The sequence below is a fragment of the Jaculus jaculus genome, chromosome 10 (genome assembly GCF_020740685.1).
Source record: "Jaculus jaculus isolate mJacJac1 chromosome 10, mJacJac1.mat.Y.cur, whole genome shotgun sequence".
In the NCBI taxonomy this organism is placed as follows: domain Eukaryota; kingdom Metazoa; phylum Chordata; class Mammalia; order Rodentia; family Dipodidae; genus Jaculus; species Jaculus jaculus.
In genome coordinates, this window is record NC_059111.1 from 85,447,294 (window position 1) to 85,591,472 (window position 144,179).

Here is a 144,179-nt window from a genome sequence, read left to right on the forward strand (position 1 = left end):
AAATCATATTTGCTTAAAGTGAATGAAATAGGAAAAATATTGAGTACTACATAAAAATATATATCATTTGGACTATTTTCCATCAAATTCAAAAATCACTGAAGTAAAGCCAATGACATATATCAATTAATTTTATGTGCCTGCTGCTAGCCAAGATTTGGATGCCCTTGGTTATTTCAAGAGTGCTATTTTCCCTGCAGCATGATTTGTTTCTACTAAAGTTATAACCACACTTGACCATTGAAATTATTGCTTATATCATAGCTAGCAGAGAGTAGCAAAACTCTCCTCTTGTCCCTTAATATTAACCTCAACTTCTGTTTATGTATAAAGTCTTAACAAAAGCCAACCTTCTCATCATCAAACACATGAGAATAATGGATTCTACTTCCCTTTTTTTTTTTTTTTTTCTTTTGGTTTTTCAAGGTAGGGCCTCACTCTAGCCCAGGCTGACCTGGAATTCACTATGTAGTCTCAGGATGGCCTTGAACTCACAACAATCCTCCTACCTCTGCCTCCCAAGTGCAGGGAGTAAAGACAAGCACCACCATGCCCAGATGCATTCTGCTTTTTATGTGACACTTATGAAAATGCAGGAGAGTTGCTTTATATAAAGTTAACTTAAAATCAGCAATGCCTTTCCTGGATTATATGTTACACCTAGAATCAAGTATGAAAAAAGTTTTCCAAGGGCAGGGGAGATGACTCAAGTAGTTAAAGGTACTTGCTTGCAAATTCTGCTGGTCCTGGTTCAGTTCCTCAGCACTAGTGTAAAGCTGATGCAAGATGGGTCATGCATCTGTGATCTCAGTGCAACAATGGGAGGTAGAGCCCAAAGAACACAAACCTCACAGAGCAGCTAATCTGATATTCTTTGCAGTCTGTGGCAGCTCATTTGAAGGGGCAAAAGACTGTCTCAAAGAAAATGGAGCACAGTCACCTTGAAAAAAATCTTGTCTTCCACACATGTGACATGACATATGTACTCCCACACATAAATTTTATTTTTAAATTCTCTTTTCCAATGATGATTTTTGATATTTTTACTATTGAAATCTTTAGACAGATTTTATACAATGGTTAACATGATGGCTCAGACAGGGTATTATACTTTATTGAGTAGGTGATAAATTGAATGATTATATATATATTCTGAGTAACAAAAATTAATAAATTAATAGAACATCAGTAAGCACACTAGAGTTCTTCCATGTTTGTTTTGAATTCTCCTTGGTGACATTTGACTTAACATTTCTGGTGTGTGTGGTGGGTGGGGTGTTTGTGGAAGCATGTGTGTATGTGTGAGGGTACATGTCCCAGTGTATATGTGTGTGGAGATCACATGTGAATACTGGGTACCATCCTCAGTGGCTCTTCTAATTATTCGAGAAAGGGTCTCATCTCCAACCTAGAGCTCACTGATTAGAGCAACACTAACTAGCCAGTCAGCCCTAAGGATCTTTCTCCCTTTACCTCCCCAGTGCCAGCTGGGATTACAGGCCATGTACCTCCATGTCTGGCATTTTATGTGGGTACTGATGATTTAAGTTTAGGTTCTCATGCTTGAATAGCAAGCACTTTTCCCATTGGTTAATCTTTCCCAGCTCTTGACTAGGTTTTTAAGTAGTGTCTGTCTTTACTTGAATTCTGTGTTTCTTCGTGTTTGTATGAGGTAAAATGGATAACATAGTGTTACAAAGTTGTATTTGTTATGTTTGAATATAAACTTGTACACGCTCTTCATAGGATTCTGGAAGCCACAGATGGGTCTAGAAAGGAAACAGACACCAGCATCCCATAAAGATCAACACTATCACCATGAGCAACCTCATGAGTTCTGCCTGTAATTTCGGGCCTTCATGTGGCCTGTGAGGGAAGGCAGTCTTGCTTTCTGCTGTATTCTCAGTTCTCATCATAGATCTTTGGAAAAAGTAAGAGCTCAGTGGGATTTTCCTGTTGAATGGAAAGACTCTTATGGAGTTTTTCATCGAGGAAATAAATGAAAGGAAGATTAATTTTGATTTAGGGTATCTGAGGTTTCAGTTCATGGTCTCTTAGCGATATAATTTTAAGGCCTGTAGCAAGACTGAAGCATCATTGCAGAAGGAAAAGTGGCAGAAAGTTGCTCAAATTACATTTTGGTGGTCAGGAAGCCAAGAGTAATGGGAAGATGCTAGGGCTGGGGACAACAGCTAACTTTACGAGGCATCTTTGTCTCCTCAGGCCATACCTTTCACAACCTCCCAATAGTCTCTTCAGTTATGAATCCAGCAATGGTTTAATCCATTGATGAGGTCAGATATCTCTACTAGATCCAGTCACTTCCCCAAGGCCCATTAACTGGTGATCAGGAGCATTTCACAGGGGAACTTCATATACACACCACAACACACACAGGCTCACACTGGTAATATTTTTCTTTCTTCATATAATAGTAATATAATAATATGCTTATGTTATTACACATTACAAAAATCACCTTTAATGGCAAATATACTTCTTAAATAATCATTAATATCTCAACCAGTTGTTTACGTTTATCTAGTTTTCAGCAAACATCCATTACTTAATTTTTCATAATCCACAAAAGACAATCTAACACACACAAAAACACTTTAATTAAGTTTATATGCCACTAACTTTCCAGAAAAAAAAATTACTTCCAATAATGCTTCAGATGTTATTTAAAAAAAATAAAAACTTATTTATTTGCAAGCACAGAGAGAGAGAAAATAGGTGCACCAGGGCCTCTGGGCGCTGCAAACAAATTCCAGATGCTTGCTTCATTTCATGCATCCTGCTTTACTTGGATACTGGGGAACTGAACCCTGATTTTTAGGCCTTGTGGGCAAGTGCCTTAACTGCTGAGCCATTTGTCCAGTCCCCACATATGTCTTTTTACTCTATCTTTACAAAAACATTTTCTTTTAATTTCTGTATCATGTAAAAATAATAGTGTACTAATTTGTACTTAATTATAAATTAACATGACCATTTGAGATTATTAATACAGCTGACCATTTTAACTTTTCTATGTGATTGTATTATAAAGTCATTTGGTATTTCATTAATTTGTCACTTTTATTCTATTTTCACAGTTGGCTTGCATATTTTTGGTATGCTGATGTCTATATATTTTCTAATTTAAAGAGTCTGATCAATATGGTTATAAAAGAAGTTAAATTGAAGCTATGTTGTCTGATTATAACAAGCTTATTTCAGTTAATTTAGAGTATATTTATACCATCACATAGAAATATATCTGATGAAGTTTCTTTGAGCATATTAGGATGAATTTGGGGTGAGTCTGAGATACTACAACACAATGTCCTTTTGTCCTTTTGTACTGGTACCAAAAGGAGAAAGTAGAAATGAACGTCACATATTAATTTAACCTAGTAAGAAAAAGTTATGTGATTTTATCTATTTGCACTCATTTATTTCATAAAAGGAAAGACAAAGACCTTAAGAACAAAGTGCATCATTCGTGCCATATGAAAGACTATACATCAAACTATTTAAAAGAGGAAAAAACAAGTTGACACACTTCTCTTTGCTCTGACCTAAATTTATCAGCATTACCAACTTTTGAAAATCAATTTCACGCACTAATTCTTTTCTGACTTGATTTCTTTAACTGTTGGTTTCCAAGGAGAATTTTCAGCTTTATTACATCAATTTAAAACCTTTTGTTTTTGCTATTGGAGTGTATTTCAAAGATATTTCTGTGAATACCAGGCCTTTATTTGTATTGTGAGTTACTGTTTTTGTATTTTTTTTTCTTTCTTTATTAAGAAACAAATGTGGGCCTGGAGAGATGGCTAAGTGGTTAAAGGCACTTGCTTGAAAAGCCTGATGGCACGGGTTCATTTTTCTTGTACCCACATAAACCCAGATGCACAAAGTGGTGCATGCATCTTGAGTTTTTTGCATTGGCATGAGACCCTGGCACACCCATATTCACTCTGTGACTGCTTCTTTCTCTCTGTCTCTGTCTCTCAAATAAATTAATATTTTAAAAAGAAGCACAGTTGCCTAATTAGAAGTAAATCAACATATTTATGCAATTAAAAGATGCAAAGAGTTGGTAAGATACATCTCTATGTTAGTCTCTGGTTCAGGTTTTACATTTTGAATATACTAAAGTGCAGAGGGGATGCTTCACTTATTCTGAGATGATGTTTTTTAGAACCTCTGCAATGTACTCAATGTTTATGGTCTACCCTAAATTCCTTTGTCAAAAGCCTAAGTCACAAGGTGATAATATTAGCAAGTGAAACCTTTGGGAGGTGGTTATGTCCTGAGACCATGTGAGGGGACAGTAAGAATAAAAACTATGAACAGTGCTAATTATAAGTGAAATCTGCCAACACCTTGTTCTTAGTGTAATTTACAACACTGTGAGATATGAAGTATTTTTCAAGCTACCCTGGTTTTTTTTTTTTTTTTTACATAATAACTCAAATGAACTAAGATAGTTTTCAAGAAAGTAGTCTTTAAGCAGTTTCTCAATTACCCTGGAAAGACAGTGAAACTTCCATCAAGTATTTATTTATTTCTGAGAAGACCAAGTCTTAAAGCACAGTGATCCTCTTGTCTCTTCGTCTCCAGGGCTGGGGTTAGTGATGTATGTGCCCATGCTTGGGTTTTGATCTGGATGCCCTTGTTAGTATAGAATGCACTCGTGCTCACTGAACTCCAAAGCTTCCTTCACTCCAGAGAAAATGCTCACTAAAATTAAGCCTTTAGGGCTGGGGAGATTGCTAAGTGGCCTGAAAAGCCAAAGGACCTCTGTTCAATTCCCTAGGACCCACATAAGCCAGATGCACAAAGTGGTGCATGCATCTGGAGTTCATTTGTAGTGGCTGGAGGCTCATTCTCTTCTTCTTCTCTCTCTCTTTCTCTCTGTCTGCTTCTTTCTCTCTCCCCCTCACAAATAAATAAGAAGAAAATTTTAAAAAATTAAGCCTTTAGTGCTCACTTCAGCAGCACATATACTAAAAGTGGAATGATACAGAGAAGATTAGGGTGGCATCTGTGAAAGGTTAACATGCAAATTTGTTAAGTTTTCCAAATATAAAATAAAAATAAAAGAACAAAATTAAGCCTTTAGTTTCACAAAGTAAGACATTTTCTTTTAAAATTAATTTTGTTTTTTATTAACAACTCACATAATGTAAACAATATCACATGGTAATTCCCTCGCTCCTCCCACCCCACTCTCCCCTTTGAAATTCCACTCTTTATCATATACCCTCCTCCTCTCAATCAGTCTCTCTTTTATTTTGATGACATGATATTTCCCCTCTATTATGATGGTCTTGTGTAGGTAGTGTCAGGTACTGAGGAGTCATTGATATCCAGGCCATTTTGCGTATGGAGGAGCACGTTGTAAAGAGTCCTACCCTTCCTTTGGCTTCTATATTCTTTCCGCCACCTCTTCTGCAATGGACCCTGAGCCTTGGAAGGTGTGATAGAGATATTTCAGTGCTGAGAACTGCTCTGTCACTTCTTCTCAGCATCATGGTGCCTTCTGAGTCATCCCAATGTCACTGCCTTCTGAAAAGAGAAGCTTCTCTAACCAAAAGTGAGAGTAGCATTAATATATGGGTGTGAACATTAAGAAAAGTATTTACTGGGAGGTTTGGTGAGCATAGTATATATATTTAGCCAGATACCAGCAGACATTATATCCCTAGGGCTCATGACTATCTGTTATAGGTTTTCAGTATCAGGGATGTATTCCCTCCCATGGAGCAGGCCTCCAGTTCAATTAGAGGGCAGGTGGTTTCCACCATGACAGACACACCACTATTGCACCAGTTGGCTCATTTGGCGTGGCTGGCCAAATATAAGGCTTTCAGTGTCCACTGTTGAATATCTTCACTAGTGATTTTTCTCTCTCCCATTGAACTGCATGCAGCATGGTTTTTTCTAGCTTTCTGTCAGCTGGTTTACATGGAGGAGCTTTTCAACTCAGCTCCAGCTGTATTTCTCAGTGACCTTGCAGCCCAAGTATGTGGAGTCTTCAGCAATAGGGTCTTACCATCTATTCCTGGTGTGAAACCAAGAACCTTGGCAATGGCCTGTAATGTTTTGGGGTCATCAGGGACCTCACTGGCCAACAACTCACTGAAAGGTATCCAATCCCTGGTACTGAAAAATTTCTAGTAACAATCTATGGCTTCTGAGTGTTCCACTGTTCAGAAAAGTAGGTTTCCATATGACTTATTTATTAATTTAGATTTTTCTTTTTCTTTCTTCTTCTTCTTCTTTTTTTTTTTTTTTTTTTTTTTAAAGGTAGTGTTTCACTCTAGCCCAGGCTGACCTGGAATTCACTATGTAGTCTCAGGGTGGCCTCAAACTCACAACAATCCTCCTACCTCTGCCTCCCGAATACTGGGATTAAAGGCATGTGCCACCACGCCAGGCCTATATGGCTTAGTCATATCCTCTTAGATTCTTATTCACCCTCCCTCCACATTTCCTTTACTCAATCTCTTCCCCTGACCTCACTTAGGCCTTTTCACCCCCATTAATCTGTTCTTCTACTTACATATGTACAGTACCATCCTATTAAGCTCTCCCCACCCCTGCCCACCACCTTCCATTTCCTTTATATCTGCTTTCTATCTTACTGGCCTCGGCTACTGAGTTTTATTTCTACTCACACATAAGTCCAATCATTTGCAGCTAGGATCCACATGGGAGAGAGAACATGTGACTTTTGGCTTTCTGGGCCTGGGTTACCTCACTAAGTATAATACTTTCCAGATCCATTCATTTTCCTGCAAATTTCATAACTTCATTTTTCTTTAACACTAAGTAGAACTCCATCATATAAATGTGCCACATCTTCATTATCCATTCATCAGTTGAGGGACATCTAGGCTGGACCAATTTCCTAACTACTGTGAATGCAGTGGCAATAAATATGGTTGAACAAGTATCTCTAATGTAGTGAGACAAGTCCTTAGGATATATGCCTAGGAGTGTTATAGCTGGATCATATGGTAGATCTATTTTTAGTTTCCTCAGGAACCTCCACACTGATTTTCACGATGGCTGGACCAGATTGCATTCCCACCAATGTGTAGAAGGGTTTCTCTTTTTCCACATCTTCACCACCATTTATGGTCATTTATTTTCATGATGGTAGCCAATCTGACAGGAGTGAGATGGAATCTCAACATAGTTTTAATCTACATTCCACTGATGACTAGGGGTGTAGAACATTTTTTAGATGCTCATATGACATCTGTATTTCTTCTTTTGAGAACTATTTAGTTCCTTAGCCCATTCTTTAAATTGGGCTGATTTCTTATTATTTATTTATTTCAGTTCTTTGTATGTCCTAGATATTAATTCTCTATCAGATGTATAGCTGGAAAAGGTTTTTTTCCATTCTGTAGGTTGCCTCTTTGTTCTACTCACAGTGTCCTTTGCCATACAAAAGCTTTGTAATTTCATGAGGTCCCAGGGGTTGATCTGTGGTTTTATTTCCTGAACAACTGGGGTTATATTCAGAAAGTCTTTGTCAATACCAATATGTTGAAGGGTTTCCCCTACTTTTTCTTCTAAAAGTTTCAGAGTTTCAGGTCTGATATTAAGCTCTTTGATCTGTTTGGACTTAAGTCTTATGCATAGGGAGAGATAAGGATCTATTTTCATCCTTTTGCAGATGCATATCCAGTTTTCCCAGCACCATTTGCTGTAGAGGCTGTCATTTTCTCAGTGAGTATTTTTGTCAAAGATCAGATGACTATAGCTACCTGAACATACATCTGGGTCCTCTACTCTGTTCCATTGATCTACATGCCTATTTGTGTGCCAGTACCATGCTGTTTTTGTTACTATGGCTCTGTAATATAGGTTAAAATCAGGAATGGTGATACTACCAGCCTTAATTTTGTTGCTCAATACTCTCTTAGATATTCCAGGGGTCTTTTATTTATTTATTTTTCTGCTTCTTTAAATGAATTTTTGGAGTTTTTTTCTATTTCCAGGAAGAATACCATTGGAATTTTGATTGGTCTTGCATTAAATGTATAGATTGATGCCAGGCATGGTGGTGCAAGCCTTTAATTCCAGCACTTGGGAGGCAGAGGTAGGAGGATTGCCTTGAGTTTGAGGCCAGCCTGAGACTACATAGTGAATTCCAGATCAGCCTGTGCTAGAGTAAGACCCTAGTATAGATTGCTTTTGGTAAGATTGCCATTTTCACAATATTGATTCTTCTAATCCAAGAACATGGGATGTCTTTCCATTTCCTAGTATCTTCTACAATTTCTTGCTTGAGTGTTTTAAAGTTTTCATTGTAGAGATCATTCACTTGATTGATTAGGTTTATTCAAAGGTTTTTTTTTTTGGATGAAGTTGTGAATGGGAGCAATTCTCTGATTTCATCCTCTGTATTTGTTGTTAGCATATAGGAAGGCCACTGATTTCTATGTTTATTTTGTATCCTGCTACATGGCTGTAGGTGTTTATCAGCTGTAACAGCTTGCTAGTAGAGTCTTCAGGGTTCTTTATGTATAGAACCATGTCATCTACAAATTATAATATATTGATCTCTTCCTTTCCATTTTGTTTCCCCTTTATAGCTATGGCTAAGACTTCCAGTACTATATTAAATAAAAGTGGGGACAGTGGACAGACACCCTTGTCTTATTCCTGATTTTAGTGGAAAAGCTTCAAGTTTTTCTCCATTTAGTATTGTTGGCTGTAAGCTTGTCATAAATACCCTTTAATATATTGAGATATGATCCTTCTATTCCCAGTCTCTGTAGAATTTTTATCATGAAGGAATATTGGATTTTTTTCAAATGCTTTTCTGTATCTAATGAGATGATCATGATTTCTGTCCTTCAGTCAATTAGTATAATGTATTACCCTTATTGATTTGTGTATGTTGAACCATCCCTGCATCTCTAGGATAAATCCTACTTGGTCAGGGTGAATGATCTGATATATTCTTATATTCTGTTTGCTAATATTTTGTTGAGAACTTCTGCACCTATATTCAATATGGACAATGGTCTGTCTTTTTTTCTATCTTTGTCTGGTTTTGGTATCAGGGTGATGCTGGTTTTGTAGGAGGGTTTTGGTAGGATTTCCTCCTTTTCTTTTATGGAAAAGTTTAAGCATTGGTGTCAGTTCTTCCATGAAGGTTTGGTAAAATTCCCCAGTGAATCCATCTGAGCCTGGACTTTTTTTAGTTGGGAGATTTTTTTATACTTCTTGGATTTCCATACTTGTTATAGGTCTATTTAAATGGTTAATCTCGTCTTGATTTAATTTAAGTAGGTCATATAAATCAAGGAAATCATCCATTTCTTTCAAATTTTCAAACTTAGTGGAGTATATGTTCTTATAGTATATCTCTGTGATTTTTTAAATTTCTGTGGCACCTGTTGTGATGGTGCCTTTTTCATCTCTAATTTTATAAATTTGCGCCTCTTCTCTTTTTCTTTTGGTCAAATTTGCTAAGGGTTTATCAATCTTGTTTATCCTTTCAAAGAATTAACTCTTCGTTTTATTGATTCTTTGGATTTTTTGGGGGGTTCTATTTCATTAATTTCAGCCCTAATCTTTATTATTTCTTCCCGACATTTTCTTATTAAGAGAAAGAATGCCTGCTTTCAGACAGTCAGTGATAGACAGACATAATGAAAATATTTTTAGGATAGCTGAAGAATGAATCACTCAATCAAAAAATCATTAGAACTGGGTTGGAGAAAGGTTCTTGCTTGCAAAGCCAAAGGACCCAGGTTCAATTCCTCAGGACACATGTAAGCCAGATGCACAAGGTGGTACATGCATTTCCAGTTCATTTGCAGTGGCTGGAGGCCCTGGCATGCTCATTCTCTCTCACTGTCTCTGTATTTGTCTTTCTCCCTTTCTATCAAATAAATAAAAATAATTAAAAAATATTAAAACTGAGAGGGATCTTAATTGGCTTGCAAACTTAATTTCCAAATTTGAGAACTTTCAAAGAGCAATGGGCAGAAATTGAGACTCATTTCAATATTTCAAAAAGCTTAAAACGTTAAAGCTATCTATTTTTTAAAATGGCTACCAACTCTGTGCTTTGATTTAGAGTTAGATATTTGTTAAATTCAATACTATATTAATTAGATCAAACACTCTTGAATGTTTTTAAAATACAAATATGAGAAATTTTTATTTAACAAGTGAAACTTCAGAGGTGAGACCTTTAAAACTAATCAGTGGTGAGAACTGGAAATTTCATAGACGATGGCACAGAGAAGTGACTTGCTCAGGATGAAGTGTGACAGTAGAGGCTGGGTGAGGGTCTCAGCTGTGACTGTGGGCAGGGACAGTAAGCACCTCATCTCTTCCTGCCTTGTGTCCAGTTTCTGAGGCTGGTGACTTTCATGCTGTAGTCCTGAGTTCGCAAAAGGTGTGATGTAGGCTTCTCACACCTGAGCATGGTAATGCTGTCCAAACAATCTTAATAACACCATTCAAGAGTTCACATAATTCTGGGCTGGAGAGATGGCTTAGCGGTTAAGTGCTTGCCTGTGAAGCCTAAGGACCCTGGTTCGAGGCTCGATTCCACAGGACCCACGTTAGCCAGATGCACAAGTGGCGCACACGTCTGGAGTTCGTTTGCAGTGGCGGGAGGCCCTGGTGCGCCCATTCTCTCTCTCTCTCTCTGTCTCTCTCAAATAAATAAATAAACAAAAAAATTAAAAAAAAAGAGTTCACATAATTCAAACACCAGTATCAACATACAGTATTCTGCTTTCCAGATTCATTCCCATTTTATAAAGGCTAAAGGCATAATGTTTAAAATAGATTGGCCCTTCTCTAGGTATTCTGTCAGCAGAGAGAAATTCCTGGAGAACAGCAAATGACTAAGGCAAAATATATACATACATACATACATACATACACACACACACACACACACACACATACATATACAAATATACATACATATATATGCACACACACACACACACACACACACACACACACACACACAGATGAATTTCTCACTTCTGCAAAAGAAAAAAAAATTAAAGAAAGAAAAACAAACCCAAAGCACATTGACCTATTTTCTTTCTAGTGGAGCTGGTAAGATTGCACTGTGAATGTCTCTATAGATAAGAAAAATTCCCCATAAAGAAATTGACCACATTGTGTCCTGTGGCCCAGCCTGTGGGTGTGGTATTCCCTTGTGGTTCAGCCTGTGGATATGGTATCAAAAAGATTTGAGAACACATTGAAGCTAGGTTTCAGTAAATACGTATTTTCTTATGAGAAGCAAATCTTATTTTCTCAGTCAGACAATTTATGGCATGTGTCACATGCCCTTTAGGGTGAAAACCAAGTTTGCAAGATCAGTATTAGAAATTCAGTGCTTCCAAATAGATGTCAGATACAGTCTGCAGAACCATAAAATAATCAGTAAAATATCTCACCAATATTCCAGCACAAAAATTGCATTTTGATTTACATTGTGATTTAGGTAAAACCACAGGGACTCAACATAAGTACTGTGCATTGCATCATTACTCTTTGTTTAAATTCCTACTATAAGAAGTGACAGATACACCAAGTTATCTAAGTCTATTCTGAAATAAGATCAAGACAAATATTAAGGAAAAAAAGAAACTCTTAGTGATAGAGAGATGACTAATGGCTAGTCAATGACAATGCATATAACACTACTGAGTGATAAAAGTATTGGGAAATGCAAAAAAATAAATGTATGCAATTTGAAGTGACTCAAATGAAGAAACTGACTGGTGTTTTACAAATGAATTAATATTGTGAGAAACTTTGCCCACAAAATTTGCAAATAGGTTTTTTTTTGTATCTATTTTTCATATTTGACTTTGAATTAGGAAAACAAATGGTCATTGTTTCTCATTGCTTGTGCACTATTTACATCTTCTTCCTCACTGGTGACCTTAGTCCATCTGGCCTGTATGTGAAACATCAGTGCTCAGGAGAGTAGCCATGCCTACCTAGCTGGTGTTTGGCTTGCTGCTGCATTTAATTATTTCATGACAGGACTGAGATAGTGAGTAGACAGGGTTTCAAATGACAACTACCTAAGATCTGTCGGTTGGTCCAGTGATATTCACTCCATTTTACATCTAATATTTTTCAACAGCAATATATGACTGGTGTGGAGGGCAGTAATTTCCCTTGATAACCAAATTCTGGATTCATTTTAAAGGGCAAAGGCATTATTTTTTTCCTAGTGGATTGCATGTGAAGTAAAAGAGAGACTGGGTGTTTGGAGCTCAGAGAATCTGACATAAAATACTTTTCTTGCAAAGTCCCAGTTAGCATCAGTGGGAAGTCTGCTTAATTTCTAACCAAATCAGCATCTTCATGCAACCTAGCAAGTCACAAGCTGGATTACATCACCCAAAGGACAGTGTGTTGTGGTTTGAAAGTGAAATGTGCCCCCATAGGCTAACGTATCTGAACACTTGTCCTCGGATGGTGCTGCTGGAGGTGGTGGAACCATTAGTGTGGAGCCTAGCTGAGGAAGTGGTCACTGTGGGCAAGCCCTGAGGTTTTATGGTTCTTCCCACTTCCTGTTGTCTCTGCTGACTGAATACAATGTGACCAACTCCCTCCTGTTTTTGCTGCCAGCTCTTCTTGCCAATCACGGGCTGTGTCCCCTGAAAGTGTAAGCCCAAACAAATTCTTCCTTCCTTAAGATGCATCTTATCAGGTAATTGTTCACAGCAGTAAGTAAAGTAACTAATGCACAATGACTTATTAAAACCTATATTCTTGCTGACAGGAAGCATGAAATGGAAGACACTATGTTCAGAAAGGACTTGGAAGGAGCCAATTTCTCCATGGCATTGCATCTCCATATACAATAAATTTTGCTCAGATTGTTAGCATCCTTATATTATGATTTTGTATGTATTTCCCAATCCTATTATTTTCCTATGCTATGTCCCTTAACTTTGAGTTTTCTCACATATACATAATGTACTATGGCTATACTCCTCCCATAACCTCTTTTGTCCTCCATGCATAGTTCCCCTTCCACTGAATCCCACTTTCTAGCTAGTCCCTCTTCTGTTATAAGTCATTATTTCCCATCATCTATGACAAAATGTTGATGGGCCCAATATTATGCAGATCTTGTGCAGGTATGGTGATTGCTATGAGGTTGTAAATATAACGACCTCTTTGTCTGGAAGACAGCATTTCAAAACCGTCCTCCCCATCCTCTAGCTCTTAGTCTTCCCGTCCTCTCTTCTGCAATGTTCCCTGAGCCATGGAATGTGCCAGTTAGTGCAAGTCACTTTAAAATTCTCCTAGACTAGGATTCTGCATTGTTTTCCTAATCTTTTTATTTGCTGTGATGGTTCAAATGTGAAATGTTTCCTAGGCTCCAGCTGGTGGCAATTTGGTAAGGTTGTGGGGCCCTTGGGAGGTGGAATCTGGCTGGGAAAGGTATGTTGTTAGGGGGTGGGTTTTGGATTAATATAGCCCAGCTCTAACCTTAGTTCTTAGCCAGGTTCTTTCTTGCTATGAAGATGTAACATAGGCTTTCTGCTCAGGTCTATCATGCCTTCCCTACCATGATGAAATGTTCCCCTGAAATTATAAGTGGAAATAAACCCTTTTCTTCTATAAGCTGCTTTTGGTGTGAAGGTAATTGCTATATTTGGTCATTATGTTTTCACCCATTATTTATTTATTTAAAAAAATTGTTTATTTATTTGAGAGCAACAGACAGAGAGAAAGAGGCAGAGAGAGAGAGAGAGAGAGAGAGAGAGGGAGACAGATAGACACTGGGCATGCCAGGGCCTCCAGCCACTGCAAACGAACTCCAGATGCGTGTGCCATCTTGTGCATCTGGCTAACGTGGGCCCTGGGGAATCGAGCCTCAAACCAGGGTCCTTAGGCTTCACAGGCAAGCACTTAACCACTAAGCCATCTCTCCAGCCCTTCACCCATTTTTTAAATATTTTTTTCTGATAGGGTGTCATGTAGCCCAAGCTTGCCTTGAACTTGTTATGTATCAAAGGACAGCCTTGAACTCCTGATTCTCCTGATCCCACCTCCCAAATTTATGGCTTGGACTCATTCTTGCCCTATCTCTAAAGTCATGTCCCCTATTTGTCTTTTCTTCTAAATTGAATCAAATCATTTTCAGATACTCTGAATACAAATGTATGAACTGACTTTGACCTATTTTGCACATTGTATTCTTTATCTTAACCTCCATTATGCTTTAATCATTGTGCAAAAATATCAATGATTCCAAAATTTAAGGACAAATGTGCTTTTCTAAAACTTTACCAAATGAAGAAAATATGTACATAGAATTTCACCTCCAAAAATAAAAATGAAAAAGACAAAACAAAAAACATTACATATATGTATGAACTGTCATGAAAACTTGGGACAAAGGGTCACTTATTAAATGGCTTAACTTGGCAAAAGCATAAATTCTATAAATTTGTTTCTAAATGGAATACAAATATTTAAAGTAAATTAATTAAAAATAGTCTGTGTAAGGACCAATTGATTTTGGTCTGGGAACTTATATTTTAAAGGAAGGAAAAGCCATTCTTAAAGGGCTTAAAAACTCAAATTTGACATAAAAAGGTGTTTGGACAAGAAATGCAATAACATTTGAGGAAATATTTTGTTAATAAGTGACAGGGAAGTTTAAACTTTTTAAAGATACGTGCGCTAAATCTTCAAATTGCTGTAGAAAAGATTAAATAAAAGAAACCCATACAGGGTAAAACAGCTTTCTATAGCAGGTAACTGACAATATAATAGCTGGAAGGAGGACTCAAAGCAGAGAACGAAAACATGTCACAAACACCTTCACACAAACACTCCTCTCTTCTCTACTCCATGTGACTTTGTGGCCTGAATTTCATGTGTTTAAAATAAAAGACAAAATTAGATCTTCACCAAGATGCTCCTGTCAACTAGTCTTTGAACTCTCAGTGTTTCAGAAGTGGCACATTAGAGGGAAAGCCCCTGTGTATACGTGATAATTATCACTGTAATAGAAGCCTAACTTTCCAACCCATAAAATGCAGACCTGAATAGAAGGGACATTTTTCCCATGTAAGAAGATCATGACTTTGAATCCCTAACTGATCTCAAATTTCCTAATTTCACAATGCAGGGAAAAATAATACACAGCATTCCTGAATACTTTCTGATCTTTGAATGAAGACAGAATTTTTTCAATTACCTGACTACACTGAGTTCCTCTTAGTGAGTTCTGGTAGTAGTTCTGCCAACCAGGAGACAAACACAGATGGTTATATCCACATCTCTAGCTGGCAGAGTCTTCTTTTCTTGCTGAGTGTGAAAGATACCAGAGACCTCAAGGGACCAGCAGTTGAAGAGATGTTTTATTTCTCCCCAAATGGTCATTCTAGAACTTTGTGACTCGTCACAGCCTACACTGAGCCTGAAATTTCTAGTGAAAGTTTCACAGAAGTTGTTCTCCTTTCCTTCATTAGTATTCTTTTCACCTTGAATTTGTGCAAGCACAAAGGAGTACTTCCAGACAACTGGGTCAGGGCAGAGTCCCCAATGGTACCAGGCAGTATGGATGAGTCTTCTGAGTCCTGATAACTTCAGAACCCCAGAGGATAGAGTAAGCAGGTCTTCAGATTTACTTATAGGGAAATAACACAGGATTAAAGAAAAAAAGACTGAAATAATAGTACTGAAAGAAACCTATGCTTCACTATAAAATAATAAAGTACTAAAAGAGATAATCAAAAGAAACAAGAATATGTCCTTAAAAATATAAGATTCCAAAACTGGCAAGAAATAAAATATCTAATGCAAAATAATGGTAGATATAAAAGCTGAAATAATCATAGATATCACCCACTGAAGTGACATATGTTGAGTAATTATAAACAACAGGGTTCTTCCTCTGTGAGCACTAACATGAAAAGTGACAAGAAAAGAAATTATAGGACTATAATGTGATTCAACTTTTAAGAAATACACATGTACACACTCACATGTTTTTGGGAAAAATAGCCTGGAAATTATTTATCATATTAAAAGTGGGTTCACTCTGAGATAATAGCTTAGTCATCAATCAATTCAACTTTACATGCTGTTTACAGTTCTTAATACTATATATTGCTTTTATTAGAAACTGTCTAGATTAAAACAAATCCTAATGAAATGCATGGCCAAAACCTTAATCCTCCTCCTACACAGCAAGAAACACTTCCACCAAGCAGAGAAAAGCAATTGGCTAAAGAATGGAATACCTTAATAAGTTAGCCAGTGGGCTGGAGAGATGGTTTAGCGGTTAAGTGCTTGCCTGTGAAGCCTAAGGACCCCGGTTCCAGGCTCGGTTCCCCAGGTCCCATGTTAGCCAGATGCACAAGGGGGCGCACGTGTCTGGAGTTCGTTTGCAGAGGCTGGAAGCCCTGGCGCGCCCATTCTCTCTCTCTCCCTCTATCTGTCTTTCTCTCTGTGTCTGTCGCTCTCAAATAAATAAAAAATGAACAACAACAACAAAAAAATAAGTTAGCCAGTGAAGTCCCCAAGGTCCCCCATACAATACAAGCCATTGCCAAGGCTCTTACTTATCCAACAGAAGTACATGGTAAGACTCTATTGCTGAGGAGATCATATGCTTTGGTTGCAAGATACAGAGAAATCAAGTTAGAGATGAATTGGAAATCTCCTAACTGCTGAGTGTCAGTGCTGGAAAATGCTATGTAGTCTGCAGGGGGAGAAAAGTCATCAGCTTTTCCAACAAGCAGTGGACCTGCAAGCTATACAACTGGCCAGCCAGGCAAGATGTCCTCACCAACCCAATAGTGCTGTTTTTATGAGGGTAACTGTTCTCTGATTGGAACTGAGGCCTGCTACATGGGAGAGAATTCATGCCTGGTGCTGAAAGCCTAATGAAAAGCCTATGGCTGGGAATGTCATGACCACAAGGTGAAAGCTACTTCTGTTTAGCTAAATGGATATATTATGTCCACCAAATTCCTCTTTACATACTTAACGCCTGTATATTAATGCTGCTCTCACTGTTGGTTAGACAAGTTTCTCTTTTTGAAGGTGGTGACTGTAGTGGAGAGGCTCAAAACTCAAAGAGCTGAGAAAAAGTTACAGCAGAGTGTTTAGCACTAAATAAGACATCAAGGCTCAGAGTCCACTGCAGAAGTGGGGGAAAGAATGGTAGAACTAAAGGGTGGGAAGAAATGCCTTGGAATGCTGTTTTCCAAAGTGGAGGATGCATTCATGACTTCACAGTAGCTGTTATTACCTGCACAAGACCTGTATGACACTGGGCCCCTCAATGTGTCCTCATGGATGCTGGAAGAGCACAGAAAGAAAATGACACCAAAATACAAGGATGACCGAGAAAGAAAAGGATTTCAATGGAAGCGGGAGAAGGGTGGTGAGAAGGGATTATGATCAGCGTACATTATGTATATGGATGTTGTTCGTAATATTTTTTAAAATGAAAGCAAAAGAATTGGCTAGATTGTAATCACAATCAGTGAAGTATTTATGGTTTAATTTCTGAAACAACTGTCCAGTCCGCCAGACAGTGGGCATAGAAGAGACTCTAGCCCATCCCTGTGGCCAGCCAGTCACTAGAGCACAGGATCAGAGTTCAAAACCTGGGCATCCAGCAGTACACACTACGATGTTGGTTTTCTGATAAACAGGTATACCTTCACTTTCTGTGCCATAAACACCAGTCTTTACGTATTTATTTAGAAACCATATCCAATGTGCACAGTGATCAGAGACTAAAGGATATGTGGGTGAATTGTGTGCCATATCCTGGCATGTATAGTTCTTTCAAATAAAGCTATCACTAGGGGTGGCCAGAGAATGGATGAGCAGTAACACAGTTTACATTAATGCATTTGAATAAGGAATAGCATGTGGTCTTTATGGCCAGCATTTTTATTCCTCGTATAGGAGCACTGACATAGCAGTGTCTACAAAAAGAATGCTGCAACAGTTAGAAGTTGAGGCAGATGCTATAATGTATGTTCTTTTTTTAACATTATTTTTAAAAAGATATGTAGTTATTAGAGACAGAGAGAGGAAAAGACAGAGAGAATGGGTATGCCAGGACTCTAGTCAGTGCAAACAAACTCCAGACACAAGCGCCACCATGTGCATTTGACTTACGTGGGACCTGGAGAATCAAATGGGGCTTTAGGCTTCACAGCCATGCCCCTCAACTGCTAAGCCATCTCTCCTGCCCTATAATGCACGTTCTTAAATTTACATCATTTAAAATCTACCAGGTAAAATTCTACCAGTAAACATGTCATGGGTCAGGAGTCAAGTCTGGTTACAAGGAATTATCAGCATCTTGTTGCTCAGAAATAAATTCTGCCAAAGTATGTGTTCCTGATGAGGGTGAACTGCATACATTACTACTGGACAAGCAGTAGGTATTGATGAAACTCTTCTTAACAACAGAAAAGGGGCAAAACACACACACACACACACACACACACACACACACACACACATGAATTTTAAGAAATCATAGCAATGTGAGTCTTTAAAACAAAAGATTCATAAAAATATTTTTCTTTTATAAACTTGGAGATGCTATAGGTTCATCATGAGCCCATGGAACCTTTGACACCTACTGAGACTGGGTGCTTGCTGAGGGCAGAGAAAATGCTGGTCTTATGCAGGAATCCCAAGTATCGACATCAATATTGAAACACATCTGTAAAACTGTAGGGCATGGAACTTTTCCCTAAATATTTTGAACTAAAAGTTTATAACCCTTAACACATAGCATCAGTCTCTCTCGCTGTTTCAGACTACCTGGTAAGCTGGTAGTGGAGTTGAGATTACTATGAGCCAAGGACATCAGTTACCCAAATATTCTGACCAATAACGTGGTTAAAATCTTCAACAGTACAGAAAATACACTGGTTCCTCTTATGATCTATTTTCAATGTTAGTTCAAGCTGAGAAGAAGTGACAGAGGAGTGCTCAGCACTGAAATATCTCTATCACACCTTACAAGGCTCAGGGTCTATCGCGGAAGAGTGGTAGAAAGAATGTAAGAGCCAAAGGAAGGGTAGGACTCCTTACAACGTGCTCTTCCAGACACTTCAAGCATACCTGGTAAACAGACAATTCCCAAAATCCAGGATATTGGTACACCTGCTGTGTTAGATTTCCCTGTTACCTACCTGGGATATCAAATTATTAGGAGGAAAGGTCTGGTTTGGCTAGCAGTCTCAGAGTTTTTAGCTTCCAGCTACTTGGTCCTGCTGCTCTGAGGCTGTGTTTGGATGTCATGGCAGCAGGGAAGTAACGAACAAGACAGGATGGGGCCAGGGTCCCTAATCCTTTGTCAAGGGCACAATGTCCATGAACTAACATGGGAGTTCCATGTCTTAAAGTTTTCACCACCTCCTAACAGTGCTGCCTTTCACACAGGGGCCTTTGGGGGATCATTCAAGACTGAAACTGGAATACCTACTCTAATCTCTCTGTCTTATCAGGTCCTTTCATTACCCAGCACTTGTCAAACAAATGAAATGGAAGAAATGTATACAATTATTTATTCTTCCCTAATTTTGAGTTAGGAATATCTATTATCACTCCGTTTTTAGCCCAAAACTTCACATATATACAAACATGTATGTTTGGGCAAAAGTGAATATCCATTATTTTAAATTTGACACTTATATAAACAATAGACTATAATACAACTTTGCTATATTTAGCTGCAGCCATCATCATTCCAGTACACTGCAGGTCATTTGGACAAACACTGTACAAGGAATGCAGTTAGCCAGATATTTCTGTATAAAAACAAAGCATAACGTATTTAAGCAGGTTTTGGATAGCTAGATTTCTAAATACAAAAATGAAATGAAACTAGTGGAAGCTGAAAGACAGAATTAGGATATCTTCTTATCTTACTCTCATCAACAGTGATGATGTAAATCTCAAAGCAGGAGAAAGCCCAACTATACTGGGGATATTGAGTGATGTGTAAAATGCTTGCTGCTCAACTCTCAGTACTTAAATTCGTAGCCCCAGGTCCCACATAAAAACCAGAAGTTATCCTGAGCTTCTGTAATCCTAGTGCACCTATGGTCAGAAGAGAGGTAGAGACAAGGTGATTTCCTGAAAGCTCATGAAGTGGGGAACAATGAGATCCTGCCTCAAATGAGGTGGAAAGTGAAGATCTCTCTAAAAGTTGTCCCCTGACCTCTACATGTGCATAGTGGCATGTGCCTGCCTGCATGTATGTATACACACATACATAAGTGCTCACATAAATAAAGTAATTAATTAAGGGGCTGGAGAGATGGTTGAACAGTAAGAACAATTTCTGTGCAAGTATGTGGCAGGCTGAGAGATGGCTCAAATTTCGCCCTCAGGCCCTATGTAAACAGCTGCTCCATAATCCCAGTTTCTCTGGGAGCAGAGACTCAACAATAACCAGAGTCTGGGGGGACGGAGGGGAAATCAAGAACAAACAACAAAAATGGGCAAGCTGAGACTCTGGCTCAATTAAGAATTGGTGGCACAGTGATGGATATATAATTCTGCACTGGTGACTGCAGGTGACCACATCCTGGGTAAATGAGTGTTTGGGGTGCTGCAAGGGCATATAGACATACACCTACCCCGCCACGTGTATAAAAAGAAAAAGGAAATTAAGAGAGGCAGCCCAACCAAGGATGCAAGGAAATAAAACAGAAATAATAAAATAATAAATAATAAAAATAATAAAATAATAAATAAAACAGAAATAAATGCCTCATAGGTGGAAAATTGATGGGATAAATTGTTTTCAGTGTAAGACAGTAACACACCTTGCCTAGAAAAGACTGGAAAGAAGAAAGGAAAACACACACATTCATTCAATGTGTCCTTTCATTTTATGTTCCCAGTAGTGTTCAAACTGGACATTTTGAGCAACAAGATATTTCAACACATTCACAAGAAGGCATTACAAAGACAAACTGCCTTTTAGTACAAAAAGTCTAAACCACTACTGAAAATATGAATGGTATTTTAACAATAGTCAACTCTCTTCTGTTTTTATAAAAAAGACTCTCATAGAAAGTATTGTTTTCTAAAATTACAATATTTTACATATGCTAGGTCAAGTGGCATTATTAAATAAGATCCTCTGCAACTGTGGTGTCAAAAATTTGATAGCAAATTTGTTGTTCCGTTCCATTTGTGATGTTATATGACTTGATGAAGCATTCCAACCATGGGTATGTATCTATAAATCAAAAAGAAAATGCTATAAATGCTATATGGCCATTAAAACTGAATGATCAATTGGTAACAATGACTAAATTGTATTTTTTCCCATCAATGGAAGACAGAGACAGTTGTGACCATCTCATTCCTAATACTCCTTCGTTCCTGTTTGTTCACTAACTAACTGAAACGAAAGGGAACCTGAACTTGTTGGACCCCTCCCACCTGCCCAGGCAACCCTCCCAGCAGGCAGAAGGTCCAGTGGTGGCAGCCGCGGATGGCATTTCCAGCTTTGCTTATGATTCAGTCAGCCCAGCAAGCCAACTTCCAACAGCTACCAAAGCTCTGTGTGCCTTCAAGCTCAAATCTAAACAGCACTGAACACAGCACTCAATTTTAGCAAGAGCCAAGTGAGACAGATGCTCTCTTACATGGCTGGTGGAACAGTAAGTAGGTAAAAATATTTCTGAAAAATCGTGTGGCAGCATGTATCAAAAGCCACCAGGCCCAGGGAGTTTTATTCCCAGAAATAAATCCATAATAATTCAAAAGGCCATTACAAATTAAAACTGGAAATAAATATATGTAAACATATTAAGCTTTGTTACAGGTGAGCAAAATTCCCATTATTTTGAAACTGCAATAAAATATACAGACTGACCAATGAGTGAAAAGACTAGCTGGACTAAAAGTAGTATATACAAGTTACACTGGCAATGGTTAAATCTGAAGCAGGAAAAATTTTCTATTAAAGCTCATTGGAGGAATCAATCTGTCTTAGTAGCTTGTTACATTTCCACATGCACAGAAATAATGGCCACAGAAGCAAGATTCAAGAGCACAGCAGCTTCAACTGATATAGCTCAGTCTGAAGACCCATAAACAAATCAAGCAATTGTACAGAAAAAAAAATTACAGCTATTAAACTGTAAAATAAGCTGGCCATGGTGGTGCGTGCCTATAAGCTCAGTACTTGAGAGGCACAGGTAGGAGGATCACCATGAGGTTGAGGCCATCCTGAGATTACATAGCGAATTACAGGTCAGCCTATGGTAGAGTGAAATCCTGCCTCAAAAAAAAAAGAGTAAAAAAAAATGTGTATATTTTGAAGTCACATAATTCTGAAGAGAAAATACATCAATGTAATGAAATGAATAAATGCAGTTTGTTAGGAAACTTTTCTGGCTGAAACATGACCCATTTGTTTTAATTCCAACTATAGTGCTTGCATGCATGAACTTGTGACCAAAGCTGATATCCTTTTAATTATGCTCAAAGATACTTTCATTTATCTCTGCTACTGTCTTATAAGGCAGACAACAGTGATCACTTACGACTTAGTAATTTAGCAGGAGTCAAATCGTTCTTCTGTTTCTGTAAAGCCTATAGATAAAGCTAGGTGTTATTTCAAGAGAATGAAAGAAGGGGTGCCTACCAACTTTTATTCCTGGAGGGCAAAGCATATTTATAATCATATCCATATGTGTCTGAAGGTTGTCATCAGCTAGGATTTTTGAGGCTGGAATCTGGAAAAATTTGTCCTTAAAAATTGTGATGAAGAAAATATTAATTAAAAAATGATACCAAATGAAGTCAATATTATTTAATCTACTAATACAAACTATAATATTTCACCCTACTAAGACTTTATAGTAAGAATTCATAAATTAGAGAGTTGGTCTAAAGTTCAAATGATTTACTACTTTAATCTTGAAAGACCTTAGAGAAATATACACACACCATGTTAAATTGCTCTGACTTAATGCCGACACCAAGAAGGGGCTTTGCTAACTGTTGCATCCCCCTCCCATAACTGGCACCATGTGAATGTTCAGCAAACATTTATTTAATGATGGCTGAATAAATTGTGAAGACAGAAGAAAACCCTACTCTCAACCATACTACTGAGTCTTTTCTATTTTATTTATCTTATTTATTTCTTTTTACTTTACCTTAAAGATAAGAAGGCTTCTGCAAGGAGTCCTTAAGCCTTTAGTACATCACACACTTACGGGAAGAGTAACTTTGTTCACAGGGGCTGTGGGTGACTCTGGATCTTCTAACAATGTGATCCTGGGTGGGGTTTTGCAAGGCATGTAGCATTAGCCTAACCTCAGACGGACGTGAAGCAGCCCTGTGGGCAGTTAGTCCTGACTATGTGAGGAGTCCCAGTAAAGACTGTTAACCCAACAGGGATTAGGTCACGCTCCCCCAGCTGCCAAGACTCCATGTATATTGTAACATGCGATGTAGAAAAAATAGTGACTATAGTGCTAAGGAGGAGGGTGACCTTGTGCATTATCTAAACTGAGGGTGGCTGTGTGGGCTTCTGAACTTACATCTAGTTTCAGAAGTGACAGTAGTATTCTTTATCAAGTAATTTTATTTCCTCTTAGATTATGCAAGTTTAAAAAGTATAGTGAAATGGCGACAGCATGGCTATGTCTGCTCTTTGGCTATGGATAGGATTTCTGCATGGTAAGGAGAATGACTCTCCTCAAATTCTGATCCCTCAACTTTTCAGAATCTGTATGCTATTACTTATAATGACAAGATCAAGAGATACATAGACTGATAAATTCAGATTTATGTGTGTGCATTTTATTTATATTTTAAGTTATGTGGGATGCTTTTAGGAGGAAAATGAGCGTGGATAATTATGTTAGCTTTTAATATAATGCTTTAGTTAAAGTATCTTTATGAGCTCTTTTACTTACAGAATCCATGAGATAAGCTTCTAACACTCCGGTCCCATCATCAAGAGTAAATGTCATAACAAACACATACTGCAGAGGGACAATTCCCAGAACTAGAGAGAGGAAAAAGAGCAAACTATATGATCTATGATTATCAAGGTAAAGTTAAAATTGTTTTACTTTAGTATGTATCTGTAATTATTGCTTACTAAAAGTATCTAAGGAAAATATACATAGGACATACATTTTTCTCCAATAGCAATTTATTAAATCATGTAGCAGTTCCAGTTTGGGACATGCACTGTGTTAACATAATGTCTCATTATATTATAAGCAAATGCATTCATGGTTGGATATTACAATATATCTTTAACATGAATACCTTTGCAGATATCCAAAAACTGGTTAATAAAATGCAGCTCCTGCATGTTAATCATATGAAAGATAACCTTTCAGAATATTCTAAAAAGCAATATACAATCTAAGATATCTTTTATCATTTTTAAGAGATATCATTTGGTTAAATGCACAAAATTGCTAGAATCTGTGATTTCAAAATCTTTAAATGAGGAAGAAAAAAGAAATTGGAGGTACTACATCACATGAAAATTCGTTCATAAGTTAAGATGCAATTTTTTTTGTCTAGAAAAACAATGATCAGATTTATAGAATTTAGCTTCCATCTATGGATCCTATATTGAAATATCAGGACTAATTAAGAAGCCAAGTATGCAGAATAAGTTAGGGTGGGTACTGGCATGAGTGCAAATATGCAACAGATGTTAACACAGAGGAACTAAAAGGTCTCAATAGGTTTCACAGAAACAAAACTAGTAAGGATGACCTTAAACTGCATGCTGAGGGATACAACCTGCAATGAGCATAGAAGGAGAGATCAAGTTCTAAAAGAGGCTCATGTAAAATTAACATGGGATTTTACTGAACCCAAAGAGAGTCATATAATGCAAATATTTACATAATGAAATTAACCTAGTAGAAAAAAGCTGGGTGTTTGGTTTTAGGCATTAATATTCACTATGTTTGTGGTTGGCCATATGCCAAACAATACTGACAAAATGTTTACTGAGGAGGAGAGAGAAAAGAGTAAGGGATGTGGCAAAGTAACAGTGCACTAGGAAGAACCTACTTGAAACAAAAAAAAAGATTCAAGAGAGTTGTGATGGATATAATCAAATGTCTAAAGGCAGTTTCACTTAGAGAAGATGAAGTGGATGTGTGCTGATAATTCTAGCAGAACAGAACCTGGCCCATGCTACATATAGGTAGGTGGATTGGGTTTCTTTACTAACAACTGCCTGAAATGAAAGGGCCATGCCTTAAGATCATGCCTAACAATGTACAGAGCATCCTGCTCCTGAGGGAGTTTTAAACACAGGCTTTATGACCAGAGTTGTACATGTAACACAAAAAAGGTTCTGTTATTCCAGAAAAGAACTGTTGGAGAAAAGTAAAAGAACCCTTGTCAATCTCAGATATTATAAGTTGGAATTTTTTTAATAATCTGTATCTGAAATCAAGGACTAATAAGAATATAACTTACTGGATATTTCAATATGCATTATGATTCGAAAAGAATGGAAATGTTTTAAACATTTATTCCATATTTTGACTATAATCACTGTAGTTTCACCTATATATGCACATTCAAATATAAATCAGTGGGATGACACAGTTGAAACTGTAGGAGAGAGAAATTTCGCTAACCTTCTGCCACAGAAGAAGGAGATCGCTGCGCACTTTCAGCAAGGGAAGATAGACTTTGTATTGGTTTCAAATGAGAACACTGTTTACATCTGAAATTCAGGAGAAAAATCATATCTAAACATAATCAAATTCACTTAATTATTATAACATTTTGCTCTTCAAGTATGTATAATTTTAGAAAACAAATTACTAAGCACATAAGTATCCCATTTCCTATACTGGCACATGTTTATTTCTGAATAAAGTTATGAAGTAAATTTCTATACAAAAACAATAAAAAATATAATGAGCTTCAGAATAAGCAACTCTAAGTGTAGATCCAGGAATTGGACTCCTGGTCCAAATGAATTTGGCTGTTAATTTACTTATCTGTTAAGACATAAAAAGTTGAAGGAGTAGAAGTGCAAAGTTCGACAAGACTGCATCTAGGCTCTAGGGATCTTACTGAACACTGAAGTCTTAAAAATAGCAAAAAGGGAAAATTACAAAACAGAATTAATGAGATTTCATGTGCATTCATGCTTTATGTAAACATATCTAGGGTACCTAATACTAAAGTTCATATTTTAAACTACGTTACATCTAAAACTATAAAATTACTAAAGGTACATACTATTTCACATAGGTAATTTGCTTTTCATATTTGTCAATAAATCATGTGCATGAGTTATTTTTATTAGACATCATCATGCTGTTTGAGATGTAGTAAAAATACACTTAGAAAATATACTTGAATAAAAATTAAAGTTTGGGCTGGAGAGCTGGCTTAGCAGTTAAGGCACTTGTCTGTAAAACCAAAGGGCAGACGTTCAATTCCCCAGAACCTATGTGTCTAAAATTTGTTTGTACTGGCTGAGAGCCCTGGCACACTATTTTCTCTCTATCAAATAAACAAAAAAATTAAACAAATAAAAAAGCTTAAAAATACTAAAAACATAAAGTTCAAAGGATTCTCTTCCACTTATATTTTGGGGAAATGGGGTAATAACTGTAAATTCCATCATCTAATCATCAAATGTCTTCTCTAATAGCAACAACAACAGATAGCTGAATGATAATGATGGCCCCAAGAAAAGACATGCTCATTAGTATTAGACATTGATCCAAAAAAAAAAAAAAAATACTAAAGATAAGTGCTAGCATTCCATCAGAGAATTCACTACGTCCAAATCACTTAGGAGGTGGAAAAGAACACAAAAACAAAAACAAACCTAGGGCTGAGAAGATGGCTCACTGGTTGAAGGCTCTTGCTTGCAAAGCCTGCTGCCCTGGGTTTGATTCTTAAGTATTCATGTAAAGACACAAAGTGGTGCACGCAGCAGGAGTTCATTTACCGTGTAAAGGGCTCTGGTGTGAGCAGTCTGTCTGTCTAGCTCTCTCTGCTTGCAAATAAACAAACAAACAAATAAATATTTTTTTAATCCAATGGGAAGATAAAACTTTTTTTAAGAAGGTAAGAATGCAATAACAATATGGTAAGTAGAAAGCAGCAATGTGTTAATTAGAAAGTTAATAGGAACTACATGATCATTTTAATAGATGTAGAAAAAGCCTTTGACAAAATTCAACATCCCTTTGTGACTAAAACACTGGAGAAGATAGGGATGGAAAGACCGTATTTCAACATAATAAAAGCAATATATAATAAACCTAAAGACTAAATCATACTAAACGGGGAAAAACTTGAAGCATTCCTACTAAGGTTCAGAACTAGGCAGAGGTGCCCACTCTCACCACTGCTTTTCAACACAGTACTTGAAGTAGAACAAGAGAAAGAAATAAAGGGATATAAATTGGAAAGGAAGAGTAAACTAGCCCTATCTGTAGATGACATGATTCTATACCTAAGAGAACAACAACAAAATCCTCCTAGAAGTGATACACATTTTAAGCAAAGTGACAAGATAAAACAGACACAAACCATTAGCCTTTGTATGAATCCATGACAACATTAACATCACGGAAAAAACAATCTGGGAAGCTGCCCCCTTTACAATCTCCACAAAAAAAAAAAAAAACAACAAAAAAAAAACCTTGGGATATTCCTAAGCAAGGAAGTTGAAAACATAAAAACACTGAAGGAAGAACTAGAGGAAGACATGAAAAGATGATCTTCCATGCTCATGGACTGGAAGAATTAATATTGTTAAAATGGACATCCTAAACAAAAATATATAAATAAATAAAACAAAAAGATCAGCCCCAGCTGGTGACACATGCCTTAAATTCAGCATCTGGGAGGCCAAGGTAGGAGGATTGCATTGAGTTTGAGACCACCCTGAGACAGTTAATTCCAGATCAGCTTCAACTAGAATGAGGATACATACCTTGCTTCAAAAACAAACAAGCAAACCTAAGAAATGGGAATCTGACCAAAGGCAATATGCAGATTCAATGCAATTCTAATCAAAATCCCAGCAATATTCTTTACAGAATTAGGAAACAAATCTCTAAATTCATATTCACAAAAGGCCATGGATAGACAACAATGTACTGAGCAATATGAACACGTCTGGTGTATCAGCACACCTGATTTCAAGCTACACTGTAAGACCACAGTAATTAAGGGAGCACTGGACTGACATAAAGAGGTACACCCTGTCAATGCAATAAAACTGAAGATCCAGGTATGAATTTGAGTAACTTGCAGGTACCTGATCTTTGAAAAAGAGGTGAAAAAGGCTCACTGGAGCAAAAACAATATCTAGAATATACAAAAAATTCAAACCTAAACAATAAAAATATCAAGTATCCCACCCTGTCTAAAAAAACAAAAAAACCTAAACAAACAAAAAAGGGGATAAGACACCTGAGCAATGACTCTCGAGGTTGTCCTCTGACCTTCACATGTATACCCACATATGCACACACACATAGACATAAATATGCACATATACAGAAGTTTAAAAAAATCACTTTTCTTGGAAATTTTCACTGATAAAATATAAATCTAGAGATGTATAAGCATTAAAGAAACAAAGTAAACAATTAATTCAAATCCACTAACTTCTTAAAAGGTGGCAGGGCCAAACAAAACAACAAAAAAAGAAGCTTTGAAAACTGTGTGGCTTGGAAAGTACTGTGGTAAACATGGCTACAGTAACAATTTAAACACATCTATTAAGAAAAAGAAAGGAAAAAGTTGTGAGGCACACTGGAAGCATGGCTGCATCCGACAGAAGAAAGTGACCTCTAATACAGCCAGAAGCCTTGCAATCAGTGACACGTAAGCATGTGAACCAGTGACCAAAGGAAAATGTGCAAAATATGCGAACATGCAATTCATAGTGCAGGATTCCTAAAGGACACACAGAAAGGAGCATTTCCAAAGCCGCTAGTCATCTAGAATACACTAAGGGAACTTCACGGGCACCAGCTGAATGAAGCTCATCAGCACAACAATATTACAGGTTCAGTTAACACCAAGGGTTGAGAAGAACTTTGCAGACAATGGGGATTTCATATACTACTGATGGGACCATGGATTGGTCAAAACAATGGAAGAACAACTTATTTTTCTCCCATAACTTACAAGTTTCACAGCTTTTGATATAGCAGGGTCAAATATAAGTAAAAGCCACAGTGGTAACTTACAAACACGTTTGGCAAAGAGTCTAGTTCATTTATACCATGTCTCGCTATCTGTACAAACACAATTTAAGCAAAGCTTTGGGAACAACTGCCTATAATTATGTAACATGTTCACTGTGATTTATTCCCTGTGATTCTACTTCACACTCCACATTTAACAGGGGAAAAAAGTCTAGTCAGAATTTATGAAACTGATTTTATGACAAAAGAAACATGCCGAACATCAAAACAGGACTTAATTTAACAATGTTACCTGTAAGCGAAACAAATAAAAATAGCATAGACACTAACAGGGAGAATGGGCTAGTAAATTAGAGTAGATTCATAGAATATTTAGACACTAAAATAAATCTAAATTTTAGATGTATTAATATGAATTGATGTTGAAAACATGTGAGTGACAAAACCAACATGTAAATAGAACAGACTTAGTATAAACTAGCTGAGATAGATTTAGAAAACACAATCTGCTGTATTGCTCTGCAGTTCACACACATGCGTCCCCACAACAGCATAAAAACACAGAGGAGAAAAACTCCTACTTTGGGAAAGTAGCTACTTTTGATAAGGAAGGGCTAAAGAAGGGAATTGCTTCTTCACTGCAAAATTTAATTTCTTAAATAAAAAGATCTAAAAAAGGTTAGTTTTTTTTTTTTAAACATCTGGTAAAATTTCCCATTCAAAAAAATTAACAAAAGTCAAATCTAGTTGGTAGTATATAATTGATGTACTTTTATTTTTTTAAGTTTAAATTATTACACATCTTAAAATTTTTATTTATTTATTTATTTATTTATTTATTTATTTGAGAGTGACAGACACAGAGAGAAAGACAGATAGAGGGAGAGAGAGAGAATGGACGCGCCAGGGCTTCCAGCCTCTGCAAACGAACTCCAGACGCATGCGCCCCCTTGTGCATCTGGCTAACGTGGGACCTGGGAAACCGAGCCTCGAACCGGGGTCCTTAGGCTTCACAGGCAAGTGCTTAACCGCTAAGCCATCTCTCCAGCCCTATTACATAATTTAAAAAGGAAATATTGGCTTGTACTAATGTATTCTAATACCAAAAAAATATATAAATATCTTAAAATTTTAAGTATAAATAGTTTGATTTTCTGTTTTGGTTCATGGAAAACCTGTTAAATTATATATATAATTAAAAGAAACTCTCTTTAGACTTCAGTAAGAAACTACATCTACACTTAATACCTAAGTTGTACTTTCTTGGTTTAGACTGAACAAGATACTCTACACACTGACTGTGAGATAGAAAGAAGGAAAGCTGAATGTGTGATAAACAGAAAGTCAAGGCAAAGGATTTATAGAAGAAACAGAATAGGATCGGTTTTGCCTTCTTAATGACTTTTATAAATCTTGTAGGAGCTGAGGTCATGAGGTCAGTGGGACTAAAGACAGCAGGTACATCCAGGAAAACAGTGGCTGCACTGTTCTTCCACTCCATAGCTGAGCTTGTTCAGCAGTGGTGGGTATGGGACAGAACTCAGGCCGATGTCCACTGGTCACTTTGGCTATAATAATGGCAGTATGAAATTTTATAATAAAGATCAAAATTGACATATTATAAAAAGGCCTAACCAATGCCCAAATATAGAATCAAAGAGGAACAGAGTTCAAAGCTTGTCAAAGGAGATGCAGGCTCAGGGAGACCTAGCAAGGAGGGCAGTATACTTTACCCTTACCCCTTCTTCCAGGCGTACGAATCAGTACAGCCTAGTGTATTTTCTTAAGATTTTCAGTGGCAGAAAAGTTGTGAGTTACTGGATCATTAACTTATAATTCAGTTAATTTTTATTTATTTATTTGCAGAGGAGAGAGAGAGAAAAAAAAAAATAGACAGAGAGAACAGGCATGCCAGGGCCTCCAGCGCTGCAAAGAACTCTCAGATTCATGTGCCACCTTCTGCATTCGGCTTTACACGGGTACTAGGGAATCGATCCTGGGTTGTTAGGCTTTGCAGGAAGCACCTTAACTGCTGAGCCATTTCTCCAGCCCTCACTTAACTTTTACTGGGTTTGAAGTTCTGAACTTTTTCTTAGCTAGTATCTACCTTCTTGAGAAAGAAACAAGGACCAGTCTCTGATAAGCGTGACAAAACATTGAAAGCCTTATACTTTTTACACAGTGCATGCATGCTATTTTTATATAAGCTGATCAAAAGAATAAATTTATATCATAAAAGTTCAAGACAGATGCTCTTAGAATGGAGTTATCTTCAGTTAAACTCATCATAAATTGAAGATCTCACATCAAAAATGTGCTGAAGCTAGCTGTGGTGGTGCATACCTTTAATCCCAGAACTTGGGAGGCAGAGGTAGGAGGATCACCATGAATGAGTTTAAGGCCACCCTGAGAATACATAGTGAATTCCTGGTCAGCCTGAGTTAGATTAAGACCCTACCTTGAAAAACCAAAACACCAAAAAAAGATGTGCTTGACTCATGTAACACATTGAAGATACAGCTAAGTAACACAGTCAAGTGTAGATCAGTTTTACCTGCTGAATTGCTACATCATTGCTCACTGACCTGCTTGTCACTAGACTGGGAAAGGACAAAACTCAAAACTTAGAGCTCTGTTTTTGAATGAAGGTGTAACATTTTTGTGTCATCGTGAAGGATAAATATCCTAACTCGGGAACCATCCCTAAGCATCTGTTGAACATACAGGAACTGAACTACCGTTTTTAATTCCCCAAGTCCCAGAGTTGAACACATACCCATAGTGATGTGCTTTTTCTTGGATAAGGAACGGCATAGAAAGGTCTAGGACTTCCAGGTCTTCCTGGCTGGACTTCACAGGAATGACACTGTGAAATGTGCTTGAGAGCTTAGTGATTTCCTCTAGTGTTCCTCCTGTTAAGTCGGAATAAATAAACCCATTAAGTAGCACAGACATACTCTGGGCAGAATGCAGCACCCACTAAGTAACACAATACTGAGAAACAGGAATACTATAAAGAAATAAAGAGTCATACATTTAGAAATCTGATACATTTATTGTGAAGAATATTAATTTGTAAATAACATGTGTAAACTTAGATACTATACTTGAATCAAAGAAAACACTAAAAAAATGGTGAGCTAAATATAATCTGACATTTTGTGCACACTCTTAAGTTTAAACATATTGCACTTACTTCCAGAAACATTTTGGTACCAATAATTAAAAGAAAGTAAGTCTGAGACATGTGAAAGGTGACATCACAAAACTTATTGTATACTTTACTGGCTTAATAAATTTAGCTTAGAGCTGGATATAAGTCTTTTTAAACTTCTGTGTCAACATTACATTTAAATACAGATACCAATGGCAGTTCATAGAACATGCGCTCATCAGAGCATTTGCTCCTTATTCTGTTCTATGGCAGGATCAGCTCTAGCATCAGTAATTGGCTAAGACTACCTAGCGGCATCAGAACTAGATAGGACTACCGCCTGTGACGCTTAACTCGTGGCACTTCCCAGTGCCCTCTTCACTTAGTGTTCTGTCTCCAGAGAAAAGCAAGAACCACACACAAGGAGAGAAAATGACAAGCAAGCAAGTAAACAAGCAAACAAACACTGGCAAGCAAGTAAGAATTGCTTTGTATTTGTTACAATTTTGGCAAAATACGTATTGTTAGAATTGCAATGGCGAAGGGCTTCTGGCATCCAAGTAGATTTTTGTTCAAGAGCTTCTAAAAAATATTTTTCCACAAAGGCCGTAAGAATTTTGGTAGAATCTGTCAAAATTAACATTTTTAGTACTCTAGAAATTTACCAGGAGCTTTTATCCAGCCAAGGAGCATTTATCAGAAAAATGCCTACCAAAGCTGGTCGTTTGAGGGCAGCTCTTATGGACCTGATAGGATCATGCTTTATTGAAACCTCTGAAAGGATAAAGATAGTCTTACAAGTCTTATTCCATTTATGTTGGAGATGGTGGTCTCTGATTTTTATTTTACATCTATTTTCTAGAATGCATTCAGCAGTAATACGATTACTATAATTCATTCATCGTAACTTTAGTTAAACATTACCATGAACATTTCTGTGAGGCTATATTGAACAACTAACAATTAAACTGGAAGACTGTAAAACACTGTCTCCCCCAAACTGGGCAGGATCATCTCATCAGGTAAAGTCCTGGATCAGAGGCAACCTTCTTCTGAGTGAGGCACTAGCTGCTTCTGGGTCTTGGTCAGGCTCTAGATTACCACCTCCCTACCCTACCCTACTTGCTGTACTGGGCCAACCCATGCTGCTCATCTTGGAACTTACCAGTTTCCATAATCATGTGATCTAAATACTGGTAATAATAAATCTGTGTGTATGTGTGCATGTGTGTATGTGGGAAGGGGGAATCCCGAGGACAACTTTGAGTACTATAAGCATTTTACTAGCTGAACTAGCTCCCCAGCCCCAATCAATCTACTGGCTGTTTCTCTCGAAAACCTTAATAATATATCAAGTTTTTAAAAGGTCAAGTCTATATTGACAAGACAGAGTATTAAGAAACCTTAGATGTTGTTGAAAGCATATGTACAGTAGGATTATATCTTTAGAAGACAATACTAGCTGTGGTGATGAAATAAAAATAGACATCAGTTAGTTTCTAGCATATTGCAACTGTATTTAAGCAAAAGGTTTTATGATCATGAAAATGATGCTGTTTAAATATACAGATATTCATGTTCACATATTTTTCAAGAATGATTAGGCTTTTTTTTGAAAAAAAGTGTTGACAAAAAATAGTATGCTGCCGGGTGTGGTGGTGCATGCCTTTAATCCCAGCACTCGTGAGGCAGAGGTAGGTGAATCACCAAGAGTTTGAGGCTACCCTGAGACTACATAGTGAATTCAGGTCAACCTGAGCTAGAGTGAGACCCTACCTCAAAAAACAAAAAGCAAAACAAAACAAACAAGAAAACCCAAAATGTTTTAGAAGAGGTATGCTCAGTTTAAAAAGAAATAAAATATTTTTCTAAAACAAGTTACATAAATTGTGATTCTTTCATAATGAAAAGTTATGTAGAAGAAAAAGACTCCATGAAAATAAAGAAACTCGGACTTCCGGCCAAGATGGCAACCACCTAGCTGCACTGCAGATCCTGGGGAAAGAAAGACAGATGTAGCTCCTAAGAAGAGAGCCACCCCATCATACGTCAAAAGGGCCCCAGCTAAAACTAAGAAAAACTGGTGAAACAAGCAAGGGTGCTGTTTTCCTGGTGAACGGGATACCAGCACAAGGGGGAAGGAGATCAACAGAGAGAAAAATCAACTCCTACCAAATCAGAGAGCCAGAGACCCAGAGGCCCCCAACACCTCATCACTGAAGCAGACCAAAAATGAACCCAACATGGTTCAGGGCAATTTTGTGGAAGAGGGGGTGGAAAGTATGTCAGAGCCACATGTTGGGTCATGATATGCAGAGACATTTATCCTACACATAACTGTGGGCTAACTCCACAATGCATGACCCATATACCTCAACAAGGAGGTGCCAAGGGGAGGGGGTAAGTCACAGATGAGCCTAATAATGGTACCAAACTGACTGTATTTGCTGAGTACAAAACTAATTAATTAAAATAAATAAAATAAAAGAAAGAAACTCAATTTGGAACTGGGGGAAAAAGGGTGTAATGCAACAAAAAATATTAAAAATGCAAAGGAAATTAAAAGTAAGCAATAAGGGGCTGGAGACATTACTTGGTGCTTGCCTGTGAAGCCTAACAACCCTGGTTTGAAGCTCAGTTCCCCAGGACCCATATAAATCAGATGCACAAGGTGGCACATGCATCTGGAGTTTGTCTGCAGTGGCTGGAGGCTCTGGCATGCCCATTCTCTCTCTCTGCCTCTTTCTCTCTATCTGTAGCTCTCAAATAAATAAATAAAAACAAGCAATAATATTTCATTCTTTTAGTATACCATGTTTATCTGTTTTTCAGTGCATTTTCTTGACTTAGATACATCCATTTTTATGAAACAAGAGTGACATCCAGAGGCTATAGGACAATCAACTTTTCTATAAGTACTATTGTTGAAGTAGATGATCATCCTGGAACTGACAAGAGTCCAGGCAGGAATCCAACAAGACCGGAAAATGTACATACAAGATAAATGTATCATATGGAAATGCAATTCAGGTAAATGTGTGTATATGTATATTAGCATCCAACTTAAATAATATCCTCTATTTGTGACATTTACATTAAGAGTACTCTTGCTTTATATATACTAGGTGCCCCTAAAATACATTTAACAATTATTTAGAAAAAAGCAACCAATGCATTACAGCAATAATCTAAAAAGAAACAGTGATAAGTATCTTACCTTCTATCAAAATTAGACATTCACTTGAAAGAGGGAGGATACCATTATTTTTCACAAAATGAATCACTACTGTTCGTCCCCCTTGATCTTCCGTGGTCCAGGCTTTAGAATCATACAATGATGTATTTTGTAGTTTGGAATCTGGAATATTAGTTGCAGCATCCTGCAGAATTCTATGCAAACTGTCCTCATATGGAACTTCTTGCCTAAAATCAGTAACAATGAAGTATCAGAAAACAACTCTGGCATATTCTCAAAAACTCCAGTTTAAAACAGGAGTAGTGGCTCACGCCTTTAATCCCAGTGCTCAGGAGGCAGAGGTAGGAGGATCACCACAAGTTCAAGGCCACCGTGAGACTACATAGTGAATTCCAGGACATCCTGAGCTAGAGTGAGACCCTACCTCAAAACAAAAACAAACAAACAAACAAAAACATCAGGCAGCTAGAGAGACGGCTCAGAGCCTACAAAGACTAAGGATCTGGGTTCAATTCCCCAGTACTTACATAACCCAAATTCACAAGATAGTGCATGGGGCTAGAGTTCATTTGCAGTGGTTAGAGGCTCTGGCTCACCCATTCTCTCTCTATCTGGCCCCCTCCTCAAATAAATATTAAAAAGAAATACCTCAGGCTATGAGGAACATACATTCATATCCACACCACCACAAAATATAAACACATACATACATGTAACTCTGCAAAGGTATTAACAAATCATATATAAACATATATAGCTATACATATACATTATATAGCTCCCTATGGTACATTTGGTATCATGAGTCTTTACATCCATCAATTACTGACATTTTCCCAAAGATCATCTGATCCACTTAAAGAGAAAATGGCATATTACATTAAAAAGATGAACAGGAAGAAAACATATCCAGATATGTCTTGTGTTGATACTACTAAACATTATATAATGTGATATGTGTATTTATATATAAACATAATAACCAGTGATTGAAATACAAAGAGTGAAAAGCTATAATGTATTCCTTTTTTTGGTTTTATTTTTGGTTGTTAGGATAGGGTCTCACTCTAGCCCAGGCTGACCTGGAATTCACTATGTAGTCTTAGGCTGGCCTTGAACTCACTGCAATCCTCCTACCTCTGCCTCCCGAATGCTGGGATTAAAGTTGTGTATCACCACACCTGGCTTGCCCAGATATATTATATAGTTTTCTATTGTAATTTCAATGTGTTTGTGTCCTTAAGCAGCATACATAATTTTAAGTTTTCTATTTATGTATTTTTATATATTTGATAGAAAGAAGCAGGGGGCGGCAGAAGGAGGGACAGAATGGGCATGCCAGGGCCTCTAGCTGCTGCAAGCAAACTTCAGACGCATGTGCCACCTTGTGCATCTGGCTTACATGGGTTCTGGAGAGTTGAAACTTGGGCCTTTGGATTTGCAGGTAACAACCTTAACTGCTAAGCCATCTCTCCAGCCCAAAAATGACATATCCTTAACTAAAGAAAATTTGAATTTCACTTACTACTTTGGAATTAGTAAGCAGATAAGAAATATTTCTAACAAAAACTTCAATGGCCTACAATTTCTTTCAAGAATTTCAGCTAACAAAGTTTCATATTTATGAAGTTATTTTTATAACCAAAGCCTTTCCAAAGATATTTCTAAGTTTTTCTTTTTCAGATCTGAAAAAAAAAATATTTTTATTCACTAATACTAAGTCTGAATTCAGAAGTATTTTCTCATTAAGAATTTAGTGCTTTCCCTTTAAAACATCATCATGTTCCAAAATTCTACACATGAAATTACTTATTCTCAGACTTAAAATGATGTAAACTTATAGCAACATACAAAACTAATGTGATATGCATTTTTTTTTTTTTTTTTGAAAACAGAATCCTTACAGTGAGTGACATTTTGGACAATGAAGTTTAACAGACTGGAAGAGCCTCCTGGGCTTATACGACCTCAGCTTCGCACGAATCCGGTGCCGTTGAGGGGCTTTCTGTTTCAAAATGGCACAAATTGGTGTCTTCTCCAAGTACTGATGATCTGTAAGTACTATACAGAATTTGTACATTAAATCAGATTGAACAACCAATGAGAACCAAGGATATTCTCTGATTTTCCAAGCCAAATAGATACTATAAAATCTATTTAATTTAAGCTCTCTTAAGTGTTAATTCCATGAAAGCTAAGGTTACATTATTCTGAAAGTGCACCCGGGGCCCTAAGCACAGTGCCAGGAATATGCCAGGTGTCTGCCAAATCTACTCATTAAATGATGAGTAACTGGGATGAGAACAAATTATCTAGATGTGTATAATAATTTATTTTTATATGGAATTAACAGGTTTTCAGGAAAATAGTAAGGCTTATTTCAACAAGAAAATTAATGTCACAATATTTCACAATACTGAAAAATGTTCTCTGCAGTGCTGATCTTTAAGTCCCTGTTTAGCAACAGCTTAAGGTCTCGCTGGAATTTACCCAAAAGAACACAAGAGAATACATTTGCTATTATTTATCACATAGGCTCTCTACCTGTGTATTGCAAATGAGAGATGCTCCTATCTTTTATACTAAATTAGATTGGTAAGAGTGGAAAAGGTTATTAAGGTTTGCCTAATTATCACAGTGGTGGGACAGCTTGTGAGAGGGAAGAGATCCGGGAAGTTGGGGGTAAGGAAGAGGAAGGAGGAGGAAAAGAGGGAGGTAGAAAAGGAGGAACAGCAATTAAGAAATTGAATTGGAAGAAAAGTAGTGGGGGCAAATGCCATGGAAATAGATAAAATGAGTCACCTCAGCAAACTGCAGTAAGAAGAATTGGATAGTTGTGGTCAGTTTATACTGGTTACTATAAACTGGCTGGTGACCCTTGGTAACAACCTTTCCTCGATTGTTAACACTTCTCTGTTCTAATATTCAAACCTTATGAACATCAATTGGTCAGGAAAACCACTTATTTTCCTAGTTTTAATCTAACGTAAACCCTCACGAACACATTTTATTTTAAGGACATATTTAGAATTGACCAATTTCTTGTGATATTTAAAGCAAAAGGTGACAGCATACCCAGCCCTAATATCACACAAGTCTTATCTGGTCTTTTCCAATTACATACTGACGTCATTTCTCCAATATGAGATCTTCATATTTTGATGGCAGTATATATTATTTAATTAACGTGTACTTAATAAAAATTCCATATGGAGATATGTACATGTATTTTTTTTTTTTTTTTTTGGTTTTTCGAGGTAGGGTCTCACTCTGGCTCAGGCTGACCTGGAATTCACTATGTAGTCTCAGGGTGGCCTCGAACTCTCGGTGATCCTCCTACCCCTGCCTCCCGAGTGCTGGGATTAAAGGCGTGCGCCACCACGCCCGGCAAAATGTTTGCATTTGTCAGAAGTGGGATTCGAACCCACGCCTCCAGGGGAGACTGTGACCTGAACGCAGTGCCTTAGACCGCTCGGCCATCCTGACATGTTATTTTTTATGCCTGTACAGGGTGAGGGAAGTTGAATACAAACATATCTGCTGTTACTGTGAGGTAAGAGGGGGCTGGTTGGGATGTGTGAAGACAAACTTCAATATGGTAATTTCTGTTCTGTGAACAATACGAAACATGGTATGTGGCCTTACTTGTTGCAGACAGTTGTTGACATCTTTCTACCTCATAAAGTGATACGGATCCAGAGCCTATAAAAAAGGAATTGGGAAGAATTACAGTATATCCTAAGTCCATGAGAAGGTTACTATGGCACTGAAATGAAAATGAAAAGCAATACTGACAGAAATTAAAGACATTCAAATAGATACTGAGATACATTATGTCTTTGATTTGGATAACTCAACACTGTACAGTGGCCCCCCTCCACACACAAATTATGTGTATATCCAATGCAATCCTAATCAAAATAACATAGGTTTAAATATAAAAATCAATAACCAGATCTTCCATTTCAGGGGAAATGTAAAGAATCTAAAATGCTTAATAAATCTTGACAAACAATAGCATTAGTGGACTTATACTTCATGATGGCAAGGCACACTAATCAAGACAATGTAGAACTGAAGCAAGACTGGAGAATCTATGATGAAGAAGGAAGGGCCAATGTAGTCAGTAAAGTGCTTGCTGCACAAGCATGAGGACCTGAGCTTGGATCCCCAGCACCCATGTGACAGCTGGGGGTGCTGGTGCTGAGGCGGTGGACATAGGGTCCCTGGGAATCCCTAGCTAATTAGCCTACCTGACCCAGAGAGCAGGGTCAGTGCGAGACCTTGTCTTTAAAGGTAAGGTAGCGATCGATTAAGGAAGACACCAAAGGTGGACCTCTGGCTCCCACATGCACACACACCCACACCCACACCCGTGGGCTCAATCAAGCTCTTTGGATCCCAGATTCTTTCTCAAGTCCTAGGAAGTAGACATGAAGCTACAGTATTTAGGGTTGTGTTGAATTCTGCTCTGGCTTTGGTCCGATTTCCATTGATATACCCCATTCGTCTTTTTAAATGGGAGTGTTATTCTGTAGCATTTTATGTTGAATGCATACAACTTGTGATTAGACTTTTCCAGAGGCTTATGATTAAGAGACTGCTTTGAGTCTCAGAAGAGACTTTGGTGTTTTGAACAGCATCAAGTCTGCTAAAGGCCATGGGGGCTTTGGAAGTTGGTCTGAATGTATTTATGCTCATGATATGGCCACGAACCTTTAATGCTGTGGGTTGAATGTGAAGTGTCCCTATAATCTCATGTGTTTGAATACTTGATTGTCAGCTGGTGGCACTGTTTGGGCAGGCTGTGGAATCTTTAGGAAGTAGAACTGTTAGAAAAAATGGCTCACTATGGGTGGTATTCAGTATTATAAGCCTGGCTCTACTTCCTGTTCACTTATCTGCTTCCTGACTCTGGATGCAAAAATGTGACCAGCCAGGGTCCTCCTCCTGTTGGCAAGCCTTCTCTGTGCTGTGATAGATTATGAGCCCTGAAACTGTAAACCCAAATAAACCCTTCTTTTTTGAAACTCTGGTATAGGGTCACAGCAAGAGTAAAGTAACAGAGAGCTTTACTTGTATTTGCAATACTTCAAATGCAAATCTACGTACAGATTGAAGACACATATGAACAAAGTATACTTGAGCTATTTGAGATAACCAGGCCCACACATCTTCTGTTCCTTTTACAAAACAACAAGGTTTTCTAGCGGAAACACAGATTATTCTTAATGAATACAAATACTGTATAAATATATGTGCATATTATAAATCAAGTGAGGTTACATATATATATATATATATATATATATATATATATATATATATATTCACACACACACACATACGCATACACATACATACACATACACACACACATATACATATACATACATACACTCACCTTTGTATAGGGTACAAGTAAATGTTTAGCGTGCGTTCATGCGCGCGCACACACACACACACACACACCCCAAATGAGACAGAAGGAAGAAGGCATTAAAAAGAATGATGTTGACTGAGGTGTAAGGAAGTAAATGGCCAATATTAAAAGCTGTCCTTACTTGAAAGGGATAGTAAGTTGTCCTCATGTTCTGATTGACAGATAGCTTCTGGAGGAAGACTGGCTGTTAAGTCTGCAGATTCTAGAGCTCTGAAGTTGAAAGAGTATTATGTCAAATTGTGAAATACAAAGACAACCCAGTATGCTAGCTTGCCCACAAAGTGAGTTCACTGAAGCTGTGTATACATTTTGGTGTATATTCTTCAGTCAATGGTCTGTAGCCTTTCTGTGATCACCCGAGAGTTCATTAGCCCTCAAAATCCCAAACCAAGATTGGAAAGGTCTACGAGGAATAGTAATCCAGCAAAACACTACAGACAAAATAAGTTGAGAATATAACGGATAATATTCTGAGTTAGAAAAATCGTGCTCTAGATTCAAGAAATGGCTATATTGCTACACAACATGAGTGAAAATAACATAAGTAAGATATTAACTTCTTTAATTTTAAAGACAATTGAAACAAACTAAAACTCACATGATATTTTATTTCATTTACAGAAAGGATTAATTTCTTTAGTATCTTAGTTTAATGGTTTTGCATATAGTACCTACTAGAAATGCTCTAATAAGTAGAGAAGCAGAGAACACAGCAGGGTTTAAGATGTTATTTTCTAAACATTTTTAAAATGATAAGTTTTTTAAAAATATGACAGTGGAAAACACTGTGGTGTGCTAAATCAGAAGTGCTTTAGAAAGATGGTATTTTTTTTCACAGTAGGATTAAGTAGTTTTGGAATTCTTGACATGTAATTAAATTTTCTAAACTGGATAAAATCTATTTACCACTGTGTATTGCTAAACTTAGAATAAAATGGTAAAAGAACAGGCTAAAAGCAGCAGATTTTAGCCACTGAAAAATTTAAATTATGCCTCTGGCTTGGGTACTAATCTGCTTCTTGAATTACCATCACTTAATTTGTTTCATTTGGCTTATCTGTCAAATAAAACATGGAGATATAGCTAGGAATATAGTCCAGTAGTGGACAGCATTTCCTTGGCAGTTCTGCATGATCCCCAGACCAGTAACAAGTTACAAAAGAGAAAACGGAAAAGGAAGTTTTGAGGATCACACCAAGACCTACTACTTCCAGGAATAAAATGCTCATGGAAGGTAACTTCATGAATACCTTCTTTATGTTTCTTATGCAGTTACAAGAAAACTCACTTTTTCAGTTGATCCACATCAGAATTGCCTTCTGACAAGACCCTGATCCCCCGGCCATAACTGGTTCCTCCATGGAGATGGAACTCCAGACTGAGCACTGAAGCTTGGTTCTCTGAGTTCACTGACTGAAGTTTGGTGTGGAGGCTATAGAGCCTAAGGAAGCTTCCAACCTGAAACAAGATTGTATAGAAAATGGGTGAAAACCCAAATAATCTCTAACACATAAAATTTTTGCAGCAAATACCATCAATAACAACCAAAGATATATACGCACAACAGATACTTGCTGCACTATACCTGTGTGACTGGACATCATTGTATGGATTCCCCATCCAAACTAAACACATGAGAGTGTATGTGACACATATTAACCCATGAGACACAGTCTACTCCAGACAGACTAAAATGTAAAAAACCCTATTATCCAGATGAAATTCAACCACTGTATTAGATTAAGGTTTCTACAAAGAACCTGATTGAACTGGTTTAAAATAAAGTTAATTATTATTGAAATTCTCTAAGATAAACTAGAAAAATTATAAACATGCAACTATATCAAAATAAAAATCATCCTTATGTATCCCATAGGCTCTTTCTTTCCCTCCCTCCCTCCCTTCCTTTCTTCTTTCCTCCCCTTCCCTTCCCTTCCCTTCCCTTCCCTTCCCTTCCCTTCCCTTCCCTTCCCTCTCTTTCTTTCTTTTCTTTTCTTCTATTTCTTTTTTTCTTTTTTTTTTTTTTTAAGACAGGGTCTTGCTGCTTATCTTAGACCAATAACTCATCATTCTTTCTGACCTTGCCTTCTGAGTGCTGGAATTACAGGTGTGCCTGGCTCTCTTCCTACAGTTCTATACAAAGAAACTTTAGTAATGCATTTGTAACTGTATCACCATAATATGAAATATGCTGTGGGTTCAAATAGGACTAATCCAGAGTTTTTAACAAAACAGCCTATAGTCAGTCTAAGATGTTTTGCTAAAATTAGTCTAGGAAGCCTTGGATTTTCTTTCAATCAAGAATCCCAATGAAAGAGATATAGAATGTTAATGAAAGGTACTAGCATGAAAAGCCAGGTGCAGCAGTGTGAGCCTGTAGACCCAGGTATGTGAGACTGAGTGAGGTTTGAGCCTACAAGTTCAAACCCATCTTGGGCAACCCCATGTCAACAAAACAAAAATCAATATATTGACCTCTACGAAAAGGAAGGAGTACTCTGTTTTTAAATGAAGATTTATGAACAAGAGGGGTTACAAACTGGGGACCTTTCTTCACATGCACAGAAGGATGGTTGGATGACTGAGTATTGTTCTTTTTCCCCTATACACATTCACCACACAGTGGTGACATCACACTTATTAGAGAAAACACACACACACACACACACACACACACACACACACACGCACGCACTAGGGAAAAGTGACAGATGAGTAGAAAATCAAACTTCCACTTCTGCCTTCTGTGGTTCTCTCCATTTTTTCTTGTTAATGACATTATTGCTTCCTTTTTCAGGGTGTTTTTTTTTTCTTCCAAATCCAATCATGACAGCTTTGAAGACAAACTGTGGGGGAAGATATCTAGCTTTTCTGCCCTAAATTCCCCAATTTAATCCTGTAACATGGCTGGGGAGGAAGGACATAGAGGGTCAGGAAAACGCACACACAAAAAAAGGGGAAACCCAGGAAATTTCATTTTCCTTATGGGCTCTAAATGAGATACTGGAAATTACAAAAATTTCTATTCTTTTTATCATGTTTTGTGTATTGTGTATGTGTATATGGCATGCCAGGGTATCTTGTCTTGAAAATGAACACCAGATGATTGTACATTTTGTGTCTTGTTCAGGTGGGCAGCTTGGGATGTGAATTCAAGCCAGCAGGCTTTGCAAGCAAGTACCTTTAACTGCAGAGCCAGCTTCCCAGCCAAGAATTTATCAATGTCTTGAAGCTATTCTAGTACAGAAGATAAATATAACCTAAAAGGACTTGATAAACAGAAAAGGATCTTATCTTGATAGATGAAAGTTTAAATATCATATTTTTCTCCAAATTAATCTTTAAATTTAAAGCAATTTTAATCAAAATTGTCTTTCATGAAACCCGAAAGGCAATTCCAAAAATGTAAGTAAAAGAGAAGTACCATGTCAATTTTAAGAATAAGGTAAGAGGGGAGGGCGAAAGTGTAATACACAGACTAGGAAGAGCAGCAAACATCTCCAGGATTGGGACGGGGTGGGAGAAGAGAACTTAAGAAGCAGTAAGTGAGATCAAGCAGGCAGACTAAGAAAGATTCGTGTGTGGACTTCTATTTCAAAGCATTATACAAAGATGTGATAAAACATGTGGAAGGAAGTCTGAACAGTGAGCACACGGAGTCGGCTGCGCTCCCCCATCATTATTTTACACTGTTCAAAAGGATTGGAAGGCCAGGATGGAAGTTATTTATCTGCACAGAGTGAAGATGACAAACTGTTATTATCAGAAATTCCTTCTGGAGGCAGCATTTTTTTAAGCTTGACAAAATATTATGAAATGCCCTTAATGTTCTATAATAAAAAACAAATGTTGCTTTGGTCTTATCAAAACCAGAGTAATGGCAAACTCCTTTAACCCCAGCGCTTGGAGGCAGAGGTAGGATGATCGCAGTAAGTATGAGGGCCCCTGAGACTACATAGCAAATTTCAGGTCAGCCTGGGCTAAAGCAAGACCCTACCTCAAAAAACCAAAAAACAAACAGAAAATAGAAAAGAAACAAACAAACAGTAAGTATCTGAAGACACAAGCAAAATGAATTATAATAAAGTCATGAAAGTCATAGTTTAGAAGGTCCATTTCAATACAGACCAATAAAAAATAAGAAATATGACTAATAAGATGTCACTATTCCTCTAGGAAAAAAATAACACTTTCCTTGAGCCATCCAAAGTTTCTCTTTAGGTGTAATATTTTTATTTTTCTGTGTAGATAAACTAGTTATTGGGACACTGAAGGTCAAAATGTAATTATGTCAATAATTGCATTATGATAAGATATTAAAAATGCCTTTAGCTTAAAGATGAAGTTTAAAATGTAACATTGTATATGCCTATCTGTATAAAATATTTGTGAAATGATAGCATTAAAGTAGTAAAAATAATTTGAGATGTGAACTGCATCAATTACAAAAAAATGATTACAATCTATATTTGCACTATTATCTTCACCAGAAAACATGTTTGTTCTATATAACAAATTATGACTTTTTATATATTCTGATATGTCCAATGTAAATTTGAATAGTTGTTTTAATGTGCTGATAAGAGTTTATCCATATAAAGTGATTGAAGACTGTCTGTTATGTGAGTGTTGCAGAGGTTGTAGTAAACAGATGATATCAAGACATTGAATAATGTAGAATTATAGTACAAAGAGAAAAAAATTTTCACTTATTACACTGCAAACAAACTATAATGCTATGAGTATCTTTAATTGTGCGTGCTCATACCGCCCTCTAGTGGTTAAGGCAGAGAAGATGCAATGGTTTTAAAAACACAGCACTGGACTCAGAACTATCAGCAGACACAATCTCCACGGAGAGCCCTTGCATCACCATGCTGTTGAGACTCACAGAAAGAAAGCAGGAAACAGACTTCATCACAGAGAAGGGAATTCAAATGACCAAAAAACATGGTGCAGAACAGAACTGAGGTGATAATCCTTCCCATCCATAAAAGATCTCTCTCCACATACTACATACACCTTCACATTTAGATCTGTCATTATTTTTGCTCCTGAGGTAAACTATTCAGCGCAGATAAAATTTTCCAGAGGCAAGTATCAAAAGTCTATTTTCCAAATGCATTAAAAAACAAACAAACTCAGGTTTAGCATGCACATACACATTTAGACACACACGTTTATAAAGGACATGTTACTGTTATTTGCCTGTGCCGTGGCCTTCACACAGTTTATTGATTTGAACCGGGTGAGCTGAGTGGTAACAGAGTGTGGCCCTGCAAGTCTTCTGATGGGAATATTAGCTTTCCAAGAGGAAGCAGTACTGGAGTGGAGATGTGCACTTTACTGTTTGGTTTTCACTTCCTACCCCTCAGCTGGAAGATGTGTAAGATCACAGACCATTATCTCTAGTGTTTATTAGATGTGGACACAGACACTGTGGATTTAGTTGCTAGTTTCACTGGAATCTTGCAATTTTCACTTAACTTTTGAATGCCTCACTTTTTCATAAAATGGGATAGGGTCAATATATTGGTCAATGTTAAAACCACATTCAGTGCCTGCCAAATGTTACTGTTAGTATTTTCACAAGAGCTGCAAAGTCAGTCAAAGTTCTGAGAAGCAAGGGCAGCTGCTTCTGATTGTATCTATGTTCTAATACCTCTGTTCTTGTATACACTATGAGTCACAGTATTCTCTTGAAAATAAGAACATGTAGATATTCTAAAAATTATATATAACCTGAAAATATTTTATTTATTGAATATTAAATTGAAATTTTGCTTCATTTTTTATGACATGAATGATTTATTGTAGGATAATAGTTTTGGATAGCTTTATGCTGAAAGCTCACTTATTTTGAACTGCTCCTTGGCATTTAAAGTAATATTTTAGTGGATTTTGTTTGACAGACACAAACAGTGCAAAGGCCAGTTCTTGACACAGCATGCAAACAATGAAGATGTAGTGGTTACTTTGGTGAAGTACTGCTTTGGTGGTAGCCTTCTGTATCTTCTAAACTTTATCATTGTTTATTATTATTCTGTGATGGGGTTGCCCCATTTGGCCATAAACTCACAATCCACCCTCTTTGTACAACTGGATGACAGTTGCGTACCATTTTGCCAGGCTGGAACTAAAAATTCAGATAGACATCAATTTTGCCATTGCCAAGGTTTCCAGGTTTGTAATGTAGTCTAATCATTATGGTGCCATAAATATATCATTTACATGTTTTTATGACAACAATTTTAAGTAGTAATAAGTAATAATTTATAGTTCTTTCCTTGCAGTGAGCTGTGCAGGGCTCTTCACCTTTTCTGCTTTATTCATCTCTGATTAACTTTAGAATACAGCCAGAGAGTAGTTCTTAAGGCCCGTGAAAGAACTTGCGCCCCTTCATCTTTCCCACAAATCTAAACATTCTAATTAGAAAGTTAACATTAGTGCACACTGCTATTGAATCATCAGACTCTTTTCAAGTATCCTTACAGCAAAATGGTCCCATTTAGATCCATGGATTGCACTTATTTGTATAGCTTAATCTCCTTCAGTCTAGAACATTCTATAGTCTGTCTTTAACTTATTAACTCTTATAAGAAAGAATGTCCTTCTGCTGCAGTTTCTGATGCAGCATCATGACTAGATTCTGAACATCTGTATCTGTAAGTGTACCACAGAAGCAACTAAATGGCATTTCCCATAGCCTCACACCATGTGACTATAATTATGATTTTACCATGACTGATCATGTCCACACTGATCACTGAGGGTGGTGGTCTTCTCTGGATTGCTCCTCTAATTTTCTTTCACTTTGTAATTATTTAGAAATTAGTAGTGTGATTGAAACCATATTACTATATCCATACATCACTGAATTTCAGTATGTTCCCAAAATTTTAAGTATTTTATATACCCAGTGTTACTTTAAAGCAGTATTTCTTACAAAACAACATTTCTATGAACTATTTCCAAAGTAAAATAAAATATGGATAAAGCATTCTGATAAGATTTTCAAATAAAAAGTCCATTACATTTTTAAAAAATATTTTTAAGTTTATTATTATTACCAACATGTTTTGTATGGGTTCATCAAGTGTTGATACTCTCTTTTCCTTTGTTCCTGCCCCCATTACATTAGGGATGCTCCTCAGTGGGGTTGCAGGTATTCCCTATGGGGTTGTAGTTTATGCATTGTGGGAGCAGCAGTTATTTTGGGGGGAGGAGGGAATGCTTCTGGGCATTATGTCTCAACCTGTGGCTCTTATAATCTTCCTGCCCCCTCTTAATTTTTTTTTTTATAACTTATTTATCTGAGAGAGAGAAAGAGAGAGAGACAGATAGAATGGGAATGCCAGGGCTTTTAGCCCTGTAACCAAACTCCAGATACATGTGCCACCTTGTGCATGTGGCTTACGTAGGTCCTGAGAAATCAAACCTGGGTATTTTGGCTTCACAGACAAATGCCTTATCCACTAAGCCCATCTCTCCAGTTCCCATTATATTTTTAAATACATTACATTAGAAATATTTTCTAACTTAAAACATCAAGAAAGTAGATTAGCAGTTAATTTCTAGACTCTAAATGCCACCTAGAGATGTAATCATATAGACATCATTCCCAAATATAAAATTACAAAAGCACAGAGTTGTAAGCATTGTGTTACTCAACCTTACCTTGAGATATTTTGCCACTTGAACATGATTATCATAGACTAAAATGTCTATTGTCAGATTCTGTAGCCGCTGAATTTGACTCGGATCACCTTCTAGAACTTGGTCCTGTATTAAGACTCTCCAGGAAGGGAATGGGGTCCTGGTGCCATCCCACACCTGCCACGAGAAGGGGGAACAAAGGTGAATGACCTTCATGTGGAAACACTGATGCGGTCTTATTTTACAATAATTCTATTTAACATACAAGAATGCATGCTTTCCATATCTTTAGTACTTTAATGCAACTTATACTATTATATAAATGTGAAAACACTAAATATGACCTATAGTGTGGTGGTTTGAATGCTAACATATGTCCCATAAAGCCTCAAGGATTTCTGATTAATGTCGAGCTTACAACTTGAGTCTCTAGCAGCCTTGCTGGAGGAGAAGTCACAGGGGGCCTGATTCTTGAAGACCAGACCTACTAGGTTTGTTCAGAGTGTTGATCCATTTTCATAGTTAGATTGTGTATGTGTGTGTGTGTGTGTGTATGTATATGTGTATGTGTATATATACATATACATATATATATATGTATATATGTGTGTGTGTGTATATATATATATATATATATATATATTTTTTTTTTTTAAATTTCAAATCTTTCAGGCATTAGGAATGCAGCTCAATGGTATAGCATTGGCCTATCATGTGCAATGCCTTGGTTTCAAATGCTACTACTGTAAAATAAACAGCAGAGAGCTCAGTGTGGTAGTTCAAATTAGTGTCTCCCATAATAAACTCATGTGTTTTGATTGCTTGATTCTCAGCTGCTGGCAATTTGGAAACTGGAGCCTTACTGGAGGAGGTATGTTGCTGGGGCTGGAATCTGATGGTTTATTAGGGCTAGCCTGCCAGTGTTAGCTGACATACTCGCTTGCTATTGTTGTACACCTGATGTTGGTAAGGAGGGATGTTCTGACTCTGCTCATGCCATGTTTTCCCCGACCATTGTGGAGCTTCTGCTCGAGTCTGTAACCCCACACCCACGCCCCCTAAAAACCCTTTCCTCCCACAAGCTACTTTTGGTCAGGTGCTTTGTGTCAGCAATGAGAAGGTAACTGCAACACTCAGCTGTTGCCCATCTTGCACACCAAAACTCTTTTTTTTGCATGAAGAGTAATATATTAATAAATTACTGTATGCATATGCCCACACACATATGCACAGTGCGAGATGTTTGTTTATTTTTATTTATTTATTTGAGAGCAACAGACAGAGAGACAAAGAGGCAGACAGATAGAGAATGGGTGTACCAGGGCCTCCAGCTACTGCAAATGAACTCCAGATGCATGCACCCCCTTCTGCATCTGGCTTACGTGGGTGCTGGGGAATCAAGCCTCAAACCGAGGACCTTAGACTTCACAAGTAAGCGCTAAACCGCTGAGCCACTACTCCAGCCCCACACCAACACTTTTGAGTACTTTTGCTGACTATGCCAACTTCCCAATCTGATGTTAGAAATGGCATGCTGATCTCCCAACTCTTTATACTTTTTTCTTATGGAGGAAAAGCCATTAAAAAGCACATATAGGCTATCATGTTTCAATTAGATTTTAAGAATACTAATCATAAAACTAGTGGGTATCAGAAAAGGAAATGTGTTGAGCTGAGAGGTAACACAGCCTAAGATGCCTAAGCCTAAGCCTAGGATCATGGGCCCAGGATAAGTGTGTACTGTCATTTCCTTCGGCAATGAACTAGCCTGTGCTGTGCTTTGGTTTTAAAACATGCTATGTTATGCCAGAAAAAGGCATGACAAATATCTGTCTCTAACTTTTTGCATTAAAGATAAATTACATGCACACAAACTACACACACACACATACACACACTCTTAATTCTGGAGCTTTTTTTAATAAACTGAAATTTGTTAGACATCTGTACTTTAAGGAGGTTTATAATTATTGTTTTCCTAGCAGTTAACTAATGTTATTTACCAAACTAACTTTAAAAAATTATTTACTATTTCTAAGTACAGAAAGAGATGGAGGGGGGAGATGGCCATACCAGGGTCTCCAACCATGCAATGAACTAAAATGCATGTGTCACTGTGCATCTGGCTTTATGTAGGTACTGGAAAATTGAACTGTGTCCTCAGGTTTTGCAGGCAAATACCTTAACTGCTGAGCCATCTCTCCAGCTCCAAACTCACTTTTACTGATGTTGAAATGTTAATGTTGTTTTTATAATTAGAATTTTTACATGTAGGATATAGGACTTTTTCTGAGGTACCTACCTTTTCTATTTCTACTGTAATATTAAGTGCTGTACTTTTGTGAGACATTGTACTATCTATTATGGAAGTCCCAACTAGCACTGTCAAGCTTTCCCTTGTTCATGATCTTTATTCCTCTAATAAACTTCAGAATTAAAGTTTATTAAGATGTGCTTCTAATTAAAATTCTATGTTATTTAAAACACATTTGAAAATAAAGTTACAAAAGAATGAAGTGACATTTGAAGTTATACTTCAAGTTCCTTAATAACGTTTTACAGTTTTTCTCATATAAGCTCATATACTTCTTGAATGAACTTTGCACTTTCATAGTTCCATTGTTTCTTTGGAATGTCTTGTTTTATGTTATTTCTATTCCTGGCATACAAGAAAGCTACATTTAAAATATTTTGAATAAATAAATAAATGTAAAAATATTTTAAAATATATATATATATTTTGAATTAGTTATCTCATTGAATAATTTTATCAATTATATATTTTATCTGTATCTTTGGAATTCCTAGATCTTAAAAATATCAGTTATTTTCTTTTTCATTAAGTTAAAATGCCATTTACCAAATTTGAGACTTGCTGAACCATGACACAAGTAGAGAAGATGTATACTTTATTTCTTGAATACAAGACACTACAATTTCACCCATATTATTATTATTTTTTGGCTTAAGATGATATTATTAACCAAGTTTAGAAGGTATATTTCTAAATTTTGTTTATTTTTATTTATTTATTTGAGAGCAACAGGCGGAGGGGGGGGAGGGAGAGAGATAGAATGGGTACACCAGGGCATCCAGCCACCTCAAACGAACTCCAGATGTGTGCGACCCCTTGTGCATCTGGCTAACGTGTGTCCTGGGAAATCAAGCCTCAAACCAGGGTCCTTAGGCTTCACAGGCAAGTGCTTAACTACTAAGCCATCTCTACAGCCCTAGAAGGTATATTTCTAATACTATTTTGTAAAATGCCTTCACATTTGTGTGTGTGTGTGTGTGTGTGTGTGTGTGTGTGTGTGTGAGTGAGAGAGAGAGAGAGAGAGAGAGAGAGAGAGAGAGAATGTTCAGGCAATTTCCTGTCTCTGCTTCCCTTTGTGTGACCTAAGTCCCAGGCACATGTGTCCACACCAAGCCAAGTGTGGATGCGGCTTCTGGAGGTTGTTACTCACTGTGATGGTTTCAGGCTTGCTGAAACCTTCATGTTTGTCAGAAAGTGCACTCGACCACTGAGACATCTCTTCAGTCTACAAGATTTGTTTGTGTCAACATCTGTTGTACATGACTTGGAACTGTAAATGGTAAAATAATGTAATTATTTCCTTCTCTTTCTGGTGTGATAATCATGTTCACTCCTTTTATTAGTGACCATGATGCATCCTTTCTAATGTCCTGCCTTCAGTGAGTTTAGAGAATAATCTTTCCTTCTCCTTGCCTATCTAACTGTAAGTCTTCCTTAATTTTTTAACTTAGAAGTCAAAACAAAACATTCTATAAATTATTTTTTTAGAGTATTTGTGGTGATTGTTTTATAGTAAGATTATTACTTTAGAGTTCATTCATACTTTTTTTCAGTCTGAATCAAAAATATCACCATATTCTACTTGATACGTTTGAGTTTAAAAGAAATATACTATCTCCAGGTAAGTAATTTTCAGTTTTTACCTCACATGCCATGCTTATAACCCTAGCACTGAGGAGAGAGGAGACAGGAAGACCACTGGGCACATTAACCAGCCAGTCTAGCTGAGCAACAGTAAACCACAGGTCTCAAAGAAATAAGGTGGAAGAGTAACAGAGGAAACCTGACATCCTCTTCTGGCCTTCACGTGTGTATGAACAGAGTACATGTATTACACATACACGTGCACACACATGCACATATCATAGGCACATAGACACCACACACTACAAAACATGCACCATAAACAAAAAGAAGTCTTAGCCTGATGTGGTGGTACATGCCTTTAATCCCAGCACTAGGGAGACAGAGGTAGGTAGGAGGATCACCCTGGGTTTAAGGCCACCCTGAGATCACATAGTGAATTCCAGGTCAGCCTGAGCTACAGTGAAACCCTACCTCAAAAAAAAAAAAGATAATAAAAATTAAATAAAAGTCTTGGGCTGGAGAGATGGCTTAGTGGTTATGGCTCTTGCCTGTGAAGTCTAAGGACCCAGGTTCAATTCTCCAGGTTCCATGTAAGCTAGATGCACAAGGTGGCACATGTGTCTGGAGTTCGTTTACAATGCCTATAAGTCCTGATACGTCCATAGTCTCTCTCTTTCTCTCCCTTTCCCTTTAATCAATAAACAAAAATAAAATATAAAAAAAGTTTTTAGCTTATTATTATTAACAAAAAGAAATGCAGTCCAAATCACACTCTGTCTGAAATATGTCTGTGATAACACTGTTTTTCTTTGGAAGGACATGTACGGGAACACAAGAGTGGAGCAGTAGGAACAGTGAGATCCATGAAATGCAGGGCAAGACAGGTCACAGCGTATGCACTAATGCCACTAGAAATGCTGAAATCTACTTACAATTAGGTGGTACGGATTTGTAACTTTCAGTAGTTCAAATTTTACCTTGAGAAGAAATGATGTTCCATCCACTTCTGCTTTGCCCAAGAGCTGACAAGTCAAGTCAAAATACTGCATCGGCTGAACATCACACAACTGCACCAGTGCTGAGGAAGGTGAAATATGTGTGGAGGCCCAGACACGTAAGGCCTCCACCATCTTGTGGTCTGCAGGAGTGAAGTTAAAACCTTTGCTTGAAGTACGAGGTATGACAGGTGCTCCCAATGTTCCTTCAAATGTCAAAGATGCAAACCCAGCACAGTTGATACCCTGAGGCTCATTTTTATATACTTGGATCTGTGAACATGGAGGAAAACATAAGACAAAGAAAACAGCTTAGTGATGCAAAACTCAGGGGTAGATCATAAATATTTCTAATATAAGTAATTAATTCCTTACCATTTTTCACTTAATTTAACTTATGAAATAATAAAATCAACTGGCATTGTTTCAAGACCCACAAATATACAAATTTCAAAATACTGAGAGAAAAAAAAAAAAACTTAAGAGTTCTAGCAATCTTCCTAAGTCTACCAAAGTTACCTTAGCCAAAGTTATATTTTTATATATTTATATATTTTATATTTTTATTAGTTATTAGTTTCTATTAAAAGTATAAGGTTTATAGGGCTGGAGAAATGGCTTAAAGGTTACGGTGCTTGCCTGCAAAGTCAAAGGACCCAGGTTTGATCCCAAGGATCCACAGAAGCCAGATGCACAAGGGGGCGCAGGCATCTGGAGTTCGTTTGCAGTGGCTGGTGGTCCTGGTGTGCCCATTTTCTTTCTCTACCTGCTTATTTCTGTATCTCTCTCTCAAAGAAATAAAAATATTTTTTAAAGTATGGCTTTTATAAAGGGAAATGATAATAAATGAATGGTGAGTGTTATATTGAAAACTGAACACTGGGTGCGAGGTAATCAAAGGCAGCAGAGACTTAAGGTGGTGTAACTGAGGACACTAAGGTATGCCATCACGACTTCTGGGTGGGATCACTTGTTAGAAGTACACCTATTAAATATTTATGACTAATGCTTTCTTCATGAAGTGACAACTGTTCGAATGAAATACTCCCTCTTCTTTTTCTCAATCTCTTTATCTCTGAGAGGAATTTAGTTAGTTAATTTTCTCTCTGCATAGTATATTTTTAATAGCTACAGTTGCATTTGCATTTTTATATTTCCAGAGCACTTTCTAGACAGCATGTATTTAGTTCTTGATTATTATTTATTTTGTGTTTCCAGTCTGAGTGTGTAGTCCACATACATTAATGTTTATTGTTTTAGTTCTATTTCAGTCTTCCATCTTGTTTTCCTTGCTTTTAAGAAACAACTTTGTTTTTCTATTAATCCTTTTTGTCTTCTTTTGGGATTCTTCTGTATCTTTCCTTACTTCCTTTTAGTTGTGAATGAATCAGTATATTCTAGATACTTCTCACTTTCCACTTTACCATTCCCATTTTATTTTTTAGTATTTTACTTATTTACTTATTTAAGATGGAGAAAGAGGCATAGATAGATGATAGACAGATGACAGACAATAGTCAGATAGATAGATAGATAGATAGATAGATAGATAGATAGATAGATAGATAGATAGATAGGGCGAGCAAATGGGTGTGACAGGGCCTCCAGCCACTGCAAACTAATTCCAGATGCCTGTGCCACCTTGTGCATCTGGCTTATGTGGGTCCTGGGGAATCAAACTTGGGTCCTTAGGCTTCCCAGGCAAGGGCCTTAACCGCTAAGCCATAATGGCTCTCATTTCCTTTTATAAAAAGTTATTTATTTTACCTTTATGTCTGAAGAATATCTTAACTCAGTAAATTTTTAGAAATATTTTTGTCAACAATCACTGGCACCAGTATACCATCATGGAGTGAGTCGATCTTATCTGTTTTCAATAATTTCATCAAGCTTTGCTTACAAGGCTTTTCAAAAGTTACTCCATATATTATTTTCCTCCTACATTTTAAATTACATGTTACTAGATATTGATCCACAGGTATCTTGGGATCTACTCACTTTTATTTAATGCTTGTTTTGCAGGCTGAGTAATTTCTTTAGATCTAGTTTTAAGTTAATTTAATATACCCCACCTTCTTTATACTGCCAAGTAAATTTTTCATTTCATTTGTTGCTCTTTATATCACTTTTATAACTTATGCTTCTCTGTAGTTGATTTTATTACTTAACATTTTATTTTAATTTGCTTAATATACTTGGCTTCAATTTTTCTCTTAATATTTTATTTTTATTTATTCTTTATTTGGCAGAGAAAGAGGGAGAGAGAGAGAGAATGGTTGTGTCAGGGCCTCCAGCCACTGCAAACAAACTCCAGATGTGTTTGCCCCCTTGTGCATCTGACTAACATGGGTCCTGGGGAATCGAATTTGGGTCCTTTGGCTTTGCGGGCAAATGCCTTAACCGCTAAGCCATCCCTCCAGCCCTTGGCTTCAAGTTTTGAAAAAAATTGTAATATAGATGTAAATTTTGTTTCATAAATCCAATACATGGAACACTGTGGAATTATCTTGACAGTCCATGTGTTTGTCTTTAATTTCTTTTTCTAATTCTATGTTCCTATATTCAGATACAGCATTCCTTATTCCCTCTAGACACTGTAGATATAACACTACAGAAGTTCTGAATTAGGTCCCTTGTTTAGATGGAGTTTTATTCTTTTTGGTCAACTGCTGGCTGATGACCCTGAATTGATAAAAGCCTAACTTTATGTTGTTTAAGTCAACTAGTGGGAAGCCTACAGTATGTCCTAAGTCCTGCTTTAGTGGCACTAACCCTGCAAACTCTCTTCTTTCTAGAACCTGTAGGTTTTGATTGAATATATAAAGAGCCATATTCTAGGAGGGTGTCCTTCCTGAGACAAACTCTGAAACATCCCATTTGAATGACTAAGGTATTGTCATGGTTTCAATGTAACAGGTCCCATAGGATCATGTGTTTGAATACTTGCTCTCCAGCTATGTTTTGAAACTTTTGGGTCATGAGGCCTAGATGGAAGAATTATTACGTTATATGGGGTGGGCTTTTTAAAAGTTATACCAACTACTTCTGGTTCTGATCTAGTATGCTCTGCTTTTTGGTCTTGCAGCCATGTGAGGAGATCTGCTACATACCCCTGCCAACATGGGGTGAGCCACTAACATCCCTACTGCAAAGGAATGCAATCTCCAAAACCATCAGCCAAAAAATAATCCTTCCTCCCTTAAATGGCCTCTGTGAAGTATTTTGTCACAATTATAGTACTCATGGATAACAACTGCTTCCCTGGCCCTGGAAAACTTTGGAAAAATATTTTCTGTAGAACTTTCTTTCTCTGGTGCTCTTTTAAAGACTCCTATTCTTTTAGCTTCAGCAAATATTGATCTCACTGCCTTTGGCTTACCAGGACTACACAACTTCACTTCCAGAGGTCGTGTTAGCTTGGGCAAAATAGCAAGACTCCTGTCTCAAAAAAAAAAAATAATAAATAAATCATTTACTTCTTTCCTTTATTAAATTCCATGCATAAATCCGTTATGTCACCAATATTTGGAAGTGAGAATATAAAATAGAGCTAGCCTGAATCAGAGCTTCGAATACCATTGTAGGGAAGGACAGGTGTTTTGTTCAAATGAAGAGTCCTACCCCTGATTACTAGAGGTCTGACACTACTTGCATTTCTCACCTCCTGAAACACTTGATGTCATAATCAAACAAGGCAGCCATATAATTAGTACTGACTAGCATTAGTAAACAATATGAAATTCTCATTAAGCAATTATAGTTTTAGAAAGCATGAATTATACCTTCAACCTGTGAAACCGAACAATGTCTCCAATCTTATAAATGATGGGGAGGGATTCATAGTTTCCACTAAAGAGGAGGCAAGTTAACTTTACATTGGTCTGGTCCACAATGGTTACAACAGAGCAATAATCTGAAAAACACAAAAATATGCACCCTGTTGTTTAGTATTTCAAAATATTTCATAAAACAAAGATGCTTGCATAAAAACACCAAACAAGTTTTATTCTTCCTTATAATTAAGTCTTCTAAGAAAAAGATGAAAACAGACATTTTCTTGGCTCTCAATATACCCTGACAAATTAATCTGGAAAAATGCTTCATACAAATTAGCTTTAGAAATTTAGTAAAACAAAAATAATCTACTGAATTTTTCTAAAGAGACAATAATTTTTAAAAATTTTTTTTGTTATTTTTATTTATTTATTTGAGAGCGACAAAGAGGCAGAGAGAGAGAGAGGGAGGGAGGGAGAAAGAAAGAGAAAATGGGCGTGCCAGGGCCTCCAGCCACTGCAAACAAACTCCAGATGCATGCACCTCCTTGTGCATCTGGCTAATGTGGGTCCTGGGGAATCGAGCCTTGAACCGGGTTCCTGAGGCTTCACAGGCAAGCGCTTATCCGCTAAGCCATCTCTCCAGCCCAATAATTTTTTTATTACTTCAAAGTTTACAACTAATGAAGCAGATGAGTATATTCAAGTAAACAACAAGTAATTTATAAACAATTAACTTACAAGTTAGTGCTGAGAATAGCTTAGCGATAGAATGCTTGTCTGGTATGAGCAAGGTTTTGAGTTCAATACCAAACACAGAGAAAATAAGCAAAAACAAGAGCACTGGTGCTAACACATAATTTTATTAACCCAAGATTTTTAGTAAACATATAATACAAATTGAAAATTCATAGAAAATTACACAGTAATGCAATGGGCAACCTGAATATTGCAAATCTTGGTTGATATCTACAAAAGATTATACATTAGAAGCATAGAGCATTTTAAACTGAAAAAAATGATGAAATTTGTATTTACAGTGAAAAAGTAATTTAACATTATTAATAATTAAAATATAATAAACTCTTCATTTTTAGTATGCGTGTTTCAGAAGACTGCACACCAAGAACATTCACTGACTTCCTATCTTCCTCAGGACTGTGGTAATGATGGTTCAGAGAACTCTGATAGGAAAGAACCCAAGAGTGAAGGAGGAAGGGGGAAAGGTGCAAGCTCCTTAGTAATGATGGTGCAGAGATGGAGAAGAACCCAAGGGTGCTGGAGGAAGGGTAGAGAAGCACACACATACTTCAAGAAAATAGAAAAAAAACTTAAGGAACAAAATAATAGGAAGCTGATTTCTAAATAGTAGTATAAAGTTGCTATAAATGGAAGTGGTGGGATTGTGGGTGGGAAACCATGGCTGGAATTAGAGAATTAATTAAGAGAAACACACAGAAAGTGCTCTTCAATGACTGTCATCCTGAGCATCTACTTCTTTGAAAAACCATCCCTGGCAGCCAAGCACAGTGTCTTTCTACTTAATATCATGGTCTCTTTTCTAATAGCTATTGACTAACTGGGGAAAGTCAAGACTTATCATGTGGGTGGCAGCATGTAAATCACTTATCATTCCAATAGTACACTAAAACCTGGCAGGCAGATCCCTTCACAGCCACCTTTGACTGACACTTTTAAAAAATATTTATATATTTATTATTTGTGAGAGAAAGGAAGAGAGAGACAGACAGACAGACAATGGGCATGCCAGGGCCTCTAGCCACTACAAACAAACTTAGATACATGCACCATCTTGTGTATCTGCCTTACATGGGTACTGGAGAATCGAACCTAGATCTTTAGGCTTCACAGCCAAGTGCCTTAACGGCTAAGTGATCTCTCCAGCCCAAGACTGACACTGTTAAACAGTATGCCCACACAAGTGCTGACAGTCTCTTAGATTTCCCATTCCAAAGGAAAAGAAGGGTAGGAAACATAAAATGAAGAGATCTATTTCTACAACTGAGAGAACATCAAACCTATCATGGCTACATTCTATGTTTGTTGTTTGTTTGCTTAAATTAAAAAAAAAAAACCTGGAAATGCTGGTGCTGAAACCCAGGACCAGTGCCTTGTGCATCCTGTGCAGGCTGGACAAGAAACCCATGACTAAGCTACATCCCCACTATCAACCAATATTATAACTATAAAAAGATAGCAAACAATTATCACCATAGAGCAAATATAGAGGGAGAGAGGAAGAGAGGGAGGAAGGGAGAGGAGAGGAAGAAAAAGGGAAGAATAGGAACAGAAGAGAGAGAGGAATAAAAGGGAAAAGCAGAGGAATGGTGATAGGAGAAAATAGAATCTGATTCTACAAAAAGGGGAAATGCTCGGAAAATATGAAAATTCTCAAAACTGAAATCAACACCTTACCAGGAATCTTCAAAACAAGCAGCAAGACATTATATATATAATGTTATATTTGATATAACATTAATATACGTAGATCCAATATCATGAATGATGGAATCGGCTACATAAGTGAAATCTTAAACTATGTCTTCAAATAATATCCCACAGAAATTTTATAAGGTTAAGACTGATACGCAAAAATACTACACTTTTAAGGTCAGAACAGAAAACACAAAATGTTTCTATTTTATACTCAGAAAGGAACCAGAGTTTCCTAACCAAAATGTCGTCTAACAGGAAGAAGCCCATCACATGCCGGTGATCCCGTCCATCTGCACAAAGGACGTTACCAGTCAGTCAGCAGGTACTTGTACACCAAAATTTACAGAACTTGGTTTTTACATGGATATGCTGAAGAAAAGTATGTGGCAAGAACGAGCAGAAGGAATTAAGGATGGAGATATGAAAAAAGAAATCACTAAACCTTTGTTGTTTACAAATCTAAAATCTACAGTTGCAGAGGAAAAGCACTGGTCCTCTCACCCAAAGAAGTTTAGACTGTCAAAAAATTTAAGGCGCAGTTTGATTTCCCAAAGGATTCCTTCCCATCCTCTGGCTCTTGCATCCATTCTGTTCCCTGAGCCTTGCATAGTACAACAGACCTCAGTACTTAACAGCCACTTTCTCCTCAGCTTTTGATGAGTTTTGAGTCTCCCTAGTACCCACTGCCTTTTGCACAAAGAAGCTTCTCTGGCCAACACTGACAGCAGTACTAGCCTATGGGTATGAGTGTAATTTAATTTTGGGAACCAATCTGATGAGTGTATCATATCCATTTAGCCAAGCGAGAATAGCAATATCCTGCCTCCTAAGAGTGTATGACCTTCTTAGCCTTAGGCTTTTGAGACTGTTGCATTTATGACCTCACAGCAGCTATAGTCTGTTGTCATCCCCACAAGACCTGCAGAAGACTGAGCCCATCAAGATTTCAACATGGATGGGTTAAGGTGAAAAAAGACATTAAAAATAAAAGACATCAAAGTGGCAGAGGGACTAGCTGGAGAGAAGGGTAATAGGATTCAGGGAAGAGAGACAAAATAAGTTAATGGGGTGAGAGGAATATGATCAAATGTTTCTACATAAAAACCCTCAATAAAAGAAAAAAAAACATTTTGATGGTAGAAATGCAAGGAGAAAAACAAATCCAGAAGTTTCAATATTAAAAAATGAAATTATGGAGTAATATTTTATGCTTGAATACTTAAAATTCATTTCTCTTTTATGATGCTGACAAAATGAGAGAAAAAAGCATAAAGCTGAGGATATCTCTTGGAACTTAGAGAAATAGGAGAAAATGGCAAAGGGGGTCAGGTGTGGTCCTACCATCCCAGGAATCAAGAAAATCAAAAGTATGAGGTCAAGTTGGACCACATAAAGCATTCAAAGCCAACGACAGCTATACACAGTAGGACTTTGACTCAAAGCCACCCACCCTGTGACCAACTGCATAAGGATTTGCCAATATGACCAATGCTGCCAACCTGGGCTGTCCCTACGTGGAGCACATAAGTACATTGCACATCTGCTCTACCACAATGCAAGTTCCTATTTCTAACATCCACTTAGCTTCCATTTTCTCATTTGTAAGTATATCTGCAATTTTCAATAGTGTAAACCAGAGAACCACTACTGCTGTCAGGTTTGCACTGCTGACAGAAATCACCTGACCAAGAACAGCTTGTGGGAAAAATAATTTATTTTGGCTTGCAGACTTGAGGGGAAGCTCCATGATGGCAGGGGAGAAACAATGGCATGAGCAGGGAGTGGACATCACTTCCTGGCCATCATCAGGTGGACAACAGCAACAGGTGTGTGTGCCAAACACTGGAAATAAGAAGTTGGCTTAAACACCCATAATAAGCCCGCTTCCAAACATACACTGCCTCCAGGAGACTTTAATTCCCAAATTGCTATCAGCTGGGGACCTAGCACTCAGAACATGTAAATTTATGAGGGACAGCTGAAACAAACCACCATACCCATCATGAACTCAAATGCTTTTATAAAACAAGATTTTGTTCTTACACACAGAAAGAAAATAAAGTGTGATGGTTAATACTGACTGTGAACTTGACAGGATGTAGGAAACCCAGGAATGTAGCCTCCAGGCATGCCTATGAGGCGTTGACTGAGGTGGAAAGAGCCACACTCAATGTGTGTACCACCATTCTAATGGCCGGGCTCCTAGACTGAATGAAAAGGAGGAGGCTGAGTGTAGGCATAAGTCTCTCTGCTTCCTCACTGTGGCCTAAATGTGACTTCTCTTTTGCTGCCATGTCTCATCCCCACCACAATCAACTAAAATCTTGAACTATATGCAAAAAAAACAAACCCTTTCTTCAAGTTCATTCTTGTCAGATATTTGGTTGTAGTAATAAGAAAAGTAACCAATACAAAAAAGGAGGGAAAAGAGGGAAGAGGAACAACTGGGCTTTTCCCATAAAGCAACAGCTTCCTTGAATCAACAAATGAAAATATCTTTATTGCAAAGAAAGGAAAGTGGAGGAGGGGAATATAAGCATATGAGACCAAGTTAATTTAGTACACATGGCAGGGGTGCAATGGGTCCTATGTAATAGAATCCCCTGGAATATTTAAGGGAGGTAACTCTCCTGCATTGTTATAAATCCATCAGAAATGTAAATTTCCCAAGGCATTCTCTCCACTAACACCCAAAGCTAAAATCTCTGCTAGGTTATTATTTTACATTTTAGCTCCAATAATGCCCTAGCTTTGCTTCACTATTTTCCAGGCAAATTAAAAATAGTATATAAATGAATCGAATATTCTTCATTTAATAAGAATATTAAATGAGCCAAGCATGGTCCATTCTGCTAGGAAGTTTACACTTTGTTCAAACTGATGTATACTTTCAAAAACTGATAGATCTTCACTTATGTCTTGTTTTATGTCAGTATTTGCATTCAAGATTACAGTTGCTATGCAGGTAATGATTCATCATGATAAAGACAGAATTGACAATGCACATGGCATTTTCACAATGATTGGGACCTGACATTTAAGCTCAGCACAGATGGACGAACAGTATAGTTCTTAGTGGACATTATAACAAGCATTCACATTTTACAAAACTGATAAAAAGGAAGCCTTTATAATTTCAGATCCAACCCTGAAATTCAAAATGTCAAGCAACAGAACAGACCTCAAATTAAATTTCTAAAACTAATTCTAGTTTAACCAGAGTCTGAAAGTAAGTCTAAAGATCAAGGGAAATTAAATATTGGTAAAGATATTTAAAGGACTAATTGCATTTTGCAGTTATCAAATACAAACTACTAAAATAAAAATATATATGCAGCTATCAATATCCCAAGGCAGTGAAGCTGAATAAAGCACTTTATTAATTCACAGAAGCAATTCAAAATGAAAACAGAACACTTGTGTTAAATGTAATACTGTAGGGCCAGTGGTTCCACTGGGACAAATCTTATTATTTAATGGTTAACATACATAACATGTACACACACACACACACATGCACACACTCCCTTGAATACATAGCTGTATGCAACAAAAAGTATTACGCTTTGAAACAAGGGTACAGGCTTTCTTAAATGGGTATCAAGAGGTGCTCAAGTTCTCACAGCGTAAAGTGCAGAGAGAGGATGCAAACAGCATGTCTAACTCATGTCTTCACAGGATGTGTTGAAAAACATAATAACCCCTCAGAAAGTCAAACACTGCACTTAAAACCATGATGGGAGGCTTTAGAGCTTCATTTGAAATGCTACTTAATGTTTCACAAGTGTAACATGAAACATGTAGAGAGAATACTGAAGAACTAATATATTACATGAATATTTATGTACATGTAGGCATAGAAATGAGCAAGTGCAATAATTCCTAATTGTGAGTGCAAAATGTCACAGTATCAATCACAAGGCTTTGCAGATAGAGGGTACCCAAGGGACTTCCTAAGTTTAACACCCTAGTTGTACGAGGATTCCTGATGTGCTAGTGAAATATATTCTATATACGTATATGTAATATGCACAAGAAAAAGTATTAAGAACATAGCAAATATCTTCTCAGAGCAGTGGCTGCAGAAAGAAGACTGCTGAGGAATGTAGACCGAAAGCATGCAGACAGGTAGGCTAGTAGATTTAGCATTATTAGTTCACAGCACTTACAACACAGTTCATCGATCATTGTTAGAAAAATCAGTTCATGGCACTTATGAAACTCACTTTTGGAAGTCTGTGGCAAATACTGAAAATCAGTCTCTCTGCTTTAGGTTCCTTCAACAATGAAATGGTAGTCACCTGATAGTCACCTGACAGAATTGTTGTGGGAACTAAAGGAGTGATTTCATGTTCCTGGTGTGGTTAAGGGATGTATAAGTACTGACAGGTTACTGCAGCAGAAACAGCCAACAGTGCCACTCCTCTTCATGACACCATTTTCTTATAAACCTACATATGATTTAAGAATCTGAAAAGAGGGATGGACAGAAGCACAAGGGGGTGCACGCATATGGAGTTCGTTTGCAGTGGCTAGAGGCCCTGGCGTGCCCATTCTCTCTCTCTCTGTCTTCCTCTCTCTCTTTCTCTGTCAACTAAATAAATAAATAAAATATTTAAAAAAATGAAAAGGGGGCTGGAGAGATGGCTTAGCAGTTAAGCATTTGCCTGTGAAGCCTAAGGATCTTGGTTTGAGGTTTGAATCCCCAGCACCCACGTTAGCCAGATGCACAAGGGGGTGCACACGTCTGGAGTTCATTAGCAGTGGCTGGAAGCCCTGGCGCGCCCATTCTCTCTCTCTTTCTCTCTCTGCCTCTTTCTCTGTCTGTTGCTGTCAAAAAAAAAAAAAAAAAGAATCTGAAAAGGTACAGTGGTTAACTGACCAGAGTTAACATGTAAAAACAAAGTATAGATTTAAAGGATTACCATGAAATTTTAATCTATTTTCACTGGCATCTCAATTAGCTGCTTTATTTACAGTGTTATCAACCTTCCTGAAGGAGAAAACTCATTACAGACACAAAGTGAGTTTCTGGAAAGACGGAGGGTAGGAAACAACCATTAAGCTATTTTGCCTCATTCATGAAATAAATTAAAATGTCAAAGACACAAAATAGGGTAATATCAATTAACACAAAGGGTAATCAAGGGCCCCCAAAATTTAATATCACACTTAAAACTCAGGACACAGATTACCAAGTAATTGCCAGTTTTGCAAGCTGCCTAATCAAGTTTCAACTACTCCAAGCAAGAAATCTACCATTGCAAAACACTCAGAAATCATTTCAAAAATTTAAGAAGTACTTTGTCCTGTGCTTTATTTTTCACTTTTTCCTAAGTGGAAACATAAAGCAAAAGGCAACTTAATGGTCTATGTTCTTGATAGCAGTTATCACCAGGGAGGGTGAAGAGTAAAAATAACTAGCATGAGTATTCTTACTTTACCCATATATCTATGTATATACATATGTATGTATATATGTGTATATATATTTGAGAAAATACTGACCTTAATGGCTTAATAATATTTCATATTTAATTCACTACTGAAGTACTTAACTAGTTTACCATTTCAATGCTTTGTATTCCCTGATATAAATCTGAAAAAGATAACAAATGATACTTAAATCTCTCCATTCTGCAATCTTGAGCAATTCACCTAATTTCCTCAGTATGATTAAGTATAAACTGCTCTGGAGTTTGACTGTAAGGGAAACATGGTAGTTGATTTAAGCAAAGTCTTTGATCAAAGAAGCATGCAGACATAAATCATATGGCCACTAGAAATTCTTCCACAAAATCTGCTTCATCTCCTTTTAAAGTCATACACATTTCTTTTTTTCTCAATTTTATTAAACATTTTCCATGATTATAAAAAATATCCTATGGTAATACCTCCCTCCCCCCTTCCCCCCTTTGAAATTCCCTTCTCCATCACATCCACTCCCCATCTCAATAAGTCTCTCCTCTATTTGGATGGCACATGCAGTGTCCACAGGGCGCACAGCCAGCCAAGAGATGAGCTGGAGTTTCCCAGCACTGGGCATGGAAGGAGTACTGTTAAAAACAAGGAATCTACTGAACTGGTGCGTCTTCGTTCCCTTTCCACCCAGGAAAAATTTCACTCTTCTTGATTAAATCAATATAAATAAGTCACCTAAAATCGCATCATTTGATAAATAATTAAGAAACAAGTTCGTGGCCAACAAAACATGAGTTCATTTCATATGACCCAAAACAAAAATCACAGGCAATATAAGCAATATTTTTTTAAAAAACTATGAATAAATTTTTTTAATTTATTTATTTATTTGAGAGCGACAGACACAGAGAGAAAGACAGATAGAGGGAGAGAGAGAGAATGGGCGCGCCAGGGCCTCCAGCCTCTGCAAACGAACTCCAGACGCGTGCGCCCCCTTGTGCATCTGGCTAACGTGGGACCTGGGGAACCGAGCCTCAAACCGGGGTCCTTAGGCTTCACAGGCAAGCACTTAACCGCTAAGCCATCTCTCCAGCCCAAAAAACTATGAATAAATTTTAAGGAAACAGAAGTCTATATTCAGATTTGAATGGTAAAAACTTTCCAAAGAAATTGGTCAAAATAAACATAAGCTAAACAACAATGAAAAAAATAAGAAAATTAACAACAGGTACTTTAAATAATCTGCATGCATTATATAACAAAAGCAGTTTTACCATATGTAACACAAAAGATAAGACCACTCCTATAAAAGGAGCCTTGAGAAATAATTGAGTGAGAAAAAGATAAAACAGAAAAAAAAAAAAAAGCGAAGACACTGACAGGGATCTTCTTAATGATGCAGGGTCAGTGTTGTGGGAGGGAAAGTTGCACAAAAACAAGCTGTAAGGCAGAAGGACGTCATGGCAATTGTTACTAAACCCTTTTAGTCCGTGAACTATTAGCATGGCCTCCACTGACACCACTTAAAATGTCCTCCTATACAATCACCCCACAGTCTTTCAAAACCTAAGAAACAATGACAATAGCCCAAGCACATAAAGTACATGGCTGCTTTATAACCCAATGCAACCAAAAACAGTCAGTTTTATCACACATAAAATATACAAAAGCAAAATTAAGTAGAAAATGTTTTAATTTGACCATATATATGTATGTATGTATGTATGTATGTATGTATGTATGTATGTATGTATATAAATCAAGAAGGTAATCCACAAAATTACTATATTCCTTAACAATGATTACTTAAAAGGAAGATGGGTACCCATACATAAATCATGTTTTGACATGCTCCTGATACTCCACAGTTCAATATTATATATAGTTCAATTTCTTTAGCAGTCAACTTTTGAAGTTTTTTTTTCTAATTATAAAATTTTATTTATTTATTTATTTGAGAGAAAGAGACACAGAGCGAGCGAGCGAGAGAGAATATGAATGGGTGTGTGAAAATCCAGACACATGCGCCCCCTTGTACATCTGGCTTACTTGGGTCCTAGAAAATCAAACCAGGGTCCTTTGGCTTTGCAGCTTAACCCCTAAGCCATATCTCCAGCCCTAGCAGTTGGCTTTTGAAATTGAAATTTTCACTTTTTATTATAAAAGTTTGATGACTTTTACCACTATTTCCAAAGTTTGGAATGCTATCCTCTTCTTCCTCATCTATCAAAATCCAATTTATCCTTGAATGTTCAGCTTAAACACTAGATCTCTTGGCAGCTGCTCCCCTGTTGACATTCATCTCTCCATTTCCTTCCCAAAGCACTGTGCTTGGTTCTGAGGCTCATTTCAGCTACCTGATTACATTTATGGATAGCCTAGCAGCTAGGTCCACAGCAGGCCAGTGTAATGTTACAGAAGACTAATCAAAAAATTTACTTTGATGAGAAAGTGTAGAAAAATGCAATAAGAAAAAGAATAGTACTTTCATTATATTTTTAAACTACTCTAATAATAATAAACTAAAAAAAACAGGGCTCATTTTCTAAATAGTGAATAATTTGCTAAAGGAAAGATTAATAAAGGCAGATGACAGGCTATATGCACTGTACACCACATGAACTCCTAAGCTTCCTGAGAGAAGTCCCTCCTGGCCATGGCAGGCAGTAAGCAGTACAAAGACGCAAACTGCCTTCAGCTCCAGATCCAAGCAGAAATGGACAGCACAGCTGTAAAACAGTGAGTCAGTTGAAGCAGAGAAACAGCTCAACTTCCAAATCTAGCCATGAGCAGCCATAGCTTGGATGCCTTCAATTTCTGACAGTCAGACAGCCACAACCCAAGGAAGAGTGTCGCCTGACTCAGAGACTATACAGTGATTTTCTTCAACTGTGGAGAAATGGAAAACTCAGTGCCTACCCCACAACCTCCCAACAGATATGGCACCTTTTAACCTTAAAATACACAGTCAAAAAGATTGACTGAGACAAAAAACTTTCAGGGAAAATCACCATCATAAAACTCTCTAAAGTCCCAAGAAGGTGATGGCCTTATGTCCCTGTCTTAAAGAGAACACATTAAGTACACATGTGAGAGAATTCTGAAGATACAATGGCATCTTAAAGAATCCTAAAGGAATTGTTTCTCAGTTTTCAGGATGAATCTCAGCACAATGAAGAATGTTGAAGTTTTTAGTATTGTATGTTCTTTAAACAACAGGACTGACTGACTTTGGAAGGAATGAAGCTTGGGACAAGATGTATTTACAATGAGATAAAGACCGGGGCCAGAAATAAACACATCACAAGTCCAATGTAAGTATGAGATGAGGAAATTATTCCAGAAATGTTTTAATCAAGGTGCAAGGAAACCAAATTTTACCTGCCTTCTCCACACAAAATTAAAATTTAGAAAATAAATTAAATGAAAAATACAGCTACTAAAATGTAACAGGATATAAATTTAAAATGTGAGCTGCATAAAGGTAACATTGCTTGTATTTGTATCTGATGGCATTGAAGGTGTGAATCTGTATTTGAGGCCTCATGGTGCTCTGTGTAAAGGCAAGCATGTGAGCCATCCCTACACATCTATCCTTGAACTCTTCTAGGGAGTGATTCACGCAGTTGGTCCTTTCCTGAACATAAGCAAGAGTGATATCTGCCTAACTCTCTATTGCACTCATTTCTGTTGAAGGATGAGTTTTGTCAACAGAACTAAAAATGTAACTGTAACTACAGATACAAGATGGATAGTTTTAAAACTTCATGGTCTTGCTAGTAATGAAGACAAAGATGGATTTTAAAGTTTCAATGACAGTTCAGATAAGACTGATGACTTTCATTTTAATTTGGTGTCTCAGAAGAAACAAAGAAACATTATTATCTCTGTAATAACAGACGGTTCATTACTAGCCATGAATTTTTCACTAAGGGGTTGGATTTGACTGCAGACATTGGATAGAAATATAATACATACACACACATACATACACACACGCACACATATTTCGCATGACTTTCATTTATATGCATAATTTAACGTCAGAAGAAAACATAATTATGCTGCCTAATAATTAAAACAGGCCCTCGGTAATGGTCAAACACCTGTCATTTTGTTTACCAGTTTTAAGCTCTTTCTGCAAGATGACACATTTGCTGATCGCTTTATTCAAAAACTTTCCACAGCGAGAACTGATGGCACACCCTGTGTAGTAATAGCATTTAAATTACAACTTCTACCAAGCTAGCTGGGCATTACTGACAGTAATACAGCTTTTCCTGAGCTTGGCAGTACAGACTCAACCATTTCAAAGTGACAGGAGGGAGAGTCACAGTGACCCTATCACTAGTATGGAGAAGGGTCTTATGTAAGACTCAGGGAGAATGCTGTTGGGAGATTTACCACTAGGGTGAACATGCACTGAGTGGGAGGATAGAAAGGAGGAAGGCAGTAGGGAAGAACAGACATGAAACTACGTAACAATGCACATTTAAATAGTATTTTATCTGCTTCAATATCAATGCTTCCCTATTTAATATTATACAAATCATTAGAACTTTTCACAGAGCATTCCTTTATGATCTGCACACTTAGTCTGAAACCTATTTCAAATTTATTAAGTCTTTACATTGTCATTTTCAGAGTAAATCTTCACACTGACCATCAATAATATATACAATGTATTATACTACATATAGTATTATATGAAAATGAGATTTTCCTCCATTTAGCACCTCAAATGTACTCTCAGCTCATGTCTCAACAACATAATTTGAATATATTTGTTTATAAATAAAAAGGTTTACAGTATGAAAACATCTTTTTGTTCCCAGCATGACTACAGTTTCTTGAATGCAGGGTATATGGACAGTATTTTATCAATAATACCTATTGTAAACATTTTTAACATCTTTAAAATATGGGATCCCCAAAATAAAAAAGATAGTTTGATGCTATTTACTATACTTAGTAATATATAAAATAGTGGCTGTAATACACGGTGCTTTAAAATAGGGGAAATATAGTAATTATTGTTAAATTTAGTTGAAATGGATTAAACTTAGGTGAAGTATATGTTTTCAGCTTTCCTACTTCCTCATGAAACTGAAATCTGTGGATTCTGATATGCCCTTTTACATATGTATTGGTTTATGACCTTACATCATCAGGTAGCTATTCACAGGTCCAATCTTAATTTACACTAAGATATACCCAGGTATAAGTAAGATGTTAGAGAGTTCTAATCTAGATCTTTTAATTGCTTCATCTGTCCTTTCTTTTGGGTACTAGAGGTAAAAAATATGAAACAGGGGCTATAATTTAAGCATTTGTTTAGAGTACAGTACCAAGTATTATATAAGCATAATGCTATCCAACAGAACCCTAAAACTGTTTTATCTTGCATCTTATATCCCCCTAAGCAGTAAATTTCCACTTCCTCCTTCTCTCAATCCCTGGCAACAACCAATGTACTTTTTAAACAACATAAAATTTGACTACTTTATAGACCTCATATAAACAGCTGGAGTCTTGTGGTATTTGTCCTGTGTGATTGACTTACTGTAGTCAGCATATTGCAACTAGGGTTCATGCTGCAATTGCACATGGCAGGCTTTATTCCATTGTATGTATATATGCCATTTTTTTTCCTTTAAACATCCCTTGATGGCTATTTTTGTTGCTTCAACAACCTGTATATTGTGAAAAGTGCTATAATAAACATAAAAGTAGGAATATTTCTTTCTGATGCTGATTTCAACTATGAGTAAACATCTAGAAATGAGAATGCTGCATCTCAACATATTTCTACTTTCAAGAATGTCTGGGCTCTATAATCAATGCACAATTTAGTTCCATAAAAGTGACTAAGGGTTTTAATAGCCATAGCCTCACCAACATTTTCTTTAATTGATAACACTAATGTTAACAGATAGAAGGTGATAGTGTGGCTCTGATCTCTTGATTCTACTTATTTATTTATGAGAGGGGGGCAGATAAGAGAGAAAATGGGTACAGCAAGGCATCTAGTTACTGCAAATGGACTCCTTGTACATGTAGCTTATGTGGGTACTGGGGAATCAAACCTGGGTTCTTAGGCTTCACAGGCAAATGCCTCAATCACTAAGCCATCTTTCCAGCCACTTGATTCTCTTTATTTAATTTCAATGTTTATGTAATTCCAATGAGAATTTTGTCACCTATATTTGTTATAAAGCTTTAGTCTATGAGATGGGTGACAAAAGTAAAGATGTGAGTGACATGAGCTAGTGTTCCACACAATGAACCGCATGACTCTCACCTCTCAGAATGCACTGCTGTGGAAAGGAAAAAAAAAAAAAAAAAAAAAAAAGGGTGTGTGTGTCTATCAAGTCTCTGCTGGAGAAAGTTCTCTAATGATCACGGCCCCACAACTCCTCTTAGGACCTGACTGCCATCCAATTGTCTTCTTTTGGGGATGTCTACTCAATCCCTTCACCTTTCTTTCTTTTTATAAAATTTTATTTATTTTTTTTTTTATAAGAGAAAGACAGAGGCAGATAGAGAGAATGAGTGTGCAAGGTCTCTTAGCCACTGCAAACAAACTCCAGACACATGTGCCATCTTGTGCATCTGGCTTTATATGGGCACTGGGAAATTGAACCTGGGTCCTTTCAATTTGCAGGCAAGTGCCTTAACCACTAAGCCATCTCTCCAGCCCATGATTCATACATTTATTTCTTGTCATTGAGTTGTGGAAGTTCCTTATGTGTTCTGGAGATTAACTCTCATGAAACATAATGGTTACAAGTATTTTCAGCTACCCTATATATTGTCTTTTCTACCGACTGGTTCCCTACTGAGGAGAAGTCTCTAGCTTGATATATTTCTACTTGTGATGTTTGCTTTTGTGGCATATTCTTTTGTTGGCATTAAGAACATATATGCATACATACTAGAGTCAGTGAAAAGCTTTTTCCATATACTAAACTATGTTTCAGGTTTTATGTATAGACTTTTTAACCCTTTATGAGTTTAATTTTCTATGAGAAAACATATTTATTTACTAATTTAATTTGGTTTGATGTGGATATCCAATTACCCCAGGGTAATTGATGAACTGATGAACAAAGTATCCGATTGTCAGTTTGGGCACCTTTATCAATGATCAGCTTTATTTCTAGTGTATCAATTTTGTCCCACTGGTCTGTACATCTATATTTTTGCAAGTACCATTTACAATCCTCAGTGGTTTCATATAAATTTTTACTTAATTTTTCCCTTCACACAAAAAAAGGCACTGGGATTGTTCACATGCGCTGACCTAAATCTTTGAGTAGTATGGGCCCTTTAACAATATCAAGTCTTCCAGTTCATGAACACAGGAAATTACCCCATTTGTTTACCTTTTGTAATACCTTCCAACAATAGTTTGCACATCTTAGTGTAGAAGCCTGGTTGTATTACTGATTATCTTATAGTTCTGGTGTCCTTCTAAATGGAACTGCTCTTTATTTCTTTGGAATGTAGTCCTACTGTGTTTAATTGTACACCAGAATCCACAGATCCTATTTATTTTATTAATTAAAATGGTTGAAGAATTTGCATGTGCATCACTGTTGCTTGACAATGATCAACCAGAACTGACCATCTGTGCTGAGACACAGGGAACTTAGGGATATGTTCCTGAACTAAGCTTCTGTGCTTAGAACTAGGCAGTTCAAGGAGCCAATTCCTGTAACAATGATGTGCTTTTAGTTTGTAAAACATCTCCAATTATAATACGTACCAGTTCCTTTGCTTAGATATGGGGGCTTAAAGAATTTCACAACCCCATAGACATTGACAACTGTACCTCCCTTAAGTTGATTCAGAGGTGTGTATATATAGCTTGTTACTGGAACCTAAACAAAGAAAAGACAACGATTACATCAATAAGAGATGCACTTTAGATTACTGTAATCACATTTGTAAATATACCAATCTTATGACTGCATTTTGTCTTCCTAAGTGTCAAAAAGATGCATTATGGAAAAGGGTATTTATTGTCTCACATGTTAAAATACAGTGAATTATTGTTTGCCATGGATCATAAAAAGATAGTATTCTTTAAAAACTATGAAAATGGAAAAGTCAAGATTTCTAAAGATGGGCTGAAGAGATTGCTCAGTGGTTAAGACACTAGCCTGCAATGCCTACCAACTCAGATTCGATTCCCCAAGACCTTGTAAAACAAGATGCACAAGATGGCACATGCATCTGGAGTTTGTTTGCAGCTGTTGGAGGCCCTGGCATGCCCATTCTCTCTATTTCTCTTCTACCCACCTCTCTCTACTTGCAAATAAATAAATAAGAATATTTTTAAAAATTGCTAAACATAAGCCAGGTGTGGTGGTGCATGACTTTAATCCCAGCACTTGGAAGGCAGAGGTAGAAGGATCACTGTGAGTTTGTGGCCACCCTGAGACTACATAGTGAATTCCAGGTCAGTCTGGGTTAGAGTGAGACCCTGCCTCATAAAACAAAGATAAAAACAAAAAAATTGCTAAAGATGAATTTGGTAAATTCATATGCATTATGTCAACACGTATGAAAATAACTCAAAGTTCTCCTGTAAATTTGTATAAATATGTGTCAAAAAATTTGAAGGCTATGTATGTGGTTCAGTGGTAGAGCACTAGTCTGGTATGAAATAGATACATAAATTTTATGAAAAGACAAAAAAGGGGAAATTCAGTGTAGAGGGAAAAACAGTAATGCACAGCTTCTAAAGATGACTATATATTCAAGTAGCATTTTTTAAAGAAATAATTTTGTGTGTAAGTGGTGAAATTAGCACATCAGCCTATAAAAGTATAATTAGCTTACAATTTAATTGAACAGAACTGTCTCAATAAGTACAAAAAGTACATTAAAATAGCAGTAACTAATGCATAAACTGAAGCAATAACAAAAAACTAATACATTTTAAATCTGGGTATCTTAAGTGTTAAAGATCTAAGAAAATATAATTTTCCTAAAGGGAAATGACTAGGTATAATGAGACATTTCTGAAAGCCCCAAAGGGGTAATTAGAACACTGGTGTTATTGATAAATTCAGCATATTTTAAGTTTAGGGAAATGTTTCTGTCTTGAATACTCTCAAGGGCTCTAAAAGGCCCTTTAGAAATTAAGTACTTGAAGCTTTCTTTAAATTAGCACTTCCCTAACTTACTTGGCATAGAAATGATATCTGGAAGATAAACAGCACATTTTTATTAGGCAGGGAAAATTCTAAAAAACAACTTGGCTATGGCTTTTAAACTTAATATCACATCAACCTATGAAATAGCCAAAATTTCCCTCTCTGACCCTCCCATACACATACACACTATTAAAATAAGTTACTTAGGTAAAATTAGGTTTAATTCAAAAATCAGTTCTATAATAATGTGATTTAAAAGAGCAAGAGAAAAAATATTTACTGAAGTAACACTGGAACAGGGAAAAAAAACAGAAGATAGTTTATAAGACCTTGTTTGCATATTAGCAGGAAAACTGAATCAGTATTTAAAATGTTGCAAATGGGTGGCCCATTTTACACTTTCCACCTTCCACTAACTCAATGAGAAATGAAGTCATCCACCAGTCTAGACATGAAAATGTTAAAACAAAAAGAAATGATTGAGTTATTTGAAGATGAATCTGAGTTTCAAATGTAGAAGAACAGGTCATAGAGAGCCCTTTGTTCTGGTTTTGGTTTTGAGTTCAGGTCTTGCTCTAGTCCTGGCTGACCTGGAATTCACTATGTAGTCTAAAGGTGGCCTCAAATTCATGGCAAACCTCCTGCCTCTGCCTCTCAAATGCTGGGATTAAAGGTATGTGCCACCATCCCGACATAATCAAGCTTTAATGCAAAGCTTTATAGAGTAACAGTCAGTACAAGAAACTGAAGAGAGAAAATGTGGGCCTCAGCTGAGAAAATACCCAGACTCCTATTGCACCTTTACAAGTATCTCCTGAACAGAAAGATGGATGGGAAAGTCAGCACGGCTGAGACTAACCATGTGTTAGGGACTTCATGTGTTCAACAGAAATTAATAAACTGATACATATGCTCTAGCCATTCTTAGGGTGGGGTCAATGAACATGGTAAAATGACTTCCATAATTACCAAAATGCTCTACCTGAACTGTCATTTTGCCACTCTTGCTTTCTGACAATAAGTATGACACTCCCTAAGAAAAAATTGCAGAGGGCTACACAAATCAGTTTGAACTTAAGAAACATGTATGTTGGGCAATAGGTAGTGATGACAGATTAAGTGAGAGCTTTCAGAAACCAAGGCTTTGTGAAGGAGTTAATATGAAGATGAAGAAGAAACAAGGGGAATGGCACTCACAAGACTGCACAGACCACCACAGGATCTGGGATCTGAACACTGCTTGACAAGCTAATGCAAAAGCTGTGTGTCTAATATCTGTAACAGTAAGAGCCGTAATATAGCCTCCTACCTGTCCAAGGCTGATGACAGGATCTGGAGCTTTTTATTATGCCTATGTTTACTTAGGCATTTTATCACACTATAAACAATTCTAGAAGAACTAGAACATTTCTGATCTCATGACATTATGTGACAATGGAAATGTTCTATGTTAATATGATGCCAAATAATGAGTTTGAATATGAATAGTACAAGCGATGGCCTTATTTGTAGAAACAGTGTCTCCTTATGTAACCCAGGCTAGCCCTAAGCTCATGATCCTGCTGAATTCCCCTAAGTGTTGAGATGCTAGGGTTAAAGGGATGCCTAGCTATGAACGGATTTTTATTTAAATACCTGTACATGACACTATGCTTTAAAAATAAAATGTCCCTTGGGCTGGAGAGATGGCTTAGCGGTTAAGCGCTTGCCTGTGAAGCCTAAGGACCCCAGTTCGAGGCTCGGTTCCCCAGGTCCCACGTTAGCCAGATGCACAAGGGGGCGCATGCGTGTGGAGTTCGTTTGCAGAGGCTGGAAGCCCTGGCGCGACCGTTCTCTCTCTCCCTCTATCTGTCTTTCTCTCTGTGTCTGTCGCTCTCAAATAAATAAAAATTAAAAAAATAAAATAAAATAAATAAATAAAATGTCCCAATTAGGCTCATATGTTTGAACACTTGGTTCACAGATGTGACACTGTTTGGGAAAATAGTGGAACCTTTAGGAGGCGGAGCTTTGTGGGAAGATGGGAATCACCAGGGGGAGGCACTGAGATTTTATATCCTGGTCCTACTTCCTATTCACCTTCTATTTTCCAACTGTTTTCGTACTAGTTTCAAATCAAGACTATAATATAGACTAATTTTAAATTAAACTATAAATTAGACCAGAATTAGAGGTACACAAATGTGTATGTATTGTATAAGCAATTGCATATATTCTAAAATATATTAAATATCATCTTACCAAAGACATTGATTCTGTAGAAAAATCTCTCACAGATTTGGAATAAACCTGAAAACAACAACAACAAAAAGAAAGATAGAAAGAAAAAAAACGAAAGAAAGAAAGGAAGGCAGGCTTAACTGTATGCAAAATAGCTCCAATGTGATCATAAGCTTTCAATTACGTTTAACTATAAATCAAACAATATACAAATTAACTACAGTGGTTTAAAGTTATAAATGACGAAAATATACTTTAAAAAAATCGTTTGAAGTATACCTACATTCAATTTTTGGGCCAGAATGTAAACTGGAATAAACATCAATTCAAAGGAAGTGGAAAATCAGAGCTAATAAACGAGTATTTTCTTGTACAGAACTGAAGACTTTTTGCAAAAGAAATACAGTCATGGTCATTTTAACTTCAAATTTCATCATCTTCAACCTAATTCACTAATTTTAATTTCAAACAGGGTCTCCCTAACCCTTAGGGTTCCTTTATGTTTACAAGAAAAAAAAAATCAGGGCTGGTGAGATGGCTTAGTGGTTAGGGCACTTGCCTGCAAAACCTAAGAACTCATGTTTGAACCTCCAGGTCCAACACAGCCAGACACAGTGATGTAAGCATGCAGTATCACACATGTACACAGGGCAGTGCATACATCTGGATTTCGTTCATAGTGGCTGAAGGCCCTGGCATGCCCATTCTCTCTCTCTGCCTCTTTCTCTCTCAAAATAAACAAATAAATAATAGTAACAATAATAATAATAATAAATCAAACAGATATTGACCAGTAAGCACATAGCTTGCCTTAACCTGACCATATAGCTTTGAACACAGAGGTAATTTACAAGTGTGCAAAAGGTAAAAAGAAGAGGTAATTCTTTTGTAAAGATAAATGTGATAAAATCAATTTTCCCTAAGAAGTGTTATTGATTAATTTACAATAAACTCAAGTACCATATCAAAAGCACCTGCAGAGAAGTACAGAGAAGGAATATCTTGAGGGCCCATGAACTTTTACATGTTTAACTAGTAAATATGCAGAAAGGTCTTTTCCACATGGACTGCATGCATAACAGTGGTCTCATGCGTTTCTCCTAGTGACAGGTAGCCATCCTGGTTTCTATGCACACTCAGGAGGTTCACTCAGTAATGAAATCACCTGAGGATGCACTTCCCAGAATGTATCTCTTACTGACAGATACATGACTATGTTTCTAAGGGACCCTCCTCTGCAACAAGGAATCATCAGAATAGTAAAAGATACACATTTATAAATTTTTCAAAGATTAAAATATTCAACTATTAGGGCTCTAAAAATGCTACTTTGGATCTCTCATATTGAATGCATTTAGGAAGCAACAGTTGCAGTTCATAAGACAAGAGCGGCAAAAGAGGCACATAACTTCCTTCAAACCTTCATACAGTAAGTTCATTAACCAAATACAATTAAAGTCTTATCATAGCAGAAGAGACTGAAAGCCAAACACAATACCCACCATGCAAACGAGCTTCAGACTAAGCCATTATCTGTCCCCTAAACTCATTTTGTAATGAGTTATTTTAGTGGAGTAATAAATGATCTTTAATGGGAAGAGGAGGAAGATACTCAAGCCTCAACCATTTGGTCCTTCTTTAGCATGACATGTTTATGGCTCCTGTGTACACATGCACTTCATAAATTTGTATGTCGCTATTCCTATTAATCTACCTACTGTAAGTTTGTTTCAGGCAAATTTGGTTAATTGGAAAAATCTGAATTTACCTATGCAACTACAGTAACTCAGCTAGATTAAGCAGACTAACATAACAGATTTATAGAAATATTACTCCTTTCCATTTACTTTGGCTCATTAAAATCACAATATAATTAGAGAATAAAATTTGCCAGCTAACATAAAAAACTGACTTGAAATCAGCTGCTTTCAAAACTATACAATGAGGCTGGGCATAGCGGTGCATGCCTTTAATCCCAGCACTCAGAAGGCCAAGGTAGGAAGATCACCATGAATTCAAGGCCACCCTTGATTCACAATGAATTTCGGGTCATCCTGGGCTAGAACAAGACCCTACCTTGAAAAACAAAACAAACCAAACAAACAAACAAACAAAAATCTTACACAATATTTATCAGCTCTGAAATCTTTGAACAGTAAAATCCAGCCACTGTAATGGTATCTTACATAGGAAAAAAATTTCAATCTATACTTTTACATGGAGTCTGGGCTCACCTGAACTTGGTTTGATGGTTACTGAATGTTTGACTTAGATGACTACCTCCTCTGAAAGTCTTCAACATCTACAGCCCCACTTCATGGGTCAAAAAACAATGACTATTTGTCTTTGCTAAGTAGGAATCCCAAAATCAGTTCCTCTCAGTTTATGTAAGTAAGTTGCATGAATAAACAGAGAGATAATTGGAACTTAAATGAAACTAAGTTTCAGAGTTGTGGAACTTGCATTGAAATAGGCATAACACTGGTACAAAATCTCTATATTATTATAAAACATATACATATCCAGTATAGAAGCATAAATACTGACCCAGTGCATGACATAAGGAATAACTTTCTACTCTATGGAAGTGTGAATGTGTGTGAATTGTACTGAGGGCCCTCAGTGATCTCATCTCAGCCAACATTTCCTGTTTTTATTTGTATATACTTTTAATGCTAAACACAGGACTCTAGACATTAGTGCTATAAGCAGAGACCAGACTAATAATTAAATTAATACATTTCTCCCAAATGCACTATCTGACTTAATTTATATTTTAGAGTTTGAGCTATAAGTGAGTTTTCCTAGTAAATTTTACCTTACAGCAATTACTCTTTCTCAGAAAAAAACTCTTGTATTTCCTTAATCATATCTACTCTACAACACATATTAATGTTCTTTTTACTCCCTGTTACTTACATATTTTTCTTAGTACCTTGAGCACTCTTAAAGGCCTCTAAGCTCCTTACATGTAAAATCCAACAAGTATTTGAACATCTAAATAAAAAATTCAAATGTTCACATAAAGTACAATTTCATAAATACAAGACAAATTGTACAATAAAACATTTCATACAATGCTGTCATTTTGCATTTTAGAAATGAAGATCTCAGAGATCACAAAAATTCCTTCCTTTTGCAAGTGGTAATACAAAGGCTATAAAGGACCAATGAATGGCCTAAGGTCACATAGGTGATTGGCTGCAGACCAAACAAAAACAAAGATCTTCTGATTTCTACCTCCTTCTTCCAGAACTATGTCTTTCAAGGATATGTGTGTGTGTGAGTGTGTGTGTGTGTGTGTGCACATACGTGTGTGTACCTGCAAATTTGACATTTTGTGATGAAATCCCTTTCAAACCTTTAATAATACTTTGGAAACATCTCTTCTCATATTAACAGCTAAATCTTAACTTTTAAAATAACTAAAATTAGAACTTGGCTCCTATGGAGGAGGTTCAACTACAGCAAGTATATTTCTGCAAAATATATCATCAGTCTGGCACAAAATGACTCAAATTGTTACAATTAATTTTAGTGTCTTAAGATGCTGGCTGTCCTGACATAAAGCTAAGTCTATGGAGATAAGCAAGAAACAGATAAGAAAAGCCTAAGACTCAAGCTGAAAGTCCATTACCTCAGGTACAAGGTTTCACCTGTGCTGCTACAATCTTTAGCCATGTTTCCACAAATGCTAAAATAAACAGTTTGGGGTCATCAAATACTTAGCATTCAAAGATTTTCAGTTCACAAAAAATTGAGCATAAACTGTAGCATCACGTTCACAAAAATTTGAGCATAAACTGTAGCATCACTTGTCTGGTGATATTTTGGAAGAAAATCTTGACCTCCCATCATTAACACCCACAGGTATCGCAAATGCTCCTTAGTGGTATAACCTACTTTCCCCAAAACATTTTTAAATGTATCTCAATGATAAAATATTTTCCAAATATATAAACATGTTATACACAGGTATTATAGATATTATAGATATAAATTCATTCTTACTTTTCATATGATCTCTCAAATATTTTATAAATACATAAGAATTTTGGGATAAATGTGAAATGTCTGGCAAACATAAACAGATTCCTGCAGTTAAACACCTTGCATTCATTTCTGACATGCTTCTCTAAGATACAAAGCTATACTGAGTAAAACCAAAGTAACTGGAAAAATATGGATTCTATAAAGTAATACTGGGAGGGAGACACATAAGCAGGCTTTCATATACACATGCACATATGCACACAAATGTATATATCCATGTGTATGTATATGTACACATGTTCATAAACTTGAAGTGTACAGTTTTATCTAGAGACTGGAATTAGGTGGTGGAGGTGGGTCAGTGGAGGTGAGCTGACTTGTTTTTCAGATAAATTCCCTTTATACTGTGTGACATGTTTTTTAATTTAACATTTTATTTATTTGTATTTGAGATAAAGAGAAAGAATGGACATGCCAGGTCCTTCAGCCACTGCAAACAAACTCTAGAAGCATGCATTACCTTGTGCATCTGGCTTAAGTGGGTCCTGGGGAATCGAACCTGGGTCCTTTGGCTTTGCAGGCAAGTGCCTTAACCACTAAACCATCTCTCCAGATTCTGTGTGAACATTTTCTTAAATCATGGTAATACAAGTACAACAAAATGCTTTAAGACAGCCAGGCACGCTGAAGCACGCTTTTAATCCCAGCACTTGGGAGACAGAAGTAGGTGGATTGCCGCAAATTCAAGGCCACCCTGAGACAACACAGTGAATTCCACGTCAGCTGGGGCTAGAGTGAAACCCTACCTTGAAAGAAAAAAAAAAAAAAAGCTTTAAGACAAATATTTCTAAGACCTTATTCAAATCCATGCTAGTACCTTGATGCTAAAGAAAAAAAAATAGTTCTGGAGATGATTTCTGCACTTACTGTAAGTGCTCTAAGAAACCACTGCCTTTAAGTGATTATCTTCATATTAAAATGACTGTGGACAATCCCCTTATAAGATTAAGAAAGCTTATATGAGAAGCATGTGGAATCATATAAATGTTCACACAAATACTATATACAATATTCTAAGTGAAAGACTTAATCATCTGATTAAATTTTAGTAGTTGAATACTCTAAATATTTGAAAATGTTTTTTCTTTCCAAATTTTTATTTACAACTTCCATTATTATAAAAAATATCCCATGGTAATACCCTTCCTCCCCCACTTTCCCCTTTGAAACTCCATTCTCCATCATATCCCCTCCCCCTCTCAGTCAGTCTCTTTTATTTTGATGTCATGATCTTTTCCTCCTCTTATGATGGTCTTGTGTAGGTAGTGTCAGGCGCTGTGAGGTCATGGATATCCAGGTCATTTTGTGTCTGGAGGAGCACATTGTAAAGGAGTTCTACCCTTCCTTTGGCTCTTACATTCTTTCCGCCACCTCTTCCGCATTAGACCTTGAGCCTTGGAAGGTGTGGCAGAGATACTGCAGTACTGAGCACTCCTGTCACTTCTTCCCAGCACCATGATGCCTTCTGAGTCATCCCAAGGTCACTGCCATCTGAAAAGAGAAGATTCTCTACCAAAAGTGAGAGTAGCATTAATATATAAGGGTATGAACATTAAGAGAAGTGTTTACTGGGCAATTTGATAAGCAAAGTATATACATTTAGCCAGGCAGCAGTAGACATTACACCCCTAGGACTCATGACTACCCCTGTTTTAAGTTTTCAGTATCAGGGATGTATTCCCTCCCATGGAGCGGGCCTCCAGTCCAATTAGAGGGCAATTGGTTTCCACCATGACAGACATGCCACTATTACACCTGTTGGCTCATTTGGCCTGGCTGGCCAACTTTAAGGCTTGCAGTGTCCACTGTTGATCATCTTCACTGGTGATTTCTCTCTCTCCCACTGAACTGCATGCAGAATAGTTTCTTCCAGCTTTCTGTCAGCTGGTCTATATGGAGGGGGTTACGAGCTCAGTTCCAGCAGGATTTCTCAGTGACCTTGCAGCCCAAGTATGTCGAGTCTTCAGCAACAGGGTCTTAACCATTTATTCCTGGTGGGAAACCAAGGGCCTCGGCAATGGCCTGTAATGTTTTAGGGGAATCAGGGACCTCTCTGGCCAACAACTCACTGGAAGGTATCCCATCCCTGGCACTGAAAATTTTCTAGCAAGAACCTACAGCTCCTGAGTGCTCCATTGTCCAAAAAGTAGATTTCCATATGATTTGTTTATATCCTATTAGATTTTGGTTAGCCCTCCCTCCACCTTTCCTTTACTCAATCTCTTCCCCTGTCCTCACTTTGGGCCTTTTCACCCCCATTAATCTATTCTTCTACTTACATACATACAATACCATCCTATTAAGTACCCCCCCCCCATTCCTTTCTCTTCCCTTTATATTTCTTTTCTAGCTTACTGGCCTTTGCTACTGAGTTTTCTTCCTACTCATATTGAAAGATGTGTATTTATTTTTACCATTTTTTATAGTTCTTCTGGTTTTACCTTTGCTCTCTTGTGTTAAAACAGATATTTGAGTATGGTTTGTTTTTTCCTGGTTCCTTATATGTGTGCTTTTCTTTCTCTTCAGCATGGAGGATTCTTTCAAGTATTTTCTGTAGAGTTGGTTTTGTCTTCAAATACTCCTTTAGTTTGCTTTTGTTGTGGAATGTACTTATTTTTCTGACTATTTGAATGGATAACTTTGCAGGATAAAGTAACCTTGGTTGACAGTTGCTATCTTTCAGAACTTGGAATACATCACTCCAAGCCCTTCTGGCTTTTAAGGTTTGTGTTGAGTAATCTCTTGTGATCCTAATGTGCTTGCCTTTGTAGGTAACTTGACTTTTCTCTCTAACTGCTTTCAATATTTTTCTTGGGCTTGTATATTTCGTAGTTTAATTATAATATGGCAAGGAGAGGTTCTTTCCAGGCTTTGTCTGGCTGGTGTTCTAAAGGATTCCTGTATCTGCATTGACACCTCTTTCACAATTTGGGGAAAATTTTGTTGAAGACGCCTACTATGCCTTTGGAGTGAAATTCTTCTCCTTCTACTATACCCTGAATTCTTATGTTTGATCTTTTCATAGTATCCCAAATATCTTGAAATTCCCATTCATACTTTTCTATTAGCTTGTCCTTCTCTTTGTTGGACTGTATTAGATCTGCCACCTGGTCTTCTAGTTCAGATACTCTGTCCTTTCCATCCATGCTACTGGTGTGATTTTCTACAAAGTTTTTTATTTCATTAACTGTGATGTTCTTCCTTGCTAGTAATTCTGACTGTATTTATGTCTTGTATTGACCTCTTTATTTCATTAAGTTGTTTTCTTATGTCTTCTTTGATTCCTTTGATTTCCTCTTTGACTCCTTTGAACATATTTATAATCATTCCTTGGAAATATTTCTCATTTCCTCTAACTCATTCTCAGTAGAGGTCATTTCTGATGCATTCATGCTTTTTGGTGGATTTATATTGTCGTGATGTTTGGTATTTCTTGTGTTATAATATATATATATATTTGCATCTTAGATTAATTTAATGCTTGGACTTTCTAGTTAGCTGCAGTATTATTAGATGTACCAATTAAATCTGATGTTATATGTCTTCAGGATAGGAGCTTAAGGTGCTAGGTGTGGCTCTCAAGACTCTCAGAGTATCTACAAAAGTGACCCTAGTTTGCCTGCTATGAGAATATTCAAGTAGGCTCAGTGGATCAAAATATAGGCAGATTCTAAAATTTAACTAAACAATGTACACATTCAATGAAAAACAGCACAGTATTTATGCAAGAGTAGGTATTATGACAACCAGATCCTCTAACAAAGTCACTGTACCTTAGGGTGTGTGGTGCCCACACCCTTAATCCTGTCATCAAGGAGGTTAACATTTCTGGTCTGTTGAGGGTTCCAAGTCAGCTTGTGGCCAAGTGAGACCCTTCCCTTTTGGGATGATTTTGGTCTCAGTTATGCTACGCTCCTTTTTGGGTCCCTCTTTGGTGCACTGTGGGCTCAAGTAGGCCAGCTGGGTTGCTGAATCGCTGCTCTGGTTGCCAGTGCTGTGTGATGTAATCTCCCTTCCCCGGTCTCTGGTGCTTACTGGAGCTTGTGCTGGCAATGGGGGAGGGGAGGCTGTTGATGGTGGCTCTACTTCTCTCGCTGCTCCACATGATCCTCTACCTCGTGATCCGCTCCTTCATTGTTCACTGTGGTTTTTCACGTTTCTTGAGTTTGCAGGGAGCTCCGGTGTGAGTGGAAAATCCCCTCACTTGGCTTTTCCTGCAGCTCAAGCCGAGCCTGGGCCACTGTGTCCCCACGAACCTGGTGTCACTGGTGCTGGAGCCACTTGTGCTAGCTTGTGTGGGCTCTGGATGCTCTGGACCTCTCCTATATCTCTGCTGCCATTTTAAGTTCTTATACACCACACTTTTTAGTAGAACAGTGCATTTTGCTGGGGATTTTTTTGGCATTTTCTCCCCTAGGCTGCTTTGGCGTGGTTCCTAAACTGCCATCTTAACTGGAAGTCTCCTGAAAATGAATGTTTTGACTACATGTATGAATGTAATTTATTATTTGAGACAAGATCTCATCCTATATCCCAGGTCACTATGTAGCCCAAGATGACCTCATATTCCTAGCAATCTACCTGCCTTACCCCCTGGGGTACAGGTGTGAGCCACCATGTAGCTTCTACCAACTACTGTTCAAACAAATTCTATCAAACATCCTTCTATGTACAGTTTTCTCATTTGCTACTGAACCATATCATATAAAAGTCATAAAAAACAAATAGAAGGGTTTTCAAGTCTAGCTCACTAGAAATTAGGATTTATGCCCCATTACGTCATTCCATGCCCAAATACCTCATCATTAACCAGAAAACATGAATACATCCACATACATGTACTGGCATTAGAAAACAGGCTGTTGGGCTGTGGAGATAGCTCAATGGTTAGAAGTGCTTATGACTTGAGTATTGGCTGGGCCTTAGGCATCATGAGTTCAATTCCCTAGAACCCACACAAAAAGCTAGGCATGGCCACAAACAATGGTAACCCTAGTCCTTAGGGGGAAAAGAATCCCTCAGGCTAGCTGACAAATCAGCAGCTGAGAAGTACCCAGATGAGCAACAGAGAAGGGCACCCAGAGTTCTCTGGCTCCTGTCCACTTGCCCATGAAGCCTGCATTCACCATACCATGTATGCTACGACACACACAAAAGGCTTTACATGGGTGCTAGCAATCAAACATAGGTAAGCTGTGGAACAAGCACCTTTAACTACTTGGGAATCTTTCTAGTCCCTGTAGAATGTCTTAAAAATGTGTCAAAAATTCTTTAGAGAGTAAGTCCATAATTTTGTATTCCTATTGGCATTTGAATTGGTAATAAATGAGTTTTTCTCTAAAAATGTACAATTTCTATAATGTACCATTTACTAATACCCAAAGATGACCATTTCTTTATAACGTGGGTCCTGAACTGATTACTCTTAGAGTTCAGTAGTAATTCAGCTCTATTATAGCATCATAGAATCAAGTGAAACTCGGCTTTAAAAAGGTAGATCTTGATTGTGTATTCAAAGACCTTAAAATAAAATAAAAGATGACCTTTCCAAAAGGGGAAAAATACATAAATCACATATATTTTGGGGCTCATCTGAGACCTAGCACCCTCATCTTAACAATACTGCTGACCCTCTCAAGGTATCAAGCCAGTGTTAGTTTTGCAGATGCTAACTCAAGATAAAAGATCCCAAAGCCTATGAATCAGCCATTGAAATAGTGTTTCTTCTCTGAAGAAACTGAAAGTAGATAATTCAATGTCCTACAGAAATTTACCAGGACAGGAGAGACAACTTTAACAACCTCAGGTTAACAGGATACAGACTACAGTTCCCGGACTACATCCATGAAATCTCTAAAATGTCCGGTGTAGTTCACTAGACACAGCTTATCTGAAATACAAACAAGAACCATATCCTACTGCTCAGTGTGAGTACCTAACACACTTACGAATGGGGGAAACAGCTTTAAAGTTTGTCTACTCCAAAATAAATGCTGAAATGTTAACTGCCATGGTAACAGTATTAACAGTACCAAGAGGTGGCACCTTTGTGAGTAGGCCCTATCCTCAGAAGCTGGACTAGTGGCTTTAGAAAAGGGTAAGCTCGGTTGTCCCCTTGCCCTCTAACCTTCCACCACGAGACTACTAAGATTTCGTGGTACTTCACTGGAATCACAATCTCCAAGCCCGCCAGCCCGTGGTTATAAGTTTTTGTGCCTCCAAGAGCTCTAAGTCAATGTTTCTATTCTTTATAAATAAATTGGTTTGTGTCACTTTGTATAGTACCACAAAACAAAGATATTTGCTTTTAAGTGTTTTTCTTTCTTTAGGGAGTGGGGATGGGGAATTTGAGAAAATAAGTTAAAATGTAGCATTCATGTATACATTAAAATATTTTCAAATTTTCTACCACATCAATAATGGACTGTTTCCTAGCACAAAGGAAAAATACTGCATATGACCTGGCATGGTGGCACACACTTTTAATCCCAGCACTCAGAGGCAGTGGTAGGAGGATCACTGCGATTTTGAGGCCAGCCTGGAACTGAAGTTAGATCAGGTCAGCCTGGGCTAGAATGAGACCCTATCTGAAAAACAAAATAAAACAAAAAGATGCATAAATTGAGTTTCTAAGTAACTGAATTTTCCCAAATAAACAAATACATATATGATAGCTTTCATGGTTATTCCCTTCTTTATCTTATTTTCATCACTTTTTGAAGAGTATCTTCCTAGAACAAATGACAAGATCACAGTTTCTCTTAATACTGACTACTTCAGTTACTCAAAATGGTCAGTTCAAACATTAACTAAGCTGACAGAAGCCATTTCTTCAAGGGTAGGAAAAATAAGAATAAAAACAGCAATAGTAGCAAGTCTTTATTAGGTCTATGTACAAACAACAGAAGAGCGCCTTATCAAAATGTAGTAACACAGGAACTAGATTTTAGCTACTGATTCCCACCCTAAAAAACCTCAAGTGGCAATGAATGCATGGGATGTTTTTCTATTTTATTTCCTTGTCCTTTTCTCTGATAAAATCTCAAATAACATTTCTTCATGAGTGTAACTGTCTGGTAGCCCAAAAGGATTAAAACTATCTCAATCAAAATTTTAAACTTGGGCTGCAGAGACGGCTTAGTGGTTAAACACTTGCCTATGAAGCCTAAGGACCCTGGTTCAAGGCTCGACTCCCCAGAACCCATGTTAGCCAGATGCACAAGGGGGCGCACGTGTCTGGTGTTCCTTTGCAGTGGCTGGAGGCCCTGGCGTGCCCATTCTCTTTCTTTCTCTCTAGCTGCCTCTTTCTTTCTCTATTGCTCTTAAATAAATAAATAAAAATAAATGAAAAAAAAAAAAATTTTAAATTTTAAATTGTATAAAAACATTATTCGATCATATGGCTTTGTGAACTAAATAGATTTGTATAACGTATCACTGATTCTTCTTTATTGTGTCAATGTCTCATGTATATTCTTGTGTGGATGCAGGTTCATAAGGGTGTGAGCACACGTGTATGTGCATACATGTAGATAGAGAGGCTAGAGGTCAATATGGTATCATTCTCCACTTTACTTATTGAGGTAAAGTCTCTCAATAAGTATGAGTCTCTCAGGGAGAACTCAGAGCTCACTCGTTTAACTAGTCTTGTCAGCTCGTTTTCCCCTGGGGATCTACCTGTCTCTGCTCCCTGAGGCCTGGGATTACAGGTAAACTCCACCATACCTGGTGTTTCTATGGGTATTGGGGATCTGAACTCAAATCCTCATGCTTGGCATGGAAAGCACTTTTAACAAATGAACTTCTTCCAAGCCCCTGCCTGATTCTCCTTTACTTTGTTCAAAGTAGATTAGAAAGAAAATAACCACCTCTGAAGCAGCTTAGGCAAAACAAAGAAAAAAAAAATTTTTAAAGCATAAAACTTATTTTGGCAATTTTATCTACAAAATTCTTGTATGTGAAAAAAAAAACTAGATGCTCTTAAGTTTCCTAGAAGTGGATGTGTAGTCTAGATTTTTAAAGACAAGTTTAAAATAATAAAAGTCATCATTTCTCAAGTTTACTGAATTACTTATAAATCATCACAATTTCTCCAGCTATACTATCAGCTAATACAAGCTACTCTTTAATATTTGGTTAGACTTCAATCTGGGACAGCCAATGTCACTCAAGGTAAAATAACTAAATGGAGTAAGGTCAGAGGAGCAGCAACTTCCAGGCTCAACACCCAAGTGTCCTTCATTTGCTCCACTCTCATCTGGCTGCATTTGTTGGAAACACTAAAACTGTCTGTATTGAGTTTCTACTATGTGCTGATAATAGGTATAATTCAAATCTAACCCTGAAAATAACTCAGGTTAGGTATTATTAGCCTTACTTTAAATACTGAGAGGAGAAGCACTAAGTGGACAGAAAAACTTTATCCCATGAAGTTGGACACTTGGGGATTGACATAGTCACTCTGATGGACTTGCTGTGTCTGAAACCTCCATGCACACTTCACAGCCTTTGAACTTGCTGGTTCCTGTCCAGAACATTCACTTCTAATGTCTGTAGGATCAAGTCAGTATCAGAAGCATAAACTTTTCATACATTTACCCATCTTGCACTGCTCTATGTTCTCCACAGTACTGTTTAGCATTTTGAACGCGTGTATGTACTCATCTATTTATGGTCTTTTTCTCCTTAGATAGCAAGGTGGTCTCGTACAACTGACTATAGCTCATCAGTGCTAAGGAGCTGGGCCTGGCTCCAACCAGGTATTAAAAGTATGTTACTGATAAATAAGTGAATGAATTACTTATAATGGATCCACAGACTCTGTTACACTGTCCACTAGCAAATTTAGCTGTACTCATGAGTAATACCTAAAACACAGCACTAGTGAGATAGACTGCAGAGGCCCTAGCTCTTACACAGATGGCAGAGGACCACAGCTGCAGAGAAAGACACCCATCAGAAGGAAAGCAGAACCTTCAACACACCTACCTCACAGTGGGCATTCAGGGAAGGGAACAGGAGAATCACTCAGGGCTCCTGCATTGAAAGAGTAAAGAGACTTGGGATGATCTAGCCAAAAACCATTTACCATTCAGTACACAATTATTTTCATATTTCGAAAACCTATGCATATTACTTAACTATTAACTATATGCCTATTGTGTATAGCTGTTTTCTTCAGGTTACAAATGACCACTGCAGTTTTAAGTCTCAGCAGCTGTGTTTATCTGCAGGAGAACCTCACGAGAACAGGCCTACTAATGTTCCCCCACGGAGAAGAGTTGGGGGGGATCTCTTTCCCTGAGGTTATATACACCCTTGATGGGCAGACTTGAATTGTATAGATACTAGTGTGTGCTTCAGTGGAACACTTCAGTGGTGTAGCTAGTCATGAGTCCTCTATGCTGTAGATGGTCTCTTCAGTGGTGTAGCTGCTTCAAGTCATCCATGCACCTATAAGGAACCCCAATGACCTCTCCGGCTTAGCAAGCTGATTTGGGCAGACCCTTTCTTTGGTCTGTTGGTGCTTCATCTGGGGTGAACAGGTGATTCTTTATAGTTCTCCAGCAAGTCCTGCACTGGCATGCACCTCACCCACAGCACTGACAGTTACTTAGTGGAATTCACAGACAAGTAACACAACCCACCCAACAATTACTAGCAATTATACTGACCTCTACAATCTCAATCACTGATGTTGGAAGAGGGGGTTAAAAAAAAAAGGCTAGAAGGAATGACACAATGATGTTGGTTTGCCTAAGAAAAGCCAGGGAACAAATATTTTGACCTGAGAAAATCAGAAGGTTCCATATTTTGCCAAATTCTTTTGCTGTTGCACAATTCACACATTATGTGCTTATTTGATTACAATAATGACAGCAAAAAGTTTTGTGATTAAAGATGATGTTTTGGGGGCAGCCTGTTTCACTGCATCTTGAATATGCTGCTATGTCAGCTTTTTACCACAATCTTTCCCTAAATAATTTAGGACAACACAGAACTTAAATACTTAAAAGAAAAATGTACTTCAGAATATACTGATAGAGCATTTCCTCCCCAAAGCTGCAAAGCTTAATATTCTGAGCAATGTATTTCACAGTGTCAAATAAACATGAGACAAACATCTGTTATATCAGATTAACACAATTTATAGGAACACATAATATCCAAGCACAGCTGTTATAACTCAAATATTTACTTAATGTAGAAAAAATAAGGAAAATTAATGCTCAGCATTTTACAAATTCAAATTCAGAACTTAAAAAGCAGATGTTCTAACAGACATGTGTGGTATGTCAAGAAGCTCAAAACTAAGCTTCTCACACATAAAAAAAACATACAAACACAAGATAACCAGCCAGTTCCCTAGCAGTGACAGCAAACTTGCATTAGTTCTTAGTGTATGTCATTTATGACAGTTCTTCAGTACTAGGAGGCCTACATTATGACTTCCCTACGCTACTCTCTATCTTGATAGTGGGAAACAAAGTGAAAATTAATATATTAACAACCAGACAATAGGGAGCTCTGACTTGTTATTTGATCACATACAGGACCTAAGTGCAACGACAGAATTCTGTTTGTGTTTATCTAAATAAACACAAGTAGATTTTTACATATACAGGAATGTACTGATATTGTGTCACAATAGCTTGAGAACCTAAGTTCAATCTCCAGTATCCCAGTAAGATGTCAGATGTGACCATATATGTCTATAAGTCCAGCACCACAGGGGGGCAGACAGGAGGAGAATCTCTGGGGATCGCTGGTCAGCCAGTTGAACTTAAAATTAAGTACAATCTCCAAGTTCACGGGGAGACTTGATCTCAAGGAAATCAGGTAGAAAAGTAACAGAAGAGGTCAACTGACATCTGCCTCTGGCCTTTGCACACATCTGCACAAATACCTAAGTGACAATACACACGCTAAATTAAAAAAAATAAACTGATGTGAACAGTTAAGTAGCATAATGGTATTGTGTCACACTCACTTATGTATATACACACATGCATGTGTATGTTTCTGGAACCTATAATGCATACTGAGATTTTTGGGGTTTAAGTTATGCAAGTCCTGAGACCTCAAAATAATACAAGGTTCCAAGAAAGTTGGGCAGAGGAGATGGCTGAGAGGTTAAGGCACTTGCCTATGAAGCCTGAGGACTCAAGTTTGATTCCCAGTATCCATATTAGCCAGATGCACAAGATGGCAAACATGTCTACAGTTCATTTGCAGAGACTGCCCAAGTTCAATTAAATAGCACCCAAGTACAAAGCTGGTGTGACCACATGCTTCTGTAACCCCAGTCAGCAGGTGTGAGGGGCTGAGACCAGAGAATCATTAAAGCTTGCTGGCCAAAACTTGCAGCTCCAAGTTGAATGAGAGACTCATTCTCAAGAAACATGTGCATGGGTAATAGCAGACACCCACATTCTCCTCTGGCCCCTGCATGTATATGCAAGGATGCACACATGTGGTACACAGACATGCATACTTTATATACATATAATGACATACCATTCTCTGCACACACACAACCAAAAATAAAAATAAAATTTAAAATGCTGTTTTTCACAAATCCTCCAGGCAGACTCAGGTTTCCTCAGGTTGCTACTATAGCTCTACTGTGGCCACCACCATTACAAGATTTCCCATTAGTTTGTAAGGTCAAACAAAGTATCTAACAACTCTAGTTTCTCCAGATGTTAGCATGATGTCTTTCAAAAATGGCAGTCCTGAATAAATCCTACTAAATCTAAATGTATGACACATAGTAAAATCTCATAGAAAATGTGTCTGTGCAGAAACCAGACCACCATTTTTTTATGTCATTTACTTGTAATAATCCCAGTCAATACTGATTCAAGCCATATTTCTAATATTCCAGCAACATTGTTTTAGAAAAAGACCTAATGCAGAAAGGGCCAACTTGACAATATATCTAAGAGCCATGTATGCTGATGTTAGTAACAGGCAATAAAAGTTTGGCACAGAGAGGACCTAGAATGGGAAGTAACCACAGAACAAATCCCCAGACTCACTCTCCTCTGGGCTGGGTGAATTTCAGTCATCACATTTCCAGGACTAAAATCTACTTACTATGCTTTTCAACAAAAGACCATGAGGCACACAAGAAAGGCAAATAGCAGGGCTAGAGATGGCTTAGCAGTTAAGGCGCTTGCCTGTGAAGCCTAAGGACCCAGGTTTGATTCTCCAGGTCCCACATAAACCAGATACACATGGTAGCACATTCATCAGGAGTTTGTGTGCAGTGGCTAGAGGCCCTGGCATGCCCATTCTCTCTTTCTCCCTCTCTGTCTCTAATAAATAAATAAATGAAAATAAAATCTCTAAAAAAAATAATAAAGAAAGGCAAATAGCAACATATCCCCAGGACATAAGGTCACAGATACTAATTGAGCCTAGTCAAATTAAATTCAAAACAACTGCTTTTATTCTTTTGGCATTTGAGACAGAAAAATGACACAGCTGACTATCATTAAAAAAAAAAAAAAAAAAAGGTATAAATGTTCAGCTCCTGGAAGAGGATATGCTGATTATGTAACAGAACAGGTAAGTTCCAGGCACCTGAGAGATCCCAGTTCCTGGGCAAGGAATTCCAGAACATAAATGGGAATACCAAGGTTTCAGGAGCTGTAGGGACAGGGAAGCATTACTGATCTCCATCTTCCAGAACTTCTCTAGAAACCTTCCCCCACCCCCAACATAATATACTGTTTCTGCTTTGGCAAACATCTGAGACTATATGTATACCTACCACCCCCCTACGTAAGCCAGCAGGACAGGAAACAGCCCAGCCCCTGTAATGCAGGGGACCTCGAACCTGAGGAAGTGTTCTGGTCAGGCAAGACTAAATTGGCTACTGTCCCCAGTCTCTAAAAAGGAGGAAACTAAATCATTGGGACCAAAATGGGGGCTTTCTGGTTGAGGAGTGCACAAACCACATAGGGGGCTCTGTCAACCCATGATGTCTGTCCTTCCTGGAGGGGCTGCTAACAATCACAGCCTTTTTTCCAGGAGATCACATGTGTGTCCTTGAGATTTAGTTGCTTGTCAAAGGCAGGAAATGACCACAAAACACTGTAAATTGCACCACGGGGTAGTTTATATGAAATATTCAAGTATTTAATAAAACACCTTCAGTGGAACCAGTAGCTCTCAGTTATAGATTATCTCCAATTTCACCTACAAAGGGGCTTGTTCCACTAGGCAGGTGACAGGAAATGTGTGCCTACTTTTAAATGAAATGAGCAAAGAAAACTGAAATGTGAACTAAAGGACATGCTGTGGGAGTTAAAGGAAACAGAACAGACTTCTACTCAGAGTCATATCTACAACTCAATAGGAGGTGGAAGCTAGTGCAATTCCGTTACATCTCACAGGACCTATTTATACAAAGGGAATGATACTTCCTTCTCTCTGGACAAAGTTAATTTCACAGCTGTCCTTTATAAGCTTCAAAATTCATTATTTTTGAAGTTCTCATGTAATAAGTCTCCTTTACGCACACGGAAAAGCATATGGCCCTCATCCCATCATGCTGAATATGGAAAATTGGTATGAAGTTGCCGCTCAGATGTGCTGAGATGCAAACACTGCTTGGAGTAATATGATGAGTCTTATTTATATTCTGGAAATTTCATGTTTTAGGAATAAAAGTGAATTAGTACAGGCTGGATTTAGTGGAGCATGCCTGTAATTCCCACATTCAGTATGCTGAGCAGAAGGGTCACAAGTCTGAGGCCAACCTAGGTTACAAGAATAAACAGTGTCTCAAATCAATATGAAACAAAACATAGTTATTAAAAATGTAATTCCATTTGTTATGGAATGGCTTGAGTTCATACAGAATACATTTGTTAAGCCATCTTTAATTCCTAATACCTCAGAGTGTGACATCTTACATCAGCATAATGCTGCTCTGTGCCTAGCAAAAACAAAAACAATGGTAATGCAAATCACTGCTCAGCTGCTTACTGGCTATTTCACCCTGTATTTGGTTTTCCAAAAACAGAAAGTGGGAATAGTACAGGGATTTATTTCAGTGTTAAAAGGGACAATGACAATACACAAGAAGTACTTAGGAGAGTCTCGTTAGCTAGACAGAAATTTATGCCACAGTATCAGTCACTTCTTCAAACTTGCCTTGCGCACTATCTAAAACACACCTTCTTTCTGGTGTTCTTCCTTCTCTAGATCATTTGTGTCTTTTTTAAAGTACTTCCTTTCACTGACTTCTACAACACAGACCTCTTCTCCTATGCTCTAGTCATAATCCCCTAAGAACCACTTTGAATCTCCAATTTGTCTTCAATTAGGCTGTCTATCAGACATTATCATTTGAATAAAACCCAAGATCTCTCCCATCTCAACGTAAATGAAAATGGAACTCAGTTGTTCTCTCTAAATGGGAACCTCCTATTGTCTTCCCCAGACTGGCTAGCAACTAGAAACAGTTCGGATTTCTTAACGCCTCTTGGGCCCCTCTAGTTTATTATTCTCCAAGAACTTTTAATTCAAATTTTTATTGTGTCCAAGCTTGAAGTAAACTGTCCACAGTTAATATGTTTTGGTGTTTTTGGAAATTTTATTTATTTATTTGAGAGAAAGAGACAGGGAGAGAAAGACCGGGGGTGGGGGTTGGGGGAATAGGTGTGCCAGCACCTCCAGCCACAGCAAACTAATTCCAGGTGCATGTGCCACATTGTGCATCTGGCTTATGTGGGTCCTAGGGAATCAAAGCTGGATCCTCTGGCTTTGCAGGAAAGTGCCTTAACCGCTAAGCCATCTCTGCAGCCCAACTGACTACATTTAAATTCCATGTCTACAACTTATTAAAAATCTGATATCAGGAAAACAATTTAACTTTTCTGAAATTTCCTATCATCATATACTCAAGTAATAATAATATGTACATCATAAGTCTTTGTGATGATTCAATGAGTTAATGTACATAGACAACTAAAATGCCACCCAACAGTTTGACTTAATAAAAATTTTGATGGCATTGTAACTATATTACTATTTTCTCTAGCCTCTTCACATTGTCCCTGTCTGTCCTAGGTTACCACCACTCCCTTTTCTTCCATTAACTTGCCATATAGCACATCGTGTTCATGAAAGAGGGACAGTAGTTTAAATTCAGAGTAAATCAGGTCTTTCTCACCAATGTATAGCACTCTTCTAAGAAACTGATTGTTAAGGACTTTCGGTTTAGCTTTTGTAGTTAAAGTAGTACGAACAGCTAGCTTTCAAATCTATGAATACCTTGTTAACTTTACTACTGTATTTTACAATTATAAAACAAAACGGCAGGATGATGACATTTTTTTGTTGTTGTTGTTGTTTTTCATTTTCTTGGCAGTTATAATGTATGCAAATTGCACAAAAGATGCTTCATACCAAAACCTATATGGGCTGCTTCCTCCCAACTCCTAAATCCTTAAGAAACTTTAAGAGATGTCAAATGGTGCACTGGAAGTTTGACCTTACCTCTCAACCTTCTTACTGTGAACATTCAGTAATACCAGTCATTACTTTAATGTGCAGGCACCAGCGCCCCCCAAACTACCTGAGATCCATCGGGGCGGGGACCTGGGTGTATTCATGTCTTTCTCCCAAAATGCCAAGGAAGATGGCAGACACGGCAGGTTGACGATAACGGCGCACTTGGAGCGCTTCTCTGCAACGCCTACACCAAATGACTACCTAAACGAAACCACCCCTCTTGTCTGTCCAGGATCGGACACCCTACCGCCTGGCTCCGAACTCCCAAGCCCCCGAGTAATCCACTCACCGACAGGCTGGAAGAAAACCCGGGAAGCTTGTGTTCAGACCGACGCGCTTCTGACGTCACACGCGCGCCGGCGGCAGGACGCACGCATGCGTGCTGGCGGCCAAGGCTGGCCAGCGGGGGACTGATCGAAACTCGCGAGACTTTGCTGGGCGTCGCGAGGCCTTAGCGGAAGCCCCGCCCCTTCCGCCGCGCACACCGCGAGTTCTCGTCCCGCCTTCACCGATTTCCCGCCTTTAGAGCTGGAGATAATCGTAGGTAGTCCTCAGTCCTCTGACCAATAAGTAGGTTTTCCCAAGGCAGCAGGGTGTTCACAGTAAGCGCCCAAATGCAGTTTTTACAAGGACGTGAATATACATATCTATTCAAAGTAACTTTTGTAGCAGTTTTCCAGCATTGATGTTATTTTCAGGCAAGTTTGATGACACTTTGCTATTAATTCATAAGGCAGTGATCTTGGGGTAAAATAAAGAAAATATATTAAATATTCATCTTTTCCCATTTTCTAAGGTGTTTTCCATCATTTGCTGTAAATGAAGCCTCCTGAACGTGGAGCCATAATGTAATAAGGAATTATACAAATGCTGTGAAAACTAATTTGGAGAAAATGTATCTGCTCTAAGTACATTTCTGCAGGAAGAAATAGCGATTTGTAAAGCACTTATTTTGTTTTTCAATATGAAATATTTATTGTTCACCCGCCTTCTCATTTACCCTCTCCACTCCTGTGTTCAGAAACTGTGGCTAAGCCTGGGTGACAACTTTGGGGGAGTTCAGTAAGTGTCTATTTGAGGAACATTATAAATAAGGGCTGTTCTGTATCTGTTCTTTCTCTGACCTCACACAGTTGTTCTGCTGAGTGAAGCCCCCACGTGGGTTTTGTATTCTGAGCACTTTCCTTTTAACTTAGGAAACACGAGCAAAAAGGCTCCTGCTCTCGTTTTGATGAGGGCAAAATACTGTACTTGAAGTAAGCATAAGGAACTGTAAAAATAGGGAACTAGAGCAAACCAATTAAAAACAGCAACCAAAATAGTGCCATACCTGCTAAAAGAACTGTCCTTGGGCCTCATTAAAGCTTCATTATAATATATTACCATAACATTTCTGCCCAGGGGCAGCTATATAACAAGCATGTTTTGAACCTTTTATACAGTAGTATATAATCACTGAAAGCCTCCCTTTCCAGGAGAAATCAGAAGTATTCTCCATAAAGCTAAAAGTAGATCATTGTTCCTGCCTACTCTGTCTATGGAATAGCTGGATGTGTTTCTTTCTTTAATAAACGTTCATTTTATTTTTCAGGCTTAAAACCTAATCTAATTTCTAACCTACTCCAGACAAATGACTCACCCAGTGGGTGACAGTCTCACTCCCACCAGCAGTAATGTATCTTCTCTCAACAGATTTTCAACTTTTCCTTACTCTTTCTCATCATCACTTAAAACCATTCTTCCATGGTTTAAGCTAAGGGGCAGGGGAACTGCTTGCTCTTAGACTCATGGTACTACACAATACTACACATGGTAGCTTTTAAATGTTTATTGAATAAGCAATGCTCAGGACAAATGGTTCTCTTTCCTCACCTCTCTAACTTGATCTCCACACCAACAGTGATCCAATCAAAATAAAATGTCCTTCAACAAAAAATATTATACAACTCTTTGTTGCTAAACAGAAAGATATTTATAGGTGAAAAACATTTAAAGCATTTTTTTTTAATTTTAATTTTTTATTTATTTATTTGAGAACCACAGACACAGAGAGAAAGACAGAGGGGGAGAGAGAGAGAATGGGCGCGCCAGGGCTTCCAGTCCCTGCAAACGAACTCCAGACGCGTGCGCCCCCTTGTGCATCTGGCTAACGTGGGTCCTGGGGAACCGAGCCTCGAACCGGGGTCCTTAGGCTTCACAGGCAAGCGCTTAACCGCTAAGCCATCTCTCCAGCCCATTTAAAGCATTTTTTATTATACTACTACATGTTCCTACTTTCCTTATTAGTCTATATCAAATGAAACTTTTTCCTGCTTCTCTTTTTAGCCAGGTAGATATCCATATTCTACAGAATATATTGAAAGTACCTACCAGAAGTTTGCATGACTGTTGTTTGTTTCTTTGTTTGTTTGTTTCTTTGTTTATATGCTATTTTGGCATTCTCAGTGTCCCTAGCATACAAGTACTTTTTCACAAATACAATTATTATAACAAATAAAGATGAAAGATTAATCTAAACCTTTTTGGTATTTCATGTCTTAGAAATGTTAGTTTTTCTATTACTTTTCAAAAACTAAACATTGAATCCTAATGTTCAGCAATTTAACAACTCCAATTCATTTATTATGCATGTTGTGATCATTAATGTAGTTCAATTTGTGGTGTATTACCTATCCTGCCAACCATTGCAATCATGTTTCATCCCTCTAGCCTGAAAATATAATTTCTCTTATGCCTAGAAGTCATGACTAAAGTATAGTCAGTGAAGAGATGCTTCCCTTGATGCCCTTGCCAACCAGTCATCCACACTCATCACAAACATCCTTCTTATAGTTGTTAGAGTTACAAAATGGTTGAGAATCACTGGAGGTTTGAGTACAATCGGTGATTCTGTTTGCTTATGTACATCTTGATACATATTTGATTGAAACAGCACACAAAAAAAAGATGACACATGAAAAAGAGTTGGAAAAAAGACATTCATTGCAGGCTATGCCGAGAACATCTTTCAACTTCATAACATGGTGGGAATAGATTTATGTCTCAGTTTAGAGTCCTCTTTTACATTGCCTTCATTTTATATCACTAAAAATGTCCTAAAAACCTTACATATATGTAAATTACTTTCTATGTAACTTCAACCCTTAAAAATGTAATTTGAAGGCTGGTGAGATGGCTTCGCAGTTAAGATGTTTGCCTGCAAAGCCAAAGGATCCTGGTCCAACTCTCTAGGTCCAACTTAAGCCAGATGCACAAGGGGATGCATGCATCTGGAGTTCTTTGCAGTAGCTGGAGGCCCAGGCACTTGGCTCACTCACTCTGTCTCTTTCTCACTCTCTCTCTCTTTCTCTCTTTGCCTCTTTCTATCTCTCAAATAAATTAGTAATAATAATAATAATAATAATAATAATAACATGTTTTGAAAAACAGTGATCTACTGTGGTGGCTCGGTGTATAAAATGCTTGTTGTGTGAACATGAGGACCTAAGTTTGGATCCCTAGCACTCACATAAAATTGAGCTCAGCAATGTGTTCCTGTAATCCCAATGTTGAGGCAACAACAGGACAATTCCTGGGCTTCCCTGCATAGCTAGTGTAGTTTAGTATGAACTCACATTCTGAGAGAGACTGTGTCATAATATAAGGAGTACAGTGAATGAAGAAGATACCTGACTGTCAACCTCTGGCTTCCACATGTAAGCTCAAAAAGTGTACATGGACTCATGTACATGAACACACACATACACACATGGATAAAAATACATACATACATACATACACACACACATACACACACACACAATGATGACATAGTTCTAAAAGACAGACACAGGAAGTAGCAGTTTGTTTATCTTAAAAATTTCTATGTTTCCTCTGTTTTGGGGAGTGATTCTAAACTGACAGAATTTTTAAAACCTTATAATGAGTAGTTTTGAATAATGGAGAGCTGATTAGAAGTCCATGTGTTTTTAGAATTGATTGTAATTATTTAGAGTAATGGAAAACCATTTGTATCAAGTTTAAAATGCATTTTTCACACAGGAGAGCATTTTGTAACCTTGTAGGAACCTTCTATTGGATTAAATTGAATCTACATCTAATCATTATATGCATACATTTTTGCAGGAAATGGAAAGACAACTTATGAATCTGCCTGATGAAAATTGAGGGTAGTTTGTTCATTTGTTTCACTTGTATGCCAACAATGCCACTTTGTAAGACTATTAATCTTTCCTCATCACAACTTGCTCATCAGACTGTGTACTTTTAAAAGTGTTATACTAATTCAAGAATGTGATATTGTGCTTCTCCCTCTATAATATTAATAGTAAAAACCAAAAAGCTCACAATATATTCTCCATGATTAAGTAGAGTAGAAATGATTATAATATTATCACTTTGACAAAGCTTCCATGTAGATCGGGTATATATAGTTCCTCTACAGTTTGGTTTCACAATTTGGTATAGACAAGAGACAAAACAGATGGAGGAAAAGGAAATACTTTGACATTCCTTCTTATTTTCATATAAAAATAGTGTTAGCAGTAAAGAGTATAGAGGTGTGTGTGTGTGTGTTTTAGCATAGTACTTTATGTCTGTCAGACTGAAAGGAGAGAAGAAAAACATAATACATCTCTGTCTTGTCAGTTATCTGACCATCATATGCTAATACTAATTATAGTAGTAATCTTGATCATTCTCCTGTCTATTTTTTCTTAAATTAGAAATGCTTCTTTTCAAATCTTCTAGATATCCTTTATAAATAATCATCTGTGCTCCAGGAGGAAAAAAAATACCTATCCTGTTTCTCCATTTACAAATTTAGGAATGAACCAGTGCAGATGCATGTGGAGAATAAGGAAATATTTGCTGACATTTCTATGACAGATTTTATTTTTTTCTTCTCTGTAGAGATTTCATTAGCAATCAGCCTCATCTTCTTGGTACAAAATAAAGAACATATCCTGATTATTTCTCATAGCTATCCCCTGATGAAAATGCAACCAAACTTAAGAAAAAGGAAATTCTGTAGTTGAATGTGAAACATAAGGTAAAAATTGAAAAACATAACATTAAAATCAGCAACTTCATGGTAATAGTCTTTAAGTTAACTAACCTGAAAACTTCACTTGTCTCTGAAATTTAGTTAAATGCACTGACATATTGTTGCAGTCAGATTTGCATTGCTCATAGAAATCACCCAACCAAAAGCAGCTTGTGGGGGAAAAAGGGTTTATTTTGGATTATAGGCTCAAAAGGAAGCTCCACCGTGGAAGGGGAAAATGATGGCATGAGCAGAGGGTGGACATCACCCCCTGGCCAACATAAAGTGGACAATAGCAACAGGAGAGTGTGCCCAACACTAGCAAGGGGAAGCTGTCTCTTACACTCTTAAGCCCATCCCCAACAATACACTGCCTCCAGGAGGCATTAATTCCCAAATCTCCCTCAGCCAGGAACTTAGCATTCAGAACACCTAAGTTTATGGGGGACACCTGAATCAAACCACTATACACAATTTTTTTTTTTTTATTTGAGAGTGACAGACACAGAGAGAAAGACAGGTAGAGGGAGAGAGAGAGAGAATGGGCGCGCCAGGGCCTCCAGCCTCTGCAAACGAACTCCAGACGTGTGTGCCCCCTTGTGCATCTGGCCAACGTGGGACCTGGGGAACCGAGCCTCGAACCAGGGTCCTTAGGCTTCACAGGCAAGCGCCTAACCGCTATGCCATCTCTCCAGCCCCACAATTTCTAATTAAGACATTTTTATTTATTTTTTTATTTATGTTTTTGGTTTTCTATTGATAGTTTAAAAAAAGCTGTCTTATTTTTGTCAAGTGTCAAGAAACTATTGGCTATAAAATATTTAACATCACTAATAATTTTTAATATTTAGTAAAATCTGATACTGTATGGAACAATTCGCTATAAAATATAGTTTCTAGGAATTCATCATTCATTCATCCTCTAGCAATACCTGGATATTCCTGAGGTGAATCACTCCCTCCCCACCCTCAGTATAGTTGTATACTTAAGATTTCCTAATTTTTTTAAAAATTTATTGGGCTGGAGGGATTGCTTGGCAGTTATGGCACTTGCCTGCGAAGCCAAAGGGTCCAAGTTCAACTCCCCAGGACCCACGTAGGCCAGATGCACAAGGTGGTGCATGTGTCTGGACTTTGTTGGCAGTGGCTGAAGGCCCTGGTGTGACCATTCTCTCTCTCTCTCTCTCTCTCTCTCTCTCTCTCTCTCTCTCTCTGTCTTTCTCTGTCTCTCTCTCTCTGTGTATGTGTCAAACAAATAAAATAAAATTAAGCTTTAAATATTATTTATTTGAGAGTGAGAGAGAATGGGTGCACCAGGGACTCTAACCACTGCAAATTAATTCTGGATACATGTGCCACCTTGTACATCTGGCTTTATGTGGGTACTGGGGAATTGAACCTGGGTCCTTTGGCTTTGCAGGCAAGCTTCTTAACCACTTGGCCATCTCTCCAGCCCAAGACTTCCTAAATTTTTATCTTCAGTTCTATATGTGGGAATCCCAAAGTTGTATTTGCCATATGTTCAATCTTACATTTCAACTGCATATTAGGTATTCATAATTGGATATTTGGACTATCTGTCAGTGAAGCCATGTCAAGTCTAACATAGAAATATTGGTAACATTTCTCCTTTTCAATGTGCTTCATCTCAATCAATGGCACCATTTTCATGTGATTACTCAAACTACTACAGACTTCCCCACTGCTGAAATCTTAATGTGGTAGATTTGGAAGGGAAAACCTTGAGGAGGTAATTAGGTCATGCAGTCCAGCCACCACAATGATACAGACCATGTATAAGAACAAGAAGAGAGCTGTCCTCTCTGTCACATGATTCAAGAGAAAGTATTTACCTGTTTAGGAAATCTGCCCTCCCCAGACACTAGATATACCAATGCCTGTTCTAGTGATTTGAATCAGGTGTCACTCATAAACTCATGTGCTTTGAATGCTTACTCTGTAGCTAGAGGAAATTTGGATGTGGGGCCGTGCTGGAGTAGGTGTGTTGGTGGCCACTTTGGGGGAATTATGGACAGTTTTCTGTTGCCAGAGTTTGGATCACGCTCTTGCTGCTGTTTTTCACCTACTATGGCAAAGATGATGTCCACACTCTGCTCATATCATGTTTTCTCCTGCCAGCATCAAACTACCTTGAGGCTATCAGTCAAAATAAAAGCTTTTCTTCCAGTACCTGCTTGTAGTTAGATGTTTTGTCCCACCTATGTGAAGGTAACACCTGGATCTTGGACTTCTCATTTTCCATATTTATCAAAATAAATGCTTGTTGTATAGGTCACCATGTCTTTGATATTATCATAACAGCCTGAACTAACATATGGGCTGAAACACTTTGCATAATTCAAGTATTTGTAATTCTGTAATATATTCATCAGTCCTGTTAGATTAGTCTTCAGAATCAATATTCCTGTCTTACAACCAGAAGTTGCTCACTATTTCCAAGACCCCAGTTGTTTTTCACTAGTATCAAAGCAATGATCTCATTTTCTAAAATGACTTTGCACTCTCCATTCTTAACCTTTGATATCTAATTCTCTACTTAGGAGTTGAGTGAGTCTCTTAAAATATAATCACAAAATGTTACTTCTGCATGCAAATTTTTGAATTTTTCTGGCATTTTTCTGTTCTCTACTCTGTCTTTCTTAAATATATTTTTATCATTTTGTTGCTATATATTTGTGTGTGCATGAATACATGTGTGTGTATATAGTGTGTGTATATATAATGTGTGTGTGCGTTGATTTGTGTATTTGTGCATGTATGTCATGATAGGTATGTTGAGGTCAGAGGAAAACTTTGGGGTGTTTCCCCTGTCTTTCAACCTGCTTTTTGAGAAAAAGTCTCCCTAATTTAAAATATATATATATATATTTTTTTTTAATGTATATGTGTACATATATATATTCAGCCAGGCATGGTGGTGCACACCTTTAATCCCAATGCTTGGGATGCAGAGGTAGGAGGATTACTGTGAGTTTGAGGACACCCTGCCACAACATAGTGCATTCCAGATCAGCCTGAGCTAGAATGAGACCCTACCTCAAAAAATTTTAAAAAAACAACAACTATATATATTAATTTATTTGAGAGAAAGAGGCAGAAAGAGAGAAAGAGAGAGAATGAGCATGCCAGATCCTCTTGCCACTGCAAATGTACCTTGTGCATCTGGCTTTACTTGGGTACTGAAGAATCAAACCCAGGTCCTTACTCTTTGCAGACAAACACCATAACCACTGATCCATCTTTTCAGGCTCTTATTTTTTCTTTTACCCCTCCCTGCTTTTTATGACCTCCCATTGTAATAGGTGCTTCAGGATTATAGGACATCTATCACTTTGTTTTTGTCACTGAGGAGGATCAATCTCAGGCTATCAGGCTTTGAAAGTAAGTGCTTTTAACTATTGAGTCTTATCTCCATCCACTGGTACTCCTTACATTGATATGAAAATTCCCCCTCAACTTCTCTGCAAAATGGTATTCACTATGTTGTTGTTTTTGAAACAGTATAAATTCTCCTTCCATATTCATTTATCTCATTTGTGATTTGAAGTCATTGCTGTTAAGATATCATATCTTTCTTTTCCTGGTGCCTTACCTTTATCAGTTTATTGTTTTGACTTTCTTTTAAAGCAAGGACATAATTATATATTTTTACCTGATTTATTTTTATTGTTTATAGCCCTTACTAGAAAAGAAGTTCTTTAATAGCAGATTGTTGCAACCAGCATGGCCATGATTTGTTAGGATGAATGGAGGATTACAAGGCAAGAAAGACAGACACAGCTAATAAAGTGAAAGCTGGGATCCAGTGGTCTCCAGGTTCTGATGGAAACACTGCAGTGTTTGCTTTATACACAAGTGAGAAGTTTTCACCCATCATCAGCTGAGTTTCAGTCTCCCACCAAACACGGACAAATTCATGAGATGGAAGCGGGAGCAACCAGGCAATACAGGAATGAGACAGTTGGGGTCTGATGCTGTGCATGCAGTGTTCTCTGCACAAGGTCAAGCTTGCACAGACAACCCATAAGGAGGAAGTAAGGAGGGGCTGTGCCCTGCTCTGATCTCTGCCAGATCAGCTGGAGGTCCACATGGCTGTGTGTGCATCAGTGGCTCCTGTGGGTTGTAGCTCTGCCCAGTGCATGGGCCTTCCCTTGGCTGCTGTATCTCTTCACATGTGGCTCTCAAAAGCAGAGATTTTTATTAAAATCTATATACTTATCACTTGGAAAGTACCGCCACTCCCCATCTTTCTTTTTAAACTTTATTTTGTTTGAGAGAAGGAGAAAGGCTAATAGAATGGGCCTTCAGCAACTGCAAATGAACTCCAGATGCATGTGCCACCTTGTGCATCTGGCTTACATGGGTCCTTGAGAATCAAACCTGGATCCGTTGGCTTTGCAGGCAAGTACCTTAACTGCTAACCCATCTCTCCAGCCCCCTTCCCATTCTTAAGATAACAGGTATTCATTTTCTGAAAGCTTAAATGGTTTCCAAATCCTATGACACAGGCCTATATTTAGAAGCTGTCTCACTGTCCATGTTTTTCCAATTATAGTTAAATCAAGCACTTAAAAGAAATGGAAATGCAGATGAACTGTTTACATTGAACTTGATGGACACAAAGATTTTGTAAACTCAGGTATAAGAGCTGACTCCTATGGATCTTGTTGAGAATGAAAGTCCTGCAAAAAAATGACAAAATTACATAAAAAGGGGTTACAGATAAGGGACTAAAGAAAACAAAACTGGAATAATGTGTGTAAAAAAAGAAATGTCAAGATTGGAATACCCAATCTGTTGTGATATGATCATCTGATCATCTCCTCTTAAACTTTTTTTTTTTTTCTTTTTCAAGGTAGGGTCTCACTGTAGCTCAAGCTGACCTGGAAATCACTGTAGTCTGAGGGTGGCCTGAAACTCATGGAAATTCTCCTACCTCTGCCTCTCAAGTGCTGGGATCAAAGGTGTGTGCCACTACACCCAGCTAAACTTTTTGATCAAACAAATTAATCTATTTTCAGTGATGAAAATTTCACATTATGTTTATTTTGTGCTTCAAAGTAAATAATATAAAATTTTACTGTCCATAACCCACATGTGATCTTTGACACCTTATTTGAATTTCTAAATTAAAACAACCAATGCTTTCTTTCTTTTCACGAGTTAAGTTGCCCTTCCCCTTGTAGAACTTGAGACCATTTGTGTCAACGAAACAATCAGGCTGTAGACCACCTATGTCAGCATCAAAGAAAGTGCTTCTGATTATCTGAAGAGGATAGCCATATAGAGAATGCAGCCTTCAACAGTGACATGACCTTCAGTGTACCTAAGCATCCAGTCTCAGATCACCTGGCATAATATGCTCCTTTACAACTCTTACAAGGTTTCCTGTTGTTCAAGACCTTACAAAATTCAGAGGGCATGGGGTTAACAATGATGGGCTCCATATCTGATAGCCCTTTTCGTGGAGAGTAAGTCCAAGGTAAATGTTGAGAAGTTAACAGAAAAGGAAGAATATATGGCTCATCTTCCTGAGAATGTCTATATTACTTTTTGAATTCCACAACAGTTTATTTTCAGAACACATAATTAGGTATGGACCCTCTGATAAACAAAGCTATCTATTACCTTTGTTCAGTATTTTAACTCCCTAAAAGACTGTAAAAATAATAAAATATAAATATAAAAATGAAATATTAAAAATATAGAGCTATTTGAAGGCATTTTATGTGAGGAAATTACTATAGAGCTACTTAAACCTCATAATATATTTTTCTCTCATCATAATCAAGGAATCAAATATCATCTCTGGCATAATTTTATGTATGATTTTATATATGGTTTTAGCATATTATGATTGAAAAGTTTGATTATATCCAGGCAGCTCAATATGTGTGTAGGGGGTTCCGTGGAATGTAAAGCAATGTGTGCATGTGTCTTGTAAGTGTAAGTGCCCTTGTAGGGCCCTATGCACTTCCTGTTGGCCAAAACAGAAGCCTGGTGTCTCACTCTATCACTCTTCTTCCAATTCCTATTTTGAGCTAGAGTCTCTTTCTAATATTGGGGCTTACTGATTTTTCATGCACCCGAGTGATTTCATGGTCTCTGCTCCTCTTTGTGAGACTGAGTTTCCAAGTTTACAAGGCCATGCCCAGATCTTCATATGGAATCGGTAGATTCAAAGGTCAGTGGTTTCAGGTCTCCTCACATCCTCATGCTTGCATAGGAAGCCCACTTACTCATTGAACTGTATCACCAACCCATAAATCAATGTTTTAATGTAAGGTTTTCTATATCTTTGATGTATTTCCTCCAAGTTTTCATGAAAAGCATAAAATATCATTTAACTTAGAGGATGAATATCTGCATTTTATGAATCCATATATGCTTTGCCCACACTCCCATATTTATGTTCTATGTTTATGACACTGTGTAGCAGAAAAACACGGGCACTAGCAAATACTAAAACATCATAAACTGGGGACAGAGAGATGGTCCAGAACTTAATGTGCTTAACTGTAAAGCCTAATGACCTGGGTTTGATTTCCTAGTACCCACATAAAGCCTTATGCACAAAGTGGTGCATGCATCTGGAGTTTGTTTATAGCAGCTGGAGGCCCTGGTGCACCCATATTCTTTCTCTCCCCCTCCCCTTCTGCCCTGGTCACAAGGATACATGTGTCTGCCTTCCCACTTCACCTACCCAGCCTAGTTGGGTGGGTAGAGGGGAGAAGAATACAGCTTCTTGGTCTGGGCGGCTTTTCTTTTTGCCTCTTCTTTAAAGTTTGAGGTAAATTCTCACTTGAATTACATGTATGATTTTCCTCTAGTCTCTGAATTTATTACTTGTGTATTTTCCTTACACTCTAAATCTTCCACTTGGATGATTTCTCTAATTTTAGGCCTGTTACCTTAGTAATTTCTCTAAATACCAGGTAACCATGAGTGTAACTCTTTTTACTACTCATGCATCCTCTGCACTTTTTGGTTCTCTGCTTTGATATTTTCTCTCTGCTATTCTTCCTTAAGCCACCACCATTTGCCCTCTTAACTGTCTTCTCTGAGGAAACTTAGGGCGGATGCTATGGGCATTCCTTCCAAATCTCCCTACCTGAGCAACTAGATTCCATCTTCCATGTGTTTATGGCACTGCTCCTGTCATTTCTCTTGAATGAATCTCCCAGACTATGCTGTGTTTTCCTCATGAGTGTATTTTTGTCTATTTTCTACATGTTTATGACTATGTCCTAGCCTTCCTAGATTCCAATTTCCTTTAGATAAACCCCAAATAAGAAATAACTCATAAATTAAAAAAACTTTTGAAATAATCAATTTCACAATTTAAAAATATTTCATCTAAGTTATAAGACATAATTCATGAAATGTTGTTAGCAGATCTTTTACCATGGATTTTCATGTTATTTATAAAAAATGCCACCTCACCCACTATGGATTTATGATTTGTTTTTTCCAATAGATAGATAGTCAGTATATTCTACTAGAAAAAATGTTACAAAATAATCACCAAAACAAATATATCTTTGAGTTCCTAGAAAAATACAAATAGATAATATGTAGGTTTTTTAGAAATGTTTAACACAGATAAGAGGAAAAAAAAAAGATAGGTTTCAAATCAGAAGTCAAAATATTTTGAACCAGAATGTTAGATAAAGATGACGGACTGAAAACATATGCATCTTTTTCAACACAACTTACCTTTAAAATAGCCATACACCGTTTACAAAATAAGTCTAAAATGAACCTTAAAACCTAGACAATTCTGTCGTTTAACTCCATCATTTGACAATTTAATTGAATACAGAAAGCAGGAAAATAGGTTGATATTACCTACAGCACAAAGGACACAAGGAAGAGGATTACAGCAGATGTGGACTGGTACCAAAGGAGGCTTTGAGTGCAGAGCCAACACATACAAAGAATGGGAGAGTCTCCAGAGAAAGGATCATTTGGGTAAGTGGGTGTGAAGGAGCAGGGAAGAGCCCTTCCTTCCCTGGCCATCAGCTGCATTTGTGCTCAGAACAAAGTGGTGAGGGTAAGGGCTGGATCACTGAAGCTAGGCATAATCAGACAAAAACCTGGCCCAATTCAACCACATTTACTCCCAGATTCTGAAGCTAGCTCTGATGTTGGAACACACATGAATTCTCATCCCATAAAACAGAATTCATCAGAGAAAACTTTGAGAAGCCAGCAACAACAATAACAACAAAAACCTCACCAAGTTCTGAGTGAAATGTATTTTATTAGCAAAAGTTACCAATTTGATTAGAAACTAACATTAAGATTTTAGAGAGGAAGATTTTACCTTACATACCCAGTAAGCACCTCATGGACTAGACAATAGGATGGATGGGGAGGGCGGGGAGGGCATCGAAAGGTGGAAAACAGTAATCTGGACCCAAACGGCAATGGTACCATAAAATTCTACTTCCTAAAAGACAGACCAAATGGATGAACCTTCACTAGACCCTTACAGGAAACACCTGAACCACAAGACCCTGGAGAGGGTAGGATCAAGACTAACCTAAATATTCTACATCTTCCCTCCCTCCCTGTCCCCCTCTCCCCCCCTCTCTCTCTCCTCTCTAACTCTTGTATATTAGTTATGTTTTTCCTCAATTTCTTAGTGGATACTGACCTGTAACCCCCACTTCCAGCTTGGAGCTACCATCCACAATGAGCTTTTGATCACAGAAACCTACAAGGTTTCCCAAAACAATGACAGACTTCTGTCAAAGTACTTGACGACCCACCAAAGGCCAGTGGTAAGACCCTATTGCTGAAGACTCCATACACAGCTGACAAATAAAATGGAATGACATGGCTGGAAGCCAGGAGTCAGTCCCCAGACAGTTAGCGTGTCTAGTGCCAGAAGGTGCTACATGGGCGACTGAAATGACCAATATCTGTGTAAGCAACTCATTGTCTAACCTAATTAGCAACAAATAACCTGATGTGATGCCCACACAAGTGCAATAGTGGCACACAGCCATGGTGGGGAACCAACTGCTCTTGATTTGGCTAACTGATCACCTCAGTGGTACGAGACCCATAGCTGGAGCTGGGAAACAAGTCAGAACCATACCCAAACATAAGCCCATTCTCCAATATCAAGCTACTATCAATCATGGGGTACAAGAGGGCCTACACCTATCAAACTGTCTATCAAAAAAGTAATTGTTATCTCAATTTTCTGGGTGCTAACTTATTCTTCATTGGAGAATCTGCTTCTCTTTTTCAGATAGATGCAGATCCTAAGGAGAGAGCTGCCCCAACATACCTCAAAAGGGGCCGGACTGAAACTAAGGACAATTGGCAAAACAAGCAAGGGTGATGTTTTCCTGATGAACTGGATACCAGCACAAAGGGGAAGGAGACCAACACAGAGAAAAATCAACTCCTACCAAATCAGAGAGCCAGAGCCTCAGAGGCCCCCAACACCTCAGCACTGAAGCAGACCAAAAATGAACTCAACATGGCTCAGGGAAATTTTGCGGAAGAGGGGGCAGAAAGAATGTGAGAGTCACATGTTGGGTCATGATATGCAGAGACATTTATCGTACCAATAACTGTGGGCTAACTCCACAATGCACGACCCATTTACATCAACAAGGAGGGCCCAATGGGAGGGGTTAGATCATGGATGAGCCTAAACAATGGTACCAAACTGCCTGTATTTTCTGAAAAGAAAACTAATAAGTTAAATTTAAAAAAAAAGAATATAATGAACATCTTAAGAATAAGTTGGAATGGGAGAAAAAGAATGAGTGAAAATACCAGAAAAAGATAAAAAAGAATTACCAATAAAAGGAGCACAGAAGAAGTAAGTGGCTTATGGCAGGTACAGATGTTAGACAAGTATAAAATAATGCTTTATAAACATCATATCAAGCCGGCCATGGTTGCACACACTTTTAATCCCAGCACTTGGGAGGCAGAGGTTGGAGGATCACCGGGATTTCGAGTCTACCCTGAGATTACATAGTAAATTACAGGTTAGCCTGAGCTAGAGTGAAACCCTCCCTCAAAAAAACAAAAAATAGAAATAAAAAATATAAACTTCAAATCCATAAAATCTAAAAAGGCTAAATGAAATTGAAAATTTTAAGGAAACATAAAATATTATTTACTGGCTCTAAATAGATATATAACATGACTCAATAGAAATTATGTCTAGCTGCACCTAAAGTGCATAACACTGTTTTCTACTCTATAAAAATATTCACTATTAGACTGCAAAATGAATGGTAAATCTGCCTTCACTTAATAAAGAGAATGGGAAATACAAATATTGTCTTAGATGACATCAGTATTGAAGATCCCAAACTTTGAAGTACATTAATGAAAGATTCTAAGTGGATTGAACATTTAACGAAACTTGAGAGAGAAGCCCTAAAGATTAACAAGCCATTGCAGACCATGAGGACACCTGTAGAAGAGCAAGTCCTAGAGGGTTGGTGCCTTGCAATGGAAAATAAATTTGTGTCTTTGACATTAGGATGCCCAGGAAAGTATCCTAATCTATTGTTGTTGTTGCTGCTGCTGTCCTTATGAAGTTGTAAAAATACGAAATGATAAGTATTCTCTTCTTATAAAAAAGTCAGTCAGTCACTATCTTCTCCATGTCAACCAACTTATGTCACTACATTGGTCCCTTTCCACATTAAGTTCTGAAAAGCAAATTAACAGAAAACCCACAAATACTGGAGTAGAGTAAAATCTCTTCCACTCAGACATGTATAAAGATAGAGAAATTAGATGACACAAAAGGCAATGAAAATTATGAAAAGCATAAAACAAATATTAAAATATTTATGTGAGATAAAAATTTGATGAAGGATTTTTCCCATGCAGCCAAGCAGATTGGTGAAAAATAAAATTTGGCTGTGTGTTCTGTTATTCTAATAATAATCTAAGTCAATTGGCTACTGAGCCAAGTTTTGTTTTGTTTTGTTTTGTTTTTTTCTTTGTGGTCAGTCAATGATAATTGACTCCATGGTTTGGGGGCTGTGGTAGGTAAGGTGGTGGCATATAGTAGAGAGTGCATGGTAAAACCAAGCCACTCACTTACTTGGTGGGAAATCTCAGAGGAAAAGACTAGAGTGTCACAATTCCCCTGGAGATCACATTCTCAATGGCCTTAGGACTTCCCATCAGGAGCCTATCAATGTTTCTGTCATCTCGCAATGGTGAAGGATGATACAGTGAGTAAATTTTTACTGTAGAGCTGTTTACTGACATTCCACAGCCAAGCATCACAGCCTATGTGTGTCAGCATTTTGGAAAGAGAAGTAAAAGAACTTCTAGGGAAAACATAATACAGCAAAAGAAGTGGAACAAAATGAAACCCATGTAAATAATGTAGTTTTGCGGTTCATCCATAATACTGAACATATTCTGTCTGCATGGAGGGAGGATGGAAAAAACTTCAAAACACTTAGAGATAGATTGAAATTAGCCAAAATATATCAATTATACACATATCTGGGGCCCAGGTAAAGAATAAAAAATGTAATGGACATTACATTGATAGACATAATTCAAGAAAAAAGAAATCTTGAACTTAATAATTTTTTGCCTAAATACAGTGCATACTAAAGTGGGCTCAGGCTTATTAACACAATGCATTTTCACATAAATTTCATGGCCTTAAAACTAAAGATTTTATGATATACAAATCACCAAACCATATAAAACACCAAATCAACTCATCTTTATCAGTCTCATGTCATGTTGGTTGTAACCTTTTCTGTAGCATTCTACCATGTAGAAAGGAAGTAAATAAAATATAAGAAGTTCTCAAGTTAAGAACGTGTGCATCTCATACTTTGTTGTAACCTAACTTGTCATATATAAAACAATGGATAGTTTTAAACAGTTCATTTAGGAAGAATAGCTTATACAAAGCCTTTCCTGAGAAATTATTGGAAGACACATTTCAACATCTAGGAATGAACTGGAAGATTGTGGTTAAGGATGAAATCACACAAATTATTGACACAGGTAATTAAAAGTTGTAGAAGTCAGTAGGTAGAGAATAAATTCTGTGATAATGAAGTAATAACAATGCCAACCTAAAATGTTGCATTGCACAGCAGAGTGGGGAGCAACAAGAACCTTATAGGCACGTGATTTTACAGCTTTCAGACACCTGGTAGCTAATTAAATAATTGAGGTATAATAACATAATGGCATAAAGATCATTATGGAAAGGAGTTATAAACTATCTCCACTGATATATAAAATTGCACTTGTTTATATTAGCAAGTAGGTATTTAAGAACAAGAAAATTATTTCATCCACTGATAGATCAGGAGCAGTTGGTGGTTCTTGTGGTTTGCATTAGGTTGCAAAAGTAAAGAATCCCTGCATTTTCCACCTATCTCTGTGGAAGACCAGATTGAATGGGGGGGGGGGCACAACAACACGGCAAGAAAGTTGTGTTCACATTGGGAGATGTTAATGTCCTCTCCCGTTTTCACAGTCACATCAGCAGTCATTTGGACCTATGTACTGTCATCCATACAACACCAGGACCTGCTCCTTGTCATTCAAACAACACCAGGACCAGATGAATGGTGCTCATGTCACCTTGACCTTTTATTTTGACTGACTTATTTAGGGTGGAGGCATTGTTCCTTTTCTTTTTTTTTTTAAGGAAAAACGTGTCATGTAGGTTGTCTTAAAATAAAGTGAAGTTAAACTAAAAAAATAAGAAAATTAATTGCTACTTACAGTTATTATTATAAAAATCATTTTCATAAGAATATTTCACACAAGCACATATAGGCAGATTGCAGATTGCATGTGAGAAAATTCAGATTGTAACTTAAAACATTTAAGAAATGGGAACATTTGATACATATTACTGTGAATATTATTAAGAGATAACAAATGGTGGAAAAAGGAAACTGCTTCTCTGTCCTAGTAAGAATATAAATTGTTAGAGATACCATAGAAAACAGGTTGGGTCAAAAAATTGAAAATAGATCTACACTAAGACTCAGTAATCTCACTACTGAATGATGGTTGAAAATAGACACCTTGGGAGCTGAAGAGATACCACAGTGGTAAAAGGCACTTGCTTGCAAATCCTGCTGGCCAAAGTTGAATTTCCCAGTACCCACATAATGCTGGATGCACAAATTGGCACATGCATCTGGAGTTGAATTGCAATGGCAAAAAGCCCTGACATGCCTATTCCCCTTTCTTTCTGCTTGCAAATATAATATTTTTTAAAGAAAATAGACATCTTGGGTTACTTCTTTTTTTTGTTGTTGTTCATTTTTATGGGAGTGACAGAGAGAGAAAGAGGCAGATAGAGAGAGTGAGATTGAGAATGGGCGCGCCAGGGCTTCCAGCCACTGCAAACGAACTCCAGACGCGTGCGCCCCCTTGTGCATCTAGCTAACGTGGGTCCTGGGGAATTGAGCCTCGAACCGGGGTCCTCAGGCTTCACAGGCAAGCGCTTAACCGCTAAGTCATCTCCCCAGCCCGGGTTACTTCTTTATAGGCAAGGCAAGGCTGAAGAAAGTGAAGATTGGGCATTCAAAGAGATTGGGCAGATAGAGTCAGAAAAATGAGTGTGAGGGAATTTAAATAGAGTTCCAATTGTATGTGAGAGATATAAAGACTATGTGTAAGAATGAGAGATGCATAGAAGACAAAGTGGAGCCTCTTTGAATTCCTAATCTTAAAAAAAAAAAAATGGATAAAGCAAGGGAGCCTGATAAGGATGCTGTAAAGACAAAAAAAGAAAAAGAAAAAAAAAACATGAGACCACAGAGCAGTGTATTAAAGACAGGAAAGGACTATAGGACACATTTTAAGTAGCTTTTTTTTTTTTTTTTTTTTTTTTTATTTTTCGAGGTAAGGTCTCACTCTAGCCCAGGCTGACCTGGAATTCACTATGGAGTCTCAGGGTGGCCTTGAACTCACAGCGATCCTCCTACCTCTGCCTCCCGAGTGCTGGGATTAAAGGCGTGCGCCACCACGCCCGGCCTTTAAGTAGCTTTTTAAGTCTTGTTTCTAAAAAGGATGGAAAATAGAACTGAGAAATTTGTTACTGAATGTGTCAAATGGAAAGATTTTTTTAAAGGAACATTTTGTTAAGATAGTGAGAGTTTAAACATTTTCAATCTACTGTGCAATTCTCTGGAAAAGTTTTACAGAGTTTCAGATGTTGAAGATGCCTATTTTGGGATTTTTAAACTACCTGTTCACTTGAGTCATTTTCCCTTACTGAGGTTTCATTATCTAATTGTCCTGACAGCTAAACACACTTCAGCTGCTCAATATCCACCTTGAAGCATAGGTCTTTGTGAACATTTTGGAAATACTATGAATTGTCCACAATGCAGAGTAAGTAACATTATGTTTTATTTTTGTTTTTAGGAAAGTGAACTCTTTTTTATATACTTAAAAAAAATATTTTCAAGCAGAGAGATAAGAGCAAGAGCAAGAGAGAGAATGGGCATGCCAGGCCTTGAACCCTAGATGCATGTGCCCCTTTGTGCATGTGGCTTTACATGGGTAGTAGAGAACTCAACTCTAGTCATTAGGCTTTCTAGATAAGCACCTTAGATAACCACCGAGCCATCTCACCAGCACCAGAATAACATGTTTTATTTGATGTTGCATACATATAAATTTGATGCAAAGCTTAATAGTAATTTTGGGAAAATTTCAACTTGACATTTGGTTGACCAAAGAAATTATATTCAACTAAATTCTCCCATTTGAGAGAAAGAGAGAGTAATTTAAAGAACATAAATAAGGAATTTTATGTTTCCTTATTAAGTTTTTCAAAATATTTTATTTATTTGAGAGAGAGAGAAAGGTTACACCAGGGTCCCTAGCCACTGCAAACTGACTCCAGATCGCCTTGTGCATCTGGCTTGCATGGGTAGTGGGTCATCAAATCTGGGTCCTTAGGCTTCACAGGCAAGCACCTTAACCACTAAGCAATCTCTTCAAACCTTACTCAGTTTTATCTGGATGATAATCAAACCCATTTTTAGCAGCCCTTTTGTTATATGTGTATGTTATATAAACCACTAGCTTTGGTCTTAGTTCTGGGTAATTAATAAATTATTTCTATCTCTGCCTATCTTCTCTCTCTACCACTGTCTTCTCTTTTCTTTTATATCTATCTAATCTTATTTGTCCTGTGGGTGAGAAATTGGCTCACATTAGACTTTGTTCAGATAAATACAAAATGCAAAAAGGTATCAGAAATAACAGAATTAAAACAATGGACAGTTTGTGGGAGAGGAAGATTCTTGCTATTTATTTATCTATTTATTTTTTGTAGTAAGCTGAAAGGTCAAAGCATTCACTAGGAGAAACATTAACAAACTTACTTGTGGTCTGGGGAGTTAACTCAGTGGTTAAAAATGCTTGTTTCAAAGTCTGCTGGCCCAGGTTCAGTTCCTTAGTACCCACATAAACCCAGATGCACAAAATGGCAAATGCATCTGGAGTTTGTTTGCACTGGCAAGGGGCCCTGGCATGAGAGACAGAAAGAACAAGAGAGAGCCAGGTATGGTGGTGCATGCCTTTAATCCCAGCACTTGGGAAGTAGAGGTAGGAGGATCACCATGAGTTCAAGGCCACCCTGAAACTACACAGTGAATTCCAGGTCAGCCTGGGATAGAGTGAACCCCTACCTCAAAACAACAACAACAACAAAAACAAAAAGAGCAAGTAAGAGAGTCCACAGGTTGAATAACAGCACATAACTAGTATTTGGAGTATAGCATATGTCTCAAAATCTAGAAGAACAGCAAGAAAACTAAATAGTACCCTTTCAATGCTTAGAAAAATAATGTAAAATTCTACCTCTTCCAAAAATAATTCCCCAAGAGTTTGGGGAAGGCAAGAATATTTTCAGAGACAGAGCTTTCTGTTTGTTAGATTTTTGAAAATCCATAGAGAGCAACAGTGACTTGTACTGAAGGTGTTACTGTTAGAAGAAGAAATCTGTGTTTAGAATGTCAAAGCAGGATTCATAAATGGATGATGAGAATGAATTTCGGTAAATATGTAGTATGTATAAGTTATAATCGCTATAACAATAGTTATACATTCCTGGGGTTTAGAAGCAAGACTTCACTAAAATATTAGCAGTGATTTACCTGGAAGAAGCATATTTATAATTTTAGTGATTGTAGTAACTCTTTGTGACTTTTTAAGGATAGTCACTAAAATAACACAAAAATTAATGTAACGCTTTAAGCGTGTCAGAGGAAAAAAGTCAGGAAAATATACTCCATTCAATTGAATACACTAAAGAAGAAAAGAATATTTTTAAAAAATCACATAAGTAACTGAATAATCTTCACAATTAAAATAGGGAAAATTCTTATGATTAGAACACAAGTTTCCACCTATATGTTTCTTTAAAAGCCACATGTAAACATAGTGATATGGTAAGTTTGAAAGTAACTGGGAGGAAAATGATGGACCAGACAAACATTACCCATAAGAAACTGGAGTTGATTTATAACTCTCAGAGAGAACAGTTTAAAGGAAAAATATTATTAAGGTTAAAGAGGGTCTTTATGTAATGGTAAAGAGGGTCAAATATAATGGTACATTTGAAAAAGACCAGGAAGATATAAAAAAAAGATATAGAAATTCATTTTCCTATTATTTATGCATGTTTAACTCTCAAAAGTTTTATACCAGATTAGACTTACTTGAACGAACTTCTTTTTATTCCTTGATATCTCTCCTTGAAGCCTTCGTGTATTGATTTCTTTCCAACTCATTTCTGCCTCCCTCTTGGCTGTTGTATGGTGTATTGTACATTGAGTTAGAGGAGAATCTCATAGGAGCTTTGTCTTTTATGTCTTTGTAAGTGCCATGTACTCTTACAGCTATGATAAATAAATGATCATCATCATCTTGGGGTAAAAGTAAAACAAAAATGCCAACCTTTCAAGCAAAAATGAGTTATTTCCTTCTCTTTAACTATACCTTAGAGATGCATTTTTATATGATTCCAGAAACTTTTTCAAGAAGTATGCAATTTAAGTTAAAAACTGAGAAAAACAAAGGTGTTTCACTCTATGGTAATCAACCCTCCTGGATTGCCTGGTGTTAGCAGTGGAAGACCTGTATACCAGGAATCCCTCAGTCTTAAGCAAACTGGAATTTTTGGTTATTCAATATCCCTCATCCTTTTAGGCACAGGAAGCTTAAGTATCTCATACTTTTGACTGAAAATACATCCCAGAAAATGTTCAATTAAAAGAGAAAATAATACTAGAGAAAATATTAATGTTCTTACTTCATTTAATTTTTCTTTCACAGCTGTGTGAAGATCATCACCCTGCTGAGATTCTCCTCAGACTGCAGTGACAACAACCATCTACTGTAGAATGTCTGAGACATCATTATCTTCTAGATTGTCCTGGGAGAATAATCTATGAAGGGGAGTTTCATATGGGTATTTCTCACTGTATGTAAACTTGAGGGTAGTCTGGACAGTTTCTTCATTTTTCTCCAGCCTCAGATATCATAGTAATGGTGAAGCTGGGTGGATTTTCTGATAATACTGTGAACGAATCAGGGAATCTGGCTTCCAGAGCCACGAGCTTATTGTGCTGCTCTTCGCCGTAAACTGTCACTGTGGTGCGAGCTGCTGCCCATGGATCCTCTGGACTCCCTGACCACATGCTACAGAGTCCTGGATTTGTATTGAAAAAATTCTTATTTTATTTTTTTAATAGAGCATGCTATCCAAATCTGACAATATATATATACCATTTTCTTGAGTGAATTTATATAAAGCTGGAGATAATGCTTCCTTTCAGTTCATAGCAATTCTTAGAAATCTAGTGTTTGAAGTATTTTGTTATGTACATATCATAGTGAAATCACCAATGTTTTCAGGCAACACAGCATGTGATATATTGAAGAAGAAGATGAGGTCATCGCTTGCTACATGGACTACTTCAGAGATCATACAGAGCCTTGCATTTGCTTATATGTATGGAAAATCTATGATTTTACCTTAAAAAGTAGTTACAAAACAGACTATGGAATTTACAATGAGAATACATATTTAAATTATGATGTATTTCTGTAAAAACTGATAAAAATCTCTGCTATCTAAATTAGAGTGTCTGTTCCATATTTGATAAATTGTGAAGTATAAATTTTCTTTCTTTGTTGATCAGAATGAGAAGCTGGGGATGGTGATACCTTTAATCTCAGCACTCGGGAGGCTGAGGTAGGACCACTATAAATTCATGACCAGCCTAATATTACCTAGAAAATTTCAAGTCAGCCTGTCCTAGAGTGAGACCCTACCTCCTGCCCCCCTCCAAAGAGAGAGAGAGAGAGAGAGAAATGGTTCCTGGGAAACTAATAAAAGTATCCATCCATTCATAAAATTATCTAATAAGTCCTATAAAGTAAAAAAGAATCAATTTTTGAGGGTTTCATATCCTATTAACAGGTGAAATTAAATTAGTATATAATTTTATATAAATGGTAACATCATTGTATTGAGAAAGAATACATGCTAACATAAAATATTAACTTTTGAGTTTACTTATTTATTCATTCATTCATTCATCAGCATTATTAAACTTCAATTTTCTGCTTGGAACTATGTTCAGCACAATCTTTGAACTGTGATGAAGGAAAGAAAGCCTCAGCATTTTGTAGTACAATTCCATTAGGAACGAGACAATGCATATATGCACAAATAAATACACTAGTGACAAATGGTGGCAAATGATAACAGAGAAATAAACAGGTAATAGAGAAAAGCTCCTATGGATTGTGGAATGCATGGAAGTTATTCAGGCTGATGGGTGGAGGTAGACAATGACATTCCTAGAGCAAGGTCATTGTAAGCTGCCTGGTTCCCTTCTACAACACATAACAAGTATGTTACCTGATTAGTCACCAACATCCTTGCACATTTCTTGGTTACTGACTAGTTTTAAGTGCAAATACTAGTAGTTATATCTCCCACATTGAATTTGTCTCTAATATTTTACACTTTTGATCACACACCTTTTTCCTTGTTGATTGATTTGCAGATTTCCTTGCCTGAAACATCTGTCTTTGTCTCTTCTGACTCTGATTCCCAGGCCTCCTATGATGTAGGATAAGGGGAGTCCAAGGGTATGGGAAAGAATCAAACAAAGGCAAAGAGCTTAATAAAATCACAAATACATCCAGAGGGAAAAGTGACAGGAGAGGAATTAAAGGGACATCCAGATATTTTTCTATTAACAGAGATGAAATAAAGTATGGTCACATTAGATATAATTAATTAGATGTTATTCTCAGATAAAGTCTCAAAGATATGAAAAATCCACTCATCTTTCAACATCATTGGATACTGCTATAAACTTGGGACCAGTACCCTGTTCAACTGGAGTTGTAGAATTGGATAACCTACGTTACCTTCCCCACTAGAGTGCTCTATCAATATCCTCCACTGTTTTTTTTTTCTTTTTTTCTTTTGTTTACTAAGAATAGTCTTGTGTGGGACATACCCTACACATTTATGATCTGCTCTCATGACTGAAAATGGAGAAACAATAGTATGCAAAACATGGGGGCTTTGCCCCTGCTGCTATAGATATCTACTTTAGTGCCATGCCCTAGAGAAAAATGATTATCCTTCACCTTAACCCTGCTGATCTTGATCTAACTTTTCCCTCGATAAACTAACTTTGACAGAAGTTTTTACTAAATTAAAACAATAATTCAAAATTATTATTTGAAGATTTTTGCTGTCTGCATAAGTGAGCCAAGATTTTTCCGTTGCTAAGTGCATGCTTTAACTCTCTCTACTGTTGGAGTCTTAATTTGTGAGTGAGTGAGAAATTCACTTGAGGATTATTATGTGCTTTTCTTACTTTCAAGACCTGCACATTTTCTGTTTAAAGTGAGATATCTTTAGTTACTGCCCAATTATCCTTTCCTTTCATTTAACATTACACTAATTACTTAAACACCCTCACCTGTCAGATCCTACTTAATTCAATTAGTTTAATCTCTACCTAACAGATTTCCCTAAAAGTGAACAATAGTTTACTTGGATTTTTTTATCAATAATTTGTCATAGTGATGACCTTACATTCATGTGTAAGATTCTTTGCCCTGAAACATTCTATTCTAAGACATGTAAATACCAATTCGCTGACAAATTGTGACAAAAAGCATACTCTATTTATTAGTGAATTATCTCACCAACAAATTTTATTTTTTAACTTCTAATGCTTCTTCAGAAATATTTACACTTTGTAAATGAAAAGTAAATTCAGGAACATGATATTTGTCTTTCATGCAAAACAAAATTTATTTTCATATGTTTTTACTAGGTATGGTAGTTTAGTAGCCAATTAATTTTTTAAAGTGTATGTTTTTTAAAAATAGAAGAAACAGCCAAAAAGAAGCATTCTGTACTGAACAATAAATAGATGTGGAATGTATTTAAGGGTATTTAAAATTATCTTTTTAAATGCAACTTCCAAGTGCTGGAAAATTATGCATATATGCCTATGTAAAAGGAAATTCATATTTTAATATACTATCAATTTGGCCACTTTTATGTATGAATTTGTTTTCAGGGTAGCCTTGAACTCATGACAATCCTCCTACCTCTGCCTCCCGAGTGCTGGGATTAAAAGTGTGTGCCACCATGCCTGGTGTATGCCAATCTTTTACATGTATCTGTATAATGATATTAGCTAGGAAGTTAAGCAGGTATGACTACTAATATCACCTGAGTTGGTCTACAGAAGAGAAGAACAGTTTGTTAATCTCACATTCCTTCTGTGTTTGGACAATTTCTGACCCTCTTTGTTGATAAAAATGTGTGGCAGTGATTGGTTTAATGTAGGAAATGTAGAATCACTCTATCTTGTATTTTCTTCAAGCTGTTATCTCTGATACAGATGTAAAGCTAAAAGGTAGAGTAGTCCTTTGCAACTCGAAGGAAAGAAAGTCAAACCCTCTTTCAGTGGGATAGATGGGATGAAGATGATGGGAAGTAAGATGACACCCATGCTCCAGAAATGGGGAGGCTGATATTTCAAAAATAGAAAATTGCATCCAGTTTAGATGTTGAACTTTAAAATTAAGATGTAGCTTCTGTGTCACAAAACTAGTTTGTCCCCTATTTGTCCCCCTTTGTCCCACGTTAATGTTTTGAGGCCTGGCCCTCAATGTGACATTATTAAGAAGAGGTAGTTCGTTTCAAAGTTGAATTGTAGTATATGATTGTCACTGGGGTATCTCTGAGGATGTAATTAATACTGTTCTTATGGAGTGAGATAGTTCTCAAGAGATAGAAGGGAAGCTGGGCATAGTGGCACACACCTTTAAGCCTTTAATCCCAGCACTCGGGAGGCAGAGGTAGGAGGATCACCATGAGTTCAAGGCTACCCTGAGACTCCATAGTGAATTCCAGGTCACCTTGGGCTAGAGTGAGACCCTACCTCAAAAAATTTAAAAAAGAGCAAGAGAGATTGAGAGAGAGAGAGAGGGAGAGAAGGGAACAGCACTGGTCTTTGGATCTCATGAGACAATCTCTTCTGCACACTGTATGCACTGTGACTCAGGAGGCCTTCCCCAGAGACAAGAGGACAGCACCAAGGTCTTGAACCTCGTGGGAGCTAATTAAATCTCTTATTTACAAACCACTGAGGAATTTTTATAGCAATAAGAAATGGACTAAAACGATAGCTTTTATAAATTCTAACAACATAAATTTAATTAATTCTTTCTTCTCCCTCTCTTGATGGTGATATTCAGTGTTCTCCCTCTTTCTCAAGGATGCAGTAAATATCCTTATATCTAAATCCTAATCTACAGAATCCTTAATGATTCTAAATAGATTCTTATATATGACACATATATATATGACATATATATATATAGTTTTTTCTAGTGGCTGCTATATGGTTGTTATTCAAAGGTGATATTGAGGCACAATTTTGGAGTTCAGGTGGTACTTCCCAGAATTTATGAACCTCATGTTTTGGGTTTGTCTTATCTTTAATAAGGAATTAATAAAGATGGACTGGAGAAGGATAAATTATGAATTATTAAGTTTATTTAGGGGAAATAATAAAATTATTTGGGCCTCAGTCTCTAACTGAAACTCCCTAAAATAAAAGCTAGCTTTCTCCTATCCTCCTTCAATATTAAAATTCATATTTTTCACTAGAAATTCAATAGGCACATTCATTTCCCATTGAGCCTTTTTAAGAGTGGGCTCTTAAGCACATATAAATTGTGTCCTTATAAGAAGAGAAGAGTAATAGGGAAAGAGAGACATAGGGAATGCCCTGTGGTGACATAGGCAGACTAGAATGAGGTGTTTACAATCAAGGAAACTCAAAGACTTCTGGCAACCACCAGAAGCACAGGACAGATTCCCTGTTCCCACCCCATCTCCAATCTGTCACTACTGTGCTTCTTGAGATCCTTGTGGTGGTGGTAGGTTTCTGTCTCACCCCCCCCCCCCCAGCTCTGCAAAGTCAGCACCCAATCTCCTTTATCCATTCCAGACTATAAAACATTTAAATACACTACTTGAAAAAAACTGGATGACAACTGGTGTTTGAGAAGAGTTGAGAAGGGAGGAAAATAAAAAAATAAATAAATAAAAACTTGTGATTTTCTCTTTAGGCAGAGAGTAAAGAAGTCCCCCAAAGATCTATAAAGAAAAAGAATGCAAGCATAGTGCATCCGGGCTGAAGAACTACTGACTGCCAGGGAGACAGATTAAAGAGACGAGTCAGACAGAGCAGGTGGTCTAAGTTCATGTACATGATCAGCGCCTCAGTGAGCTGAAGGCAAGGAGTCAGCAGGAAAAGATGGATTGTTTAGGGCACTGAATAATAAGAGATATTTTTGAATTGAAGGAACAAGGACAAGAAAACATGAAAACAGACCCAGTGAGTCATGGAGAGAAGAAAGGAATAAGCCTGCAGTGGAGGATGACCTTGCTGCCCACCCTTGCCTCCGCTGCCTTCATTTCTGGTTTTTATAAAGAAGTTCCAGTGCTCAATAACACTTGCCTGATGCCTTATGGGTATTGTAATCTCCAAACAAAGAGCTGACAACTGTGGGGTTGCCAGAGCAGGGTGCAAAGACAATATTCCAGCATCGGTATTTTTTTATATTGATCATTTAAGCCAGTTTCGTGAAATATTAACATTTCAAGGCTTGGTTAGAAGTTGCTAACTGCCAGAAACCTTTGGTGAAATCTGAGTTCATGCTGAACTATTAATTTAACATAACACTTCTTTTAAATCTGTGAACACAAATGTACTCTTCCTTTTAAGTACATAGAAAAAATACAGAATATTATTGTGGAATACCCTGCATTAAGGAAAGAAAAGAGATATTTCTCATTTCAAAGTAAAAAAAGATAATTCTCACTTTAGCATAACACCTGAAACTCATATATGTATATGTATATACATATATATTTAATATCTCATATTTCCAACTTCAATTTATAGCATTCAGAGTGTAGTCAGTGTGATGTATTGTCCAGAGACTGTTGTAATCTCAAATGGGAGAGACATCTTTAGTGCTATTAGGAAGATAAGATAATGCTATAGCCAACCACCAGGAGATAAATATACAAGATGAACAGGAATTTTCAGAGCTGTATTACTACTATAGGAAAACATTTCTATACTTGGACAAAGCAGGCTAGTGGCAGAAAAATTCAGGGGATATTTTTTCCACATTATGTAAGATGGAAAAATATGTCTTGCATAGATCTACTAAACTTTTTCTTGTCTTTTTATAAAGTATATTTCTATGCCTCAGTAAAATTTCCACAAAACTTTCACATATACGTGGGACAAAAAAGTAATATATTCATCTGTACTCTAGGGTAGGTATGGAGAAGAGACAGGTGCATGCAACCAACTCTAATTTATGGAAAAAAATGTGATGAATTCTAGATTTAAATAATAATCTATATGATGGCATAATTCTCCTGTTATAGGTAAGAGAGTTTTCTTTGAAGAAATGAGATTAAGTGTTTGACCTGAGTCTTGTAAGGTAAGTGTATCTGTAGCAGTGAGAGGGGAGAGAAAGTCAGGTGACAGTTGTCATGAAGGCTCCTGGGCAGTCATCTAGTGGTAAGTGTTGCTTTGTGATAGGAGTATATGAGTAGAGCTGCATTCTAATCAGATATAGACTTGGAATCTATTGTAAATACAAGTGTAACTTGTATATGTGGTGGTTTGTATGGAAAATGTCCCTCATAGCCTGAAGTCTTTGTGATTAAGCCTGATACTCAATCTTCGGCTGATGGAACCTTTGAGAGGTGGAAACTTGCTGGAGGAGGTGTGCCACTGGGGGTGGGTCTTATGGTGATATAACATAGCCCTCTTACCACACAGAGCTAATGCTCTCTACTTCTCCCATGCTGATGTGGAGAAGTGACAGCAGGCTGTCTGTTCCTGTCATGTTTTATTCACCATGTTGACGCTTCTCCTCATAACAATAAACCAAAAATAAGCCCTTTCCTTCCATAAGCTGTTTCTGTTTTGGTGTTTTGTCCCAGCAATGTGAAAGCAATTGCTACATATTAGGTGAAGTTTCCTCTGGGAATACAGTAGAAGATAAGTTTGAGATGCCAGGGTTAGAGTGATGGTCAGGTACACATAAGTTAGCCATGATCAGAACAGAACCACAATGCATTTGAATATAGCTTCTGGTGTGCAGTGTCTCCCGGCTGTGGGTAAGTTACTTAGTTATTAGATGTCTTTCAGTTCAAGAAGTGTTCCATGCCAGACACACTGCAAAGCCTCACATCCAGTGCTCCTTTCTGTTAGGGTGTGGTGGCTCACCACTCTAGTGTTGCAAGAACAGATTGGTTAGGGGTTTTAAAAAGAGTAAGAGCCAAGAGGCATAGGAGATTGATATATCACTGAAGCCTAAAATGTTGTATGTCATGTACTTAGCTGCTATTCCTCGTGAAATAATAAGTCATTAACAACTAAAGAGAAACTTAGTGGTTAGCACAGATGAGGGATTTTTTTTAGTAATATTCTGTTCAACATGTCTATAATTTTTTTACTCTTATGCATATTATTGAAGGATTTTGCTTTCACAGAATTATCTTTGTCTACTTCTTGAAAGATTTTCTTTGAATATAACTTAATATTTAGAATACATATATCTTAAACATAATGTTTTCATTGAATCATTTGATCAAGCTGTAAACCTTTATTTATTTATCATCAACAATTTAAGTCTTCATGAAGTGAAATAGCTAATGTACTTAAAAATTTTGATATGGGTGTCACCAATGTTTTGACAACATTAACTAACTGCTTCAGAATCAGTCTCCTCACTTTGCTTTAACCTAATTTTGAGCATAAGATCCACAGAGATCACTCAACTAGCATCAAAATATGATGTAGGAATAAGAGAACTGAATTGACACATATTCCTTAGAGCAACTCTATCCACCATTTCTTTTCCCAAAAGAGTTTTGACAGCTTGTCAAATATTTTCTCATAAAGAGTCATCATATGACTACCTTCATCAAACTATCCATCAGTTCTTACCCATTCAGGCTTGAAATCAAATCAGTCTTTCTCCAATTGTTTTCAATGTTGTGAATAAGAATTGCTCAGGTTGGCACAACCTAAGGAATTATGGCTTGGTGGACTGAGCAACTGAAGAAAGATGGGAATCTAGGAATCTATTTCTTGTTTTATACTTTATAATTTTCCCATAAGGCTGCAGGATTGTATTTCACTGCTTTCTATATTATCTTGCTAAGCTTTTAAATTCTTATTCTAGTATTTTCCAACTGCTATAAGGCACATGATGCCGAAGTAAAAGATGTAGCTAATAGAGGAAAGTGTTATTTCTGCATCTGCTTGAGAAGATGATACAGTAATACCTTTAGTGTTGGTTCTGTAGTTTTATGTTATTACATCATGATTCATTGTATGGCACATTATTATTGTATAATGCATGTGTGTGTATGCATGTATGGGTGTGAGTGTGCATATGTGCATATTTGTGATTCCACAAGCACATGTGTGTAAACCAGAGAACAACCATGTATGTTTTATCCTTTGGATTAAGAATCATCATGTACTGAGACAGGATCTCTTGTTGGCCTTGATCTTACAAATTAAACTATATCATGTGAACAACAAACCTCAGGCCTCTGTGTGTCTTCACTCCACAGAGATTACAAACTGGGATTACAAGCATTCACCAGCAGACCTGGCAAGTTCATGTGGGTTCTGGGTAATGAATTCAGGGCACCATACTTGAAAGACACGGACTTTACCCACTGAGCCACTTTCCCATCCCTCGTTATACATCTCTTCATTACCTCATTCTTGTTAAGATGCTTGCTACATTTTGCCTTTATTTCAACATGTTAAATATATCAAAATTAAATGTTCTATGTTCCACGTTTGGAACAAAAACATCAAAATATTATCTAGTTCTAAAAAATCCCCTCCCATCTGTCTGTCCATGGAATGATATATTTATTTTCATGAAAGACATACCCCTTCCCAATGTAGTCTCAAATATTTATTTTATTATTAATATTCTTATTTGATAGCCCATTTTCACTAGTTAAAAATTTATAAAAACTGAATGTATGATAGCACATGCCTATAATTCCAGGACTGAGGCAGGAGTTTCTTAAGTGCTGCACCAACTTGGAAAACAGAATGTTTAAGGCCACCCTGAGTTACATAATGAAACTCTGCCTCAAAAAGTAAAATAAAATTAAAAAGCATAAAATGGGGCAAATTCACCAGTAATTTCAATGATACTCAAACTTTAGAACAATGCAAAATAATTTCAATTTTTATAAAAGTTTCAACTTTTGGGGAAATAAAGTAAGTTATGACATATTAATAGGGACTTTAAAGTAATACATGAAAATAAAATATTCAATATGTAACTGCATTCAATTACATGTTACAATGTTCTTTTTATATCAACATTAAAAATGCTCACTCCTCTGACAGACTTGATCTCTTTTTCTAAATATCATTTAGAAACTTAAACACAGTTAATTTCCTGTTGGCAGGCTGAGTTTCAAAAACTTTAGATCTTCATTTATTGCAAAAACATTTGTCTCTGTAATAGAGAAACCTCTGTGGTTCATTGATTTGGAATTAACTATTGTTCAAAAGTTTTTGGATGGTGCTGGAGAGGTTGCTTAGCAGTTAAGGTGCTTGGCTGTGAAGCCTGAGGACCCAGGTTTGATTCCTCAGGTCCCATGTAAGCCAGATGCACATGGTGGTACATGTGTCTGTAGTTCATGTGCAGTGTCTAGAGGCCCTGGTGCATCCATTCTCACTCTTTCTCTCTTTCTTCCCCTATCTCTAGTAAATAAATAAGCAAAACTAAATCAGAAAAAAATAAAATGAAAAGATTTTGGAGCATTTTTAGAATTTCATTGTATGATGTTCCCTTTGCTTGAAGATTTTAAGATTGGTTCTGACTCCAGTTTCATAACTCTTATATTCCATGATTGGAATGCATTTCCTTCAGAACATACAACCTATGGAACAGAGATGAGCACCTTCACTTATGATTTGCTGTTCTCTTCTTCCTAAAGTCCATGAAAATTCAACACAAATGAGAACATCCTTCTAGGAGAAGATATAAAAATTAATCATAATGAATTCTCTGGGGGCTAATTGTTCAGTGGATAAAGTGTGAAGATTCCAAGCATCCATGTAAAAGCCTCCTATAATTTTCATGCTGGTGAGATAGAGATAGGAAATCCTTAGGGCTTACTAGCTAACCAGGCTAGCAAATCAGTGAGCTCTAGGTTCAGTGAGATAACCTGCTTCAAGTAGCAAGAGGAGTGTCCAGTATCTCTCTCTGATTGCAAATAAATTTATATGTATATATACATATATATCACATATAATTAAAAAGCATGTATGTGAATATATATATATATATATATATATATATATATATATATATATATATATAAAACCTATCAAGTCAATGTCTTATTATGTAGAGCTTCATGTCCAAAATTAAATAAATATATGTTTTCACTTAAAAAAAATAAGGGATGGAGGCATGACTGAGTGGTTAAAGCACTTGCTTATGAAGCCTAAGGACCCAGGATCGATTCTCTAGTACCCACGTAAAGCCAGATGCACAAAGTGGCACATAAAAATGAAGTTCATTGGCACTGGATGGAGGCCCTGGAATACCCATTCTCTCTGTATCTTTTTCCCTCTTTCATAAATAAATACATATTTTTAAAAAAATAAGATTGAGGAGGGCATCCAACTCAACCTCTGGCATGCACATACATGCACATCAGTTTACATGCACCTGCACACATATGAGTAACAAAACATATGCACATACATAACCACATATCATACCCACTTACATGCTAAAAAGATATTCCTGTATTTTATTTGAAACATCCTACTTTTCTCCACTGAAGAGTAAAATTATTCAGGCTGATGGACGTTCTGGAATCTCTAATAATATTGACTGAAGCTAGATTTTGGATATAAAGTTTTAATTTCTCTAAAGCTTTAGACAAATTTCTCATGGGATATGAAGATATTATGGAGGGAAAAACATATCTTAAAGAGTAATGAATAATACAAAGAAACTTAAATAGTAGTGCTGTTTCTCTCAAATATTCACTTAATCGTATTTAAAGTTGTATTGCACAGTGCTATACCACGTGAGATACTGAATTAAACATTGTTCATTATATATAATTTGAATAAACTTCACATATAATTAAAAATATGTATGTGATACAATAACAGAACATTTTCCAACATTGTCAAATAACCAAATAATTATATCAGTTTTGCCAGTGGGGATTTTTCAATAATTACTTCAATTTTATGACACATGGTTTCCAAAGTGATCATACTCAGAAGTGATAAAATATTTCATAAATATTAAAAAAAGAGAAACATTGTACAAAGCATGCTTAAACTAGTTTAGGAAGGCTCTTTAAAATTGAATATTTATCTGGGTGTGGTGGCTCTCATCTTTAATCCTACCACTGGTGAAGTAGGAAAGTACCTTAGCTGGAGGCCAGCCTGAACTACAGAGTTAGTCCCATATCAGCCTGGCCTAGAATGAGACTAAAAGGGAGTCAGGAAGCTTTGTTAGGCAGTTAGGGTGACTGGGCCCCTGAAAGTAAAGGCAGAAATGTCTGCCCTCTGCAGTCTGTACATAGTTGCTAGACATCCTTATATCTTCCCTAGATCTATTTCTCCACAAACAACCTGGACCTCCTCATTTAATGCTAATATTGTGATTGCTCAAGTTCAGTCCCCAGAACTTGGCTTCATGGCTAGCCTGTTCCTGAAACAGCCTCTAACCCAAACCAGCTGGCAATTTCTCTGGCTCACCTGAGCTAGAAGATAGGGTCCACCACCTAATGTTATAAATATGTTCACCAAGTTTCCTCCTTTGGGCCCAAGATGAGGGGAGAATCCCTTGACCCCCTACGTCCTACATGGACTTTTTATCACCTTCTGCCTTCCACATGACAGAAGCTCTTTGGACTTCATTTTCGTTCCTCTCTAATTCTCTTTTTATTTTTTTCCAGGCCCATTATGTGGGAGATGAGGCCACATGGGTGTACTCATTTTCCTTTTTTTGATTCCGTACTTACCTCAACAAAAGTAGTAATGTAATAATTATCCTTCTCAGTTTTGTTTGCCTAATTGTATGGTAAATGCAAATGTGAACCTAGAGTTTAAGGGTCAAGGAACTTCCTGGAACTCCTAACACCCTGTTTCAAGATCAAAAGACCAAAAATAAATTTTTAAAAGTTTACTACTTACTCTACTTTTCACAGGTTGCATTAGTACAGTAAAGACTAAGTGATCTTGTATTTCTAGTACCTGACAGGATCACACATTTGTGCTAGTAGGGAGATCTCATATGTATGAAGGAATCTTTATATTTAGCTAGTATAAAAGTGAAAATAACATATATTTAAGGAATATATCAATTATATCCCAATAATACATAGATTACATTGGAAATTTATTCAAAATTATGTTCCTTTATGTATTGTATTCATTTATATTTCAATGTTTTTTTTCTATACACACATAAAATCTTCTTAATCACATGATAACATGTATAATTCCAGAATGAATTTTTTTGTCTAAAAATGAACCAAAACATCCTCTATCTGAATTTATTAAGCTCACTTTCTAAAAAAGAATGATTTTAATTAAGTCTACAAAATTAAAAGGTATTGTAAAGCTGAAGAAATTGCTCAGTGGTTAAGGCACTGGCCTGCAAAGCCCAATATCCATGTAAAGTCAGATGCACAAAATGGCTCATGTATCTGGAACTCATTTGCATGGGCTAGAGACTCTGGCGTGCCCATTCTTTCTATTTTTTTCTGTCTCTTTCTCTTTGCTTGCAAATAAATAAATAAGCCATTTATTTTTAAAGAAGATACCATGAAGCTGTGTGTGGTGGTGCATGCCTTTAATCCCAACACTCAGGAGGCAGAGGTAAGAGCACCACCATGAATTCAAGGCCACCCTGAGACTACATAGTGAATTCCAGGTCAGCCTGAGCTAGAGAGACCCTACCTTGAAAAACAAAAAACAAACAAACAAACAAATACCATGGAGAAGAAGACAGGTGATAATGAAGATCTGATGTAAATATAAAAACTTATGCTTCATATACATTATATACAATGCACATATATACATATATATTATGATACATATACATACACACACACACACACATATATATGTATGTATTATATATAGGTAATATGGTTGGAAGTATAACATATTAAAAGCCATGTAACAACAGCAATTTGCCATGAAGCATATCACATTAAAGCTAATGGTATCAAAAGATTTTGGTGGTATGATATTTTAATACTAAATCAATTATCCTCTTTTCAGGTTTATGGTTCTCATTAGCTCTTGTATTTCTTTGTTTTAGAAGGTAAATTGGATGTCTATGCTGGTCACTGGGTAACAATGAGTTTTTATTGTGGCTTTTTTTTATCAGTTACAACATAAGTAACTTCATTTGCTGTCCATTCTTATATGGATCACTAAAAAATATGAAAACAGATAAAATAAATTATGAGAACAAAAATCCAGAGGCTACAGAGAATTCAATAACAAATCAGATTTCTAACACATTTGCGAAGGTTAAGGGAACATTGTGGAAGGATAGAAAGATTGTAAGAACCCCAGGTTGGATAGGATTAGCCTGAGGCACCACCTTGCCATCCAGAAACTGACTGATGCCTTCAGGGCCTCACAATGAATAACATCAACCCTGCTGAACAGGGCCCTCCATGGAATGGGGTTGGACAGAGGAGAATATAAGAGTATTACCTTTTCTAAAAATTAAATTTAATTAAAATTTAAAATGTCCTTCCAATCATAGATTAATTACAAAAATATAGGTTTATTTATGTTTACATATTTGAGATTATTATTTAATCATAATTGCATGTTTCCTTAGTTAAAGGAATAATAAGACAAAAAGAACCATCACTCTTAGATCCATACTGTGTTTTGTGATTAACCATTAGCAATGTTATTCTACTGCAAAGAACACTGAAGGCATTCTAAACACTTTCCATAGAGCTATAAACTTTTAATAAGAGTGGTTTTTGGTTTAATTATATGTACTTATTAACCAACTGTCACTGAGTATGCAATGAAGGTTGTTATGGGTTTGGTAAGGGAGAAAAAGCTGGCCCAGCAATTTATCCTTTAGCCTCCCAGTATCAGAGGCACTTTGACTCCCACTCATTGAGGATCATTGAAAGCCACAATGAAAACAAACAATTTGCTAGTGTCCCAGGTATAGAAATCACATCTTTTAATTCTGCAGTTCAACATTGCATACCCTAAATATTTAGCAAAATTCTGGGTTACACTAAGCTAACTTTTCATGAGGGAATGACTACATCTTTTATTATGTTTCTTTTAAGCTTTCCAGCTAGGGTGCACTGTAAACCATAGCAATCATAGTTCTTTCCCACAATATTAGATTTATGTCAACAAAAAACAATTTTATTATAGTTTTCATCAATTGTAGCATATCATACAATTTTATCTTAGTACTGGCAACCAGGAGTATTGTTTATTTTCTATATTATTGAGTTTTAATTGTATCATATTATCAGAAAATTATAGACTTTGCAATCAGTTGATTAGGGTAGAGATCAGCATGTTCTCTTCAAAACCTATGACGCTTGGCTCATTATTTGTCCATGCAATCTCTCCAGTGGACTGTCAGCTGTCCAGGACCTTTATTTTCATAGTCCTGACAGTTGGTATAGTCAAAGAGATTAACAGAATAACTTAGCTAGGAGGGATTTTTAAAAGATCTTTCCTTATAATCTTTCTTTTAAAAAACTTTTTTAGATTTTTTGAGGTATGGTCTCACTCTAGCTTAGGCTGACCTGAAATTCACTATGTAGTCTCAGGGTGGCCTCCATCTCACTCAGAATGGCTTTCAACTCACTGCAATCCTCTTACCTCAGCCTCCCTAGGGCTGGGATTAAAGGTGTGCATCCCCATTCCTGGATGGTTCCAATCTTTCATGACATGCTACAATAAAGTCCCTTCCAATTGTCAAGTCATTATTTTAAATTCTTCTGTCTTGTTGAAATGTAAGTAACCAAAAAAAATTCTTAAATGAATTATATTTTGTGGACCTAATTCCTCTGCCTTCTTGACTTTCAATGGATTAAAATACAAAATGGTTTCTATTGCCCTTAGTCTGATAACAAATTTTCTTAAAATGGCTTATGAAATTGAATCCTAAGGACCCAATAGTGTGAATATACTAATCATATCATTTTGAATAAAGTAAACTTTCCTCAATTTCTTGGATGGTTATTTAGCACAGATTATAATTAAAAATAATTAAACACATTTACACTTAACTTCTTTATGTTAAGACCAAAGGCTATAGTTAAAAACTCAAAATGTTTTACTTACTCTATGTTTTATTGCTTCTTGAAGTTATTTCATCTACTATGTCTATGTTCCAGAAATATCACTGAACTTATTGGTTCTTATGTTGGTAACTAGAAATTTACAATCTTGAGAACATGTATACCATAGAAGTTGGCAAGTGCTAACAATCAAGATATAATTTGTTTTGTTTATCTTAAAGACTTAAGAATATAGTTACGAGAGTATTAATAGAGATCCAATGTAAAAATGATGATGCTTGTGTCTCTTATATTATGAGCATCACAAACAAAATGTCCTGCTTTGGGAAAGCCATTACATGATTCAGCCAATTCTTTCATGTTATCAAACAAAATTGTGATTTCTCAATCTAGAAAAATGTGAAATATCTACTTACATCATCATAACAACAGTCTTATCCTTTAAAAACTGAAAGTAGATCTATTTTCTCCTTTCTGGGGCAGGGTCTCATATAGTTCCAGCTAACCTTGAATTCACTATGTCCACTGAAGATTATCTTGAACCATTGATCCTCTTGGCCCCATCTCCCAAATTCTGGTATTATACAGCTGTGTAGAACCAAACCTGCTTAAATTTTACCCCTTCTCTAGACTCCATTCTCTATTCTGTTTCCATCATGTTCCATGTACCTTTATAGTATAGTTTATTAAAGAAAACTTTTTTATTTTTGCTGTCTTTGGAGTCTCACATTCCATTTTTACTTTGATAAACTCTGAGGCACCTAAGTCTCCAAATTACCTAGTGAATTTGCTTCTGCACATTGCCAATCTTTTTGGTAACTGCTCTTTTTTTTTTTTTTCTTTCTCCCACTCTTGCTTGCATGAGACATAATGTACAATTATTAGCTTATGAATTCACTTTATTCTTTTATCTTCCCCAATACTACATTTCTTCAGTGGTGTTTCTCATACTAATTTTCTGGTTACTTGTTTTATTTCTAAACAGCAGTGAGTCTCAGGAATCAGTCTTTGCACATTTCTTCTTATCTCCTCTGTAGACAATTTCATCCAAATCCATGAATCTGAATGGCATTTACATTAGGAATACTCTCAAATTTGCATCCCTAGTTATGAGTATCCTAGAAGTCCAGATTACATGATCTATGCATTTGCATTTATCAGTGCACTTTGTCATGAGCATATGAAATTTTGCATGTACAAAATGAAAAGCATTGTTCTCGTTACTTATTCCCCGCCCCTCCCCACAAATTTCCACAAGTCACTGAACAGACTCAGTCTTGATTCTTTACTGTCCTTTTATTTTATTTTATTTTTTAAAATATTTATTTATTTATTTGAGAGCGACAGAGAGAAAGACAGATAGAGGGAGAGAGAGAGAATGGGCGTGCCAGGGCTTCCAGCCTCTGCAAAGGAACTCCAGACACGTGTGCCCCCTTGTGCATCTGGCTAACGTGGGACCTGGGGAACTGAGCCTCAAACCAGGGTCCTTAGACTTCACAGGCAAGCGCTTTAAGCGCTAAGCCATCTCTCCAGCCCTTTACTGTCCTTTTAATAGTAAAGTCTATTAAGAAAAGCATGTTAACACTACTATCAGAGCCATATCATAATCACAGTAGGTTGTGTACAGATTTATGCTCAATATATTTTCAAAGAGAAACCAGATGTGGCATAGTGCACCTATAATAAAGTTTAAAGAGTGCTTAGTCTACATACTGGGACCTGCTACCTTCTCCTACTCCAACAACAAGAACAACAACAATAAAAAGCAAAGAAAATGTACTTCTGGTAAATATAGCATCCATCTAACCACACTTCACCTCTTAAGAAAGGAAAGGCAAGATCAGTGGGGTTTTTAGGGTCCACATGTCCTAGCAGACCTCCAGTAAGAGGGCACGGAGGAGCAAAGTAGGCAGTCCTCTGATTTCCATGCTCTCAGGTAGTAGTCCACTAGTGACCCAAGCCATTCCAGCTTCCATGCAAGTCATCTCACCAGCAGCCACACCAAGGACCAAGTTTGCTCCCTTAATACATGCAGGCTCCACATATCCAAGGCAGTTGGTTCTCATTCCTCCTTCCCTCCCTCCCTGCCATGGCTTTTGTCCCTCCTGTGGCTTCTCTCCCTTTCCTGCAACCAGAACTGATAACCCATCCCCCCACCATGCCACACCACCCCTAGTTCACTCTTGCACTACATACAGGCTCCCCAGGTCCAGGTCACCCAGCTCTCCTCCTTCCCTCCCTCCCTACCATGGCTTTTGTCCCTCCAGTGGCTTTCCTCCCTATCCCCACCACCAGGACTGCTGCCCCATCCCCCTGCCCCACCACATCACTGATCTGTGCTATCTTATCTAATCCTAGCCTCCCCCCATTGCCATGCCACTAGACCCCACAGTCCCACCCTCCTCCTGCTTCCTCAAGTCACTTAGCCCTCAATACCCATGCCCCTCCTGCTTTGCCATGCCACCTGACTCTGAAGTCCCATCCCCCCACCTAGCTGCACCACCAGACTCTATTGTCCCACTTTCACTCCCCTTTCACCCCATTGGACCACCTGACTACATTGTCCAACCCTATCCACTGCCAGCGAGCCCCTCCACCAGGTCTTTGGGTCCCAACCAGAGCCATACGGACTCCTCCTGCCTAAGCAGGTAGGCCCCATTGCCACCAGAAGCCTAATCTAGTCAATCATAAAAGGGAATAATCACTGAAGACACTTAAAGGGTAAACTAAAACTTCCTCCCGAGTTAAATAAGATTACAACACTGTGAAGGGCAGACCACAGTACAAAAAGAATAACATGAAAAATCAAATGGATGTACCTTTAACAAGGTTCCTAGTCCCAAGATGGAAATCTCAAAATCAAAACATAGAAGAAGCAACAGGATAAGAACCACAAAATGAAGACATAACTATGCAATCCTGGCTAAGCAATTAGTAGAATTTTCAGAAAATCAACAAAGGCCCAACAATTGTATGAATACTGTTTACACTAAAGTAGACCTAATAGAAACAAACAAACAAAAACCATGAAGTCTTCCAAAGACAGTTAAGTGATCTGAAAGAGAGCCAACAAAAAGGAGACCTCAATAATCAGCTAAGCTCAATGAAGACATAAACAAATGCAAGGATGAATTCCAAGAAGCATTAAGAAACTCAGAAATTGACATGACAAGGGAACTCAACAGAGGGATGGATACTATACATAAACAGGCAATAGAAAATACAAACCAAACTGAACAACTCTAAATCTCTATAGAAGCTCTCAAGAACACAGTCAGTCATATGGAGGAGAGAACCTCAGAACTAGAAGACAAGACAGAAGAAACAGTTCATGAGTTCAAACGTTGAATAAGTTCAAAAATTTTCATGACAAGAACATGAAGGAACTGTGGGATACCCTTAAACATCCCAACATTCAGATCATCAGTATACTAGTAGGGGAAAAAATTCAAACCAAAGGCATGGAGAACTTTCCCACCCTCTCAAAAGGGAGTACCATCAAGGTAAAAGAAGCTAACAGAACTCCAAACAGACTGGACCAAAGGAGAGATTCTCTGAGACATATTATCATTAAGACTATAAACATTGTTAACAACAACACACCCACCAAAAATCCCATCGGCTCCTAGAAAATGAACAGCACAATTTTAAACGATATGGTAGTAGATAAAATAAATAAAAAAAAATGAAATATAGAAATTTCTAGAAATGAATGACAATGAGAACACATCGTACCAAAACTTATGGGATGTAATGAAGGTGGTCCTCAGAGGAAAATTCATAGCACTAAATGCCCACTCTCTATTATCAAGCTACCACCAATCATGGGCTACAAGAGGGCCTACACCTGTTAAATTCTCTGTAAAAATGTAAGGGTTATTTCATTTGTCTGGTGCTAACTTACTCTCTGTTGGAGAATCTGCTTCTCTTTTTTAGATAGATGAAGATCCTAAGGAAAGAGCCACCCCATCATACCTCAAAAAGGCCCCCACTGAAACTAAGAAAAATTGGCGAAACAAGCAAGGGTGCTGTTTTATTGGAGAACTGGGTACCAGCACAAGAGTGAAGGAGATCAACACAGAGAAAAATCAACTCCTACCAAATCAGATATCCAGAGACCCAGAGCCCCCCTCATCACTGAAGCAGACAAAAATGAACCCAACATGGCTCAGGGAAACTTTGTGGAAGAGGGGGCGGAAAGTATGTCAGTGCCACATGTTGGGTCATGATATGCAGAGACATTTATCCTACCCATAACTGTGGGTTAACTCCAGAATGCATGACCCATATACCTCAATAAGGATGGACCAGGGGGAAGGGGTAGGACCTGGATGAGCCTAATAATGGTACCAAACTGACTGTATTCACTGAGTACAGAACTAATTAATAAAAAAAGAACCACTTAATTTTTTTTTCACAAACTGAATTCAACAACACATCAAAAGTATCATCCACCTTGATCAAGTAGGCTTTATACCAGGAATGTAGGGTTGGTTCAACATATGGAAATTTGGCAATGTAATACAGCACATAAATAAGCTTAGAAACCCCATGATCATTTCAATTGATGCAGAAAAGGCCTTTGACAAAGTACAACATGACTTCATGATCAAAAAGTTAAAGTCAATAGACATGGATAGTTTATATCTCAACATAATAAAGACTACAGACAATGCACCTAAAACCCAAATAATACATAATGGGGAAAGACTTAAGGAGTTTCCATGGAGATCAGGAACAAGGCAAGGGTGCCTACTCTCACCTCTGCTCTTCAATATAGTACTAGAAGTCCTAGCCCAAGCAATAAGACAGGAGAGAGAAATAAAAGGGGTACAAATTGAAAAGAAAGAAGGTAAGTCAGCCCTGTTTGCAGATGACATGATTCTATATATAAATGACCCCAAAGCCTCCATCTCAAAACTCTTAAAGATGATTAATTCCTTCAGCAAAGTAGCAGTATACAAAATTAATGCAAAAAAATCAGTATGCAAAAGACAAAAATAGAAAGAAAGAAATTAGTGACATTATCCCATTTTTAATAGCAACAATAAAAAAGTAAAATACCTTGGAATAACAGTAACCAAGGATGTGAAAAAGTTTTATATAATGCAAACATAAAAACACTCAAGAAAGAAATTGAGGAGGACTTGAGAAGATAGAAAGGCCTTCCGTGCTTCTGGATAAGCAGAATTAACATTGTAAAAATGGCAATTTTACCAAAAGCAATATACAGATTTAATGCAATACCAATAAAAACCCAGAATTTTTCTTCATAGAGATAGAAAAGATGATCCCAACATTCATATGGAATGGCAGAAGGCCTCAGATATCCAAGCACATCTTCAGCAAAAGAAACACCTCTTGAGGCATAACCATACCTGATCTAAAACTATATTCAAAGCCATAGTAACAAAAACAGCATGGTACTAGCATAAAAACAGGAATATAAACCAATGGAACAGAATAGAGGACTACAGCTACATGATCTTTGACAAAGGTCCTAATAATAGAGTAGAAAAAAGACAGCACCTTCAATAATGGTGCTGGGCAAAATGGATAACCATATTCAGGAAAATAAAACTAGACCTACACATCTTGCCATGCATAAATATCAAGACCAAATGAATCAAAGACCTTAATATAAGACCAGAAACTCTGCTACTACTGGAAGAAAAAAAATAGGAGGAATTTCCCACCATATAGGAGTGGGAAAAGACTTCCTGACCAAACCCCCAGTAGCTCAGGAACTTAAACAATCACTCAACTATTGGGATCTCATGAAGCTGAAAACTTTTCTCACAGGTAAACATGAAATAAATAGAGCCAGTAGGCTACCCACAGAGTTGGAGAAAAGTTTTACCAGCTATACCACTGACAGATGTATAATTTTTAGAATCTACAAAGAATTAAAAAACCTAAACAATAAAAAAATCAAATAACCCACTCATAAAGTGGAGCAGAGAACTGAACAGGGAGTTCTCAGAGGAAGAAATACAAATGGCAAATACACACTTAAGAAAATGTTCAACATCCCTTACCATCAGGGAAATGCAAATTAAAATAACTATGAGATTCCACCTTACCCTAGTAAGGATAGCAAACATTAAACAATCAAATGAAAGTAAATGTCGGTGAGGGTGTAGAGAAATAGAATGTAAGATGGTACAACCATTATGGAAAGCAATATGGAGGCTCCTAAAAGGGTTGACTATAGAGTTACCAACAGACCCAGTTATATCTTTACTGGGCATTTATCCTAAATTCTCCTTGCCTCAGTTCAGAGATATTTACTCAGCCATATTTATAATGGCTCAACTTATAATAGCTAAGAACTGGAATCAACCCAGGTGCCCATCAGTGTACAAATGGATAACCAATGGATAATGATGGAATTCTACTCAGCAGTTAGAAAAAAATGACACAATGAAATTTGTAGAAAAATTGTTGGCCCTGGAACAGATCATTCGCAGTGAAGTTACCCCAGTCACAGAAAGCCAATCATTGCAAAGGTTGAACCTTCATCGGGACCATAGAGGGAAAACCTGTGTCAAAGGGCCCTGGAAAGGGTCAGATGATGCCTAACCTTAATTTTATCCTGTCTTTCTCTCTCTCTCTCTCTCTCTTCTCTCTTTCTCTTTTATATTACCTATCTTTTCCTTTCTCCTTTTCCCTTGGCTCTAGCCTGTAACGCCCAGTACCCGGATGTGGTTAACATCCACAATGAGCTGTTGATCAGAGAGACCCAAAAGTTTTCCCAAAAGAAGACAGACTTCTGTCAGAGCACTTGATTACCCACCAGAAGTTAATTGTAACACCATACTGCCAAAGACACCATATAGTGTTGGAATGGAACATGGAGAGACATGGCTAGAATATGGGAGAGAGTCAGTCCTTATAGAATTAGCCTGTCTAGTGCCAGAAAGTGTTACATGAGCTATTGGGGTAAAACAGCCAAAATTTCTGTGAGAAACTGGAGGTCTAAGCTACTCAGAAGCCAATAACCCGACCTGATGGTCACCAAGTGCAATAGTGGCACACAGCCATAGTGCATAACCAAGTTCCCTTGAATTAGCCAGCAGATCCATTCACTTGAAAGGAACCCATAGCTGGATCTGGGAAACAAGTCAGAATCATATCCAAATAATTAGTTCACTCTCCAATATCAAGCCTCCACCAATCTGGGCCACATGAGGGCCTATACCTATTAACTTCTCTCTGAACTAACAATGGTTATCCCATTTAGCCTGTGCTGACTTCACTCTCCATTGGAGAATCTGCTTCTCTTTTCCAGATGGATGCAGAATCTGAGGAGGGGTTTAGCCCATTGTACTTCACCAGGGACTCAGCTGAAACCATAGAGTAATTGGGGAAAAGAGCAAGAGTGCTGCTTTCTTAGTGAACCTGATATCAGTGAAAGGGTGAAGAAACTAGACACAGAGGACATTCAATTCTTACCAAACCAGAGATCCAAAGACACATAAGCTTCCAAGAGCCCATAGCTGAAGTAGACCTAAAATGAACCCGACATAACTTAGGGAAATTTATGGAAGAGGGGATGGAAAGATTGTTAGAGCCACAAGTTGGGGCATTATGCCCAGAGCCATTGCCTCTTCCCTGTAACTGATGGCTACACCCACAATGCATGATCCACAATGCCCCTGGAGATAAATGGCATCCTCAATGAGGAGGGTACCTTTGGAGGGGAGGACAGGGATGAGGTAAGGATGGTACCAACTTGTGCTGATTACATACTGAATATGTATATAACTAATAAAAAAGCATAGAAAATGAAAAAGAAATTTAATCACACTACTATGAGAAATTTATGACAATTGGAATGTCAACTTTTGTTTTTTTCTAAAAATGATTTAATGGATTTTCTCCAAGGCAGATGGATATTTTTGTTTCCACTTGTGGAAGGAAATTAAACTATCAATTAGTAAAAGCATACATTAGCTACAGAAATGAAATTTCAGGAAAATGAATACATTGGAGAGAATTGTTACCATTACAGACAAGGCAGTGAAAAAGACTGATTTCTGTGAGATTCCTAGTACTTCAAGGTTAGAGTCTACATCAAGGCAGTGAACTAACAAAGGCAGGGCAAGTACTGTTGGACAGGTTAAAAGCAGAAGCTGTATGGCAACTGAATTCAACTTACAATTGGTGGCACCCCATTCATGACAGCATCATGACTGAAATCAGTGGGCACTTCCTTGAATAAAAGAGGTGTTACAGAATATTTAGATTGATGAGATCTCTCTTGGTCCGGTAGATTAGATTGGACTGGCTAAGGCTCTTAAGTTCCTGTCACAAACCAAAGGCAAATTACAGAATGTGGACAAGGAGTTCAAAAAAGAAAAAGTAGACTTTATTAAGAAAATAAAAAAAAAATATTCTTGACAGTTGGAACATTTCCACAAGAAACAGAAAAGATAATGCTAGGTCAGGGGCTTGAGACTGAGAATATAAAGGTGGAAAAGACTTGTGGTGTCAGGACAAGCATGCTAAAGATCACACACACACACACACACACACACACACACACACACACACACACTTGGGAAAAGGAAGGAAAAAGCTATACTTTCTGAGGTAGACTTCAGAAAATCAAGCAGAATCAGCATTGAAGGGAAGGGTTTCTTTGAAGCATAGTATTATCCCATTAAGGAGCTAACTATTCTTTCTACCTCTTTAGCACATCTGTAGGTGAGGGGTGGCCAGCTGAGTGATTGATAGGCTCTGGCAGGTCCACTGTTCAAGAGGAAGGGAGAATTTTCTTTCTGTTGTCACCAGGAAAACACTAATTGGGGTCTTTGATTTAATGACAAGTAAGCCCAGTATCTACCCACATATCACACCTTCCTGTGGTAGTTTGAATGTATATCCCCCAAAGACTCGGGTGCTTTATTGAAATTGAGTTTACATCTTCATTCCCTATCAGGCAGACTCCTACTACAGGGGGCCATGTCACTGGGGGCCCATCTGAATTCCAGCCTAAAGGTGGAAGAGAGCAGTCTGATCTCTGCCTAGGTCCTTGCTGCTGGCTACTGGTTCTCTGCTGTTTTGATGCCCATTTGTGCTTGCTTTTGGTGTGTACTGGCAAGTGGTGGTTTCTCTCTGCTTGGATCTGTGAAAGGGATCAGTCTCTCATCATTATGGAACTTCCCTGTATCTGTGTGCTTCAAATAAATCTCTTCCTCCCCTAAACTGTGCCTTTTTGAATGTTCATCTCAGCAATGGGAGCTGACTACAACATTCCCTCAATAATTAATTCCCTAAAGTCATTGAGGATGTGGTGAATGGCTGAAAAGTGACATAGAGGTATTCTGGTGCTGTATCTGCTGGAATCCCCACTTTAATCTAGCAGGGCAGCATCCACATTCTCAGATACCCATGTCCCTAACTGCTTACCTGTGAAAGAAAATTAACTTTGTTCCTATTCTCTATCAGGTATGTTGTAATAAATCAAGTTATGTTCTCTGAGTTTCCCTCTAAGCTTTTTACATAGAGATCTATGGCCCTTTCCAGGGTAATTCTAAGATTGAAAAAGAAAAAAAAAAACTTGCTAAGTTTGGATCCTGAGTTTATTCTTAATGAGCAAGAATGCCTCAGAGGTTCTCAGAGTAGATCATAGAGATAGTAAAGTGAATAATGACATTAGCACTATTCAATGTTATACTTAGTAGAGTCAAGAACCAATTTCTCTGCTATTTTCCCTTTAGTGAAGAGGGAAGTACACTGATTATTTCATTGGGGAGGTGATAGATGTGCTGAGGCCCAATGAATATATGTATCCTAAAGTTTATTAAGTTGATAAAACATTCTCTTTGATTTTCAGAATTTTATTTCTAGTACTAAGGTGAAACATGAGAAAAAAGTTCTTTACAATTCTTCTTTTGCAGATATATGCATATATATATTCTTACAACTTATTATAATATAGCCATAAACTTA

General features: G+C 37.3%; 1 protein-coding gene and 3 non-coding genes across 7 annotated transcripts; 2 read left to right on the plus strand and 2 right to left on the minus strand.

Annotated features, from left to right (window-relative positions):
- Positions 1 to 4,973: 4,973 nt before the first annotated feature.
- On the plus strand, positions 4,974 to 5,080 carry LOC123464229. The gene has a single exon (XR_006639465.1). It is a non-coding gene; the product is annotated as a U6 spliceosomal RNA (small nuclear RNA).
- A 15,813-nt stretch (positions 5,081 to 20,893) lies between these two features.
- Positions 20,894 to 96,487, minus strand: Pot1 (protection of telomeres 1). 4 transcript variants are annotated; one of them, XM_045160904.1, is made up of 17 exons: positions 96,470 to 96,486; positions 89,641 to 89,688; positions 76,621 to 76,668; positions 72,984 to 73,098; positions 57,347 to 57,477; positions 53,547 to 53,837; positions 48,690 to 48,845; positions 42,301 to 42,470; positions 41,134 to 41,222; positions 39,215 to 39,271; positions 37,537 to 37,630; positions 35,591 to 35,796; positions 31,996 to 32,131; positions 25,668 to 25,756; positions 23,964 to 24,055; positions 22,682 to 22,787; positions 20,894 to 21,265 (listed from the first exon to the last, which is right to left on the minus strand). In XM_045160904.1, the coding sequence occupies exons 3-17, from the start codon at positions 76,627 to 76,629 to the stop codon at positions 21,153 to 21,155; spliced, it is 1,854 nt and encodes a 617-aa protein (XP_045016839.1). In that variant the 5' UTR covers positions 76,630 to 76,668; positions 89,641 to 89,688; positions 96,470 to 96,486; the 3' UTR covers positions 20,894 to 21,152. The 4 variants fall into 4 exon arrangements, with proteins under 4 accessions (XP_045016839.1, XP_045016837.1, XP_045016838.1 ...); XM_045160902.1 differs by having other exon boundaries at positions 37,474 to 37,630; XM_045160903.1 differs by lacking the exon at positions 96,470 to 96,486 and adding an exon at positions 96,245 to 96,423 and having other exon boundaries at positions 37,474 to 37,630.
- Trnal-cag lies at positions 38,973 to 39,055 on the minus strand. The gene has a single exon. It is a non-coding gene; the product is annotated as a tRNA-Leu (tRNA).
- Positions 96,488 to 113,559: 17,072 nt separating the features above from the next.
- LOC123464272 lies at positions 113,560 to 113,686 on the plus strand. Its single transcript, XR_006639501.1, has one exon. It is a non-coding gene; the product is annotated as a small nucleolar RNA SNORA31 (small nucleolar RNA).
- Positions 113,687 to 144,179: the final 30,493 nt, after the last annotated feature.

What these genes read in the sequence shown, in the direction of transcription:
- Pot1 (XM_045160902.1), bottom strand. An exon ending in TGTCCAAAATGTCACTCACT is followed by an intron (nt 35,797 to 37,473) that starts GTAAGGATTCTG and finishes TACTGATTTTAG; the next exon opens with GCAAGAAGTTCCATATGAGG. An exon ending in CCCTCCAGGAATAAAAGTTG is followed by an intron (nt 21,266 to 22,681) that starts GTAGGCACCCCT and finishes TTTGATTTATAG; the next exon opens with ATACATACCCATGGTTGGAA.